Consider the following 102,590-nt stretch of genomic DNA (forward strand, 5'->3'; position numbering starts at 1 on the left):
TAAGCGAGAACAATAATAAAAAATTATTATCCATTATTCCAAATACGTAAATGAACTATTTTGCATATATTTTATTTTTTCTTTTATCTCAATATTCAAATTTTTCTGGTAGGAAAAATAGGCTTAACGCCTCTGAAACATGTTAAATCTAGGTTTGAGAGGGGTGTATTGGATTGGGATTTTAAAACATTTTTTTGCATTCATGAAATCCGAGAGTATTCGATTGGGATTGTTTGAAATCCATTAAAATCTTGAGGTATTCAATTGGGATTTCAAATTATGCTACAAAATCCGGTGGTATTCAATTGAGATTTTAAATTATGCTTTAAAATCCGATGGTATTCAATTGAGATTGTTTAAGATCCATTAAAATCTGATGGTATTCAAATACTGATGGATTTTTTTTCATTTCATAAAATGATGGATTTTGTGGCATTCTTCAGTGTATTTTAAGTTTTTTGAAATCCCACCAAAATCAATGGGATTTTGAAGTATTGTACCTAAATCCTATCAACTCTGCGACATTTTATGAAGAATTTGCAAAAAATCAAAATCCCATACAATCCATTAAAATCTACAGACTAAAAACAATCCATTAAAATCTCAATCGAATACACCCCGTAGGAAATTCAGTAGCTGTTTAAAATAGCATTTTTAATCGTGTGATAAATTAGCACTTTAGCGCGAAGTGGTACGGTTGGAAAAAGATGGAACAAGCTTAAGATCTCTCACATGCACATTTAAAATTAATTACATGTATGTTTCAAATCAAAAGAAATGTAAGCAGATTTCACAAACTACAGTACTACACACATCATTTGTATCCTTTTCTCGATCACAATAATTTACACCCATATATACAGAAATCAGACTTGGTAAATTTACGAAGATATATATGGAACCGGTATTGCTTTCACTGGAACTGCTTTTCTGAGGGTGATTCCCATTCGTTCACTCATGTCCATGTCTCCTGCTTTGATCCCATCCTCTAAAATCCAATCAAATGCAAGCAAGACAGAGCCCAAAGCCAAGGGGAGAAGCCGAGAGGCTAGTGGAATTGCTGGACACATTCTCCGCCCTGACCCAAACGGTAAAAACTCGAAATTTTGTCCTTTATAATCTACCTGCTGCATTTTGGGATCAAGGAACCTCTCGGGTTTGAATTCCAGAGGATCAATCCACGTATTCGGGTCACGTCCGATCGCCCATACGTTTACAAGCACTTGTGCTTCTTTTGCGATGTGATAGCCTAGCATGTTGCAAGAGTCCATGGCCTTGTGGGGAACAAGAAATGGGAGTGGAGGGTGGAGCCTCAGAGTCTCTTTGATTACTGCTTGTAGGTATGGAAGTTTTTCGAAATCTCTCTCAGTAGGATTCGTGTTAGGAGGATGGACAGTAAGAGCTCTCAGCTCTTTTTGGACCTTTTCTAGTATTGTTGGATTGTGAAGAAGCTCGGCCATTGCCCACTCCAACGTGCTTGTCGTCGTGTCGGTTCCAGCTGTGAACATTTCCTGGACGAAAAATTAATCGTTTTATGATTTTGTACCCAATTTCGTGCCTGAAGCACTTTCATGTATATATTAGTTGGTAAGAAACTTACAAACACAATAACATTGATTGTGGTTGGGGAGAATTTAAGAGGCCCTTCAACACCATCACCATTATAGTCCAAGAGAACATCCAAGAAGTCGTTTTTCTTTTCTACAAAAACCTCTTTATTTTCATTGAGCCGATCTTTCAAAAATCCTCCAGCAATTTCAAACGCTTGATTCACATGATACTGCGTTTTCCTCCTAATCCCCTGAGGATCAAGCCGTCTCAACACAGGGAAAAAATCAGCCACATTAGGCTTTCCCGCAAACTCCATCACTTTACCCGCGTGGTAGTAGAATTGCTCCCCTGTCTCCGATTTCGGGCCCAAAAGATCCTTCGAAAACAGAAAGTTCCCCACCAAGTTGAAAGTCATCAAGAAGAAAAACCTCCGAACATCCACAGCCTTCGTGCCCGCGCCTCCCGCCTCTTCAATAAACCGCACCATGTGGTCAATACATCTTCTGCGAACATGATGCATAGCGTCAAGGCTAGTGGACGAGAAGAACTCCTTGCTGCAGAGCCGTCTGAGCATGCGCCAGTGGGGGCCATATTGAGCCGTGATGAGGGAGCCTTCATTTCCGAAATCTCCTTTCATGGACTCGTATATTTTTCTCCCAGCCAGAACCACGTCGTGGTGCTTGAACATCTCACGAGCCGCCTCGTTTGATGAAATAACAACTGTGTTCATGGACCCGAGGCTTAGGGTCATCACGGGACCGTGTTTGCGAGCCAATTTGGCAAATGACTCGTGCGGTGCGAAACCGTAGCCCAATTGAAGGAGGTTTCCGACTAGGGGCCAGCGCCTCGGTCCCGGAGGTGACGCTTTCGCGGAAACGTGGTGGAGTTTGAGGACAGCAGCCCATAATGACCATAGTACCATTACCACTAATGCTAGAACTAGCAGCTCAACGTCCATATCCTGTATTTCTACATAAATATATTGTGATTTATATAATATACAGAGAGAACAAAAGCGATATTAGTAGCTAAACTTTAATCAGTGATGAAGCTCTATGATTCGTAAGATCTTCTAAAATATATATACTCTTTAGATTTTATTGGCCTTAAACATCAACTCATGACCTTGGTTGTTCGAATATCATATATCATAAAATATAGGAAGAAACCGACGCACACCACTTAGACTTGTAATATTCTAGAGTCCAAGCCAATCTAGAAAGAAGCACGGGAACATAAGAATTTTTTTTATCAAATTGACCTGGAATTTTTAGGAATATATTGGTAATTTCCTCTAAAAATAATCCAGTTTTAATGGATCCTCCTATGTTCGGGACAGATTTAGTACGCTAATTTCCAGAAATATCAAACAAATTTTTAAAAATTATTGATATATATATATTCAAAAATTTTGGAAGCATTTTTATAATTTTATAAAATTTATGTTGTTAGTAAAATGTCAAAAAAGGAGGACATATGACCGTGCTGCTTACTATATATTCGTCCTTAACTATACTTGTAACTTGTGGTATGCTATATCCATGCACCACCATTTACTATAATAAAATGTGCTACATCTTGTACACTTGCAATAATTGACTTTGGTTTTAACATATCACAAGCAATACTCCTTGCTAAATTTCATACTTGCACCGTTCCGGGGAGAGGGAGTAATAGCAGTAGTACTGTAACTGTATCACTGCATGCATAATTGTATATAGTCGACACAAAGAAAATGTAACTTGTTACGGTAACTCAGGTCAACAGTCAACTCATTTACCTGCAATCATATATCTAGTGCAAGCTCCCCGCTATCTGTTGTCTCTTGAAGCTTTTATTCTTCATTTTGAACATGCATAACCAAATAGAGAGATTTAATTAGTACATCACCTACCAATGAAAAACAAGCTTGTTCAAGGGACTCTGTATATTACCTTCAGGTGGTTGATGATTACAGTATTTTTCTTCAGACCGTATCCAGCTAATTAGTTGAGATTCTGTGTGATTAAGCTGTTTGTCTTACCAGGAGTGCCTTATGTCCAACCCATTCACTAATTATTTATAGGTGTGCTTAAACCTGATTGAGTAATTAATTAATGCATGTGATCCCAGTAATGACACGCTCTGCATTATATAATATTATAACTTAATTAAACACAATTTGGTATCTTTTTCTTTGTTTGTCGTAACTCTGATTAATAATGTGCCTTTTTGTTTTTCTTTATTAAATTTTATATGGCAAAAGTTTATGAATTAGTACCTTCAAGTTTTATCTTGTTTGTCATATTGCGTTTATTATTGGCAAGTTGATAGACACATTTTGCAAGGAAACGCAGTATTAGTTTCCATTGATTAAATTCTTGTCCTATATTATATAATCAAAAAGTTCTTCTCATACCAGGTCGACTGCTATCCACTCCCCACAATTTCACTGGACTGAAACAATTCTGTAATGGATCAGAGGTTTTAGATATTTTTACTGCTGTTATCCATTCAATTTTTCTGTATAGCATCCCAGGATGGATAGTTGATTATAAATAAATTTTTATCAAAAATATTATATTATGCACCCGAATATATAATCTAGTTTTAAGATTCTAATATTTCATGCATCATGATGTCACAAATGTAATCACTAAAACAGTTGTATATTTTATAAGGCCCTTGATTTGATATTTTAATATTTATTTGTTTCAGTTTAGTCAGATTTTATAGATTGGGTTGCTTTTTTATTTTTTTTTTAAACAAGAACGCAGTTTTTTCACCGAGAGATATCGAACATAAGAGTCTCCAACAAAGACCTGGGAGGAGATGTAAAAATATTGTAGCAACGTAAAAAATAAAAATACTTAGTCATTTCATGAGTTATCTTATTTGCCGGCTTTCGAACAAAAGTAATAGAGATGCCTGAGAATGTTTTAAGATGTTGTCCACAATTCTCAATGACGTTACCAACTTCCAGTCGAATTGCTTCAGTTCTGTTGACGGGATGGACTGTGCGGAGAGGGTCTGTTTCTATCACCGTGCGTTGTTGAGGTCAAGAAAGAATCCATGACAGAGCTTCGACGACACCAATGGCTTCAGCCTCAAACACTGATACCTGGCCTGGCAAACACAACTTTTTCCCAGCAACAAAATTATAATATGATTAAGTTTTTATGTGAAATAATCAAATCATTCAAACATGTGATTAAATTGATAAATATGAAGGTCAGGGGCCACGGTTATTAACAAGGAAAGTGCTTGGTGCACATAATTGTATACAAAAACATGTACATAATGATATGTGGTGAGTTTTAATTGGAATAGGCCCCCGCATTTACATCAACAACCCAATTAAAACCCACCAAATCACTTGTCACATCATTATGTACAAAAATTATGTACACAATTATGTGCACTTAGCACTACTCTATTAACAATTAGTGGCGGCATCAGATTTATAGTCATATATAGTCCGCTTGAATGACTCATTTTAATTGATTGTTTAAATTAAATATTTTGACCGGTTGTATTAAAAAATAATTTTAACAAAAATTTTGATGAATAACTTTCAAACTAATTTCTATATTCTAAACATACATATAATAATCAGGTAAATCTAAAAATTTGCTAAGTTATAATTTAGTCGTCCCCTAGCTTTTAATTTTGACTAATTAAATTGATTATATTATAATTAAAATTTATATATAATTAAGATAAAAATTTAACCATTGAGAAATACTCTAGATTATTTTAAAACATAATATTCTATTTTCTAAAATAATAGTTAAATAAATTTTAATATTTTGTAAAAATTTGATTACTATAGTTTGGGACGGAGGGAATATAATTTATCAACTTTCATCAATTCAAAATTCTAATTTGATCTAAATCTTGTAATTTCTTTCTGTAAATTTCTAACTTCCCAGAAAAATTCATATATAAATTCGTGAGAGAAAATGCCCGAAATATTATAATTTTAGTAGATAGTTGCCCAATATATCACTTGATTTTCAGAGTATTCTATTTACCCATTAAAACACGCAAATAGAACATGCGTGTGTGAAGTTTGATCCCTATCTATTCTCACAGTTTAACCGCTCAAAATATTCGTGCAATCATGATTTACACACCTTTCATCAACATCACCTATATAAGTTTTCTCTATCTTTTCTTCGATTATTAACCCCAAATTTCACTCAAAAGCCCTTTTCAGTTTCTTCAATTATATTTGTTATCGAAGTAAAGATATTATAAATTAAATGCTTGAGTTTGAATAATATGGATAAAGAAGAGAATCTATGTATGTATATACAAATAGTGGATATAAAGCAAGAGAGACATATGGATTAGTTGCTGGCTACTGGGTTTGTACATCAGTCTTCATCATTTATATTTCGAAATTCGCATTTTCATTATGCAGTGTCTAGAAACTCGCATCTCAGGTATGCGTATTGCATATTTTCACTGGATATAGATGCTAAATACGCATTCTACTATGCGCATGTTTGAAGAAAATTTTGGACAAATATCATTAAGTACGTTGAATATATATATCCTTTTCCACGCATATTTCAAATGTGTATTTGTATGATTAGTTTGGACATAATTTCTGTCCGTGGTTATTTTGGGCACACTTCCACAAAAATATGTTATACTGGACTTTTACCCAATTGATGGATCAAGTAAATTAAGGTCAAACCAAAAGGTGCAAAGTATAAATATTAAAAACGTTTCAAATGATGCCAATAGTAAAAGAAAAAAGAAAAAAACTTTTTTATTTTTGTAGTCAGTGTTTCTAAAAACAGAAATCAGACTTAAACTATAAAATTAAGAAATAAAAAAATAAATTAAAATTAATCAGATAACTTTTTTTATTTTGCCAGAAAGTGAATTCGATTAATCATCGAATTAAACCGTCTTTTTTAGTACAGATTAATACTCCATCCGTTTCAAAATAAGTGTTGTTTTGGCTTTGTGCACGTAAGTTAAGATGCAGAAAAAACATGATTCTAAATATTATCTTTTAATTTTTTATCTTAATAAAAATATAAATGTTAAATCATTATTCAGATTTTTTTTTTTAAATAATATATAGAAGTAATTTTATTTGCACCTCAGATTACTAAAAAGAAAATAAGTAACAGTGCACGCTTGTTTGGTAAACGTCTTCCCAAACAGAACAGAACCCCTGGGTTTAAGACAGAACAGGAGTTGAAGTGAGTCTGAAAATGGGGAGACACAGAGCTGGTTACTTAGTATACACACTATACAGAAGTCTTAGCCACTGTTTGTCTCCACTCATACACCTTCATCTCCGCTTTCGTAGATTCCGAGGCATCGAGCACCCACTCCGATGGCGTGAGCGTCTTGGTCTTCCTTCTCTTCCTCGTCCTCCTGGTCCCCTCTTTTGGTTCCACGCTGTCTCTTTAGGTATCATTTTCTAACATCTTTTTTATATTTTTCATTGATGATTGGTCTGTTATTTTTACGTTGTTGTGAATTGTGATGCTGATGTTATTATGTAATTGATGTATACCTAGGTGAAGGTCTGGCGGCATTGCCTGTGATCAAGCGTTGCGTGCAGCGGAGACCTGATGTTACGGTTTTGTTGACCACAACCACTCTATCTGCATTGTGAGCAACAATTATATTATCGTTTTTCGGTTTGAATTATTTGTGCAATCTGTTGGTGGTTTTCTATTTGGCCTTTAGTATGTGAGTGTCATTGTGATTTTATCTGTTTATTTTTATCTTTTTATTAGATTTGAATCTGTCCTATGACTTGGAAGTCTTGCATATGATATAATTTGATAATTGTCCTTTCATTTGATATTGTTAAAGAAAATAAACTCACCATCAGAAGTGCTTTCTATTCATATATTATAAGGCAATCATCTGTTTTTTTGATTTGAGTTGTGGACCTGGTGGTCCTATTGTTTACTTAAGAGGATCCGTGAGGCCCTTTCTTGGATAATTTTAGAATTTGGTCCCAGAAATGAAGTAATCAAGAGAAGATGGAGATTAGAACTTTTCATTATAATTATTTGGTGACGGTGCCGCGGTGGGTCTACTTGCATTTCCTTGTGACTATGAATAATGTAGATGTTTAACATCTGTCATCTGCCAGAGAAATGCTCTAAGGCAATTGAATTAAGTCTGAATTTTGTTCACAATAGTTGCTCATCCTCATCCTTTTAATAACTTTTTAATGCATCTTTGCCTGCGAGCCTTGTATATTATTCTAGTGCACATGGTATATTTCATAGTAGTGTTATGGTGGAGGCCTCCCCATAGTGTTTTATAGTTGCAGCAGTGCTCGCATTTAATTAACAAAGACTATTCTTCTTCTTCTTCTTTTTTTTTTTTGTGATATTCTGATTGTATACAATTCCGTGGGTTGTGTGTGATCTTTCAATAATTGTCTAGTTCATTTAAGTGGCATCTATTTTCTAAGAATTACATGTGATTATGTATATTCTGATAATTAAGTGCATAAATGTACAACTACCGTGCTTCAAGGAAATTTCAATTAATAATTGTTGATTAGTGGTCCTGTGCTTCTCATCAAGAAGATTTCATGAAGGTCCATTTTGGCTGAGTATATGGTCCCTGCTACAAGTAGGTCAAAGAAATTGACCTGTATATGGTATCATATATTATTAATGAATTTAATTAGAGGAGGGAACATGAATAGGATGTAAAAATAGTTTTAAGAGCATTCTTGCATTGATTTCATTAGTTTACTATATAGCTGAGTATGTATCTACTTAGGATGGAATACAATCAGGTGATGGTGACTTTTGGATATGTCATCAATGTTATAAAACATTATAATACCTTGGTGCTACTTTAATTGTGGTCCTGCTTTGGGGGACAGGCGATGAAACCATTATCTAAGTGCCAAATCTTGGATACACCAGGGAGGGAAGACTATAGCAAGGTTGCTTGTGAGTTGTAAGTTACAGAATTGTGATTGGTGATTGTTACTATGAATTTGAAAACAACGTCTCCTGTTGGTGTCCAATCCCCTGGAACATACAGGGAATAATGGAATGTACTGCAAAATATAAGTGAATTTCAAAAAATTGGTGGGTCCTCTATGGACAACAGGCAAATTAGATTAATTGTAAATATTGATTGAATTGATATGTGAGCAAAGGTATCAGGCTGCAATTGGCCCACTAAATGTATTCGTCCAAAAATTGTTAACAAAGTTATCAGTCCGAAAGTTATAATATTTCTACAAGACTGGTTCTATGATTTTGCTGGTATAGAAAATGCATATTTCTGGGACAGTATGGTAACTCCATACTGTATGCCACTTTCCAGCGATAAAATGTATGCCGGAGTTAATCAAACGAGTTGGGACTAAAATTGTTGGAAGATGGAGTAAATAATACAAGGATGAACTCATTGGTATTTAGAGGCATATGTTTGTCTTCTGTATATAATTCTATAATCCGTTTTCTATAACATTTCAGATTCTAATACTGCATGTGCATTACTATCTTAAGACTTCCGTTTAAACTTAGACATGGCACAAATTGTAGCTAAATATACTGGCTAGGGAGAAGGAACCATGTGTGTAGTGCACTAAGTTATTAATCTGTATCCTTCACGTCTTACTTCTTTATTCTATTAAAATGACCCTTATTACGACAATACTTTGACTATTCACCATGGACACCACCTCCATCTGCTTTTAGGTCGTACTGACAGGAAAATCTAAAATGATCATTTATAATCACACTGATAAGCAGACCCCGGCCATGAAAGAAATCGGGTTGAATCTACCTTGTCGGTGTTATATAAGGCTAAAGGCGGACCGAGGCATAGGACCCTCCTAAGTCAGGTGTAAGTCTTTCTAGAGCCAAGACATGAGGCGCCTGCCTTCTCAAGCTATATGCACAGTTGCAGAAATTTTGATACATGCATATATCTGAGAAATTATATCATCAGTAAGTACCAAATCAGGTATACTAACAAGTTATTTGCAACCTAAATACAACTTAACAAAATGCAAAACTAGACATAAATCAATGTAAAGAAAAAGTGATATTTAATCATCTTTAACAAAAAGCACAAAGAGTTTACATATTTAACAAAAATATATATTTATTTTATTTGTGTTAAAAATTCTTTAGTTGCTCTTTAGTTATACTATTCTATTCTATTAATCATTTGTTTTGTGAATATATAAAATATATATATGACGTGCTGTACCATTGATCTTGTAAAACTAATATTGTTTGAAACATTCAGCTTGGAGACGGGTAAGGCGAGGTTTGACTGCACTTGGAAAATATCGGTAGCAAGAACTCTGAACCAGGATAACTCATAACGAGGACCCTGAACCTATCTTTGGGGGCACGTATATGGCCCCCTAAGTGCAGAAAATTAATAAGCATTGGAGTACATAATGTATACTTTATTTGAGTAGTTTATTTGAGTAGTGGTCCTGTTGTTGAGAGGACTTGGAAGGCCCTTTCTTGGGATAATATAAAAATTTTGTTCCAAAAACTAAGTTATCAGGAAAGAGCGGAGTACTATAAATCATACTTACTATGGTATACTTTCTTATCCATATATTTTTAATCAATAACCAGGTTATTTTTACTTCAGGATGGGATTACGAACAATGAAAAAGTTTGACATGTGTAACATGTTATGGGTAATTGGGTTTGTCCTATTAATGGCAATTAAAGTAAGTCTGAACTATGTCAACAGTAGTTGCTTATCATCCTTGTCATTAGTTATCTTATGCTAGTACAAGAGTCATGTTTATTGGTCTTATGTATCATAGATAAAGTACTAGTAGGTCTTGCAGTGGAGGCCTCGGTTTAGTGTTTTAAAGACACAGTAACTCTCATTAGCAAATGAACTCTGTTATCATTGTCTATTTCTTACGAGTGCCATCTAATTTCTTAGGAATTACATATGATTATGTATATTTTTATAATTTACAATCAAGTGTACCTACAAAATAATTGAGTGGTAAGTGTTCAGTTGTAGTTCTGTTCTAGTAAGAATACCAGAGGGACCATTCATTGCTACAAATTTTAGTCGCTACTATGAGCACTTTCAAGAAATTGACATATATGTACGTTGTAACTAACAATGATATTAAAAGGGGAAGGGAACATAATTTATGAATAGGACGTGATAATTGTGTTATCATCGTGCTTTCCTAGATATCATTATGTCGCTTTATATATGAGAGTGTGATATTGACCTTTAGTGTCATGAAGGCTCTACAACTTTATAACACTGTATCTTGATGCTACTTTGATGGTGGTCCTGCTTTGGGGGGACAGGCAATATATATTCACTGCGTGATGGAAACATATAATTGCTAAAATCTAGGACTCATTTGGGGGGGGGGGGGGGGGGTTATGTTATGAGGTAGCTTTGTGATGGAAGGTTGTTGCTGTGAATCTGAAAGCAACTTCTTTCTATATTATACTCCTTCAAACATACAATGGATGCTGGAATGATATAAATTATAAGAGAACTCCATAAAATGGCAGGGGCCTTTAATCTTTTTCTTTTTTTTTTTTTTTGAAAAGTGATCGACTTGCCCAGAGTTTAGGTAGGAAGTCATTTCATCATAATGCAGTGTAAAACATGCCAGATATATCTTAAAATTATTAATGTTCCTACATTCCATTTCTATGGTTTGCTGGTTTTAGGAATGTTATATTTCTCTGATAGCAAGACAACTTGTAATAGTTATACTCAACTCTTCCAGTGTTAGATGCATCCCCAAGAGAATAAAAGAGTGTAGGACTGAAATTGTCAGAAGATGGACAAAAATAGTACAGGGATTAATCATTTGGCTCTTTTAGGCCTTTGTGTTCTGAATATAATTTTATATAGTCCTTTCTCTTTGTTTTACAAGACATTACATAAACTGTAGATAGATATAGTAGCTTGAAAATATAATCAATTGTCTAATGCACTAAGTTAGCAACTTTACTGCATGCAAAACATACATAGGCATGCTACTTGTTAAATATGTCAGAAGTTGTTATGGGATTTTTACTGTATATCAAAAAATGAAATTATATTGTTTCCTAATCTTAAAACTTATATTTGCAGTGAGGTACTAAAGCATCTTCTTCCATCTGAGGTCATATATCAGGTATTATTTTATATGAAGTTCATTTTAGACCATGCTATCAATCATAGTTTGAATTTTGTACATGGTACATACAGTCTCATTGTTCTTAAATCTGTACAAGTTACTAAGTTGGAGCAAAGTTGTCCATCATGTCATATACTAGTACCTGAAAATTAAATAACATCTGGAAAATATCTTATTTCCTATTAATTATTGGGGGTAATTGAGCTAATTCATCACTATAATAGTCATGAAATTTCAGTTGAATCACCAGCCCAAAAAAGTTTTCCGACAGATTACTAATTTACAATGTAGTCATCATACATAAAAAATATTTCACTGTTGTTAAAATTGCTTCGACTTTAATGGAAGTCTATTAGCCGTTGACACCTCAGTTGCCAACTAGTTATCCATGTGAACCTCTGTGACTAGCACGTGCTATATCATCATCCATGTAGGCAAGCTGTCAAAACAATACAAAATTTAATTCAAAAATACTAATTACTCAAATCCAATTATTCTCCTCCAAAAAAAATTCACTTATTCCCCAACAAGAACCTTAATTCAATAAATTCACTTTCTTTCAAACTATATATCAAGATCCAAGAATTTTCAAATTCAATTCTAACCCAAAACAAATGACTAAGAACCCTAATTATTAGAATTAAATTCTTACTAAAAAAATCACCAAGAACCTAAAGCAAATTGCTAAATATCCATCTGTCAGACAACAGTTCTTACCTCATCACGTCTTCAAGGAGTGCTGTTTCTTGGGTTTAGCTTCAACTCTTAAATAAGCAACCTCGCCATTGCGGAATTCAGCCCAGACCAATTTGAAATTTAAAACAACATGTTCTTCATATAACTCAACCCAAACTTGTAGAACCCAGTCACCAGAATTAGCAGAAACATCACTACAACGTTACTACAAAATCTCCAACACGACCTGCTTGGTTCGAAGGCAAATAAACTTGGAACTTACTTTGCCCTAAATGTAACTGAAGGGTTTGGAAGAGACAGTTTTAGGACTCGAGAAAGAAGGGAAGATGAGTAGCGTTGGAGAGATTTTGAAGAGGGGAGGGTGAGAAGATAATGTGCTTTTAATTAAGAATCCTGATTGAAGGGAAATTGGGTTTAACATATGGATGGGTTAAATGAAGATAACAGATGTGAGATTGGATCAGCCATGTCACCTTTCACATATACTTACCGTTAGTTTATTTAACGGGACTAACGACTGAAATCGAATTGAATTGTTTTACTTATTCAAGTATTTGACTGAAACCTTTTTTGGGTGAGTGATTCAACTGAGTATAGTGATGCATTAGCTTATTTACCCTTAATTATTGTGGTGATGGTAATTCAATACGTTGTTGACTCCTGATATGAAGCAGGCCTTGTAAAATTGATATAAAGTTGATCAGTCAAATAGATTTGAAGTTGAGTACAAATTACAAACTCTGTTATTGAGGAAGAATAAGAAAATGCTCTTTCTGGTTAAGAATGCTACTAGTCAGAGTCTTTGAGTAGGAGGTAGGGATATGTTTAGGGGAATTGATGATAGATGGGAAATCTTACAGTTTTTTAGTCGTGATAACTGGTAAGCTATGAAATGCAGGGTGTTTTTTTTTACTTTTGTATTATCAAACGTTGGGATAATAGGATTTGTGCACTGAAAATTTGAAGTACGATAGGAATTTGGATTGATCAAATAAGTTCATGTCCAGACTGGAAAGGTGATGTTTTTAGTTCGGAGTAGCTAGTTAGATTGTGGATCAGGTAAAGGGTTTGAACAGTTTCTTGGAAATTTTGATCTTAGCCACTTAGCAATGTCTAAATTTTGTTCACATATACGTATATTTTTCAATTGGCTAGTTTTTCTCATGCTATTAATTATGATTTAGTCGGTGCTTGTACTCCCTCAGTCGTGTCTATATCCAGCAAAGGATAGATGAGTTTCTGACAATCATAAAAGTATTTGTGTTGTTTTGCTATAGTGTTGACAAATTTTCTGTATGAACCAGTTTACACCTGTTGATACACCAGTCGCTATAGATTCCTTCTTGGCCTACTGGAAGCCAAATGCACTTTTGCTTGTGGAGAGTGAACTTTGGCCAAATCTTGTTATGAGTGCTGCAAGAAATGGTGTATGTTTATATCTCTCGTTGATAGATGTGGTATTTGTATGGGAATCATATGCATGCATATGTAGTTGGACATCTTTATATGTAATTTGAATGAATTATGATCAATAAAAGCAAGTTTTTTCCTTCATAAGTATATTTAACTGTAGATTAAATTCGCCTATTATCAGCCTACATGTTCTTTTGTTTTGTTTATTTACACTTTATTTTTGTGCCCTTATATGCAGATTACCCTTGCAATATTAAATGCACGAATGTCTCCAAAATCTTTTAGGAACTGGTCTTTACCCGCAGTTCTTCAAATGATGAATCTAATGCTGTCAAAATTTTCATTGATTATCCCATTGGTATGTATCTGTTTTTATATCTCCAGATGAATGTTACAACCGAAGCTTATATTGCATTTGTTAAAAGAGCAACGTGCAGGCAGTCCATTTTCAGATACTGCAAGCACCACCGCTTTCTATCTGTTTTGCTGGTGATTTGAAATTTGGTATGCCATAGTTCACTCTATTTTCTTAAAAGTTTTTACAATTGTATTCCCATTGCATAGAAATGCTGGTGAATTATTTTGTCTGAATTTCTGTTACTGTACAGTATGACGTTACTTCAGTAGCCAAAGATGATCTTTTATTTTGTGCTGTAATCCACTTCTTATGTTGATCATCTGCTAGTGCCTAAGCAGTTTTTTCTCTTTTTCTCCCCTCATATTAGATAAATTAAGTTGAACATACTGTTTGTTCTTCAGCTGTAGAAGATTCTTTGAGTTATAATCCTGACATTGCAATTCTGGAAGATTTGAAGCTACAAATTGATGATAGACCTGTTTGGATGGCTTCTTCCATACACAAGGGAGAAGAAAAAGGTACAACTAGTTTTTTTACTGCTTTGAGAAACTCATATTTTGTTGGCTGTACAAAATGCAGAAAGATCTATTAGCTGAAATGATCAGAACATTCCGATGAGTGTGGTTTTATTTTTTACCTACTTCCTGTTAAATTTTTGAGTTTCTGCAACTTCTTTGCCATGGTATGTACTGTATTCTCATATTTTCCTCTAATTATATCTATCTATCTCCAGTGATTGTAGATGTTCACAAGAGGTTGAAGAACATACACTCTGATATAATCACCATTATTGTGCCTCGGCGTCCACAGCTTGGTCGAGATATTACACGTGTATGATTCTGGTGCATCTGCAAAATCCCGCATCTGAAGTCCTGTATATGTCTTTGTGGTGCACCTTTTACTATACATTACTTCCCAATAATCCCTTTCCTATCTAAATTATTATTTTTGTTTCTGATGCACTACTTTCTTGAGATAATTTATGTAAAGCATGTCTTGTCAAGCTTAAGTCATTCATCCTAGACGGCTTGCGTTTCACAAGGGAGCATTTGGTAGTTTATCAGATGTGCTTATATCTGCTTAATATGGTGGAAAGTATATTTGCAGTTACAATTGTAAATTAGTGGGCATGAGTCTTGAGTTTACCTGTAGTTTCAAGTTTAAATTAGTGGGTATGAGCCTTGAGTTTACCTGTAGTCAAAAGTTTTAATTAGTGGGTATTATTCTTGAGTTTACCTTATTATTCTTGAGTTTACCTGTTTCTTTAGGCACATAATACCTAAAATCTACTGTAAATGGAAAAAACTTAAAAGACACCATGAAGTAATTTGACTTCAAAAAACCCTGTGTTAGGAGAAAAGGATGTGTTTAGTTCTGTTTGTTGATGAGGGTTAAATAGCCAAAATCTTGAGCAGATCTAGGGATTTTGTTAGAATTTTACAAGGGAATTCTGTAAACTTTGTTGGCATCAAATTTTTTACCATGTTTTCTGCATTATAGCAGACATGCTTCTAAGTTTGTCCATGCAGAATGTTCTATACTTCTATATCTCACTGGGTGTTCGATTTCTTCAATTATATTTTACGTATGTTGAACTCAGCTACTAATTGGTGAATTGCCTGTAATTTATGTAGGATTATTTATTTGTTCCAAAAAATTAATCTCTCTGCATCATGCCACTGCAGTAATCTTAATTATCTCAACGAAGGATAAGTTGTTGAACCTAATTAGATACAAATTACTCCCCGGATACACACTTGTTTAGAAGTTTATTGCCTCATTACAAGTACCTAATAATGGTAATATCACTTCTCCACTTGATGAATGAAATATTCCTTTTTGACTACTGGATAATAAATTTGTATCAGTACTGCTGGTTATATGTTTATTAAAACAATTCTGCAAAAGTCTGTTACAATGCACCATATCATGTGATTGCAGATAGGCATTATAATAGTATCTGAACTTCTCATATAACCCTGCTTCAATGATACAGGAATGGAAAAAAGATGGGGTGAGTGTTGCACTAAGGTCTAACCATGACAAACTTTTGCCAGAAACTGATATCTATATGGTAGATACGCTAGGTTTGTATTTACTCCTATCGTTAGCTGTATGTGCTCATCTTCATATAATTATATTTTCAATTTGTCTAGAATTTAGACTGTAATCCAGTTTGTTGCTGGGGTGACTCGTATATTATTTTAATCTAAACATCAATCCTTGCACTGAGGGTACTGTTTTCACTGGCGTTCTTAGATTTCAGGCCATTTATTTAAATTTTGACCCCGTATAAAGTTGAAACATTATATTCAGTTGCTTTTAGTATAGGTACTGTTATGGGGCAGCATGTTTAGCGTGATGCTTTGTGTTTCTTGAGCATGGTTTGAGGGGGTTTACTTTATTTTCAATATGCTCCAAGTATTATGCATAGTATACAACCCTGTAATAACCCCTTACCTCCGTACAAAATAAGTGGCTGGTATGTAATATTAGATATGCAAGAAAAGTTTTACATAATATTTTTTTTACTGATCGTATTCCATATATTAAAATTAATCTTTTCTTCAAAATACCGCCAAACAGTTTTATGTGTTGCGCAGTTCTGCATAGATGCTGGTTTTGTATTGGGTGGAATCTTTTACAAGTTTTTTGACAATCTTTTTGCATCTCAATATAGATGTGAATGTTCCCCAGATCCTAGTTTTCCTAAATATGTGCATGGAAAAGTTTGTTTTTGACAACGTACCATAAGTGGTTTGCTTTGGTGACAACCTAATTTAAACCAGATCGCCTATTTCAATATTGGCTAAAGATATAAAGCTCACTAGCTCAGTATAAGTAGGGTAAGGTTGCCCTTTTTGAGATATGCAGTAAATAGGGTGGAGCTAGATGTCGCCAATGACTGGTGGACTGTAACTTGATCTTGGTCTTAGTAATTGCATGTTTTCGTGCCAAGAGGCCCAAGACTAATACATACATGTCATGAAAGATGAAAACCTCTATCATTTTAAATAAAATATGATGTAAACACAAATTTTGTGGATTTAAAGTTATATTGCGATAGTATTTGTGAGGTATTTTATCAGTATAGAGAGATCTTTTCCTTTGTTTGTAGGTGAACTGAGAAGCTTTTACAGAATAACTCCGATAGCTCTCATTGGGGGTTCTCTTTTGCCTGGTTTAAGTGGCCACAATATATCAGAAGCTGCTGCTGCTGGCTGTGCTGTTTTAACTGGTTAAAGTTTGCTGAAAATTTCCTTTATCGTCTTTCTGCATGATACAAGAAATTACTTATATTTTATTACTATCGTTAATTTTCAGGTCATCATGTTGGCCACTTCTTGAACATGGTATCAGAAATGCAACGAATAAATCCGTTGTCAGTTCATCAGGTGTATAACTTCTTATTGATCTTTAATCTCTTATTTTAAATCTAATAACTTGCAAAAATCACCACATAATCATTTTTGTATTTATTATGCTAGAATGGAAACTATGCCCAACATGCTGAATTTGAAAACAGCTGTTTCTTGCTACTGATACTTAATTTAAATCTCTTATTTTAAATCTAATAACTTGCAAAAATCACCACATAATCATTTTTGTACACAAGTTCCTAATATTAATTATCATGTAAGATAATAGTCTTGCTGAGCACAAATATTTCTCCTAATTGAGAGCATCAGTTTGATGCAACTTTATGGACAGCATATACTCCCCTGCTGTCAACAGTAGTATTGCTGTCCCAGGCTGACTGCTGAGTCTTAAGCTGGTATGTAGGAGCTAGTAATACTTCTCGAATCACCACTATAATGTGCAAGCATCACCTGCGTAAATTACCTATCAACTTCAGATAAGTCATAAGTTTCAACTTTCCCTCAATGCCTTCTCATCTAGTTTAGATTGTTTCTCTATTAAGATAACTCTTGCCTTTGTCTGAATTGATTTTTATGATTCAAACTTAAAGCAGTTATCTGTTTTCTAGCATGTGAGATTTGTCTACCAGCTAGATAATGCCACTTTCCACTATACTGTTCTATTTCTGCTGTAGCTGGCCATACTATTTACTAAAAAGTGTAAGCCTTGTCATGTATATGCACCAGAATATCTTCAATTGACAGAACTGTCATGTATATATTTTTTTTCCGAAAAAAGGGTTATTTGATTTTATGTTACTAGTTCTTTGTCTTTTGCATTTGGCATGAAGTTCAAATATGCTTCAGGTTGCTGGAAATATTGAGCTCTGTGAAGTTCTTACTGAGCTCTTCAGTAATTGCATTGCTTTAGAAGCTCGCCGCGCAGCTGGAAAACAGGCCTATCATGCCCTATCAAATGGGGTAGGTGAGAGTGTGTGGAATCTTTTGAACTGTCATGTCTTTGGAAAAGCTTTGGAAGAGACTTAGATCAGCGAGCTGCAGTATTATCAAGGTACTGTATGTCTGTATCCAATTTGGAATTTGTGTAAATTTGTGTTTTGCCTGTAAGAATCCAAACTCCTTTCTAATTTTGCTTCCAAGTAGTCCACTACTAGCTTGGTAGCTTAATCACTAAAATAATTTTCTCCAGACATTGCCTCGGGAAAATTTAATTAGTGATTGATATGTCAATGTTTTTATAATGGTGCTTACCTTTTGTAACAGCAAAGGGTCCATAAAAGGCAGAAGGGCTATAGAGTATAGATTATATTACTATGTATTACTTTATTACTTATAATTATCTGTTAATAAAGAATGATGGTTAATGATTGTCAACTCCTACAAATTAAGTAATAAAAAAGTGTATAAATCATTTAACTTTCTAATTGTCACAGGAACTTGCAAGGAGTATAAAACACTTCTGACGTGTACAGAACTTATCGTGGAACCTGAGGCAGCCTCTGGTACAGGTGGGTGTGCTTGAGCTCAATACACTTTCTTGGTAGTTAATGGTAGGAGGCACAAGCTTGCTCTCAGATGGATCGTAAAATTGAATGGAAGTGGCTGCAGCTCATGCCCAACCAACTAGAATGTACGAAGCAAATAAACTTTACATGCCTGATGCCTTGTGCAAGCATCTCACACCTTAATGGCATCATATTATCAAACTGGTTCCAAGAGGTGAAATGGAAGCAGCAGAGAGGACACCCTTGGCCCATGTACCTGTTAGTTGCCCTCATTTCTGTAGACAAAAACTGTAATATAGAAGAAGACTCTTATCTACGTGCAAGTTGGTATAGAGAGTAAGGATGAGCTGTGAATTGTGTTAGGCAGTTTGAAACTTAAAATTGCATTTTCACTTTACATATCCAGAGTCAACTTGGCCCGAGAGGTACTGATGCATTATTTGTACTAAGTTTTAAACGCCAATCGCGCTTTCAAATTATGTGGGTTCTTCTGCTACAGCAAGCATGTGAGCTATGGAGTTCTCATTTTAATGGAAGAAACATATGGCCGACAAAGTACTTTTGTTCAACAGTTAAAGTCTGAGGTTACAAATCCACTTGGGGTGAAAACATTGAAAAATGAAGTTAATAAAATTGAGTTTCATGGGATTCAATGAGACAGCAAATACTGTAAAGACTAGAGACTATAGTACCTGTTACATGCTTTTTCTGTAAGTGCAAGTTGGTGTTGCGACCAAAATATAAAAAGAAAAAGTGAAAAAGAAAAGACAGGGTTATGCTTTTTACCCAATGTATAATCAAAATCTGGGAAAGCGGAGAACAGCTATCATTTAACCAACCACCATTTTCTTATCGTCAATCATGTAATCAAACCAGTGGAGTGGGGGTGCTCTTGAGATGAAGCCAGTTGTAATTAGTACGTTCAAAATAAATTTATATTAAGATCGAATACGTTTTCTCTTGCGAAAGATGTCATTTTTAAAGTACTAGCGAAATCAGAACAGTGTAAAATGACAACGGCTCTGTTTGGAAGTTAGAGGTTTGAGGTAAAATTAGAGGTTTGACCACTAGAATCTTCTAAAATTGATGTTTGGTAGTCAGCGAATTGAAATAGTAGTTTGGATAAAAAAGCTAATTTTGAAAAATCTACTTTTGAGGAGGTTTTTCGGTTAGCGGTTTAAGTATGTGTCACAAAAAGCTCATCAAATAATTATTTACCAAACAGTTTTACAACTTAGTCAAAACTTCTATTTCACTCAGTCAAAACATCTAATTAAATCCGCTAACCGCTAATTCCTAAACAGAGCTTATATTTTTCTTTTGTGAATATGTCAATTTTAGAGTATACAGTTATTGAAATCAGACCAGGGGAAAATCAAAACATTTATAATTTGTAATGATTTCAGAAGGAAAGTTATATTTGCAGGCAGGGTAGCCCCGGCCTCGACGGTAACTAGTCATACAAACTTTCTTCCGCACAAGCTTCGATCCAGAAAACATGATAGTTGGAGGGTCCCAAGTTTTTTATAATTAAACACAAAGTAGTTAAGAGGGGGATTAGAAAAAATAACGGAGTTAACCTTTTCGATTAAATAATAATTGACAAGGTAATAAGTCGACTAAATTAACAATTATTTTCCGATCCCATGTGATTTCGATAAAATAATATGATAATATCTCATATGATTATAAATATTATAAAATAAAAATAACTGAGAAGTTAATATCCGTAATCTCACGTACACGGATAATTAATATCATTAATGTCACATATATGAAAGAAGCGGGAAGTTAATATCGTTAAAGATAACGAATTTTTAAGAGAAGCGGGAAGTTAATACCGTTAACGACAACGAATTTTTAAAAATAAGTCGAACGTTAATATCGTTAATCAACCACAGATCATTTAAAACTAGCGGGAAGTTAGTATCGCTGATGTCACATGTATGAAAAAAGCGGAAAGTTAATATCGTTAACGATAACGAATTTTTAAAAATAAACATATGACTAATACCGTTAATCAACTACGGATCTTTTAAACCAGCGGGAAGTAAAAACCATTAATCAGGCATCCACAGAAAAACAACAACGGTTACTCTGCTAATAATCACTGTAATTAATTCCCGGTGGGGGCAAAGAAATTGAAGACAAAAATCCTAGCTTGGAATTTACTTGCCTCACACATTTCTCGACCTCACTGCCTCACTTTCACCCCTCGCTATTGTCTTTATTCACAAACAGTAGCAACAAATAACAAAAGCTCACTTAATCTCTTCCCGCCTCACCTTTCCAAATTTCTAAAACACAATGGACCTTCTTCACACCCTCTCTCTCCTCTCTCTCCTCATCTCTCTCCCACTCTCGTCTCTCTCCGATGACACCGCCGCTCTCTCTCTCTTCCGCTCCACCACCGACACACACGGCGCACTTCTCGCCAACTGGACCCTCACTTCATCCACTTCCACCGCTTGCTCGGCCTCCTGGCGTGGCGTCAACTGCACGAACAACCGTGTCATTGCTCTTAAACTCCCCTCTCTCAATCTCCGCGGCTCTCTCGACTCTCTCGCCTCTCTCGATCAGCTTCGCTTTCTCGATCTCGCTGATAATCGCCTCAATGGCTCTATTTCCGCGTTAACTAATTGTACTAATTTAAAACTTGTGTATCTCTCTAATAATGATCTCTCCGGGGAGATTCCGGCGGAAATTTCGTCTCTTCGGAGAATTGCGCGGTTAGATTTATCTGATAATAATTTAAACGGAGTTCTGCCTGATGAATTTCCAGCTCGGTTGCTCACTCTCCGCCTCGACAATAACGAACTCTCCGGTACAATTCCTTCGTCTCTCGACTCAATTCCGAAGCTTAAGCAGCTTAATTTATCGAATAATTTGTTGTACGGTCAAATACCTGAAAATCTTCTCGGAAAATTCGGGAATGAGAGTTTTTCCGGTAATGAAGGCTTATGTGGCGCCTCTCCGTTTCCTGATTGTTCTAGTGTTCATGTACCTCCACCTGCTGCTTCTAATCGGACTGTCGCATCATCTCCGACATTGTCTAGTAAAAGATCGAAGCGGAAAGGCCTTAGTCCTGGCGCTGTAGTGGCAATTGTGATTGCAAGTGCGGTTGTGATAGTAGTGGTTATCTATATTATAGTTGCTTGTTACTGTGGAAGATACTCGAGAGACTCGAATTTAGGGAGCGAGAGTGGGAGGAAGAGGAGTAGTTATGGGAGTGAGAAGAAAGTTTTTGCGAGTGATGGAGGTGGGGATAGTGATGGAACAAATTCTACTGATAAGAGTAAGCTTGTGTTTTTCGAAAGGAAGAAGCAATTTGAGCTTGAGGATTTGTTAAAAGCCTCTGCGGAGATGCTTGGGAAAGGGAGTCTGGGGACTGTTTACAAGGCTGTGCTTGATGATGGTATTGCTGTGGCTGTGAAGAGATTGAAAGATGCTAATCCTTGTGGGAGGAAAGAGTTTGAGCGGTATATGGATGTTATTGGGAGGCTAAAGCACGCGAATGTTGTTAGACTAAGAGCTTTTTATTATGCTAAAGAAGAGAAGCTTCTTGTTTATGATTATCTCCCAAATGGAAGCTTACACTATCTACTTCATGGTATCTGTAGTAATGTTTTAGACAATTCTTTATTCTTTGCTGTTTGTTTTGGTTTTGTTTATGGTTCTTAAATTTTATGAATTGTGTTTTATTGTTGATGATGATGGTAGGGAATCGAGGGCCTGGAAGAATTCCATTAGATTGGACTACAAGAGTCAGCTTGGTCTTGGGAGCTGCTCGTGGGCTTGCTCGTGTTCATGAGGAGTACGAGACTGCGAGAATTCCTCATGGAAATGTGAAATCATCGAATGTTTTGCTGGATAAGAATGGTGTTGCTTGCATATCTGATTTTGGGCTAGCATTGCTTTTGAATCCTGTACATGCTACAACAAGGCTGGGTGGATATAGGGCACCTGAGCAAGTTGAAGTCAAGAGACTTTCACAAAAAGCAGATGTTTACAGTTTTGGTGTTTTGTTACTGGAGGTGCTCACAGGAAGAGCTCCATCCAAATTTCCGTCTCCAAGTTCAGGTAATCCTGTAGCTGAGGAGGAGGAGCAAGCTGTGGATCTTCCTAAATGGGTGCAGTCAGTGGTGAGGGATGAGTGGACTGCTGAAGTGTTTGATCAGGAATTGTTGAGGTACAAGAACATTGAAGAAGAGCTTGTTGCAATGCTTCATGTGGCGATGGCTTGTGTTGTTACACAACCGGAAAAGAGGCCTTCCATGTCAGAAGTGGCGAAACTGATTGAAGAAATCAGGGTGGAGCAGTCTCCCTTAGGAGAAGATTATGACGAGTCACGCAACTCGCTCTCACCTTCAGCTGCTACTACTGAAGGCTGATCAAATAGTTCTGTTGTATGAGACTCTGAGGTGGAACACAGTACTGTTGTCACCTTCCTAGATTTCATGTGCATTCTTGTCTCTATTTATGTGATATCTGGTTCCTGTTTTATTTATATCAATGCTGGTAGTCGAGATCTGCCTGATGATCTTGTGTTCTTGTTAACCAAACCAAGAAGTTTCAATCAGTCTGTATTTGCATAATTAAATTTCAGATATTAGACTTGAAATAATACTTCGCTGGTTTAGAAAGAATTTTACTTGCAGAATCGTTTGTTCAAGCTGGGCTGTCCATTTGAAATTTCTCTGGTATATTAAAGGAAGCCTAACATTCCCTCATCATCACCATTCATTGTATTAAGTATTAACTACTGTATAAAGTAAGAGTAACTTTGGGCAAGACTTGCAACTAGCAACCAAAGAGCAGGAATTTATAATGATGATTGATGGACATGCTATGATTAGGCCTGGTAAAACTAAAAAGCATGTAAAAACACCATCAGTTGCTTTTACCTTTCTTTTGCTGTTCCACAATCTTATCTTCACGACAACAAAATATTTGTTTTTTTCCTCTGCTTTTATCTACTCATTAGAAAGTCTGCCATGGAAGTTCTTTTACAAAGAATGTCATGAATAAAGAGAGCATCTCACACTCTGGCAGGCCTTTTTCTCCTGACTTAGAGTCTTAGACCATCCACAATGGGTTTGTCATTTGGTGCATCAGGCCACTCACAGTAAAAATGAATATATATTTTATCTCTTTTTTACGTTCCATGGGTAAAGTAAAATATATGCATGACTAATTTCCTGGCCACGGCCAACTCTTGTGACTTTGTACGTCACAGCAACAAGTGCAGGTCATGGGTGTTTTTTACAACTACATTGTTAATAATAAAAATGTGGCTTGTTTGAGCTGGTCTTATAATATTGGAGAATCAATATTGGAGTGATTCGAGCATTTCTTTTTCCCGGTATAATAAGAGTGTGGCCAGCTTGAGTTGATCATATAGCATTGGAGTGAAAATGGCCATTTTTTCTAAAAGTCGATTAAAGCATACATGTCTACAGACCGGCAAAAAGAGGAAGTGAGCACTGTGGATTCTCTTAATTGCAGTTCAAACTCAAAGTACCCTCTCTGTGTTAATCAATCAGTTCTTATTGACAGCAAAACAAGCTTTTCCATAAAAGATTCTCTAAAAAAAAGTTACTTATGTACAGACATGGTGTTTATTTTCTATAATAAAAGACAACTTCAAAATCGTCAAGTTCAGCATCGCCCTCTATATTACACTACAAATGGATATAAAAAAGAGTGATCAATAACATGTATTGTTAACCATTTCGAACTAGTAAGAACTTGGTCTGAATTTCATACATAGAGTTGCATCTTTACACAAGTAGTACAATTTTGTAAAATGTTAACTCTTTTAGACACGATTTACAAACACAACACACCTCAGCATGCAGGTGGCTTGACTAACCAGTTGCTGAAGGTATACTATCCCTTTTTCTCATGTTATCTGTACAGGTAGCATATCTTTATGTTCTCTATGGGGATAAATATATTATCCCTCTCTCATGTTATCTGTACAGCCAGAATAATTTTATCCCCTCTTTTTTCCCGGTACAAGTCCTAAATCTACGGTATATTATTGGATATGTCCATTATTATCTGATAGATAATGGGAGCCCAGAAAACTTGGGGAAGCCTCTGTTTGCCTCTGGAAGGCAGACTGTAAGGGCATATCTCAGCTCTCCAAAAATACAGATGTCAACTGATCTGCCCAGTCTGATCAACCAAAGTTCCGACTTGTTCTCCGGATAATGCTCTTGATATGTTACCAGGCTCAAGTAGATTAAATATCACCACTGCAAACAAATTAAAGGTTCTCAACAATGAGTACCGACAAAAACTTGATTGCTTGGATCAAATACAAGCTTATGGCACCATGACTTAATTTCATGTACATATGATTATGACAAGTTTGTAATAAGTTCAAGCCAGAAGCTGCATGAGATGGCCAAAAGACATAAATCGCAAGATATGCTAACCTGGAATACAGTTCTCCTCGCAAAATGTCACAGCCATCATGTCCATTGCAGTTGAACCTCTGGAAGCCATTTCCCTGAAGGTAACATGCTCAAACAGACCACTGTTATTTCTGGACTCAAATTCATAGACACCATCTGTGTTGTTTGTCATAGTACCTTTCAGGACAGCATCAGCATGAACTGATACAGGAAATGGATGACAATAGTTTATTTAGTAGGGACCATTATTTTTTCTTAACCAAATAATCACATCAAACGTGACGGGATTTTTAAATTAAAACATACTTTCCGAAGCTCTAAGAGCTGCTGCCGTGTCTGTGGAAAAGAGTGGATTTCCTGTACCAGCACCAATACCACCAAATATTACCACTCTACCTTTTTCTAAATGCCTGATGGCTCTCTGTCTACTGTATGGTTCTGCAACCTCTGGCATTGCAAATGCAGTTTGCACTCGAGTCTGAACACCCATCTTCTCCAGGGCAGATTGGAGTAGTATGGAATTCATCACAGTTGCCATCATACTGGAAAAACATTACAAAGTCTATAAAGACTAAACAGACATATAAAAATCATTTAAATTGTCTATCATTTGGTATTTGACCAATTGAAGCACACACAAAAACACTTGCACACACATACAGAGACAAATCCATTCACATGTCATATATTATTTGCAAGAGTTTATACAAGAGAACAAGTTGGCTTCATATTTGTAGCGAAGAAAATAGTTGGATTTCCAGCAGCCATTTGGTAGCCGAAGTAGATGATTGCTATGTTACCAGGACTAAAGTAGATGTCAGCATAATATAAGTTATGTCCAACTTTCAGACTTGGAATTGTTTTATAGTTCTGCAATTTTGGCCTAAGGTGAAGTGTGGAGTGTATATACCCATGTAAGAGTGCAAAGTGCCAGACACAAGTACAGAGACACCAATACAAAGCCAGGGTGAAAGGGTATTTGTATATGGTGTGTAATCCTGCCAGGTCTAACTAAACTATAAACTTGAGCGTGTAACATCAAGTTCGACTTTTTGTCTACAAAACTTAGTTATGCAATTCCCAAAAATCAAACAGATGTAACCTTCAACCTTTTTGTTATCTTGGTAACTTGTTCCAAAACAACATTGGCTTTACTATGTTCACCCAATCACAAATGAATCAATAATTAAATGGTTTGGAGTGACAAAGTAAAATAACAAACAATTTCATTCAAACAAGATCACATGTTTCAATGTAATATTCTAGTAGAGCAATAACACTACCCCTTCCACAATCCTTTTATAAGCAATCTTAAATATGAGCATAAACAAAGGCTACTTTATCTTCATTCTTCAGCAACAATAATATGAAATGATGAAGATACATTAAAAGATCGCAAAATTCTTTTGGCAAAATCATGAAGAAAGGCATGTGCATCAATCAAAATAATTATCACAAACACAATTTCCTTAATCTACATCACATACTGGTATCCTATCAGTACTGGATTATTTAGTATGAAAAGAGGCAGTGAAAAAATATAGGTAATGATTGCATTACCCAATTTGATATGCAGTACATCTGTCTAAACCAGTTTCTGTCACCCAGGTATCTCCACAAAAGAAGTTACGACCACCAACAACTATCGCCACCTAAGTAATGAGATGATAATGTTGATTGCCCGTCAAAAATAGGAAATAGCCAGCAGGAAATTTTTGAAATTAAAAGATTGCCTGAAAGGAGATACCTCAACACCAATCTGACAAGCCATCGAAACTTCTCTAGCAATCAGCATTGCCACCTATTAAGTTGAGCAGTAACAACTTAAAATTTGAGCTGTAGAGTGTCTTTTTGCATTTAAAAGTTGATGACAAATATTATCTCCCTACGTAACGAAGTAAAAGGTCTATGATAAGACATCTAAACATCAATTATATGCGTAAACTATAAAGAAGAAACCTTTGGGTCTATGCTGTGAGAACCAGAACCGGCCAAGGAAGCACCACTGATTTTAAAGACTACTCTCCGCCACTTTGGGTTGGTCACCTGTTTTGTCTTCATATTAGCAATTTGAGCACTGGGGCTGGAAGTAGCTGTGCCATACCTGCCAGACAAATGTCGTGGAGTTGTCAGTTTGTCCATGTTTACCTCTAATTACAGTCTAAGCAAAAATGTAAGCAGCACAATTGCACAAATTTACATATATATATAGTCTTTATAATTATTCAACAGCTTCCAATAACCAAATGCAATCACCCCCCACCCCCTACTGGTAAATCCAACACCAATCCTATAGGAAATAAAATGTCCGTGTGATTGACATAATACAAAGGAATAATGCATCTGATATAACAATATCGTAGTGCAATATAAACATCAAGTAATCGTAACAATAAATACATACCTCTTGGATGGTTTAAGTGATGATGCGGATCCACCAATAGACTTATCTTCTTCCGAAACAGTTTTCATTGGTAATGCATTGCCAACAATCACTTCCATCTTCTTAAACCAAGGCCAATGACTCGCAGAAATTCCGCCATTACTCATTCGATGTCTCTCCAACTTATACCTCTTCTTCAAATTATCCACCTTGTTTTTACACTGTTCAACACTCTTACATTGCTTCTCACACCTCTCACTAACATTCCCAGCCACTTCCTCCCAATCTCTCCCTCTCAAATTCCCCCTATTAAGCTGCATAAACTTCTCTGTATACGCATCGAGAAGACACGCAATCGCCGTATCGCTCCACTCCTCTCGATCCTTCCTATACTCTCCACTTCCACCAGCCGACGCAATCGAATTCACAAGCTTCGATCTTTTGTAACTATACGGCGTTCCTCCATCGCTAAGCTCCTCGCGATCGCTTCGCTTCTCATGATTAACCCTAGATCTAGTCATGTCAGCCTCATTCTCAAAAGGAACCTGGTCATTATCGCCGGAAAAAGGGATCGCGCCGTGAAACGCCTTCGGATCAGGCTGCGAACAGAACGCGCCGTCGCTGTACCCCTCAGCATCGCCATCATCGTCGCCGGACAAATCCTTGGAACTCTCAACATGAGGCTGAAGAATCGGTTGAATCAGCGACTGAACAGGCGGCGGCGCGTGGATGGGAGTGGCCTTGGAGAAACGGTGAGGAAATGATTGGTGGTGATGAGTGGCGGCGAGGCGGTGGAGATTAGGATTAGGGTTAGATTGGGCGTTAGAGTTAGTTGCGTTACCGTCAAGGAGAGAGAAATCGTCGTCACACGACGCCATGGACGGACGTTATGGAGTGAGGGGAGTGTCTGAAGAGGGGGGTGTAGACGACGTTAGTTTGGGGAAAACAGATCGGTTACAGCACCGTTAACTGTGGAACAGATGCCGTTAATGTTATAACCTGGTTTGTGGACCTTTTGCGTTCTACGACCGAGGAGCCTGTCATTCACTCCTCCTTAAAAAAAAAAAAAAACATACTACTAAATTTGGGTCTTATTTTCAATTAATTGTTCAATTTTAAAAGAATGAGCTTATAATTGTAATATTTCTTCTTTTTTGAAACCATAATTATAATATTTCTTGTTTTAATGTTTATGTTATATTTCAGTAATTCAATTTAGTAAGTAGTTTTGTCGAAATCGAATTTCTTGTCTTGGACCAAAATTGGTGTGGGAGTTTTCGGCGTTGTAATGATGAATTCTATAACGATAAATAAAAATTTATTGAAGTAATCACATCAGACCAGTAATTTCAAGGAGTAAATGATTTAAATTTAAACCAGGAATACAAGAAAAAAATTCTGAAATACGAAACTAAATTGGTATACAATGTTACGACGAGGTGAGATGGGAATATCTGAACTTATTGGATAAATAAGAAACACATTGGAGACATACAACATATGTGGCAGTTCTGGTTACAAGAATGGAAAATGAACAAATTACACGGTTTTTTCATAAATATGCTTCGACTTGAAGAAAAATTAATTGTCCTCAACATACTAAAGATGCAAATAGGAGAACTTAAACGAAGTTCAAGAAGTTGTGACAAATTATATTTCGAAGTTGTTCAAAGTCTCGAATCAAAATGGCATGTTATTGAGTTGAGAAACAGTGGCTCAACTTACAGAAGATGAGAATAAAATTTTGGTAAATTATGCTAGAGGCTCAACTTGCAGAAGATGAGAATGAAACTTTGGTAGATTACGCTAGCGGAAGTAAATGAAGCAGTGTTTACAATGCACCATGATAAATTACCTGGACCGGACGGTTTAAACCCAGCTTTTTTCCAAAAAATTTATAGTACAGTTTCCAGAGATATGTGAAATTTTGTAAGCGATACATGAGTACGTGTTAGCTTCCTATTGGAATTAATCAAACATTATTCTGCTTGATATGAAAAGTTAAACAATTATGGTCAATGATTGAAGACCGTCCTATCTCGTTGTGCAATGTATTGGTAATTTTTTTGTCAAAAGTGTTAACAAATAGATTAAAACCATGTCTGGAATTGTTGATATCAGATAAACAGAGTGCTATCATTGAGGACAGATTGTTGATTGATAATGCGTTGATTGCTTATGAAGTCAATCATTATATGAAACAGATTTCTTTTGGAAGAAACAGGGTAGCTGATTAGAAATTGATATTTCGAAAGGTATGACAGATTTGAGTGTTGGTTTCATTCGAAATACGATGAAGAAATTTAGTTTTACGGAGGTGTAGAGTAGTAGAGTTATGGGTCTAATAGAATTAGTCACATGTAATTTTCTCCAAAATGGTACCGTGCTCGGGGATGTTGTACTACAAAGAACGGATCTCTTTTAGAATAAACAGGGTAGCTGGTATAATTTTTTCAAACGAGGAATTAATTTAGTAAAGAAAAGTCATATGACGTTTATTAAATAATTGAGTCGGACAAATATAAAAGAAATATAAAACGGAATAATGTGATTTTTATGGAAATACAATCTAGCGATTTGTTTAAATTAATATATGTACACGTATCAATTTCATCACTACCAATTTGAACTATCGACCGTAATTATAATCACATACAAATTTTTAATCAAACACTTAAAAGTCGAACATATGTAATATCCTGGATATTGAGAGCCCAACAAAAATTATCCATAAATCACTTATATTATTATTATTATATTTTAAATAATCATATATCATTAATAAGTCAAACTTATCCAAACATACTTTTTAAATTCTGAGCTTATCAAATAACTCACGTTAAGTCGTATGTCATAAACTCAGTCAAACGGGCCCTAAAACACATCAAAATACACAGAACACACACCAAATTCTTACAAAAAGGGATAAACAAAACTAATCATGAATTTTTTTATCAAACAAAAACAGTCCGAAAAGATACAAGTTCTTATTTAGGGAGGGTCATTATTGAATAATAAGAATAAATCAGAGAAAATAATTGATTTGGGATTTTTGTTGGTGAAAATTGATATAAGCTCCAACAAATGGTATGAAATAAAAGAAGAGAGGACGTGAAGTTGTTTTATGTATTTATGCGCCTGTTTGTTTACGAGAAATACGAGCTTCTAATCTTTTTATCCTTTGGTGCAAAAACCTATAATTATTTATAAAAAGTTGAGAATATTAGGGGGACGTTTGAGTGAGCTTAAAATAAGTATTTATTTATTAAAGTAAAAAAGTGAGGTAATAGCTAGAAGCAAATTAAGACTCATAAGTGATTAAAGTGTTTAAGAAAGAAGTAGAAGTTCTGAGAGAAAAACTAGCATTTGTAACTTCTAAAAAATGCTTCTCTTTTTTACACAAACGGGGTCAAGAAAAATAGAAGCCAACTTCTTTAAAAAAAAAGTATTTTTCTCAAGTTGCCAAACAAGCACTTAGTTTTTCTTTCACGGTCTACTTCTTTTTCGAATAGTTTAATCCTTATAAGTTTTAACTTGCTTCTCTTTTTTTATTTTATTTCTTTAATTTATCGCTATTTAAGTTAATTAAAAATCTTTAAAGTAAAATTTTAATGTAGTCCTGGAAAAAGAAAAGAAAAAGGAAAAAAGGAGTCAAATTAGAACCCGCGGCTGCTTGAAGAGACGAAACTAATGTCCGGTCATAAACAAGTACCACGTTTCCAAACCCCTTGATTACTACAATAATATACTATAAACATATACTCCACCTGCTCTTCACGCTGCCATTCCTCGTCTCTGTGTTTTTTCCCCAAACTTGATTTTGTTTTGCTATTCTACTTGAACACTATACACAATTACACATACACTTGAATCCCCATCTATCTATTTGATTTATTATAATCATGCATTCCAATCACTTGCTTCTCGAAGAGCCCATCAGGATGGCTTCAATCCTCGAGCCCTCTAAATCTGTATGTATACTCAATTGTTCTTTTTGTTTCGATCTGTAAATTTATTAGGTATGTATGAGTATATGGATTTTTTAACAAGTGGGTTTGGGTTTTTGATGCAGAGCTTCTTTCCTGCAATGACAAAGATTGTGGGGACTTTGGGCCCAAAGTCACGATCTGTTGACACTATTTCGGGTTGTCTCAAAACTGGGATGTCAGGTATCATACACATGTTTTATGTTGCTGTCTGAATTATATGAAGAGATGGATATATATCTGTATTTTGTTCTGAATTTATTGGTATGCTCATGTGTGTGTTTGTAGTGGCAAGATTTGATTTTTCATGGGGTGAGCCTGAGTACCATCAGGAGACGTTGGAAAATCTCAAGATCGCTGTCAAGAGTACCAAGAAACTATGTGCTGTATGTATTTTAACTTTGTGGTGCTGATTTTGACTTGAGCTTTTCAATCATGAAAGAAATATTTCAACCTGCTGCCATTAGCATTTTTAGGCTTTTAGAAGTGTTGGATATTTGTTTCGGCTTGAGAAACTGCATTTACTTCAAAATTACAGCATCTAGTCTTTAATTTTGGAATATGATATGAATCTAAAGTATTGCATTGGCATGTTACATTGCAGTCTAAAACTTTCTTCTACAGCTCAATATTTGTTAGTGGCTAAGAAAACTCAAACTATTTCTTATGCTTAAGTCTTGTACTCATTTAATTGCACCCCTTCCCTGTTAAATAAGTAGACAAACATACAAATTATGCGCACTCTTTTTGTGGTCAGACAAGATTAATAAAGTGGTGTGTTTCATGTGTTTCAGGTTATGCTAGACACCGTGGGGCCTGAACTGCAGGTGGTTAATAAAGTTGAAAAGTCTATAGCACTTCTGGCAGATAGTACTGTTATCATGACTCCTTATCAAGGTCAGGAAGCCTCTTCTGATGTGTTGCCAATCAACTTTGATGGACTAGCTAAGGTTAGAATTCTCCTGTTGCTTAAGCCTAAGTGTCAAGTTTATAAATTTTACAAATTGTTAAAACTGTGTAAATGAAAGTATCTTTTTGCTTGGTTTCTACTTCACAATAGAGTATTTTGTTCAGAGTTACAAGTAAACTATAGAATCATAAAGAGACGACTTACAATATGTGCTTGGAAAATCACAAGTAGCTATAGTGGAATCACTTCTTTGATTCATTTTAAGCCAGGTAGATTGCTCAGAGATCGAAGCCTCTTGTACACCTGACAACATAACTTTATGTGGCTGTAGATCATGTAGCAGTAGGGGCAGCAATCTGGCATATTCGCATGTGTTTGTATTGCTCACATTGCAGTAATAAAATCTGTTTGACTACTTCCCATAGCCTTGTAGTAGGGGGTATTTACTACGAGCTGTTCATAGTAACAATTTATTTTCAAGCAATATGGGTAATTTCAGTAGAACCTATTACAAAGATTTGACTGCTCTCTCTTAATATGGAAGGTTGGAGGACACTTTATTATGATAGCTAAAATTATACCAAGACCTTGGAATATGTACAAGTTTGTATGGTCATAATGTTTATTAACACATAATTATCTTTCCATTTTACAGTTATTTTATGCACCAGTTCATAATTTAGTAGTTTATTGTATTCACTAAAGTGTTGGTATGACCTTGCAGGCTGTCAAGATTGGAGACACTATTTTCGTTGGGCACTACCTGTTTACAGGAAGTGAAACAACATCTGTTTGGTTAGAGGTAGGAAAAAAGCGCATATTTTATATTTGTTTATGAATTGATTGGGGATAAAAAGTGCTTTTGAATCATGTACTCTGTCAATTTTCATGTTTCTATTATCGAAGTTCAAATTCTGTTCTAGTGTGCCACCACTGTTTTGTATGATGTATGCATGATTTTAGGAGTTCTGTTTTCTGTGTTGGGCAGGTTGAAAGCATTAAAGGTGATGATGTGGTTTGCAAGATAAAGAATTCGGCAACATTGGCTGGGTCAATGTTTACACTCCATGTCTGTCAAGTCCGTATTGAAATGCCTACCCTGTCTGAAAAAGATAAAGAGGTTAGTCATACTTCCAAGCGATGCATTGTGTTTACCTCTTCTAAAAAGACTGTATATTATTGACACTAATTGGTAATATGCAGCCAAAACAACCCCTCCTCCCCAATTTCTGGGTAAAGAATATACATATTATGCAGCTCTTGTGATGATTACCGCCTACCATTTTAGAACTGTTATCACTAATTAAATATTTCCAATTGTAGAGGTCTCAATTTGTAGTTTCTACATCTAAAAGTTTTAGCACTTGTATTAGAGACATTGCTCACCAAGTCTCCATATTCTCATTAGAATGAGAAACTAGTTGTTAAGCTGTGTTCACAATCCTATAAAAGTGATTTATAGATTGTAGCAAATTATAACTTGCATACTTGTATTGTTATAACAATGTTATCTGAATTTTGGCTGAAGTTACAGTATTATGCATTTGCAATAGTGGAACATCTCTAGAAAAAAGTTACTTCATTGAAATCGTAAAGTAGTTATAACCATTGTATTTTTATTTATTAGGCTCTCTAAATATTTGTTATGTAGCAAAAAGTATTAATATATTTCTGAACTAAATTTTATTGCAGTGCATGCTTCTTGTTGTATTAATTTAAAATGATGCTTTATGGCAAGTTCTAATCTTAATTTTAGGTCATAAGCACATGGGGTGTTAAAAACAAAATCGACTTCCTCTCGCTATCATATACACGACACGCTGAAGATGTTCGCGAAGTAAGATCAATATCCAACATTAGTTAATTTATATTTCTTTTATCTTACTGTTTGCATCCATATTTAAGCTTGCTCAGATACGTGCAATAACTATTTTTTTTTTTGCACATTTGCAGGCCCGTGAATTTCTATCTAAGCTAGGTGATCTGAGTCAGACTCAAATTTTTGCCAAAATTGAAAATATAGAAGTGAGCTTTTAGTATGGATGTTAATCATTACTAATTTTTAATTTTTAGTTTTTGTGTTCATTACATTGTTTTTGCCATAATGTATATGTTTTCCCTTCTTGTTACAGGGTTTAACTCATTTTGACGAGATCCTGCAAGAGGCAGATGGTATTATCCTTTCCCGTGGAAATCTTGGTATAGATCTACCACCAGAGAAGGTTAGTCTTACTAAGCAGATTAGTTTAATAATCCCCCCCCCCCCCCCCCCCCCCCCCCAAAAAAAAAGGAAGAAAAAAAAGGAAAAAAACCCTAAGTTATACAGTAAAACATGCACAACTTACCTGCACAAGGTAAGTTTCTTTGAAGATGGCAATGTCAATTTTGTGCGATGCAGTCAAAACTGCATAGTTATGCTGAAAATTATTTTTTTATACGGAGTACTATCTTGTGCTTATTGTTTCTTTCGTGATATAAATCCAGAGCAACGAACAGTACATGTGGTGTTAATAATACACTGACTGCCGATTATTCAAACTAATAATGTTTTGATGTTTGTATGTGTAAGTATTTGTCAATATACATCATGGCATCAGCACAAATTATTGATTCTAAAGACTCTTTTTATTGTATGCATCGGCAAAGCTTTAGAAGTTTGATTGTAAGATTGTTTTGTTGGACATGTACTGTTTAGTGAAAACATCTCAAGTAATCTTTCTTAGCTTGATTAGGTTTAACCATTGTCATATAACTCAGATGTCCTAAATTAGTTTAATTTTTATGCTGGTTTTTATACTGGTCACATCAGGCCTCACTTTCCAATTTCAAACCTCAAGAAGCAGATATGGTTTTGCAACTTCCATCATAGTGAACTGAAGCATTAGAACTATGGCTAGTGTTTGTCTCTGTTTCAGATCACAGTTAGGCATTCATCGCGACATTTACTGTGTCGCCCTCAATTTCCTGACCTCAAATTGAGCTGAACCATTGAATCGATCTTGATATAAAAGTCTGTACCTGTCCTTCACTTTTAAACATGTCAAAGCAACCATATTGAAGCTTGATTATGCAGTTAAACATTTGGTTGGATAGACTGGTTTGCTGTAATTTTCATTTGTAATCACTATTTCAGAGTCATAAGTCCTCCACAGTCTGCACATACATAAATGTAAATAACCTACACAAAACCGACACAGCATGGAGGACTTAAAGCACATGATGTATTATTTTGAACCCATATGAACATGAGATACTCATCTGTTGGTCATTTTTTTTATACTCATTCTAAGGGGTGTATTTTTCCCCCCGATGTTTTGCAGGTATTTCTGTTTCAGAAAGCAGCTGTTTACAAGTGTAACATGGCAGGGAAGCCTGCTGTGGTAACCCGTGTTGTTGATAGCATGACTGACAATCTAAGGCCAACTCGTGCTGAAGCCACTGATGTTGCTAATGCTGTGTTGGATGGTAATTGATTCTTTCTGCACCTCTGAGGCTTAACTCTTTAGTAGCTGGTTAAATGCTTCGTCTAGCATTTTAGAATTATTCTTATTAAATGTATTGTGTACTGTGGTACTTCTCGACTTTATTATGCTTATATGCTAGGTCCATATGTTCAGTGTCAACTTCTATATTTTGATTACAAATACTTGGAATTTTCCATATATCTTTCCTTTATGATTTTGCAGGAAGTGATGCAATTCTTCTTGGGGCTGAAACTCTGCGAGGGTTGTACCCAGTCGAGACTATCTCTATTGTTGGTAAAATTTGTGCCGAGGTAATTTTAGGTTTACACACCAGGCCAACCTATTCCTACCCTTAAATCAATCATGCTTACTTGTCAATTAAATTATACACTTATCAACCCTTGTGATGCATAAATTCTTTTACCCGTGTTTGATTCTTGCTATTAATAAATTATCTGATAGAACTAAAACTCAGCACATGATGTGTGCTTTATCATTGATAAGAGTCATAAGACGTAATCCCAGAATTTTGAACTTATTTGGTTGGATCATATAGAATGCGTTAGTGGCAAATTTTGAAGATCTTGATCTCACCATGATCTCTGATGTACTCTAGAATATAGGATAAGTTGATATATTAATGTGTGCTTCAAACACACGCGAGCGCGCGCACACACACATCTTGGTAATTAGCAGTGTATTAGAAAAGGAAAAAGTAATTAAAACATTGGCCAATCTCACAGTACTATCTACTAACAATCTTATAGGAAAAGATTAAGAATATCTTACTTCTTGGTGTCTGCTGTACTCAAATTATCTTTGTTATGTTTATGTCTTGGTTTATTGAACTCCTACTTTTTCAGTGAACAAGCAATTATATCTACGCTGTTTATCGTTGTGCTAAATATTACAGGCCGAGAAAGTCTTTAATCAAGACATGTATTTCAAGAAGACTGTCAAATATGTTGGAGAACCAATGACACATTTGGAATCAATTGCTTCCTCAGCGGTAATATTTTGTAGAAAAGTTATTTTGTTTGTATTTGAATTTTATTCAGCAATGATGCAGGTGCTATTGTCGAAGCAATTGCATTAGTGGAAATAACTATTAAAGTTTGTTTTCTTTCTATCTAGGTACGTGCGGCTATCAAGGTGAAGGCATCTGTTATCATTTGTTTCACTTCATCAGGCAGGGCTGCGAGGTAATTTATTGTCTCAAATGCAAACTTATAATTTTTCTGATGTAATCTGAATATAGTCACCAGTTTAGATTTAAACCCAATCTAAAGATGAAAGCATTTGCATCAGATTGATTGCAAAGTATAGGCCAACCATGCCAGTTTTGTCAGTCGTCATCCCACGGCTCAAGACAAATCAACTACGGTGGAGTTTTAGTGGTGCATTTGAGGTAGGTTCCTTGCTCATGTCTACCATTGTAGGTTACTGTTGTAAGAATATAAGCTTGGGCCAAGTACTTGAATCATGTTATTGTCATTATATATTGTGCTTTTGGGAACTCACTCATTTCTGTTTGTTATATTATTCATCTGATGGGATGGTACCTTATGGAAGACAATCTTTCCATTCTCTAATGCAATTATCTAAAGAGTCGCGAAAGTAAATCACTCTGGAATAAAAAACGTGATTCTTATGAAATAAATTAAATATAGCTACAAGTACTCCAGCAGTGTATGAAACTCATCAATTATCTTGGATACACTTTTACGAATTTATTTTATTTAAATGTTTTGAAAATGATTCATCACCTTGTTAAAGTGGAAACTGAAAACTAAAATTTCATTTTCATTCCCACTTTAAAGGTGAAATGTTGAAATCTGTTTGAGGTTAACCTTTAAGATTTGTCTTGTCCTGCTAATACTGCAACCATTATAGTTGGTAATTATATATTCATTCATCAATTAGAAACAAGGGGTTTGAAATTGGATTTTAAATTTAACATGTAAGCCAGAGAATTGTAACACCCCCCCATCCCCCCCCCCCCCCCCCCCCCCCCCCCCAAAAAAAAACAATCTATCAAGGTAGATTAATAACTGACACGTTTGCTGCCATTTCGTTGGTAAATGTTAGGCAAGGCAATCACTTATCGTCAGAGGACTGTTCCCAATGCTTGCTGATCCTCGCCATCCTGTAAGTTCTTGTTTTTTTTTCTCTGTTTTGATCGTTGTGTAGGAAACTACACAATTAAATGCTTTTTAAATCCTCTTCTGCAAGAACGGGTGTATATTTAAATTTTATGTCTTGGCAACATAATTAAACTTGTGGTCTCTACTTTTGCAGGCCGAATCAACTAGTTCAACAAATGAGTCTGTACTGAAGGTTGCACTTGATCATGGAAAGTCATCAGGAGTCATTAAGTCACATGACAGGGTTGTAGTTTGCCAAAAAGTCGGTGATGCATCTGTGGTCAAGATTATTGAGCTTGAAGACTAAAATTCTAGTATTAAGCTGGCTTAAAGTATATATCATAACTCCACCAATTTTGAAAATGTCAGTGAACTTTGTGCCTGATGAGCAAGCTGTTCAGAGCTTTGGGATCGGCATCCATGCCAATCTCTGCCACATTTATTAAGTATGAAATTTAGTGGGGAACTTGGAATTATGTAACTTAATTTGATTGCTTTGTTGTCACCGAAAAACAAACACAGTGACGGTATTTCTCCCTGGAAGTGGGCTTTTTAAATTATTTTTATGTTTAAAGTATTGTGAGCTACTATTTAGCTGTATTTTTATATATTTCATGATAAGGTAGATGTGAAAACTAGAGGCTGAATGGTTGTAGTCATTTTTTACCTTTTTGAAATCTAATGGTTTGTTTAAAAGCCGATAGAAATAGAACAAATGATGTGGTTATCTTTTTAAACATGTAGCGGTTGAAGTGTATTTTATGGACGATTCAAAATTTTTATATAAGATTGATTAGAAAAATGTAAATACTTGTATATCTCCACAAACATTATTTCTCGACCCTTGGTAATAAAGGATATCTTGGGGTTATGTCTTGTCAAGTAATTTTTTTTTAGAATGTACTTTAGGTCGAGAGCACAACACATTTATATTGACTTAGAGAAGAAGTAAAAAACAGTAGTCAAGCCCCCTTTTTCTTTCGCCTGTGTTGATTTGTTCTTCCCAGTAGTGGAGGATTACTAAGGAATCTACTAACAAATTTACTTAGTGTTATATTTAACTCGAGCACAACCTACAACACAGCACCCATGGCCTAATGGATAAGGCGTCTGACTTCTAATCAGGCGATTGTGGGTTCGAGTCCCACTGGGTGTGTTCTATTTTTGGTAGGCATACATTTTATATTAAAATTCATATTATTCTGTTTTTTTCCAACTTCTAAAATAATTTGAGCAACGTGATCACTTGTTGGCTGTTGCTCACATTACCTACTGATGGCTTGCGAGAGTTGATAAGAGAATTCATGCAAGCATACTTAGCAGTGGTGAACTGGTGATGACTTGCAATTAGTTCATAAGACTTTGCAGAACAACAAAAATAACATGAACACAATATATATGCTGCCTATCTACTATCTAGTGACTGAAGAGAATCATCCCTCCTGTTACATGCTATGCTTTGCTGCTGAAAATTCAAGTGCTCTACCTCTGTTTGCTTTATAACAAGAACCATCTTTTCATTTTCAAGCCTCATCTTTTCATTTCCCAGCTTTTCTGCCTCCATATTCCGGTCCTTCCTGCTGCTGAATTTCATCCATTTCATCTTTTTCTTCTCAAGTTCATATGCTTCACGCTGATACCTTATTCGCTGCTCCTCCAAATGCATCAACCGGATCCTCATCCATTGTCTTTTCTCCCCTGAACTCTTCGTCTCATTTTGTACTATGTAATTGACTTCATCATTGAATTCTTGAACAGAAGGTGAACTATACATTTCATTTCTTCTTCTCTTATGTGAGGTCCTAGGATCAGATTCCTTGTCATGACCTCCTGCACCATCTTCTACTTCATCATCTTCATCGTCCTCCTCATCATCATCATCATCGTCGTCCTCCTCATCACTTCCTATTTTTATTATTTTAGAATCTTCTGTCTCCACTCTACCCAAATGAGGCACATTTGGGGAGTTCTCAGACGAATGTAAACACTTCTTCTTTCGGTGGATTTGGGAAGACTCTCCTACCACCTCAGCCGAATGCTGAGCACTGCCACCGCAACCACTATGATAAGCACACATTTCCCTGAAAAACAAATGCTTAGAATTCAGCAATTTCTTGACCTCCTCTTTGATTTCAGGCGACAAATGATCCATCCTCTGGAGCAAACTCTGATCCTCCACAACCTTGCAAGAAGTCCCCTTCCCAAGTATATCATTAACCCTCTTGAACCTCTTATTCAAGTCATTAAATTTATCCTCACACTGTTGGGGAGACACAAAAAACCCTCTCTCCATCATAGCCTTGGACACTGACTTCCACTTGCCTTTCTTCTGTAAAGCTCCACTTCCATTCACCCCCTGCTTCTTCCCTGCCACATCATTCCCTTCAGAAACAGCTTGTTCATCTACCATATAGAAAACCACCATGATCAACAACTTCACCATAGTATCAGTCCACTTCATCCTCTGCCAAGGCGAAACATGGCTCTTCCCAGCACTTTCAAGTCCGGGCTCATCATCATCATCATCATCATCACTTATTGTCAAATGTAACGTTTGCCTTAAAGATGATTGCTGATTTTTGGCCTGCTGATCAACTTGAGGCTGACCAAAAGAAACTATATTCTCATGTAATTGGTGATGCTGTGGTGCCAGTTGGTGGCCTAACATCACAGAATTTATACCAGAAAACATTCCCTCTCCAGTACCATTAGCTTCCATATATTAACTAACAATTGAAAACCAACCCAACTGAAACAAATCAAGAAACTGAAACAACAATTCTGAAAAAAAACTCAAGTAACAAAAGTTGAAAATACCAATGAAAGCTTGGAGTACATATGTAGGTCCTGTGATGATATGACAAGAACAAGTGAAAAATATATATGAGGAAGAATGAAGTGAAAGTGTTTTAAGTAGACTGGGCTTTTAGGTCTAAGGTGAATATATATAGAGCAAGTGAACATTACTGTAAAATCCTGTAATTTTATTTATTTATTTAAATATTTCTATTTAATTAGTATTGTTATTATGAGTTAGATTTTAGATTTAAATTGTTTGTATTTATATAATTAGATATTAGCATTAATTGGAAGCTTCTAGAATTTATTTTTGTGTTAGTTGTTTGAATAATAAAATAGAAAGAATTCTTTATGGAAAGAAGCGTAGAAATATTATCGAAAATCGAAATCTTCTTGAGAAGACCTTATATTTGGAAATTGGTTTATGAGGCGGAGAAAATTTTGACCCAAGTTTGGAACTTCCTTTTTACAATTAGATTTTATGTGCTATATAAGAACCCCTTTAGAATCCGAATAAGTTGTACAGCAATTTACGTCGACGGGTATGCTCTCTTTTCCTCTTTGATTATAACACGTATATGTTGACTTGAGATATTGATTTCTTGCTTCTTATCATGTGTATTTGATGTAAATATATCATGTTTGCTTAATTGTTTATGCTGAAATTCGTATATAGTAATTTCTGTGAATCAGTTGGGTTGTAAAATTCATAGTAAATTGAAAATTGATCGGATTTTGTTGATTCTGGACATTCTGAAAAGCTCTCTTCGATACCTACAACTTTTGTCTCAGGACTTATTTCGAAATTAGCAGTGTATCAATGCTTAAAATGATATTCTTTGTAACCCTTCAGTTCTTAGTCGCGAAACTTTTTTTCCATGTTCAAAAATTCGCTATAAATTGATCGTATGTCGAAAATTTACTCGTGATACCAATCTGAAAAGCTTGAGATATAATCTTTCGTTATCAGTCATACCCAATTGTTGTTTAAATTGATTTAATTGTCTAAACTGACTTATAAAGATTCAGGGCTGTTTATACTTTTCTGCTGAGTTGTTCCGTGTTTAAAAATTCATATCTCCCTCGTTATTTGCCATAAAATTGTGATCTTTACCAATTCTGAAACCTCTGAGAATGATATTTAAGTGTTTAGTTATAGTCTAATTGATATCAGTTTGTTTGCTTCGTGAAAATCTGCTTTGAATGTAAACTGCTCCTGAGTAAAATTCTGCTCTGTTACATGAACTTCTAAAATTCATAACTAATTCGTTATCTGTCCGTTTGTTATGAATCTGGTCATTCTGAAATCCTTGTTGAATTTACTTTAATTCTCCAGTTGACTATTTTCTCATATTCAGAATCTATCTTTGGTTAATATTGAGATTTGTAACAGCATGCATGTTATTTATCTTATTCGATAAACGAAATTATGTTAATTGTTATTAGTTGTTAAAGTTTGTATTTTGTTAAGACTTGTTATGTGCCTTGCTCTTGATTGTTTAAGAAGTGTTATGTGTTAATTATGTTTTGTTTATTAATTAAATGTATAGGCTTCGTTCGTGTTATTAATTTCGGATTTTAAGTGTCGACTTTGAGGTAAGTATCTTTTTGACTTACTTTTATTTTCGAAAAGATATTTTGATTTTGTGAATTTCGGATGTTTGTTATAAGATATAAGAATTTTGTTTCGAGTTTATAAGATATAAGACATGAGAATCTTTGAAGACCCAGTCTCTACGTTTCGAACCCGTTCGCAATTTACGCTATAGTTCCGGAACTAGCCTTAGATACCCTTAGTAGGCGCACAAATGTGCAATTTTAGATACCTGCTAAGGGCGCGTGATTATTGAACTTTAGATCCCGGTCACTGGGTAAGTGTGGCAAAAGAATAAGAATAAGATCCCGGTCACTGGGAAAGTGTGGCCGTAGAGCAAGACTGTGGTACTGATAAGATTTTTGTTTCTGTTTCTGCTTCTGTTTTAAATTCTGATTGGTTTTAAAATATAAACTGTGGGTTGGATTTTCTTTTACAAGTGTTTTCAAAATTATAATTGTTTTGAGGAACAATGTTTTATAAAAACACCCACTGATTTCGAGATTAATTGTTGGTCAAATTGTTACTTGCTGGGCTGTGTAGCTCATCCGTTTTTCTATATTTCAGGTTCTTTTATGTGGAAGGATTTTGAGAATAAGAATGAGGCTTGTGGATTTTTGTGCTTCGTGATTGTTTGGATTAGTGAATAAAGACTTAGTGTTTATTAAGAGTAATTTGACGAATTTATTAGTATTGGTTTTGGATTTATGGAGCTGCGTCTCTAAGTTTATGACTTTTGATTATTGGGTTTGACCGCTGCTTTGACTTATATATTATTTGAGTATTTTGATTTAAGTAATTGTATTATTTATGTTGTGAAATTAGTTTTTAATATTCCGAAAAGTCGGGATGTTACAGTTGGTATCCGAGCAGGCTGTCCTTCGGAGTGTGTTAGGTATGGGACTAGCTCATTCCCTAGGGTGCGATCTGTGGACTGAAGTTTTAGTTTGACTTGTCGGTGGTTACTGAGTCTTAGTTATGTGTCATGATTTTAAGATAGGATTATAGAGAGTGGATTTGGGAGAATTTGGGGACCAAATTCTTTATAAGGGGGGTAGAATGTAAAATCCTGTAATTTTATTTATTTATTTAAATATTTCTATTTAATTAGTATTGTTATTATGAGTTAGATTTTAGATTTAAATTGTTTGTATTTATATAATTAGATATTAGCATTAATTGGAAGCTTCTAGAATTTATTTTTGTGTTAGTTGTTTGAATAATAAAATAGAAAGAATTCTTTATGGAAAGAAGCGTAGAAATATTATCGAAAATCGAAATCTTCTTGAGAAGACCTTATATTTGGAAATTGGTTTATGAGGCGGAGAAAATTTTGACCCAAGTTTGGAACTTCCTTTTTACAATTAGATTTTATGTGCTATATAAGAACCCCTTTAGAATCCGAATAAGTTGTACAGCAATTTACGTCGACGGGTATGCTCTCTTTTCCTCTTTGATTATAACACGTATATGTTGACTTGAGATATTGATTTCTTGCTTCTTATCATGTGTATTTGATAATCCCAAGTCTTTATCGAAAATCGGGTCAAGTCCCGAATTCCGAATCCGAAAATAAGCCGAAATAAACTGGCCCAATTGCAGCAACTTGGGTAATCCACAAGCCCACCACAGGCCCCCAAAAGATCATGATTTGTTGGTGCAATTAGTAGTAATACTTATGCTTATAAACTGAACTAAAGTCTCCACACGACTCGATGTGGGACTGGGGTGTTACAAACTCCCCCACTTAAATTCCTGACGTCCTCGTCAGGCCGAAACGGATAGCCCATAGGCCCAGATCGAATCTCTCTAGCCATTGTGGGATAATACCGGCTGGCTTCGTGTCCCCGCCTCCGGATCCCTGTCCATTGCGGGATAATACCACCAGCCTTCGTGTCCCCACCTCCGGCAACTTGACGAATCAAGCTTTCGAGAGCCTGCTCTGAATACCATATGTGACAACCCGGGTCAAATCCCAAGTCTTTATCGAAAATCGGGTCAAGTCCCGAATTCCGAATCCGAAAATAAGCCGAAATAAACTGGCCCAATTGCAGCAACTTGGGTAATCCACAAACCCACCACAGGCCCCCAAAAGATCATGATTTGTTGGTGCAATTAGTAGTAATACTTATGCTTATAAACTGAACTAAAGTCTCCACACGACTCGATGTGGGACTGGGGTGTTACAATTACTATATGTGGATACAGAGAGCGGATGCCAGGTTATAATGTCCATGGTTTTGCTTTCCTCAACTTAAAAGAATGGGAGAGACCACAGTTTCAAGAATACTGTCTGTCACCTTTTGTGTTGTTTTGTTTTATTGTTTGCATTGCTCACCATTTTATGCAATACCAGCTTATAATTTGTTCATGCAATTTTAGTGCCAGTTTGGCAAGTCGGACTTCCGCCTTTTTTCTATAAGAAGCCGGCTTCTATTTTTTTGACCCGTGTAAAAATCCAGAAGCAAAAATGCATTGCATGTAGCTGGTGGATAAACCAAGTCCTGACGTATTGCTAATTGTTGGGACCAGTACTGTTGAGATTCACGTACAGGATATTTGTCTAGATCATTTATCGGAGTCCCAATGTCGCAACAAATTTATATAAATTTAGAGATTCTAAACATCTGAAGGCTCTGGGAACAGATACGTAGCTAGTTGTATCTGTTGTAAATACTGCCAGTCATAGCTGTATGAATCAAAATGAAAGAAGACAACCTAATCGTATGGAAGTCACCCCTACCGTTTTTATTTATTAGAGCAGGAGCCATTGCTAAAAGTCTAGGTGGCTTTTTAAAATTAAAAAATTTAGTCAATTCCCAAAAAAAAACACCACTCCAAATTCCACATCATCTCCCGCAATTTATTTTCCTCTTTCCCGCTGATTACATATAAATTATTACCATATTAAACTGATATATTCTATTTATAACAATTTAAATATTAATAACATCCTATTTTTAAATTATAACCAATCAATATAGTCAATATTATTGAAGCAAAATGTTTTACAGGTTCAACAAATTTTACATAATATCCTACAGGTCCAATTTAGCCAACGATTATAGCCAACGCCGTTTGGATGCTCTTAGCATTCGTATAATTATTAGATTCTTTATAAATCAACGTGCATCTTATCTCTATGAGACTAAAAAACTAATATTTTAGAATTATTTTAACAAAACTGTCCACAAAATATCCTGGTATTATGTGTTATATATTAAAATTTTGTGTTTAATAAATTTTTTTATTTTTTTATTAGGCCTATAAGGAATTCTCTAAAAATTATTAACTTATACAATAAGCGGTATCATTAATTTATCTTATTGAGCCAAGTTGGGACCTTGAAAGATTATAATTTAATTAAGATTATTAATTTATCAGATAATAATAATTATTTATCGAAATTTTACTGTATAACTATCAGATTTTTCATAGATACCCAAAGCCTAGAGTGAAATTATAATATAAAAGGATCGTAAGCTATATATTAATATTATCAATTTCTCGCAAACTACACCCGTATAAAATTTCTCTAAATCTGCTCCATACGAATTTAGAAGCATTTATCTCAAAATTTATATAATTACAACAGCCATAAGGAAAGCACGGTATATACTATATACTACTATATACCACCAAATGCATTTTTCTCTCTTTTATAATAGTATATAACACCAAATGCATTTTCTTCCTTTTTCTTGTATTGAAAAGACTTGTTAATCGCGGAGATTCCGATTTAAGGCTGCGGCAAGAGAGGGGACATGGTTTTGTCAGCTCCCACAGTATTTCAAAATAATATCCTTAGTATTTAACAATTTATTTTAATTGTTCATAATTTAATTTGTTGTCCTTACTATTTTTAAAATTATGCTACTAAATAAGTATTAGCATATTTACTATCTTTGGTTCAGGTTATAACTTGATAATCATGTTATTTCTTCATAACTTTTAACTACTTCTTACCAAAAAATAAATTAATTTGTACATATATACAAATTTTCAATGACATAATTTTACAATGAATTTACATAAAGACATATATAAAAAATCGCTGTTGTTGGTTTCTATTTAAGCCGCACATAGTTTCGATCTTTTTGACTATTGTTCTCCAGCAGACCGGGTGAACGATGGAGGCCGGAACATAGTATCCTAAGAGCATTCCCATCCCATTCCCCAAACCCAACCCCAAACCTATAATTTAAAGAAATCTACTAACTTTTGCAAAAATGTACTCTACATCCGGAACCCCAAAATAGAGTTTGGTTTTGGGGATTAGATATAAATCCCCATATTTGGAGTTACACTATTCATCCCCCATACACTATTCATCTTCCATTTCATTAACATTTCATTATTATTTTATTAATTTCATGTGCTATTTTATACTTTTATGGGGAATAAGGATTGAATATGGGGAATGGGATGGAAGAAATTTTTAAAAGTTTGTAATTTTTTTTGAGGAATTACTATTTTTAGTAAGTTTTTGGGGTTGGGGATTGGAGGCCGGCTGTGAATGCTCTAACAACTTACTATCAATCAGTTAGTAACAGTGACAAATTTCAATTTATTTTTCTGGTTTGATTTTTTATGATCAAATTACTAAAATTTAACTGAAATTTACATATATAACATAATTAGAAAAAATTATGAAAAATATATTACTAAAGTTTACATCTATTCTAATCTAAAATGTATTTTTTTTATTTTCAAGATGATATAAGAATAATTACTAATTACCGGTCAAACTAAAGTTTGGTAATTTAAATATAAAAAATCAAACAAGACAGATAAATCGGACGGAAAGAGTATTTTTTTTTTTTTTTTATCTTTATAATATCTTTTTATCTTTATAATACTGCATGAAATATAATAGAACCGAAAATCCATTTGCAATTTAAATTACGTACCCCAGAAATGAAAAGGGATCGATACAGGCGGTAAATCCAATTTTATCTTACATTTCGCTCGGAGATCACAAGGTATACACACTTATAAATACATATGTTCGACAACACTGAAACCTATCATGTTCATGTCAATTTTATATTCCTTACACTGTCACATATTAAAACATTTTAGATAATTAAGAAGCAACTCATAAAAAATTTGCATGCTAGGCCAAAGCATAAATATGGGCCCAAAACGCATACAATTAGCAAAGTTTAAAATTTACTATATTTTCGAGTCCTTGCTAGGACAATGACAATGCTATGTAGAAATGTAGCTTCACATAGTATAAAGTGCAGTACGAACCAGGAACCTTCTTGATTCAAACCTCTGATAGGATGAAGATGATAAAATAAATGCAGAAACACATCCTGATGTAGGACTTATAGAACAAGGATGAAACTAAATCTCAACTCTTGCCACCGCCGCCGCCGAGTTTAGCTCCCTACTTGTTGCGCCCTTGGGCACATTGCTTCTGCCTGAACTCTTCTGAGTTTTGGCCATCACTTCTGCCTTCTTCACCTTCTTTTCATCTTTAGTTTTCTTAATCCTTTCCTTGATTTCACTGCAAAAATACAATCAATAAAATACAGTCTACAAGTCTACAGGTGAGAAAGCAAAATACAGGATAATCTAAAATGCCAATTATCTGTCCTATCATTACAGACCGAATTGCAATCAGAAACTAGAATGAATGCAAAAATACTGTCATAAAATATAAATATAACAAAACACACCGCATGCAGCTTCTCTTGCAGCATCCCGGACTTCTGGCTTTTTAGTCCTTCTCTTCTGGATTACCTCCAAGGTTGCTCCCACAATTGACCAAGAGTAAAGTTTTTTGGTAGCAAGACGCCTCAGTTTTACTGCCTCTTGAGCGGCATCCTGAACATTAATACGAGAAGCTAATATAAGTACACATTGCACATATAAATGTTTTATCTTAAAATTACCATAGAAGGAAATGATGAAGTCGTATTATTGAAGACATGCACTTTAAATGTATAGAATAAAGCAGATCAGGAAAACTATAGCCAGCAGTAAAACTCATCAAAGCAATTTAATCCAATACATGTATTAGCTTAAACTTATGAAGGATGAACATTTAATTAATCAGAAAAAAAAAGAAGGGAAATTGAGGTTCAAAAATAATTTTTTGTCAAATCACCTTCTTATGCTGCTTCCTGTACATAGCCGTCCAAGTAAGTTTGGATGGCTTCAACCTGTTGTGGAAGTACCTCTTGCATTTTGAGTTCACAAACAGGAACACCTGTTACAAAATAACAAGCAGTATATTCAACTTATTAATAGCAGTAATACATAATGGAGAATTTGATATAAGTTGTAATAGAAACCTGAGAATCTGCACGAACAAATCTGATCCCCTCCTAGGGTATATCTTGGCTCCACTAAACCGGCAGAGCTCTGTCCTGATATAATGAAATCATAAAACCTCAAAAATAAGGTTAAGTAGGCCTAACACTTAACTTTATTAAAGCTGAAGACGGAAACAGAAACACATCACAGGAGGCCAAAAATAGATAATAAATTCCCCATCAATCGTAAGACTCAAATCGACTCTTATATCTAACTTCAAATCTTTAACAATTAACACCAAGTTAAAGTCAATATGCAAAAAAGGTTAACACAACTCTTCACTTAAGTTATTAATAAGCAGGGAAAGATTTCAAACAGTATTGAAAAAGAAGATATGATGCATCCAACATTAAGTCAAGCTGCACAGAGGAGTCTGATGAACGACATTCAAAATCAGAATACGGCTCTGAAAGAAAAAGATTGCACTCAGGAGTTCTGTCCTATCCTCAGTGTCTACTGCCTTGTCAGTTCCTCCAACTCAAGAAGTTTGATAAAAGCCTCCAGATAGAGAATGCCTACAGAGGAAATATCTCTTTTAAAAGCAATGGGCCACATGATAAGCACCATAATGCTGGTAAGTACATGCTTTTTAAATTTAAAAAAAAAAAAAACAGAACAATGATTTGGTATATTAAAATCAATATATACAAGAATACATGTATGAAAATTACCTGTATTTTACATGAAATTACCTGCATCATAACGAATAAAATTACTCTTGACATACATTCTGTATTTAGTGAATTATAGCATAATTGTATATTTTGCAGACGAAGTCCTTGGATGCATGTCAAAAGAGTTGCATAAGGGAATAAACAGCACAACCATTAATTATGATGTTTCACACAACAATATAACTACAAAAGATTGTCCACGGGATACTAAACCTAGTAAGAGTTGAGAGTTCTTGAAAATGCCAGCAAAAAATGAAAAATGAGCTAATCCAGGTAGACTTTAATATCAATTCCATTATCAATCAAGGATTGCACAACTGCTCTGATTTTCCCTTCAAACTTGTCCCTATCTCTTGGAGTGTAAGAAGCTGTGTAGACATCTGCTTCCCTAGCCCTCTCCGATAAAATCTTACCTACGGACAAACATGCTGGAATATCTGATCGCGATTTGAGTGCAGCTTTAATGTCTTTGGAGTTCGTACCGGCAACAGCAACTTGCTTGCTTGTTACTCTATGAGTTATGGAGGCTGAAACAAAACGCTTTGAGATGAACACATCTAATGTAAAAGGCTCCATATAAGCTACAGTGCGCTGTTTGAATGATACATGTTTGTTTGGATTCTTGGACTTCTTCTCCTTCTGGTATGTGTACGGTCGACTATTGTTATCATCAAGGAAATCCTCTACTCCAAAAAAGCTCCTGGGTGCTAAATGAGGCTGTAAGTTATACAGAATAGATGGTTAGGAGCATTCGAAGTTGATGATTCCCTGAACTATAGCAAACAATATCTATTTTCTTTTTACCAAAAGCGGATAATTTGTTGCTGGTGGATAAATTATATCTTATTTGACACATGACTGGATATTGAAGCTGATAACAAAGTCCAGTCAGGTAATACAGTATCCGGAAATGCAATATTGAATTCACCTAAAGTTGAATTCAGATACTCGATACTAAAGTTATGGTTTGTTTCCGGACTTCATTTTTATCTGCAAAAGGATTACAGCCACCCTCACTATCATCTTCATCAACATTCATGTTTTTCTACACTTGTTCTACATTGTAACATACAAACATTAAGTTACAAGTGTGGTCAGTACTAGAGACAATGCAGATATACAATCAATCGATGGTCAAGGATCACGGTAGATACAGGGACGGAACCAGGAATTTGAGTTGGGGTGGGCTTAAAGTGAATGACGAACAAAAATCTACATTCATTCATATTAGGAATCGAAAAAAATGAGAACTCCGCCCAGCTGATCAACATTCTCTGTTCTATTTTCTGAATCTACTTGATTATATTGATGCTGGACTTAGTTGATAGTGAGCTTGGGCTTACTTAACACATAAATTACATAATATACATAGCTCCTAACTTTTTTAAAAAAATTACCCTGGGCTTAAGCCCAGGGAAGCCCTTCTATGCTTCCGTCTCTGGGTAGATATACCAGTAGCTCTCAAAAGCCTTTCTTAACTAAACTCGTCTGTTCATCAAAGACGATGAAGTTTTGCTTCTGAAAGTGGAATAAATAACTATTAGTCGTTCTAAAATTGTCGGTAAATAAAGTAGACATTACAGCGTGTACCTGTCCACAATGTAGACCATTTCTTAACATATACAAGGCAGGCAAAATTGTATCACCTCCACGAGCAAATAGCTTGTTGTGCACTTGCTTAAGCATATTTCCTTAAACCCAAAAACCTGAATTTTCAAACCATAAAATTTTATGATTAGGTTAAACAAAATTTCGATTAGTGACATTCCCACAACAATGTGCAGAGCACTTGTACAGATTAACGTAAATTCCTAATACAACACCACTAGGGAATTTAGTTCACAGGATAATTTGATCAAACAGATAGCAGGCAACGCATAAAAAAGTGCTTGTCCACTTAAAGCTGTAAAAATGAAACCCTCCTGATTTGGGCATCATTAGTTCGCTATGGCCATCATAAAAGTAAACAATTAAAACGGTGAAATATATCAAGAATATCAAGAGGGAGCTGGGAAGAGAGTTACCCTGCTGTTTGTATGCGAACTTCGGAGAGGAAAAAGGAAATTAAAGTTGTGAATTATAGTTGGGAAATTTATGTTGGCAGAAATTATGGAGTGCACCCCAAAAATTCTGATCCAGAATATGTTCTTATAAGAAAAATATTATGAAGAACGAAGAAATTTTTTACTTTATTTTGTTTAAAAGTACCTTTTAACGAGAAAAAGGAACAGAAAAAAAATGTCGAAAGAATTAAATTGCACTGCAAAAAATAAAATTTTAAAGAGATATAAATCTGTCAATGTTTTGTAAACTAATACAATGTATCATTTTTTTTTTTATAATAAAAAATTGTTAGGCTGAAATATTTATTGAGAGTTCTATAAAAACTTTTTATGTATAGGTTAAGTTATTAAATTAGTGGAGATTAAAGAAAATATTTATAATTCTCATTCTTCAATCATTTATCAAATTAAAATTCTAACCCACTTGAATAAATACTCATTTTACTTATTCGTCATGTTTTCTTGCAATATTCGTCCTCGTCAAAGTCATTAAACCATGTCATATTGCAACGAAGTCCGAAGTTCACCTTCCTTTTATTGTAAAGCTGTGTTGGTTGGTAGGTCAATGACTAATTGACAAACTCCCTTCACTATTGTTATGTATAGAAAAACCAATGCTGCAGATAATTTCTATGGTCTTGAGCTATAGCCTATACAGCTTTGGCATCTTCAGTCGACGTAAACTGGTATTATTGACTGGTACAGAATGGTAAAAAACCCATGAACTCGTGGCCTTGTATCATTTCTATACTTTTTTCAATTCCAATGACACCTGCAGAAGATTAACAAACTTGATCAGTAAATACCCTGGATTAATTGTCTATCTTTAATGCTTCTACATGTTCTTAAATATCTAGGGGACTATATTATGAAAATGGTTAAGTAGTTACCCATAGTTAAAGCACTGGAAAATATGACAGCAGAGAGGATAAACACAATGATTGATGCCCTCCTCAAAATTGCGATGAGTTTCCTTACAAAAAATTGTCCCCAGAAGCCAGCCAAGACAGATACGAACATGAGGTACATAGCTGCAGTATGCAATATGAGTATCACTTCAACTATAGTAAGAAGGATCACTCAATCATATAATTAAACTGCAGGCTACATTGATAAGCAAAATTATAGAAGAAACAGATAGTATGGGCTTTGATGTTTTAAGTTAAGGAATACCGTAAGGAATAGGAAATCTATCGAGTAGGTAGAACTCCACCACAGACAAGGATGAAGAGAACATCATCACAAATGTTGCTGTTGCACTAGCCACCTGACAGAAACAAATGAAACATTCACAACTTCAATTCTGTTTTCCAAAAATGCAGACTTAAGTGGTACTCGTGGCTTATTATAGCACAGTAACCATACACATTCTACGTGAATTATGCAAGCATGTAAAAGAAGTGTTGTGGGAAATCTGAAATTATTACAAGTGAGAGCTCACTAGTGTTTATGAAAATGATTGCTGTAATAATGGATGGGCAACTTAATAGTTTTAGGAAGTGGCCTATAAATACTCAAGATACTAACAGCAACTCAATGTCGCTTGTAATTGAAATTTGTTTAGAGAAGCATACCTCGGGGATGACACCAATCTCCAGTAAAAGAGGACCAAGAATGAATCCCCCACCAGAACCGAGTAGACCTCCTACAGTGCCTCCCAATATGCCACATAATGCACAGAATGCTAGGTTTGGCGCAGTCCATTCTATTGAAGCCTCACATACTGATTCTAAATTCCCTGCATTTTTCCTCTCTAGGCATTCTTTGTGAAGTTTACAACATTCATATCCAAATACTCCAAAAGCAAAAGGTAACTGCAATAGCAAAATGACATCCAGTCAGTGCAAGAATCGGACACAAACCATAAAGTAACTTGCACATACCTGTAACAAATTGAGCACCCAGTACCATGTGCTACAAACTACTAAACCATTCTGCAAGCCAAATTGAACAATTTAGTTCAATACAAGAAAATGCATACCTAGATATAGTGATGAAATCTGTTGTGAAGTTGAGATTGTCCCGTACCTTGATGATCTGAAGAAATAGGAAAGAAACCCACAGAACAAGTAGAGCCAGAATTCTTTTCCACTTTAGGTTGGACACAATGATTTGCTGAAATATGTAGGAGAAGGAATAAGTATCATTATTCATCAGTGTGGGAGAAACACAAAAAATTGCAGCAAAGCTAGCTCACGCTCACCAGTGCTGTTTTCTCCTCTTTTTCAACCAATGGCTCATATACTGTATCAACCAAAACTAAAATAAAGAAAAATATATTAAAGCAATATATTAATATTCAGTCTCAGATTTTGTTCTGGAATTTGTTCTTACGTTCAACACGAGAAATAATCATCCCTTGTTGCTTTGTCATTTCTTTCTGCAATTCCATCAAAAGGCAAACAAGAAAGGAAACAGTAAAGAGGCCATGAAAAGGTTGATTAATTTAACAATACCTAACTGGTAACTAGAACTATCATATTTTGAATAATATATTCAAAACATAACCACTACAAATTTACAAAGCCGAACTGCTAAGTTTTCCCCATATAAATATCAATCAGCAATCTGTCATGCCTTCTAAGGCTTATAAACCAGCACAAGGAACTAACCTTCAGAAGTGACTCTTCCTTCCACAGCTTAATTGCCTTAAAGAATGACCTTGAAGATGTCCCTTTTGTAACAATAAGAATAGATTGATATATTAACATCACAATGTCAGATTCATTGAGAACCTCTAAAAACTAAAAAAAAACATATAAGTGGTGATTTGAAGTACTAAGAACTAGATACAAATTAATCATCATCCCTGCAATCAAATAATTAACATAAATAAGCATCAGATTGTAATTTTTATCGAGAAAACAGGTACATACCCAAGAAGAGAACAATGATTAGTATAGTGATGAGCCAGTAAGGGAAGACCACGCTAAGAGAGACGCCGAGGGTAATGCCTAGCATGAGCATAGGCTGGAAGAGAAGGGCCAAATCATAGTCTATGATGGCTACTTCCCTACAGGGATGCTGCACCCTTAAGTTGTACCAAACTGAAGCACCTGATGCTCCCATTATCATGCCTGCACATTACACCACAAATCTCATGCAAATTTTAGGGGGTCTATTCATATGGGATTTGCAACAAATCTTATATCAAATTTACACATCAATATTATTAATGCGAAGTCACTTCATTATTAAAAAGGAGATATACACTTGGAAAGAGCAGCAGCAGACTTAGTATCAAATCCAACAATCAAATTAAGCATGGGAACGAAAATGCCTCCCCCTCCAACTCCTCCAACTGTCCCGAAACCCGAGCCTAAAAATCCGATCACCGTGGCCACCACAACCCTCCAATTCAGCTCCAAGTCCTGCACACATAAATAAACCATCAAGAACTCATTCTATTAGGCCAACATCAATCTCCAAGTACAAATATATGTGACTTACAGGCCAAACTTTGATCTGAGAGCCATGAAGAGCAAGGAGGTGACTCTCTGGTGCTGGAATAAACAAGACAGAGACAACAGCAACAGAGAAAGCTAGCAGCAGATACAGAACGAGTCCTGTTGTTGTCCCCATGGCTGTTGCTCTGTCCGAAACTTGATATTGCTTACCACCCTTCAACACGAGTTATAATAGCAATAGCAATATAATATATGGGAACCTACCTACCAAACTCTACTTTCCTACGTTACACCCCACAATTAAGTCGTTTATATGGAAACTCCGAAAATATATGGGACTTACTAATTTTCCTTTAAGTATTAATATATGGCTGCCTTTTAGAAATATTCCCATGTCCTTGACTCCTTGTATATAATATTCCGTAAGTTCCTATATTTCTTTATTCATAGCATAGATATACTTACAAGCTACCTTTTTTAAAGAGTAATATTATATATTCTAAAAAAATTTTCTTAACTTTTTATAATTAATAAAAATGATTAATTTTAATTGGATGATTTATATGTATGTGGGTCCATTTATTAGGGTGGAACCAATCGAAAATTAGTAACTAAGTTTCGGTAAAACTTTTGGGTACTTAGAGCATCTCTAACTAGAGACGGAACTACTCAAGGGTTAACATGGGCTTAAGCCCAACGTAGCTTTTGGAAAAAAAAGTCCAGTAAATATATATATTATGCAATTTATGTGACACTTGAATTCAAATACACTATCAGTTAGATCCCGTCCATCAATATTAATCAACCAGATACCGTGAATAGAATAGAAAATACAGAGTAACTAGGTGGAGTTTTAACTTTTTCATCCCTAGTATAGTGCAGTGAGTGTATCTCTATTAGACCTCAGCACATGAGGTCTTTCGACCTCATAAATATACTTGCGGGTATATTTTTGTTCGTTATTGACTGGTCAAGCTCACCCCAATCCAAATTTTTGGTTCCGTCCCTTCTCTAATCATGATAATCCCTTAACTAAAAGGAGAGCAATAAAACATCCAAAAAGATGGATGTAAAAATCAAAAATCTTACCCAAAAAATGAAGATGATTGAAAATTATTGAAGAAGAAAAAAAGAAGAGAAAGAAGAATATGGGTCTCCTGCGACGACTATGATTATTTAGATTGAGTGTCTGATAAGGAGTCGAGGAGGCGGTAGTTGAAGAGAGGAATGAGAAAGAGAGGGGGTCGACTCTCATTAGGATTTACGCAGAGTGTGTACACTGTTATACAAAAACAAGATATTGTTTTTTTGAAACTTTTTATTTATTTTTAAAATTTTAATTATATTCGAAATTGATTTTCGTTGCTTCTCATTACAAGAATGGTTGCAAGTACTGGCTTCGAAGGAATCAATCTGCTTCCTTACCAATTTAAAGTACGATGTAAGGTGAAACTTGCAAGTATTTTAAACCCTTAAGCCTTCATTAATGATTCAATTTAAAGTCTTCAGCCATTTAGAAGCTTTTGGCGCTCGTTGCTGCCCTGTGAGTGCAGAAGTCATACACATTACCTAAGCTGCCGCCTGTGAGTGCAGAAGTCATACAGATTACCTGAAAATATATGATTAAGGTAAAGAGCATAGATTTCCTACGCTGATGCAAGAGAGAAGTCCCCCAAGAAATGCATTACTGATGTTGCTCTTGCCACAAGAAATACAATTTTTCTCATTTCTGCGAGTTACTGTATTGGTGCGCCGAACTTTTCTAATCCGTCATTCTATTCACTAATCAAACAACATCTACCCAACTCAGATGCTACTACTTCTGGAGCATCTTTCAGCACTAAAAAAATATAAAAAAAGTTTTTCAACAATATTTCATTTTCCGTTATCCGTAAAGGGTTCTGGTCCCAGCAACGGGTTGCCGGAGAGTGTTTATATAACATACACATCCAGGGGTCGGAACTATATTTCAAGGTCCAGATCCAAGCAATTTTTTTTGCCATCCGCTATAATTTTCCGCGGATCGGACTTAGGAAAGAAGTCCGATCCGCGGAAAATTATAGCGGATGGCAAAAAAAAAAAAGTTTGAATCTACACCCTTGAAATTCAGATCTAACAATTCTGAAACTGTGTGTTGGTCAAGACTCATGGCATATGAGGGCTAGGGAACAAAACCCATCTATAAATAATTAAATATAGTCAACCTCCTGATTCCGACAATGTTTGTCAGCATTCATAGACTATTTATTTACACGAAGGGAAGTAGAAGCAAATATCTGTGATGACAATGCCCATGAAAAGGCAGCCATACATAAAGGACTGACAACTCATACTGTTTAAATGATCATTTCATCCTTAACCAAGATTCTTTTTCTGGGAATTGCTTTCAAAGGCTCCAGCTTTCGCAATGTTATACCCATTCTTTCTGCCATGTCTAAACTCCCGGGAGTGACTGACCTGTCAAGCTCCCAGTCGAAAGTCCAGAGCAAGGTGGCCAAAGTGAGGTGAAGAACTCGGTGAGCCAGTGCCATTCCAACACAAATCCTTCTCCCAGATCCAAAGGGAAGCAACTCATAGTGTTGCCCGTTGTAATTAATATTCGAGCCTATAAATCTTTCGGGCTTGAAAGACAAGGGGTCTTCCCATGCATCAGGGTCCCTTCCGATTGCCCACACATTTACAAAAACTTGGGTGTTTTTGGGTACGTGATACCCCATAAATTTGGTGTCTTCCTTTGAATTTCGTCGCATCAATAGAGGGATTGTCGGATGTAGTCTCAAGGTTTCCTTTACCACTGCTTGCAGATAGGGTAGTTTATCCATGTCACTCTCCATGACCCTTTTGTTAGGCATGATCACACTTTCAAGTTCTGTTTTGACCTTCCTCATCGATTCAGGATTGCGTAATAGCTCTGCCATTGCCCATTCTATGCTACTGCTTGTCGTTTCTGACCCCGCGAAAAACATTTCCTGCAACAATTACCAGCTTTTAATAATTGATGCATCAATGCTTTCAAAAAAATAATTGATGCATCAATGAACAAACTAGGCCTGTTTAAGAATTTTGATGATTACCAGTATGATGATAAGTATATTCCTCTCAGAAATTTTGTCAGGTCCTTCTTTTCCGTCACCTTGATACTCCAAAAGGACATCCAAGAAGTCCTTCTTCACCTTCTCTGTCGATAGAGATTCATGACCCCTGTCTTTCAAAAAGCTGCTTATGATATTCATGGCTACGCCCATGTCTTTAGCCATATTTTTTCGAACTTTAAATGGATCAAACGGCTTCAAGAATGGCAGGAAGTCTGCCAAGTTGGGTGTCCCTGCCCACTTCATCACTTGGTTCATTGCATTGAAGAATTCTCGTCCTTGATTGGAAGATAAATCCAGAAGATCCTTCGAAAGCATGAGGTTCCCCACCAGGTTAAACGACATGAGAAATAAGAGTTGGGCTAGTTCGACTTGGCCTGATCTTCCCTCAACTTGCGAGGATGCAATGTTCTGTTCTATCCAGCAAACCAGCTTCTCAACACACTTCTCCCGGATCTCGGTTGAATCATTGATTCGTTTAGTGACTAGGAACTCCGTGGAGCAGAGCTTTCGTATGGTGCGCCAATATGGACCGTAGGTACCCATGGCTAGTGATCCTTGGTTGTATTTGCAGGCTGTTAGTGCATCCGGGACCTGACGATCAGAGAAGGCAGCATCATGGTTCTTGAACAGCTCGGCCGCAGCTTTGGCTGATTGTATGACCATGGTATCGACTAAACCAAGCTTCAACCAGAGAACCGGTCCATACTTTGGTCGAAGTTTGTAAAAGTCCTGGTGTGGCATGGTTCCTAGATCGAAAATATTTCCAACCAGAGGCCATGCTGGCGGACCTGGTGGTTTTCGATTAGGCAAGCCGATTCTCCCATATAACCATCTGAGCACAAGAATTGTAGGAAATGAAGCTAAAAGAGCCGCAGTCAGCCACGTAAACAAATGATTGCCCTCCATTTCTAATCTGTCTCACTCCCTCTCTGCATTCTTCCTTTGAATGGCAGTACTATATATGGAATAGTTGGAATGGACAGAAATACATAGTGATTGGTGCTATCGATATAAGATAGAACTGCTATGAAATATTCTATATCTCTGTATTATATTAAGAAGGCTTCCTATCTGTTTGCAAATCTTGGTTTTTCCGAAACAATATACATCAATCTGTCATCGCCTTGTGACAAAAAAGAAAAAGAAAGAATAAAATCTGTCATCATCTTGTGACAAAGAAAAATAAAAAAATAACATCTGTCATCGTCTTCCATTACTTCTTGCAAGCAGGAATAACACGATTTCTATATATGCAAGTACTGTCATGACTGTCTTGATCACATCACCGAGGAAGCCATTTTGATAGGAATGCCGATGTCCTCTGAGGAATGTGCCTATAGTTCTAGTGTTTTAGATGCTGTCAAGTTCTAGAAATAAGAAAACAAATTTGTGTTTATACATAGTTTTTTACATAGTTTTCCATCGTATTTGCTCATTGTCAAATTAGATGAATATGTTATGCAACAAGTTTAAGACAAGTTACCTGATTGCTGAGTTGAAATGGTACTTTCTGAAAGCCGACTCCAGGATACATGTTGTTCCTAAATGAAACTTTTTCACATAGCTCAACTAAGAATTGCTAGATGTATACTCATCAACATAAACATGGAACTAGATCTCTACGATATATAGTTATGCCAAATTTTGGGGAACTCGAATGTTGAGTCTTCTGAGCCAAATGGAATGAAGAATCATGTGGAAAACATCAAACTTCTTGGGTGGAGAATGAATTTCAAAATGTCTTCTAACTTGCTTACCCTTGCTCTGCAACCTTATATATTGTTTCTCGGATATTCCCATCAGTATCTTCTTTAAATCTGGAATATCCTTAACCGCAATTTCAACAGAAAATGTCTTCCAATTAAGTACATCACCGAAAGGTTTGATATAACCATCTTTTATCAGTACTGGAACACACCCCATATAAAGTGCCTCCACCATTCTTGGACTAGCCACCTCATAACCGCTAGCGCAAATGCAGAACTTGCTTTTTCTCATCATTTTGTAGTATGATTTACCTTTGGGTAGGTATTGGTGAACTTGAACATCCTTGTCTTTATTCTCCCAGTGCTGTAATAGTATTGGCCTTATTGGACCATGAACTCCTCCTGCAAAAAACACTAGGATGTTGCGCTCTGATGGCGATGGTCCTCCTAGCATCCCCTTTGTAGTGCCATCTGGCAGGTGAATTTCCGGGATTGAAACATCTTTTGAAGGGATGAATTTTTCTGAGGTGTTGGCATTACAAAATGCTCTAATGGAGTTCTTGTATAGCTCTGGAACTGCAAAGGAAAGCTCTGGACCCTGCAGCGCAACATTAGACCACATCAACATTCAATCCCTTGTGTCTAGTCACTAATATAGCAAATAGTATTATTAAGATAAAATCATTTTTACCCAATCATGACAAGCTAGCATGAAATGGTCAGCCCCAAGACTTCGATTCCAGTAAGGATGTTTTGTGGAAATAACACTGATATAATCACGGACAAAGTTTTTCATAGCACCCCATTCATGGGAGTCTACGACATAAACATATTGAGTTATCATTACTACGCTTAGGGAAAGAAAGTACACATGAGCCTCATCAGGATTCCTGGTTCTGAAATTACTGACTTCCAAATTCTGTATAAAGTATCCCTCTATCGCATAAATTTGTTTGCAAGGGCCGTGGTGAAATATTGGGGGCTCCCCTTCTTCATATATGTAAATCTTGAACTTCTTTTCCATCTCCATGTAGCTTCTGCAATTCAAATGTATTCAGTAACTTCTTCGTTTAGTGATTATTAGATAAGAACGATTCTACATATCAAAACATCCAAGTTATCATGCAATTAGAAGAACTCCTAAACATAATTGTTAAAGTACATCTGAAACTCTGGTTCAACCTCAAAAGCGAGTTCTGAATATAACATAGACCAATACATTCAGTTGAATTCCATCAAACAAGAAATGTATGAACATTAAAAATATTTGATAGAATGGCTATTACTATTACCTGTGGAAAGCAGGAGCATTCAAATATATTGAACCTTTCGGAACATAGGCCGTGTCGTTTCTATGTTCACTGCCATTACAGGCTTCCTTTATAGCAGCTCGGGCCTGTACCATGCTTGCCTCAATTTTCACAGTGGAGGGAACAGTTCTATTATTCACTGTCTGTTAATATATCAATACTGGATTAGCTACATAAATAAAAAGGTATACTTGATCATCTGAAGCAACTTTCAATTTTTATTTTTCAAAGTGCCGGTCACAACTTTTATGACATACAATATGTCAGAACTCCGGAGAAAAAAACACAACACAAAAAAAACTGAGAGCATATGCACTCATGGATAACCTCTTCTCTTTCGAACTAATTGTGTTCAATTAACGTCAATCAAAAATTCCGACTCATCATGCACGTACAAGAAAAGACATTCGAAATAGTTAGACCACAAAATTGATAAGAAGAGATGATAAACTTACTGGTGGCCGAATGTTGGTGATGGATCCTTCCATGGGTGAAAAGTCAAAACGAGTTGATTGAGAGACTAGAGAGTCGTTTGAGAAAGACTTTAGAAATAAATTATTACTTTTATTATTATTATCACCACCAACTTTCCATGTTGTGAGTAAAAAAAAAGTAGAGCTTCTTGAAGCGAGCAGCACGATGATCCCAAACGCCATTAAAAACGGGACAATAAAGCACACAAGCTTCGAACCAGATATCGATGATGAGCAACATTTTGAAACGCTTTTCCTCAACTCATCCATTTTCCAATTCCTCGAGTCCGCGTCTTTATAAATTCCGGGCTTTTGATCTTCCTTTATAATAACAATAAATAATAGCGAGGTTTGAGTTTTATTGGTAAAGGTGAGTAGAAAAGAGTTGCGGAGTATCAAGTGGAGTGTAAGAAGAGGTAAGAATTGGATTACATACGGCGGAGTTAAGACATCTACATATTTAAGCTCCTAGATTAGTGCCATTTTCGTAGCTACATTAAGGCGTCTCGCTCTTTAGTTATCTGCACGTAACTGCTATTTATGGTGTTGAGAATAACTTCCGTGTCTTGTGGCATTTTATTAAGGTTTCCGCTCTTATTTCAACTTCCGATTGACACGCTGGTTCCATTTTTAGCTATTTAATTTAAGATGCCAAATTTAAATTTAGAATTTCTCCATTTTGTAAGAATACTATATGGTCCTGGTGAAATCTCTATGATCATTAAGCCCTCCTCATAACATCTCAAAGTTCTGGACCTTCCCATATATAAAATGTTAAGCACAGGTGATACAGTACGACTTCACAATTAACTATGTAAAATTTCGAGACCAGGGCCGGTTTTGAGGGAGTGCAAGAAGTGCAACAGCACAGGGCCCATGAAAATTTAGGGCCCCCAATTTATTACTCCCTCCGTCCTTTTTTACATGTCCTTTTTGAAAAAAAAATTTGTACCAAATTACTTGTCCACTTCTCTTTTCAAAGCAACTTTTTGTATGTTTTTTCAAAATGAAACGACTTCCAATGTTTGACTAGCATATACATATATACACAACTCTATCTAATTCATTACATTTATTAGGGATATGTATGAAAACAAGATATCCACCTAACATTTTCTTAAGATGCGTTATTTTTTCAAAAGGGACAAGTAAAAAGGACGGAGGGAGTACTACTTTCTATCTTTTGGTATACTCAGGATAAATATAATACATTATTAATATCTCTTTAATTTTTACCGTTATTTTATTTAAATACTAATCAATTCTCAACACCCAATACCCAGCCATGCACGTCTTTTCTTATTCCTTCTCTCTCCTTACAAACTAGTAGACTGCACAAACATTAAATCCCACACGGCCACACACATACTTAAGTCTAACTACTTAAAAAAAACAATTTTTCAGTTGTAGTAGTCTAATTTATTTATGATGTCATGTTATTTTAAATATATTAAAATTTTGTTTTGTCATTTGGAAGGGTCTCATTCTTAAAGTCAGCACAGGGCCTCAAAAAAGTCTCAGACAACCCTGTTCGAGACCATAGAGCAAACACAAATTTCCAGTTTTAGTGAAACAAATAGACCTGTAAAATGCAATTAAATCAATAATTATCATAGTAGTTTTGGCCAATTCCTTTTGCATGTGAAAACGTCAGCAAACTTAATAAGCTTCACCATCAATAATAATGATGATGAACCCCATAAATACCTTAAACTGAAACTAACCACGTCATGATTTTCGAAACCTTTTGGGATACCCAGTAAAAAAGAGCAAAACTGGGGCTGTAAACCACACATCATAAGACATTAAACCACAACTTTATTGCTCTGGACAAACTTGCAAAATTGACTCTCATAACTTGCATAATGTACATAAAGTTGTTCTACATAGCTTCTTTGATTAGGTAACTATGATCCAAAATTGTACGCTTGAGTCGGTCATCTAACTATTATAAATCTGCAGAAGCATGAACCCTTACATTAAGCCTTCTAAGCCATACCGAGTGCAGAATCATATGGAAGACATCATACCGCTTAGGAGGCCAACTGACCTCAAAATGCCGCCTTACTTGTTTACCTCTCCTCTGCAATCTTATATACTGTCTTGTTGATATTCCCATCAGAATCTTCTTCAGGTTCGGAATTTCATTCACGGGTACTTCAACTGAAAATGAATTCCAATTGAGGACATCACTAAAAGGTGCCACATAGTGATCCTTGACGATTACCGGCACACACCCTGTGTAAAGTGCTTCGACCATCCTAGGGCTAGCCACCTCATAACCACTCGGACAAATGCAGTACTTGCTTTTCTTTAGCATTCCATAGTATGAGACCCCCTTCGGAAGGTATTTATGAACTTGAATGTCTGTGTCTTTGCCTTCCCAGTGCTCTAGAAGTATTGGCCTGATAGGTCCATGAACCCCACCCGCAAAGAATGCCAGTATTGTCCGCTGTGATGCAGATGGACCACCGATTAAGCCATCAATTGTACCTGATGGGAGAAGGATTTCAGGTATAGAAACATCTTTGGAGGGCCTAAAACCTTCTGAAGTATTTGCATTACATAGACCACGTATGGAGTTTCCAAATAGCTCAGGAACAGCACCTGAGATTGAAGGCCCCTGTCATGTATATTCCAGATGTCATGCAACACAATTACCAAGCATATACTAATACAGTATTGTATCATCAAATGTTGAACTCAGATAATGCTTAAACATTTTCAAAATACATGCTAAGAAAAACAAGGCGAAGTATTTTATACTCTGAGAGAGCATTTTCACTAGAACGAAATGAAAAAAGGAAAACACCGATAATTTAGCAAGTTAAGAGTTTTAAGTACTGTTTTTGAACTAATCCGTTAATAATGATCTTACCCAATCATGACAAGCAACCATGAAATGATCAGCTCCAGTACTCCGATTCCAGTAAGGATATTTTCCAGCTAAAACACCTACATAATCTTTAACTGTTTGCTTCATTGGCTGCGAGTCATGGGAGTCGCGAACATATATATAGTGAACCATTGCAGTAATACTCATTGGAAGAAAATAAGCATGGGCTTTGTCAGGATCTCTCGTACGAAATTGGCTATTCTCCATTTGATAGATGAAATTTCCTTCCGTTGAATATATGCTCTTGCAGGGGCCATTATGGAACACTGGAGGTTCTCCTTCTTCATACACATATACCTTGAAAAGCTTTTCCATTTCCAGATAACTCCTATGATTAGAAAAAGAAATCAGTCGCACATAATTCCCAATGCAGGTGCTAATTGTAAAAGAACATTTTAATCCTAAAAATTCACATTTTTTTAATCAATATATAATGATTTGTATCTACGGGTGATACCAATATTTTCATCTCCATTATTTTTACTTCAGAGCATAATAAACATTTCACAAGTAGAAATACTTGTGTGAATGGGCTATGAGAATAAAAGTTCGAAACAATAGTTCCTCACTATATTAAAAGCTGAGAACATTAACCACTGCCAATTGATATATCATATTCTTAGCACTATTTTTATTTATATATCTGCAACCTTTCTTCATTTTCTGCTTGTATCGCATAACAAAGATATAATGAGATATATCATATTTAAAGTTTTCTTTTACTTCTTTAGCAAAGATTTTCATATTCTTAGCAGTTAGCACTATGTTTTTTGAATATCTCTACTACCCCTAATCATTTTCTCCTTGTATGGCATGAACAACTATATAATGAGATATATCAACTTAAACTGTATATATAAGAAATTAGAGAGATTGATGATCTTTGAAGTTGTACACCTGTGAAAAGCAGCTGCATTCCAGTACATTGGCCCTGTTGGGACATAATCAGGGTCATTTGTCTGATTGTCAGATTTGGCTTTCCCAATTGCAGCTCTGGCTCGCACAAGACTTGCTTCTAGTCGGTCCAAACTGCTGTAAGTGTGTTGTATTCTATTCGGTGTAACAGCAGGAGAATCGTTCAACCTTGACTGTGGAAAGTTACTGGACATGGTATCGTCTAATATTTCATTCTCCTCCGCAGCCTGTTTATAAATTACATTTCAAATAGTTCAACATTTAGAGCTTATGTGCTTGAAAGAAGAATCTCAGAGAAAAAAAATGCAACACAAAACAGAAAGACAAACTTACAAGGACCATGTTGATTAAAATTGAAAGTTGAAGATCTAATAATAACATTTTTTTGTGGTTCATCGCATTTTTCGCGAAAAAATAAGTAGATACAGAATTAAATAAAATTAGAAAAAATAACTGATAATATAAATTAAATAAATCATACGAACTAAAATTCTCCATCCTCAAATATTAGTTAAGAAACACAACCAGGCATTATACACTATATAAAAGTATGAAGTTTTGAATATCTGATACTTGCCTACTTGGTGCAGACCCCAAAGAAATAGATGAAAGAACAGAAGTTGATATTAGCAACAAAAGTACACACAGTATATATTCTCATGAGACACACTTTTGATATCCTTTTTTTCCTTGCCCATTAACCACAGATTACATAGCTGCAACATGGATAATCAGTAATCACTACTCCCCCCGTCCCACTACTTTTTTTCCATTGCTCATACACACAGTATAGTTTATATTTTTTTTTAAAATTTTTTTGTTTCTGAATAAAAATCTAAAATTTTAATTATTATTTAGAAAAAAAAATTAAAATAATTTATGAAATTATATTTTATAACGGTCTGTGTAAAACCATCTATCTCAAACATATATTACAATTGTCAGGGATGAGGGAGTATATTTTATTTACTATATCTATACCAAAACAGCAATTATAATTGTGCTTCTCTCTATACCAAAACTAGGATCTGCATTTTATATCCCATTCAATTCAATTTAATATACATTAATTAATTCCTTTAGGGACAACAAACGTAATATGTGGGTGAATTAAACACAAAAGGAGTATTCATAAATTCGGATTTCACAGATGCAGTCAAGATTTTATTAAGGAAATCAAAGACTATATATATTAATGATAAAGGGATAATAATATTGACTCTTTCACAGCTGGAAAATCCCAGATATGTGAAAAAAAATCAAACCTTAACATTAGCTATGGAGAATGACTACTGACACAAGATCACACTGGAAGAACCCCGTACAATCACCAGCAAAAATAACATTTTAACTTTATTTTTAAAAAAAAGACAAAAAACAAGTTTAAGGTTGAAAAGTACAAAGACAGTAGTTTCAAAGGGGATGTATGAATTAAGATGTGACACTCTAAACTCGTATGTCTGAATGAACAGATATACACGTGAGAGAGAGGGAGAGGGAGAGAGAGAGAGAGAGAGAGAGAGAGAGAGAGAGAGAGAGAGAGAGACTGACTGAAGGAGATTGAGAAGGAACGGCAGCTGCCTCAACAGAAAGTGGAGGAGAAGCAGAACGCTGAAGATTATAATCATCAGAGAGAGCTTCTTGTTTATCATCACTGCCGCCGGCTACTCTTTGCCCAATAAAATCTCCACTTTTATCTTGATTCCCAAACGACGAAGATGCAAGTAAAGATGAAGGTGCCCAATAATTATTCGAACCATTTAAACCAATCAAAACAAAAAACCCAAACACCAAAATCAAAGGCACCATATAAAACAACAGCTTTAGTGGTGGCGATAGCCTTGATTTGCACCCCCACATCATTTTCCTTATCTCTCTCCCAGCTTTCTCTGCTATATAACCCGGAGAGATTGGGAGAGATCGGGAGAGATTTTAGATTTGTTGTGTTTTAGGGGGTTTTTAGTTGTGTGGGTTTTGGGGTGATGAGTTGGTATAAAGAAGATGTGTAATTGGTAACAGATGTAAGCTATACAATGCCCAAGCCGCCTCTGGTTTTTTAAGTAGTGTTGTTTTTGAGTTTGTCATGCAAATTTGTGTCTCAGTTTCCGATTTTGCCCCTGTCACATTTACTCTCACTCTCCCCTTACCCCTGATGTCATTTTTGGCTTTTTCCCATCTCACCGCCTCGATTGCATATCATTATATACTCGCGACCCATCCTGTGGCGGTTTCGTTTCATTTTCACGCCTTTTGAAAGCCATGATGGCGAGTGACGAAGGCGCGTGGATTTTGCGCGTGGGTGTGGTGTTGGTGAAAATGGGTAAGAGAGCTGACGCAGCATAGGAACAAGATGTGAGCTGTAACCTTGGACATATCTTTCTACTTTTTACTTTCTTTTTATTTTCCTAAAAATAATATGTCTATTTATTTCTTTTTCAAGGTTTATTTTGTTCAATTCTGTTTGTTTCTAAAACTAGGCGCATAAGTAACTGAAAAATAAAGTGGGATCGTGTGATATCTTCCGAGACCTTTTTGATGCTCGTTTGGTTTAAAAAATACTCTTCCGTTTCAATTTATATGTCCACTTTTAAAAAAATAATGTATTTTAAATTAGTTTTCTATTTCAATTCTCAATGCAAAATCACATTTTCAAGTCAATTCTACTTGAAATATCTCTAATTTATAGTATTTCATAAATCAACCTCATTTCTCATGTTAAGGTCATTTAATGCAGTTAATTTTTAAACATTCATTTTTTTAAAATTGTATGATTTTTTGAAAGTAAACTGTATGATTTTTTGAAAGTGAACAACTAATTTGAAACGGAAGGGATAATCGATTAAACTTAAAAATTGAATATACCGGTATTCTTTCACACTTCTCTCTTGTAAAGATATATGTTAAACATTATTTTTCATGTTTAAGTAGTTGTAAAGATGATTAACATGTAAAAAGGTAATTAGGATAATGTAGAAACTTGGTGAAGAGAAGGAGAGCTCGTAATATAACGTGAGAGAATTGATAGGTTAGATTAAGACGGAGTTGAATGATGATGCATAGTATTTGGTGGTCAGATTAGTGTTTGACCATCCCCATCCACTGAACTATGTTACGAATTGAAATAAGGTGAGAAGAATCTTCTACGTTCAACTATTTCATTTTCATACTTAATCGGGAATTTGGTCCGATTATATTAACTGCACAAAGCAACTTGTGTCGATTACCAAGTGTATCCAAAACAACTGTAATTTGATCATTTCGTAAAATTTTCAAAATATTTGAATAATTCGACATTAGTAAAAGATCTATAATCGTTTAATTTTAACTAAAAGAGTTGATTTAAATTTAACAACGATAAATATGTAAGAGGCATTAAAAGATGACATAAATAAAAATGGGTGTTGCATGGCAGCTTAACGGTAATATGGTGAGAGAAACTAAGTGCATGTATGCAAGCGGTGCAATTCTCCCGTTTATAAATTGAAAAGTGAAGGTATTTATTACTGCAGCAGTACCCCAGCCCCTCGTTTTCCATTAAGCATTTACTTCGCTCTATAATCTCTATTTGTGTGTCTATCACCGCACTTAGTAGGGACTAGGGAGTACTTCTCGTTTGTCTCGTTTTTAAAATAACTTTGATATATTATCACAAAAATTATCCTTGTATAACACCTTTAAATATTTAACCATATAAAAATAACTCAATTCAATTTAATATGATTATAATATTTAACTACAAGAAATTATTCAAATAAAATTTTATTTAAATTTGCTTAAATTTAATAGGTAAAACTAAAAGAAACTAAAATCGCCCAAGGAAGAATTTTATTGGTGTAACAATAATTCTAACTATGAAAAATGCTTAGATAAAAGGTGGTTGACATATCAAAAAATAAAATATAGTCAATGTTTTAAAAATATCAAACTCCAACCATCCCCACCTCTTATATATAATTTTAGTCAACTGAATGATTATATTTATCAAACCTACACAAATTTGTAAGAATTTTCTAAGATGGTTACACGTTATTTATTACTCATATTAAACAGATATATTATATTTATAACTATCAAAATATTCATAACATATTATTTTTAAATTATAACTAATCAACAAAACCAATGCCATCGAACCACATTATCATGCAAATTTTAGATAATATCTTACGATTCTAAGTAATTTAGCGACGATTGTAGTCAACCACCCTAATATTCATGCTATTTATGAGTCCTGAGTCGTGACCGGTCTTTTAAAAACTTCCATCTACAGTAATTTTTAATTAATTATAATTATTTTTATTTCAAATATAAAAATCATATTTTTAGAATTATATTAAGTCAATGAGTGAATGACCATCATTTACGCAACGTAAAATTGAGAAATAATTATCTAAAATACAAAATATTAGTGAAAAGATCGGCCTGTGATCTCGTAAATTTTTGCAGATTATTTAGGTGACAGCTTGGCATACGTACGTTTGCCACTTCTCTCGGAAGAGGGCGCTGGCGACACGACCGCCATGAGTCACCCACAAAAAAACAAGCGTAGTTGCATGTCTCGTGTTCTCGGGAATTATGCCACCTTTGTTTGCTTTTACTCACCCTATTTTTGTTTTACATTTCGTCTTCACACTGTTTTCGTTGAGTAGATTGCTAATCGCCTGCAAATAACAAAAAGATTGCATATTTTTGGGACAGAGCGGTAAAGATAAACTCATGCATGGAAGATAAGAAGTTGTGAAATACGGAAGAAATAGTCTCAGAACATATCATATCGATTGATATTACGTATTGTTGGAATATTATCATTTTGAGCATCAATTTGAGTGAGGCTCGGCTACGTGTTCGTGGCGGGTTATACTTGTATTATGTTCTCTTTCGAGAGAGTTTTCCAATACATGTTTATTCGCTCAAAACGACTAAGAAATAGATAAGTTGTGATGATCCAAAGTTCCTTTCTTGGTACTGGAAAATTGGAGAGGAAACCTTGAGTCCCACATTGATTTGATAAAGAAGCTTTGAAGGCTTTATATAGCAAGACACTTTGGTAGTGTCTAAATGTGTTACTAATGTATTGCTCCACGTAGTTCGGGCGTGTGCGCGACCTGAGGACACGAATGTCGCAAGATTTGGGCCGAATAAAAATCGGACTAGTTTTGCTAATTTAATTATTTCCTACTGGACTTGGGCTCAAATAATATGACAGAAATTAATCTGATTTAATTTTAGATTAATTGATATGGTTTAAATAAATTTGATTTCTTTTCGGATTTGTTTTGTAACCGACCTAATTAATTAATGCGTTAATTAATTATGATGATGTGTAGCGCACAAGTTTTGCATTGACTATATATTCATTATAGATTAAGGTTTTTACACACACGAAAATACACAGCCTCTTGCATCCCAAAACCCTAATCGTCGGTAATAGCTTTCGGTCTTGTACTAGTTTGTCGAGAGTGCTGCCTGCATCGTCAATCCGTTTTATCCTGGGAGACAATCGTTCATCACATACGGTGAGGGCGAAATACGCTTTAAGGAGACAGTTACGTACTGGACTCAGATTTTGTTCATATATCCTTCGTTTAAATTCTGTCTCCTACGCACTTTCTGTTTTCGATACTTTGCACACACAAACACAGTTTGATTTTTGCACAGATTATAACAATTACAAAAATAAGGAATAAAATATCATGCCGGAATTAAAAAAATATGGAATTCATCAAAAATACCACATTTCCTAAGTTGTTGTATAATTGGACCAGGGACGAAGCCAGCAAACGTCTTTAAAGGGGGCCAAAAAATTTTCTTCGATACAATAAAATTTTTCATCAGCACTGTAAAATATTCATTATAAAATAAATACAAAAATACTAGTAAAAAAATTATAGTAGAGTTTTGCGTTCTTTTAAATAAGGAAATCAAATTTATAATAGTGTCAACAAAAATATTTAGCTATCTCTCTTTAAATATATTTAAGTATAAAATGGTCAGGAAACTCATCATAATAACTCTAAGTTATAGTAATCTTTAATTAGTAAGTAACACACATTAAATGAAATTGTATTTTGACAATATCTCAAAAACTAAATATTATGTTTATTATACTTACTCCTTTTCAAAAAAAATGTTTATTATACTTACAAAAAAAAATATTATACATATTTAGAAGATGACAAGTTATAATTTAAATAAGTAAAAATATTACCTGGATGATGAAATTTAAATTGAAGATGAGTAGATCAATATTAATATTAAATAATAAATTTATAATGCACGAGGACTAACTATTCTATGAAAATGAAGAAGTGAAGTGAGGTATAAGTTTTTTGGATAAGACCTCCACCAAAAATTCTTATTTTTAAAGAAGAACCATATTGACATTTATATTTATCACATATCACATTTTACGATCTTTTTTTTAAATAGTATAATTGTATATATATCCATATTTTTGTTTATTTTTATTTTTAAATTTGGTCTAATACAATAAATTAGAAAAATCTAAGAATTAAAACTTTATTTTACAATGTTAAATATTTCTCAGAAGCGAACAAATATATTTTGAGGGGGGCCAAATTTTTATATTTATATAAATATATAGATAAAATATAATTTTTTTTCAAAATTATATAATAAAAATTACAATACTATGGAACCCTAGGGGGGCCATGGCCCCTTCTGGCCCCTACGTAGCTTCGTCCCTGAATTGGACGAATTGTGGTTGAGAATAAAAGATCAAGGTACTCTCAGAACAGTCCGTTTCGATGGTAATTTTTTGGTAAGCGACTACTAATTGTGCAACAGGTCAGGCCGTCAGGGGTTGTGTATGACATATGTACTACAAAAGTGGAAATGCAGCAGAAGTTTCTAAATTTAGGAATGAACACCAACACTAATATCAGAACCATTGCTTTCACCATTTCGTTTTCTGTATCCTTCGGGATTCATACACCCGATAAAAAATCTACTATGTTTTCTGTAAATGTAGAATGACGGGACTGTGATTTAAAATTAAATGCACTAATTTAGAATAAAGCTGGAGACCTAAAGAATATCGTAAGCTGTCCTTGGATAATAAATACTCCCTCCGTCTCAATTTATAGGTCCAGTTTGGAAAGAAAATTTGTCCTAAAATATTTGTCCTTCTCTTCTTTCAATACAAATTTATCTACATATTAATTGTGATTTTTTTGAAACTCAACATTATTCTCATTTCTCAATGCACTAAATCCCTGTATTTATTGTGATTTTTTTGAAACTCAACAATATTCTCACTTATCAATGCACTAATTAATGATACATGAGATAAGATTCCATCTAACTAACTTTTTTCTTAATATGTGTGTTTATTCCAAAATGGACCTATAAACCGAGACGGAGGGAGTACTAGAGAAGAGGGCCACTTTTGCAAAACAGATCCAAGAAAACAGCAAAAGCTACATAAAAGAGAAGTTGTCCGAAATTTAGCAATCAACTCCATACCAATCTAGTTCCAAATGTATAGCTTAGATTGAATTATGGTCATGCATAGTTTTCGGGATCAGTGGACAACATATACTACTCCCTCCGTCTCGGTTTATAGGTCCATTTTGGAATAAACACACATATTAAGAAAAAAGTTAGTTAGATGGAATCTTATCTCATGTATCATTAATTAGTGCATTGATAAGTGAGAATATTGTTGAGTTTCAAAAAAATCACAATAAATACAGGGATTTAGTGCATTGAGAAATGAGAATAATGTTGAGTTTCAAAAAAATCACAATTAATATGTAGATAAATTTGTATTGAAAGAAGAGAAGGACAAATATTTTAGGACAAATTTTCTTTCCAAACTGGACCTATAAATTGAGACGGAGGGAGTATATGGTATTATTTTCTTCAAATTTTGAATTTTGATTGTATTCCTAAAGGTGTTCATCTCTCAGTTACAGAAATATATACTTTCTACCGCCACGAGATGTCTGGATGGTCAGAGAGTGACGCTTAATACTTGCTCTCTTAGGTCACAATGGACATTCCGGAAGTAAGTGGGCTACCATTCTCGGGGGTATGAGTGTGCTAGTAGCCTAATCGGATCAGTCGAGGTGCGCGTAAACTTGCCGGACACCGATTTAAAAAAAAAAAAGAAATATAAATACATACTTTCTTGGTCTTGGTCTGAGCCGTCAATGACCGGAGATGTTGGAAAGCATATGATTTTTATATTGTTGGATAAATATTCAACGAACATGATTATAACATTAAACTCGTCCAACGTCCGAAAATGTTTGTTCAATAATTAAAAAAATGCTAAATATTACTATAATCTTAATCGTTAGATATTTATATGACGGTCTCAAAATCATATGCCCCTGAACCGTTCCGGTCATGAAGGAACGTGTATTACAAAGTGACGGGGATGATAAAATTTGGATAATTCTACATATAGCCACTGTTTATATTATCTTCGATGAGTGAGTTATGTTCGAACATTTCCTTTCCCCGAAAGTTATTGGTAGAATTAGATTTTCAACATAAAAGCTATCAATAATATATTATATTAAATTATCTGATTGTATTTGATGAATCATGTGTTATTATCTAGTTATAATTTACTAACTTTATATTATAGGGAAGAATGATTATTAATGTAAGATAGTTCGATGAGTTTTAGATTAAAGGGAGGGAAATATCTGAAGACCTTCGAGCACCTAAGCTTGTCCTGGGCTTGCAAAGAAACCAGAAATTGTTGTCAAATGGCCCATAAGTAGATTGTTCAGAGTCCATTACCATCGACAATGTTTTTATTCTTCAAAGTTCAAATTCAAACATCAATAAATTAGCAGCAGCATGGACACAAACTGCTTGTACTTCCAAATGTTGGGTCTTGCTTGGATCTTTAGTTTCAGACCGCAAGAGTTATATTCTTTTACTTATTTTTATATTATAATTATAACTATCGTTTATTTTTATTCTTAGTTCCATATCACCCAAATATTTAAATTTGGATTGGATATAAAATATAAAAAAAATGAGCAAAGTAAGTAAAACGTGGATTTGATATTTACAAAATGTATGTAATAGAGAAAACTTATATAAAAAAGTTATTATGTTAAAATCTGATTGCATGCACACCACCAGCTCTCATCTTTCTCCCTTTTTAGTAATATTCCCTTTTTCCTATATACTCATTTTCGTCTACATATTTTGTGTAGCCATGATCACGAGTGTGCATTATTTGTGTATCCACTTATGTGATGGTTGAATTATTAGCACAAAGTTGTTAAATTTGAGAGGGACCTGAGATTTCACTTGATAACTATCAACATATATGAAACTGAGCTATGATAAAGTGTTAATCTCGAATTAAATTTCTGTTTTTGCTTGATAGAATTTCTTGTTTTTCGCAGTCAAGGAAGGATGCAAAGGAAACATGAAAAACACATTGGATGGCTTAAATAAATGGTTGAGAATATTGAGTAGTGTCAAGAGATATCTTGTTTATTGGACCATGCTAAAATGATGCATCCCCATGGAAGAAACCTATTGATTAGGATGACACTAAAATCAATCTAAAAGGAATCAGATTCAAAACATCAGAGGGCTTGAAAAAGGCCTAGAGTAGTCAAAAAGCAACATGAATTACACCACCACTATCTCTACAAACAAAGGCAAGCTTAAAGCTAATACAAAAAGTAAAGGATCTCTACTATGTTATAGAACACATTGTCATTTTTACACATAGATCACCATTAAACACAAACCACAAAATTAAATAAAATCTCAGCTCAGAATCAGATTCATAAATTGCTATTGGTCTTGAAGATGGAAGATAATGCAAGAACAAAGATAGAGCTTATGAAGCCAGTGTTGCTCAAGGCTGGAATTCCTTTTGCTATTTCTATAGCTGGTTTGGTTCTTGCTAGGTTCACCTTAGGCCGAAAAGATGCAGGTTTGAAGGACTCGGCTAATGAATCACAGTTTAATGATTCTCCTGAATTGTGTAATGATCAGGAGAGCTGTCACGATGATCTTGAGATTATTGAGGGTGATCAACATTTAACAAACATCCATGACATGTCTTCATTAGACACGTTGCATACTCAGACTATACGCGAACTAGAGGAGGAGATTGTTTGCTTAAAAGGCAAAGTAAAAGATCTTGAAGGCAGGGAATTGGAACTTAAATTTCGGTTTCTTCATTATCTTGAAATGAAAGATCAAGAGATGGAGCTTATGGAGCTAGAGAATTGTTTATCCTTAGAAATAGTGAAGTCAGAGTATTTGGATAGGGAGCTGTTATCAATGGAGGCAGAAATTAAGAGGTTTGAGGGCATGGTGATAGACTTTCTGAAACTGTCGCGGCAGATTCAGATTTCTATATTGGAAAATAAGGTGCTTTATAGAATAATTAGAAGGCTTTTAAGAAAAGCAGAAGAAATGTCCCATGTTCTGCAAAGAAAGAACAGGGAGACTGAAGCTGGACATGCAGAGATATCGCGGAATCATGAAGAACTAAGTAGAAGAGAAGATAGGATCAGTGTCTTGGAAAATAAACTTTTAGAGATGAAACATGTTACAGAGAAGCAGGAGGTGGAGAATCATGAACTTCTCAGCAAGCTGAACTTAGCGGAGAATTCAGCTTCCTTAAAGGTATGTACTTTCTCTAAGATGAACATGTTTGTTACTATACATTATCTGTTCCTTCCATCATGAATAAACTAGGCATTTTTGCTATTGATATAGAATGAAGAGAGGGCTGCACTGGAAGGTTATAATCAATTAGTAAATGAGTTTGAGCAGCTGCAGAGGGACCGAGCAGCTGAAGTTAAAGAACTTGTTTATCTGAGGTGGAGTAATGCGTGCTTGAGACACGAGCTAATTAGGAGGAACCAACAAGGAGAAAATGTGGAAGCCAAAAATAGCCATCAAGTGGAGTTGTGCTATGAAGAGGACGGATTAGAGGGCGAATCAGAAAGTTCTGTTATTTTAGATGATCAGGGAGAATCAAGCTTAGAAAGCACAACTCCTAGCCGTGATCATGCTCATGCTCATTCCAAAAGGCTCAAGTTAATAGAGAAGTTCAAAAGATGGGTGGAAGGAAGTGAGAAAACAAAGAGAAAATCGGAGCAAAAGAATCATGGTGAAGTGGTCAAGTGCCTTGGAAAGCATATGGTGTCTGATGGTGCAGATGAGATACAAGTCAGTGCTAGAAATTCTTGCTCTAGTGCATGTCATAATAGCCCGAATGTTATGAACTCAACTTAAAGATCATCCTGCCTGGTTCCTACTAGGTAGTAAATTGGATCCAGAAGTAACAAAAAGGATCTGTTACCTCTCCTCAAATAAACCGGTTATGACAAATGACAATCAACAGAAAATAATACAGCATGTATCTATGTAACAATAACAATTGTTGTAAATTCATTAATATTTGTATTTGGTCCCTGGTAATCTAGTATATCGGTGTCATTTAAGATTTAACACAAATTATGTTCTTGCTTTTTATGCTAAACACATATGTTCTAAAAACTTAAATACAATGTTCTTCTAATTTAGCTCCAGCGAGTAAACTCCAGCTAACAAGCAACAATTTTTTTCAAATTTTTAGCTAGCCTTTTCTAAAAAGTAACTTCTTCTCTTTTTTTTTTTTTCAAATTGTTAAAAAAATTTCAATTTTTAATATAGCATTAAAATAATTTCAATTTTTTTTCAAATTGTTACCTAGCCTTTTCTAATAAATAATTATTTCCCCCAAATATATTTTCTTTATTTTTGAAGATGCTCCGCATCTGATATATACACTCTTTCTATTCTACCCAATTTTTTGTATATAAATATTATGAAACAGGAAATAATATGTTGTAAAATAAGAAAATTTATTTAATAAATTGAGAAATGGCGGTGAAAATAAAACATCCGCTCCTTTGAGAAAATTCTGAAACGTAGAGCATTGGCGATTGAATTACGGCAGAGGGGAGCAACGACGACTGGTGAAAGGCCTTACCTGTGGTTGTATGTATAATGTATGCAGAATGCATGTATGTAATTTCATAAATTCTTGCTCAGATCACCATGCCTTACAGTTTGAAGCACTTAGTATATATACTCTTTATATATTAATACATGTATATATACTTGTGCTCAGACTTCTTGCCTAAGCATCTTTAGTAGTACAATTGAGATTAAGAAGCTGTTCATTCGATGCTTATACTGTTATACATCTATCTAGGGTTCTTTATCGGATATTTAAACATTTTTATGATATTAAAAGTTTGTCTTAATATATTTAATAAATAATGTATATAATTTAAGGGAAAAAGAAAAGATGTCTGTGTTAAGTTTACTGGGGCTATGATTTCAATTTTAAATTTTCTGTACAATGCCGAAACTGAGGGGCTATAGCTTCCTTATAAATAGGGGCCTATGTTGTTTCAAGTATGCTATAGTCGAGAATTTGTGAATGCATCCTTTTACTCTGCAAGCACTAAATACTGTTCTCTGTTTAAGGTCGAGTATCATTTAGTATCCTAATTTGGAGGTTGGGAATGGAGCAGATTCAGTTCAAGGAACTCAGATTGCATTGCGGTTCTCCCATTTCGGGTAATGCTACGTACCCAAAATATTTTCCCAAATTTCTTTATGATGTGGCAAGTGGAAAATTGTGATTGGATGATTGATGTATATACAAGGGGGGTCTCAGTATTATTGGAGTGAATAAAGCCAATCAGACTTCGACACATCATTTGGGAAAAATATTGGGATAATTTTTTGGGGTACCTAGCATTTTCCATTTCTAGATTCTGTTTTTTACTGTATGGTTTTAATTGTGAAGAGGACATACTTATATTGTATTAATTCTCTTTCATAAATATCCCCTAAAAAATGCCTTCCTTTTCTAAATAAAGATCAGAAACTTAATTTTGGTGCACGATGTACATTTGTGATCAGTTATATGATTCTAGAACCAACTGTTCCAGTGGTTTATTACAACAATTTCCGGTGGTTGATTCAATTCTTAACAGTACTTCAGAAAAAATAAACCTTCTCCTGATGCACAATTACAAGTTGCAATTATAACTGGAATGTTCAGGAAGTACTTTCTGGACACAGTTACTATTAAACAAAATATATAGAGCACATGAGGACAATGTTTATGCAGTTTTTGTATACATTATTTGCAAATTTTAAAGTGCAGAGCAGTTGTTCTCATGTAATAACTATTATTTGCGAGCTTTACCTATATATTTATACATATATGTGTCTTCCTGTTGAATTCATAGACATAATTGATTTATGTAATATCATTTAATTTTACTTCATTAATTTAGCAGTGCTCAACTGTTGCAGCCCTATATATATAATATGATGTCCACCAGCAGAGCAGGGAAATGTTCTTCAATGATTAGACCCAGGCAGCAAAATAGGCAGCCAGATGAGACCAGTTGCCAATGTCATAAATCCAATTAAATCATAACAGATCGTCCATTAGCATGGGGTAAGAATTATTCTGTTTCATATCTGCTGATTCGTGAAGCAAAGCCAGAAAGCTATTAGTGTCTCGAGAGAAAGCAAGTGATTCAGGTTATAAAGATATTATATTTGTTATTTCAGTTTATCATCTGTTGAAATGTTGAGTGTTTAATGACTTATGAAGCTATTATCTGATATTGCTTTGATTGTTGAATTCTCTTGTCTAACATCGAGGCCATGTGACCATGTAAGTTTAAACTGTTCTCGCTCTGAATTACAGTTAAATATTGAATCCAGATGTCATTTTGTGTATGTGTGTGTGTATTGCTAAAAATCAGCTACACAAGTAATATTGTGTTTCAAGTCAACTTTTGGCTTCTAAAATATTAGCATATATGTATCGTAGCAATTGCTGATTATACCTCCTGAGCTAGCTTATGGAAGCGAAGGGGTGCAAGCTCCTAAGTCCTACTGCAACAAGCTGTACACTTATCTAAAGCGTACTTAAAATATTATTCAGTAAAGGATAACCTTATTTTTACTCTGATAACGTATTTTGACCCCTGATTTTGTTTTTACCTTAACAGGCTTGCGTGAAATACAAGATGCAGGCTAAAACACAATATATTGGGGATCAAGTCTTTCAAAAGCTTAAACTTGAAGACTGTTGGTGTTTTAGGATGGCGTTAATCATGTGGTCTTCTTATATAAAACAAACAGTTAATTCACTTCCCTTACATGTCATGCTGTTCACTTTCTACTTGCATATTAATCCTTAATACCTACTTTTTACCCCTTCTGTTCTCGATAAGTTTTCTATGATTGCATTTGAATGTTAAGTTACTGCCCAGTGCCCTTTAACCAAATCTTGTTTGGGTATGTACTGGGCGCTTAAAAGAAGTTTCTTTTTCTTGTTCTCTTTCCATGATCTGATGAGCGAATAAATTTGATCATTAATAACTCATACTACTACAATTGCAGGGCTCTTGTTAAATTTGTTAAAGGATAACAGAATTGTATTCTCCATTTATTTGTACGCTTAGATCTTTTTCAAGAGTTGCTCAATCCTTTTTCTAAAAGTTGAATCTAGCAGAATGAGTAGCCTGTAGCCTTTTAACCCTTGGAAGTATTAAACCTTTATTCTTGATTTGACGCTGCATGGCTATGCCATACATGTTTGGTTTTCCTGAAAGAACATCTTACCTGCTTAGTTTCGTTTCATAATATTGCACGATAACATATACAAATATTTTTGAGAAGGATGCAGATAGTATCATTAGTCCTCTTTTAATTGTGATTTTAACAAATGACCATCTTATGCTTGCTTTCTTTCTTGCTAGCAATTCCAAGAATTTTGCATGCCAGGTGCTTATTGGATGCTAATTTTTCCTGAAGTTCTGGAGCAAAAGAATAAGTCCAAGTGAATTTTTTTTTTATTAAATCATGCATAGATGTTTTTGATTTGTTAGAAAAATCTTAATGCAATAGCATCAACTAATGATGCTCATGAATGGCTTTCCCACCAATCATTATATATTATATTTCTCTAAATGCTCCATTTATATGCTGATAGGATAAGAGAGCTTCCAAATCACTTCTAGTGGAGTTTCTGCTATAATATTTAATTATATTTCCCTTCATTTTTTTCCAAATAAAGCCTATATTTTTGATGCCTACTCCTTGGCTACTTCTATACTAACTACTTTTGCCAAGCCCCATACCTGTTATTTCCTTAAGTAGGGATCAGAGAAGTGTATCTCTACAAAGCACCATATAACAGGAATCCAACTGACTAATAAACGCCAAACTTTTATATATATTCTTGTAATTACTTTGTACAACTTTGTTCCCCAAAAATATTTGTCCGGCTTTGACTTGTTGTATACTAATATATTAGTTTGATATTTTGATAGACAATATGACACAGAAGGGAATGAGTTTTTATTTTTTTAAGTTTCCCCACTCGTGCTCCCTGCCTATAATTACCCCCCTCTTCCTTCCCCTTTGTATCAAAATATATTTTCAGCCCCTTCTCTTTATACTTCCCAAAGAATGGCTACTAGACAAAATGAGAAACCAAATAACATTGTTTACTCCCTTCTGTTTCTTGTTTACTTATTTTCCTATTCTTCTGCCATCAGTACCTGCCCAAATTGTGGAACCATTGAAGTCCCATATCCTTTAAGCACGAGCAACAACTGTGGTGATCCAGAGTACTCTCTTCGGTGTGAACCACATACTAAGAAACTATATTTTGATGCTCTTAATGGTAGTTCTTATCTAGTCCTCAAAATAAATGCTTCTATTCAAAGAATTGTGTTGCAACCATCCTCTTGGCTTCCTGGTACTTGTGTCACTCAAGACATGCTTGTTAGTGAGGGCCTCTGGCTTAATCAAACTCTTCCATTCAATATAACTTCATCAAACACTATCTTCCTCTTAAACTGTTCGCCTCGCCTCCTAGCCTCTCCCCTCAACTGTACCCCGTCTAGTATTTGTCATCACTACCTTGAAAGCTCTGGACATATTGATGCAACGCGTGCACTCAAATGTTCAAATGGACCTATTAACCCATGTTGTACCTTTATTGCAGGAGGCATGCCATCAGCATACAAGATACGTCTGCATAATTCAGGTTGTAGAGCATTCAGAAGCATCCTTGGCCTGGATTCAGATAAACCTGCAAGCCAGTGGGAAGAGGGACTAGAAATTCAATGGACTTCTCCATCCGAACCAGTTTGTAAATCTCAGATTGATTGTTCTGCTACTTCCAAGTGTTCTCCTGCAGGTAATACTGGTGTCTTGCGATGCCAGTGTAAGAGAGACTATAACTGGAATCATGTGCTTGGTACTTGCATTAAAAAGAAAAATTATTCCAAGGTTGGTCGAAATTTGAAGATATCAATCGCGGTAGTCCTCTTTTTTGTGATAGCTGTTGTAATGGCTTTAGTTACAATGAAAAAATCTGGCAAGTTCTCGAATCGTGCAAAGCTAGTCAAGGCTAGAGAAGAGATGTTGAAGTCAAGTAGTGGCTGCAGATCTGCAAGAATGTTTAGCTTGAAAGACATTAAGAAAGCAACCAATGGGTTCTCAAAAGATAAAATTTTAGGTGTTGGCGGTTTTGGAGAAGTTTATAAAGGTGAGTTACGAGATGGGAGCATTGTGGCAATTAAATCAGCTAAAGTAGGAAACATAAAGAGTACCCAACAAGTACTCAATGAAGTTGCCATACTTTCTCAAGTAAGTCACCAGAATCTGGTCAGGCTACTGGGTTGCTGTGTTGAAGCTGAGCAGCCATTGATGATTTACGAATACATATCTAATGGGACTCTCCATGATCATTTACATGGGAAATTCTCATCAAACTTTTTGGACTGGAAATGTAGGCTAAGAATTGCTTTACAAACAGCTGAAGCATTGGCGTACCTGCATTCTGCCGCTTACACTCCCATCTACCATAGAGATGTGAAGTCAACAAACATACTCCTGGATGGTGAGTTTAATGCGAAAGTTGCTGATTTTGGTCTCTCAAGATTGGCTAGTCCGGGTTTGAGTCATGTGTCCACTTGTGCACAGGGCACATTAGGTTATTTGGATCCTGAATATTACCGCAACTACCAGCTCACTGATAAAAGTGATGTCTATAGTTATGGGGTAGTTTTGCTCGAGATCCTTACTTCTCAGAAGGCCATAGACTTCTCAAGAGCTGAAGATGATGTGAATCTTGCTATATACGCAAGTCAGAGAGAGAATAAAGGAGCTATTATGGAAGTTCTTGATCAACGTTTGCTGGCTGAAGATCATTCTGTCAATTTCATGACTAGCCTAAGGCTCTTCTCCGATCTTGCCTTTTCTTGTCTAAGGGAGAAGAAAGGGGAGAGGCCGAGCATGAAAAATGTCGTTCAACAACTCGAATGCATTACTGAAATGGTAACGCGACAAGAATCCCAGAGTTAGTTTGCCTAGTTGAGACTTTGTAATGTAATCATCATCGAGTACAATATTATGTATCAAGTGTTGCTTTAATTGAGTGTTTCTACATTGTTTATGTTGTATGTATATTCTATAATGGGTCAAGAGACTCAAGACAATAAGAATATTGTTGAATGATGCTACACCTACAAAGGGCCTTGATTGTGTATATCCCCACAAAAGCTAAAGTGATTCTAAGAATTTATAGTGGTGGGATTGTAAGACTTGGGGGAAAAAGAAGTATTGTACTCTCCCTCCGTCCCATTTTAGTTGTCACATTCTATTTTCGTTGGTCAAACTGATCAAGTTTTGACCAAGATTATAAGTCACTCTTTTATTATTTTAAAAAACTGAAAATTACATCTTAAAGTAGATTAAAAGTTTTTTCCGGTGACATATTTTTTCTATTTTTTCAATTGGTAAAATATTAATAAATTTCAGTCAAACTTTGGTTAATTTGACCGGCACAAAACCAAATGTGACAACTAAACTAAAATGGAACGGAGGGAGTAGCATGTAGTATGGGATAGCTGGTATCTGATACCAAAGTTACTTTGGTAAATACAAAGCTATAGTGATAAAAAGATTTCTAAAGATGGGGAGAAAAAGAATCTGAATGGATTCAAGAATGGCAAAAGGCAGACAAGCTTTTATGAATTGGGCAAGGCATTTGCATTGCTTTCCACAAAGTTTCTTTTTTTTGCTTTACAAAATGCATCACAGGAACGATGCAAGTTGATAATTAATTTGAAAGAACGTTTAAATCATTTCACTTAAAACAAATAAAAGAGAGGAGAGATGTTCGGAGCCACTGAGCATGTAATATCGCGTGGAGCGAATCAAAAACCGTAACGTAGCATAAAACATATAATTAAACATTAACATGCAATTTTCTGCTTGGCACTGAGTGTGTTCACCAACAAATATACCGTCTCAACAACATGTTAGCATCTACTTTTCGTAGTCAGTGTGATTATCAACGTATGAGTACTGGTATGCGATTCCTAAATACTGTTGTAGGATATTTTTGGATCAACAACTTCTTTTTTTTTTATTAAATGTCTTAAATTATAAGTTAGGATATGATATTGGATATTTCTTAGAACAAGTTCGAGGGTAACAGGTCCAGGTCGTGTCAGCAATTAGAACGATTTTGAGTCAAGCTAAAATCACTTAAAATTGAATAAAACTGAAAAATTAAATCTTTAGAAATGAAATTTTAATTTCAAATCGTTTAGGGTCCATTTTAAATCAATAGGATGATTTTCGACTTTCGAATTTTGTCGGATATGGTCGTCCCAACTCCCAAGCCTCTGGCTGTGATCTAAATTTGGTCCCTTCACTCCTTCATGACTTCATGTGTTTGCTGTGGGATGATGATGTTACGGGCTTAAGCTAGACGCTGGTTTGTTTACTGGTGTTTACAAATTGGGAATTAAAAATATTGAGTTTAACGTTTATGGTAGATTTCTTCAATAAATCAAAAATTTCATTCCAATAAAAATATAATAGATAAATCAACAAAATATGTTACAAGGATAAATTAAAAATGAATTAATTGGAAGCTTTCAATAAATCATGTATTTTTAAACCTCCTTCTGACCTTTCAATAGAATTACTGAAATAGTCGCTTAATATTTTTAAAATTTTATATATTATTTTTATTTTCTTTATTATAAATAAAAACTTGAGTTAAATTTGATTGGTTCGCAATCCATTGACGGAAAAGTAATTTCATATTGCATATTACTAAATAATAACAAAATTTTAAACACTTCACGATGACAAAATAATTCAAGAAAAATTTCAATGCAATCAATAATATAATAAAAAAGAATTCATTCATCACAACAGTATGGGAAAACAATCATACTGAAATAAAATCATTGCAAACATACTAACGAATCTACCATATAACAGAGTTAGGAACAAGATCATTGTAAATACTTATTAAAACCACAAATTTAAAAAAAAAAATCATAGAAATATTAAAAGCTTCCATTTTAAGAACTGACGAAGCAATTTCATTTTCCTGCGTTACGGTCTGTTTGAGAGTGCTGTTAAAAATTGTTGTGCTGTCAGAAAAAGTGCTGGTAAAATAAGTGTTGTTGTAGAGATCAGAAAAAGTGCTGGTAAAATAAGTGTGATATTTACTTATTTCGAGTTATAATATAAAAATAATAATGTTTTTGGTGAGGTTTTATAATGAAATCTATAACAGCATTTTGGAAAAACTGAAAACCCAGCTTTTTCCAAAATCATGGGAGAACCTGCTTTTTCTAAGCTGCTATTCGGAAAAGCTGCTTTTCGATTTACCAAACAGTTTTTCACCTGTTAAAAGCAAAAAGAAGCTGCTGTATGCAACAGCAACCCCAGACAGTACGTTAGAATGTTTTGTCACTAGAACAACTATTGTAGAAAGTGATATAATTTATATCGCATCAGTTTCATTTCATTTCAGAATAACATTATGTTTGTTTTTGGAGAGAAAGACGTTAGAGTTAGGAAAATTCACCTTATTTATATAATATTTATTTGACTTCTAATTCGTGTTTATAAATTATACTTTCATTTATAAATATATTTTATATTAATATATGTTTAGTGATAGTAGCTTTATTTTTGATTTTTTAATTAATTATAAATTATATTTTAAAAAATAATAATAAAAGTTTTAATTCCGTGAAAGTGTTCAAAACTTTTTAGCGAGGTAGCATCAGAAACTTACATATGTTCGAGTATGTTAGTTATAAAGAGAAAGTATTTTGATATTAACATTACTAAATCAAAAAACATAATCAAAATTTAGTATTACGAAATTATACTGAAGCTTATTAGCTTATTATAATATAATTATAATATAATTATATACTTATATATAATAAGCGTAAGGGAGATAATTTGGTCGCATGGTCCTCTGGTCCAAAAGCTTATCATCCGTTGGATCTCATATTGAACAAATAAGCACCGTTAGATTGGAACAAAATTAAATTCTGTTCTATAAGGAAACTGATATCTACTTGCATGTTTATAATTCTTTTCTAAATCCAAAACAAATTCTGTCTTTAATGTCTTTTAGGTTTTTTTTATCCAAAATAAATGTTTCCTACCAATTTTAATTGTATAATCGTATAAATCGCACCGTCACAAAATTATTTTTATCTAATATATTTTAAAATTAATATGCCCGATTTATGTGGGGAACGAATACTAAAACGTTTTCTTAATCCAAAACAAATTCTACTATCTTATTGCATGTTTATGATTCATCTTCTTAGTTCAAAATAAATTGTGTTTATCAATTTTAATCTCGAACCATAAAAATTTTTAGAAAAATATTTGAATCACAGTATAATAATTCTAATATAAAATATATTTATAAATATAATCTAATAGGAGTTGGCGTCACATATTCTACTTAAAAAATTTTAAAATTTGATAGAAAGAATTTAATACTTTGGCATGATACATATAATTTTAATTTATTATTTATAAATTTAATTTTTCACACCATTTAAAATATATTTTAAAAATTTATAAATAATTAAAAAGCTCTCGTGCCTTGCACGGGCTATAAGCTAGTATAGTATAAATAAAGCTAATGCATTCATCTTTGTTGTATTTGAGTCCAAATAAAAATAAAAATAAAAACAGGGGTATATTTGTAACATCATGAAGCATAGCTTGATTTTCAAGCAGGAAACAGTTAAGACTAGGGGTAGATTAGTAATACTGATCAACCGTAGCTTGATTCTCAAGCTGATAGCAGTCGGTCACAGCTTAATATTGACGGTAACAAAACCCCTATATAAACCTAAAATTACACGCACATACACCCTCTTTCTGATCAATTTCACGGTAAAATTCAACACAATGGCAGAGACTTCCACTGATTCGGCCGCCTCCACGACTGACACACTCGCCGGAACTTCAACTCCGGCAACTGAATCCTCTGCTCAAGATGCCAAACTCCCGGAATCTAAACGCTGGGCTGATGTCTCCGACGATGAAAAAGACGATCTTGAATCAAAAATCGACTCCTTAGCAATTGAAGAGCCCAAAAAAGTCAACGAGTTTCTCGAAGATCCAGAACCTTCTAATATCCAAGCCGTACTCATCTTCAATTCTTGTTTTTTTTAGTTTTTTTTTTTATTTTTTTAGTTTCTAGGGTTTTGAATTTGAATGAATGTGTGTATAATTGCTAGGTTACTTCTGGTGATACGCCGTACACTTCAGCGAAGAGATTTGAAGATTTGAATTTATCTCCGGAGTTGTTACAGGGATTATATGTTGAGATGAAGTTTGAGAGGCCTAGTAAGATTCAGGCTATTACTTTGCCTATGATTTTGACTCCGCCGTATAAGCATTTGATTGCGCAAGCACATAATGGTTCCGGGAAGACTACTTGTTTCGTTCTTGGAATGCTGAGTCGTGTCGATCCCAAATTAGCTGCTCCTCAGGCTCTTTGTATTTGTCCTACCAGGGAACTCGCAATGCAGGTTTATTTCGATGCTCATGGATTAAATAATCTGTAGTGCGTATTAATTGTTTGGTGTGTGAATGGATTTTGATTAGTTGCATATATATTGCTGATATGTTTGATTGTATGTGGTTGTGTTGATTTGCTGTGCAGAATCAGGAAGTTCTTGAGCGGATGGGGAAGTATACAGGAATTTCTTCCACATTGGCAATTCCTATGGAAGATATGCCTATTGGGAAAATACCACCAGTAACCAAACAAGTAGTGATCGGCACCCCTGGTACCATTAACAAGTGGTTTACAGCGAAAAAATTAGGCATGGGTGCTATGACTATTCTTGTATTTGACGAGGCAGACCACATGCTTGCGGAGGTAATTTTATAATGTGGGTTTCTGGAATGTGTATTTCTGGTAGTACATTGGGTTTAGTAGACATGTTATTTTAATTTGCCACTTTGATAGTTTTCATCTGTATCAGTCTAATCTATTTTGTCAAATACAAATATAATACTCCCTCCGTCCCACCCATTTCTTATCGAATGGGTTGGGCACGGAGGTTAAGAAATATCTATAAAGTAATGGAAAAAAGGAAGAAAAGTGGGTAAAGTGGTGGGACCAATTGATTTTTAATGTATAAAAAGAAGATAGTGGAGTAAAAGTAGTGTGAAAAGGAAAGAAAAGTAGAGAAGTGGTGGACCTATTGACTATTTTTGGTAAGTTTTGAAATGTAAAGAATTGGGTGGGACACCCCAAAAAGGAAAGTGTAAAGAAATGGGTGGGACGGAGGGAGTATATTATTATCTTAACGAAGTTGGGAATCGGAATATATGACTGTGTTGCTTAGTTTCCATGTATATATTCTAGCATGTATTCAGGGCGACTTTCTGGAATCTTACTATCAGTTTTGGCGCTTGATGTGTCGTAGCATTAAATACCCATAATGAAGGGAAAAAAGGGACAACCTCCATATACCGGACAGTAACATTATATACTAATACAAGATGATCATAAGTTATGAAGTTTAATCTCTGCTTGTTTGTTCCAGTCCATGTATTCAAGAGTCAAAAAGTATGCAATATATGTATTTGCTTAATGACTGCCTTAATCATATGTTTATGTATAGAATCCACATAATATGTGATAAGACCAAAATTGTCTCCTTCTGTTGACCTCGATTCCACCGTCTTGACACCGGGAAGTGATGGAAAGAACCGGGAGGGAGTCCTGCAAAACAAGGCTCGACCGGGGGGTGGTGGCCGTCAAGCCCCTCCGGTGTAAGAATGAGAATCTGTCCATACCAAATGATAAAAGAATATGTGAATGAAAGTGTGTGTGTAGAGAAAGAATGATACATTCCTTCTATAAGGAGCCTCCTCTCGACCCGTCCCCTTCCTGCTACATTATTAGTATGATAAAATGTATATACTGTAACAGTTAAAAATACTACAAAGCCGGGTGAAAGACCCAGCGGAGCCGGGTAAAAGACCCCGCGGATGCGGGGTACTATCAATATGTAATGTACGTAACAATATTCTTTGGGGATGTTACTATGTTAGGCTTATAATAACGATTCTGACAAAGTTTAAGGTGCTTTAATCCCACTAGTTGTCCCTTGTATGAATGCTGATGTGTTTAATATCAAAATGTTTGCCTCCAAAATGTTTGTCCTAATTGTTTGCTGGGTTAAATAGTTTGCATTCACAGATTATTGATAAATTTTTATTTGCTGAGATTTTACATCTTTGTATGAGTTCTTTAACAATTAACTTCGACCTGGGTTGTATTGTTGACTGCGAATTTTCATAAACTTGTCATTAAGTTTGGTTACTTAATAAGTTAATTGTGATGCAGGGTGGTTTTAAACAAGATTCTGAGAGGATAATGAAAGGCATAGTAAAAATCAGCCCTAAATGTCAGGTTTGCAATTTATCTTTTAAAGTTATGTGATCGCCTCCATAAGATTAAACTCAAGTTATCTATGAGAACCTTTTCTGCTCCCAAGTGTAATTTAACAACGCTGTTACCATTGATGTCGACATATCTTTTTCCTTAAAATGACGTCTCATAGTGTAATTGTCTCATTTACATTTTTGTGGAAAAAAACTTACTTTGGGGTGGATGAATATGTGATTCAACAAAAATAAAAAGCATGTGATATGAGTCTGTGTCGTTCTTCCTCACTTTATATAGCTACTGTTTGATTCCATGTCACTCACATACAGTTTGAGCATATATTATGCTCCAGATTTGTTAATACCCCTCACATCTCGGAGAACTCTTTGATTGCGTTGTATTTGTATGTTCATGCAGTTGCTTGAGCATAGTCATTTTGTATGTGTGGCAGCTGGTTTAAATATGTCGCTTCAGTCTCTGCCTCCATATCAAAATAGTAGTCCACTTTTAAAATTATGCATATTTAGAAAATTTAAAATTAATTGGAAAATTACATTCGTCCATTCGTATCTGTATTTATTGCTTGATAGTAGTATGTGGAATATAGTTAATCTTGGGAATTATAACTAAAGCGTAATTTTGGAAACTTGTTTAAAAACTGCATTGAAAAGTATAACTAGACAGCTAATTTGAAGCACAAACGCACGCACATTTAATGGACTGCTATTTTGAAATGGAAGGGGTGTGTATGCTTTCTTTTCCACGAAGGTTGAGCATATCTCGTCTTTCATATATAATACATTTTTTATTTCCACCTAGGTCTTGTTTGTTTTGTCAACTTTACAGTTGCTTAGGGATATGAACTTCCGTTTAATTAAGTTACAACTGTAGGTGCCAGGGTAATTGAAGTGTTTGTGTTTGGTTCATAACCTTTAACTGGAAGTTACATGGTTAATTTTGACAAGTAGTTAATGTTTATATATGTCAGGAGTTACTTGATTCTTGATATGTTGTAGTGCTATTTTTGGAGTTTTCCGTTTATATAAACAAAGAAAACAAGAACAGAGCAAGAGATATGGAAATACTTCCATTTCATATCATAATTGCATAAACTGAAATGTACACATAAGTTGCCAACTATAAGCAACAAAAATAAAGTGAAAGTAAATGACAGTGAATGACTTATCTACCCTTACTAATTCCAAACTCTACTACTTGGTCATTGTTCCTGACAACAATATATAAGATACCTCTGAAATGCTGACAATGGGGACATTGAGAACTGAGTACCATTTCTGTAGTAACTAAAAAGACCTTGGAACTTGGACCTTGTTGAATTTGAAATTCAATGCTCTTATCTAGCACATATCTAAGATGTAGTTCTCTTATATATATATAGCTGTTCAACTCTCTCGGAAGGGGCTTATATGTCATATGTTGCTGTGCTGTATTATTTATCATGTTATGTCGGAAGCTTAATTTTATATTCCATTTACTACAAACAGGTTCTCCTGTTTTCTGCAACCTTTAATGATGCAGTGAAAGACTTTGCAACAAGGATTGTAACACAAATCTCTGTGAATGAGTACAATCAGTTGTTTGTAAAAAAAGAAGAGCTCTCCTTGGATTCTTTGAAGCAGTATAAAGTGTATTGTCCTGATGAACGTTCCAAAATTATGGTTATAAAAGACAAAATTCTTGAGATGGGCCAGAAGGTGGGCCAGACGATTATATTTGTCAAAACAAGAAATAGCGCTAGCATGTTGCATAAATCACTAGTAGAATATGGTTATGAAGTGACGACTATTCAAGGTGCTCTTAAGCAGGAAGATAGGGATAAAATAGTTAAGGAATTTAAGGAGGGGTTGACTCAAGTTCTGATCTCAACTGATCTTCTAGCTCGTGGCTTTGACCAAGCACAGGTCCTCCCTCCCTCACTGTATATATAAATGTATGTGTGTATGTATTTTCATGCTTCGAACTTATTGTGCGGCATGGACTCATTCCAATAGGTCAATTTGGTGGTAAATTATGATCTTCCATTGAAATATGACACACGTGGAGAGCCAGATTATGAAGTCTACTTGCATCGGATTGGGAGAGCAGGGCGGTTTGGTCGCAAAGGTAAGTTACCTATGTTATCTAAATGTTTACTGTATTTTTGTAACCAATGGTCGGTGGATATTTTGAGAGTCATTATCTATGACCATTGAGACGTGCCCTCTTTTTTGTAAAGCCATTCACATCTGAATGGCAGTTATGATTATTGGGTCATGATTCTAGAGACAGATTTATTTTGAATAGATTTTTCCAACCGCTTCTTGTCAAAGGTCTTCCTTGTCTAAAATTGGTCATTAGAATCTAAAGTGATGCATTGTAAAGGTTCCATAATTTATTGTTACTATTATTAGTAATACTAAAATGCAATTCTTGCTTTATTTGGCAGGAGCTGTATTCAACTTGTTATGCGGTGATAGAGATGATATGTTGATGACCAAGATTGAAAACCACTTTAACCATCAAGTCACAGAGGTATTCATAGAGCTACATTTGAACGAGTTTTGGTTTTTATCAGAATGGTGTTTATTCCCATCGTTACTTTTTGGGTTCCACAAATTGACCAGAACAAACTTCCAGGTTTTAAGTATTGAAGCCTTTGTCAAATTTTCTTCCAACTTGAAAATAAGCCAGTTGTAATCTAAATTACACAAGTTGCTTTAGAGAAAATAATGTTCATGACATCAGTAAAGAAAATAAGGTTCTTGACTTCTTTTTACTCGGTGCAGGTTGCCTCATGGGAAAGTGATAAAGATTTTGAGGATGCTTTGAAGAAGGCTGGTTTAATGTAAAGATATTGCTATGATTTCCATGCATACTGAGTGTAGATCTGCATTCTACGGTTCACTGAGAAGATGTTATCTATAGTGATAATAGGCTATTTGGTCAGAACTTTTCGGTTGCTTGTGTACATTTAAACTTATGACGTTGTTGAGAGTTTTGGTTTTGATTTTTGGTTGAGTTAATTTAAAAAGTTCTTGCATCAAGCACATTGGAGGATGAACGGATGTATGCCGTTGGGAGCTCAACCAGTTTTCACTGGGCACCGGGCGCAATCAGTTAAATGATCCGTCTGACTAGGCCAGCTGGTTGCTGGAAGGGTCGAGCTTATGCTTACCCAGAGGAAAACAGTAGTGTACAACACTATATGCACAGGCCATAAATCATTTTGCCAAGTATTCCAATCTGATTGATATTTGTAGAATGGTGTATTCTGATTTATTTTTGGTATTTCGTTGAGCTCCAGCAGAGCCGTGCCTGAGATTTTATGTGCCCTGTATAAAATTTTAGACGGGTGCCCTATAATTAAAATAAAATAAAATAATAAAGTAAATAAAATACAAAAATTAACTAAATATCTTCTTTTATAATATAATTTAAATATATCGAAAATCAAGAGATAAATTACAAGTACATAATTAATAAGATGTAATCATTATAAACAAAAAAACAATGACATAAATCTAATTTATGTGTAAACCTATTTAAATTTTATATAAATATATAATTTAATCAATGTAATTTTATAAGTTAATATTTTTCATTTAATATGTAAACATTGCATGTAGTTATAAAATAAAATAAATTAATCACCTAAGAATCGAATTACTAAAAAAGTGATAAAATGTAGAAGTTGTCTACAAAACCCTAGTGTTCACGGTTGTATTATATTTTAATAAAATAAGTAAGACTAGTAGTCTATATTAAATTATTATGATTAATTTTAATCTTTAAGATCAATATAACATGTTTTAAGTTTACTTATAATTGTAATTGATAATTAGTTAGCGTGTATTATTTTTTAAACTTTATTCTATCTGCATTTTTCTTTTTTGAAATAAAATTATAATTACTTTTTTTCAAAGACTATATATTATGTGTATAAGGCACTAAAAAATGTGCCCCTCAAAATTTTGGGCCCTGTTCCGTTGAACACTTGGAACACCCTCGAGCACGGCTCTGAGCTCCAGAAATGTTGTGGTGCCCTAGCCCTCGTCTTTTCTTCAGTATGAAATCTGTGGTCAGAGTGGTGATAGACTCGCATAATTCACATTGTACTTGTAGCCTCGTGTTAAAAAGTAATATAGTCTCGTTCTAGTTTCTGATATTAATTCTTTAACTTTCCTTTATATCTAAAAGCAAAGAATATATTTAAGCTGGTAAAAACCAGATATTGTTACAATGGAGGTAGCAACTAGCAAGTAGTACATATTTCCCTTTGGTTTCACATTTTTTTCCTTTCGTAGTTTCGACTTTGGTGGAAAGATGATGAGTTATCGTAAATTATGTCTTGGTAAAGAATATCAATAGTACTAACGTACTGATTTAAGTTTGTCACATCATCGATAATTACAGACGTAGGACAACACTTAACGGGATCAAGGGATCATGTAACCATCCATATGAGTATCTTAAATAAAGCACATCTTAGTAATTAAGCACGCATGTTCCATGTTTTCTCAAACCATGCTTCTTCTTTTCCTTTACTTTTTCCTTTTTAGGACTCAAACCAGTTTTTTACATCTTTGTTAATGACACAACGTTAGGCGCCAGGACCGGGTACTTTCCCTCGGTAAAGATCAAATCAATCAGAGAAAGGGAAAGATATACATGTTTCTTAAATGATATTATTGAGCATCGACCATAATAAAATTTATATATCTAGACTCTAGAGGTGTTGCAGAAACATTATATATTTAAAATGAAAATGGAAAGTTAGATAATTTATGATACTAAGAAAAAACACTAATGCGTGGCAAAGGAATTAATATAATTTTACATGTAGATAATGTAGCTCTAAATTTAAGTGCCAAAATAATTATGTAAATAATGTAAAAGCTCTAAATTTAACCTTTTACAATTTGAAAGTGGAGTTGAGTAAACTTTAAAGAAGTCATATTTACAAGAAAAAAGAAAGATAAAAAGTAGTTGTATGATGTATTAAGACTTAAATATAAAATGCCTGTATAACAAAATTTTAATATAAGTCTATCTTTCAAAATATTACATTATTTTATTTGATTTGCTTAAAACTAAAACACGAAAATATCTTTCTCTAGTTTACAAATATATCACATACAAGTTTCTTATAAAATCAACATTAGTTTCCAGCCTTCAAAGACAATTCTCTAAGATTATTCAGTCAAACTTAGAGATTAACAGAATACGTTGTTTTGTTTTTTTACAGAAACGTGCTTGTTTTTCATTAAATCGAATCCAAAATTTGGAGTGACCTTCGTTCACGTCGACGCGTTACATAGAATAAGTGACTCTGTTAACATAATAGTAACTGTGGGGCCATTTGGGTTAGCCTAAAAAAGTGACTTATTGCTTAAATTGTAGAATTGGATTAGAAGTGAGAAGCAAATAAGTTAATAAAGTGTTTGGAATAGAATAGAAGCTCTGAGAGAAAAGTTAGCATTCTCAACTTCTTAAAAGTGTTTCTACTTATTTACACAAACAGATAATAAAAAGCAAAAGCAGAAGCAGCTCCTCCTTCTGCTAACCAAAACACTATATTGCAAACTTATGAATTAGAGCCGATCTTTGGGTAAGACGATCAAAACGAATACTTTGGACACCATTATCTCAGGAGCAACAAAATATTTATACATATGTAGTATATAAAGATAAATTTATGTATATTTACATGTTTTTGAATTGATTGTCTTGTTGATCTTAAAATTTTATTTAATTATATCATTATATTGATTCGAATGTATGTAAAAATTTCCATTGCAATCTTGAAAAATAAGGGTGCCATTTTTAGAATCATTTAGGGCACCCAAATGTTTAGAGCTGGCTTTGATATGAACAAACTGGACTAAGAGCATCTCCAACGGCGTTGTGCATAATCGTAGGTTAAATTGGATCTGTAAGACATTATATAAACTTTGTTGAATCTGTGAGACATTATACTTTGATGATATTGGCCATATTGATTAACTATAATTTAAAAATAGTATGTTATTAATATTTAAACTGTTATAAATAGAATATATCAGTTTAATATGATAATAAATGATGTAATCTTCTTAAAAAAAGAGTTTGATATGGTTGGAGTGTCATTTTTTTTCAAGTGATTAATTATAATTTTTGTTTTGGATAAGCCAACTAAGCCTCGTTTGTTTTGTCAATTTTATGATTACACAGGAACTTAAACCTCCTTGTAATTAAGTTATAACTATAAGGTAAGGTAATTTAAATACGTGTGTTTGTTTCATTGCTATGTAACTAGAAGTTACATAGATAATTTTGGCAAATATTTAATGTTTTTATATTGGATAGGTATGTAACCTGTGGTGACTATGATAAAACTTGGTAATTAAGTTTCAATATTTTGTATTAACTGTAAAAACCTTGGAACTAGAAGTTCCTTTGCTCAATTTTAAATTCAGCAGACCAAACACTATAACTCAAATTAGATCCAAGGAATTTCAAATTACATTGTTGGGTTACATCGAAACAAATGAGGCCTAAGAGTTTCTCATGATTGGAGATGCTCTAGCACACCGTAAAAGTACCTTATCATCACAATCTTCTATAATAGTGTGGAAATACACACAACCGAACCTCTTTAATCGCATCCACAACCAGCTTTGTATCCATCTCAAAAATGTAATTTCTAAAAGCTAATTTCTTTACAATTTTGCATATTTTATATATCTATTAAGTAATGCCAATTTTAAAAAAAAACAAATACTTCCTCTGTCCCTCTCATTTTTTATCGCTTTTAAAAATTGATTGATACTCATTTTAAGACGCATATGTTAAGTGACCGATTCTCAAACTCAAGGTGTTAGAATAATCAAGAGTGGATCATGTGCGCCCATCTTTCGGGCGTAATATTGCCTTCTTGTCTTAAAAAATTATGTGAATATTGGGGGTCACAGAAGTCGAACTCGAGTCTACCGCGAACCTAAGCTCTGATATCATGTTAAGTGACCGATTCTCCTAAAACTCAAGAAGGTGTTAGGAGGAGGGCTTACCAGGATCATATTTAACAACATATAAAATATAGTTTAATAACTTATTTGTAAATATTATTTAAGGTAATTGCATATCGCACCCCCTAACTATCGTTCAAAAACGATATTGTACCCATACTTTGAGAAACTCAACTTGCACCCCCTATCTTTACATTTCAAGAACGATACGCACCCCTCTCCGTTAAATTCCGTTAAAATACTCCCTCCGTCTCAATTTACATGTCCTTTTTGCTTTTCGAGGGGTCAAAATTCACCTTTTTGACACTGTCCAAAAAATCCCCGATTTAATTGATTAATCCCCGATTAATCCCCTGCAAGGTCGTCCACCGATTCGATCTTTGAAATCCGATTAATCCTTATATATATCTTAATCGAAGTATATATGATAAATTATTAAAATTAAAATATTGTATTACTTAAATATGAATAATTATAGAGTTTATGAATATAACAAATATAATAGTTACTAAATAGCTAATATAATAATAACTAAATATTTTAATATTAAAATAAATCCGATTTTCACTCCAATTAATCCTTCTGATTAATCTCCGATTTCCGATTAATCCCTGAATCGGTATCTCAGCCGATTAGGTCCGATTCCCGATTTCTGTAACAATGCTTTTTGATGATATTTAAAAAAAATATCATCAAAAAGGTAAATCTAGTCTATTTTAATATTTAACTTTCTATTTTCTAAAATAATAAATAAATATTTTCTAATATTTGGTCAAAAATTAGTCAATTTGACTTCTTGAAAAGCAAAAGGGACATGTAAATTGAGACGTAGGGGGTATTTTAACGGAATTTAACGGAGGGAGGTGTGTATCATTTTTGAAATGTAAAGGTAGGGGGTGCGAGTTGAGTTTCTCAAAGTATGAGTACAATATCATATTTGAACGATAATTAGAGGGTGCGATATGCAATTAATTCATATTATTTTTGTATAAAAGTTTAAACATAAACTTCTATTTAAGAGAAACCAAAATAATTCATTTAATTATATTTTATGAGAGTACTAAAAATCCAAAATACGTGGGGAGTTCCCGTACATCCTCCAATATAAATAAATACTCCCTCCGTCCCACCAGATTCTTTACAGTTTCCTTTTTGGGATGTCCCATCCAATTCTTTACATTTCAAAACTTACCAAAAATAGTAAATGGGTCCCACCACTTCCCAACTTTTCCTTCCCTTTCACACTACTTTTACTCCCTTTTCACACTACTTTTACTCCACTATCTCTCTTTTATACATTAAAAATTGATGGGTCCCGCCACTTCATCCACTTTTCTTTCTCTTTTCCACTACTTTATACATATTTCTTAACCTCCGTGCCCAAACCAAACGTAAAGAATTGGCTGGGACGGAGGGAGTAATTGAGGGAGACCGGAAAAGTAAAATAAGGGACATGTACCTTCCATTGTTTTCACTCTGTGAACAACTTGTTTCCATCCTTTGTTTTTTGAGTGACAAGTTTGTAGGGGTGAGCAGCAGAGAATTAAGATCCCTGAGACCACCTGAACAACCAGGACACAAACATTTTACTGGTTGGTCACTTTCCTCTGTGGAAATTTTATTTTCTTAACTGGGCCCAGCTGATATCTCCACGAGTATTATAATTCGGCCAAAACGTACTACGGTACTAGCAACCTTTTTTTACAGAGTTATAATTGTGATTGTGCATAGAGAGGCAGATAGCATGCTAAAAATTACTCCCCACGTAGCAACCTTTTCGCTGTGCATTGAAACATAAAGAGTTAAATTCGTACTTAACCAGTAGTAAGCCAACTAGTTGCTGCTGTTACAACTCGCACACATACAATAACAAGCTTAAATCATTTAGACCAGTATAAATAACAAAACTCCAAATTTTTTTATATAATATGTTTATATATATAAGAGATAAATATTAATTTTAGTTTTACTATAATATTTTTTAGGACCCCCCAAATTGTACTTTTCTTTGAAATGCTGTAACCCACCAATGTAGTATATACGAAACTTTCTGATGCCGGCAGCTTTACATGGGTTTCCACATATACCCACACAAACACACCTGTACATACACTACAATTATCTTCTGCCATTTTAATAGTAAATTATTGAGTTGTAAAAAATTAGGTCGTAACCAAGGTGTAGCTCACCATTATCTTGATAACATTATTAACGTAGGATAATACTTGAAAACCTAAGTGTATAATAATCGAATCATTAGACTATGATTCACGTGTTTGCACGCTATTACGTGAGTTTGTGGGTTTAACCAGTGCGCACCCAAAAAGTAGCGGCCGCGGGTTCCCATGTTAAGAAGAGAAAAAAAATCGTATTATTAAGCCGACTATATTTCATAAATTTCCGACATGACATGCTGCCTAAAATTCGTGACCACTGTAAACTTCATCAGACATGTCACCAACTGTTCTTGTACTTTCCGAAAATCTCAAGGGCGATACCGTCCTTTTGCATAAGTTCTGTCCCGGTTATATCGTCCTAGGAAATAAATCCCGTATATATTTTACCAAAAATGTTTCGAGGAAAATTTAAAGACAATGCACTAATCAGACGACGCCACGTGGGAAAAAGCTGACGTGGAGAAATCTCGTGACTTCGAGGGAAGGGTAGCCTAGTGGCCGACCTTTGTGTGATGGGTTAGCAAACAGACGCAAAGAAGATCCAATAGTGAATAGTACGAAGCGTTAACGAGCTGGCTTAGAAAAGAAAGTGAGTAACGTAAGCGCCAAACCCGTCACTCCAATCCAACGGCTGAAAGTAATTGACACAACCCACCAACTTTTAATCACAGCCGTAGAAAATAGGAAAATTTTTCAGGACTATGAGAAGACTTTTTGTCACATTGCCTAGGCGTTGTTATGTTGTTGAATTCTAAGTTGTGGGTTGTTTTTGTATACACACAACTCTCTCTCTTTCTCTCTCTCTCTTCTGCAAAAATTTCTGAAAATTCTCTGAGCAGAATTTTTATTATCTTTGTGCCCCCATCAGGGCAAGAATCCAAGATTTATCCATCACATTGCTGCAGTCCCCACTCAACTGTTAATGGTAAGGCTTATAAATATGGATATTTGTGTGTAGAGTGATGTATAATGTAGGTATTGAAATTTTATGGCGTTGAAGCGCAGGATATAATGCAGCAACTGGTTCCACCGTGGCTAGAACAATTGCTCAACGCATCTTTCTTCCGGGTTTGTCGCACTCATGAAGATGCCGCGAGGAGTGAATGTAACATGTTTTGTCTTGATTGCGGCGGTGATGCATTCTGCTTCTATTGCCGCTCTTCCCGGCACAAAGATCATCAGGTCATCCAGGTTCGTATCTTTTTTCCTAATTGATTACACACGCACACCGGGAGTCGAAGTCCTGAACTCTCGGAAGGGGTACTAGAACTCAACCACCGCACCAACACCTGTGGTTGTAGTGAATTATGGATGTAAATGGACAATGTGGATTATGGCAGATAAGAAGGTCGTCGTATCATGATGTGGTGAGGGTATCGGAGGTTCAACGAGAGATTGATATAAGCGGAGTACAGACCTATGTGATAAACAGTGCAAGAGTGATGTTCTTGAATGAAAGGCCTCAGCCCAAATCTGCAGGAGGGAAAGGAGTTTCTCATCTGTGTGAAATCTGTGGCAGGAGCCTCTTGGACCCTTTTCGATTCTGTTCACTTGGCTGTAAGGTTAGCATTTCCCTTTCCTTGCTCTCTTTTCGATCTTATGGTCCTAAACTCATCAAGACCCACTCTCGTAATCCATCGCAATCTCTCCTTAATTACGTGTTTATCGCCTTCATTAACATCACTTTCACATAATGCCATTTGGTTAAATCATCATCATTTCACCTCTTTACTGTGTTTTGACAAATGCAGAATGTGTGTTTAATTATTGGGTGTAAAGTTATGGTGATGATTATGATGATAGTATTCTTATGGCATTTTGTTTGATGAATGACTTAGCTTGTAGGTATAAAGAGAAACGGAAATGCTAGCTTTAGCTTAGAGTCAAAGAATGAGGTAGCAGTAAGAGGTGATCAAGGGATATCAAACAGGAGAGTAGTCATGAATTTAACATCACCGTCATCATCATCAAGAGACCATCAAATTCAACAAGGATCGGATGAATTGCGTCAAGGCTCGGAACAAGGCACATTTGCTCACATGTCCACCCCTCCTGGTAGGAGAAGAAAAGGCATTCCTCATAGAGCTCCTTTTGGCTCTTGAATCCTCAATTTTACATACTTACATCCCCATACATATTCACTTTTTTACCCTTTCGTCCAAATTTATTGTCTCAAAAATACCTAGTCACACCGAGTCTCGAAATTCTTTGTCACATTATAGTTTGATAGCATTTGTACATACTTAAAAATATGGATCGAACGAGTTTGCATTTCTAGGAGCAGAAGTAAGGTCTGCGTAAAAGAAATGTTTTACCATTATTTTAACACCATCTTTTGAGATATGTAATTGTCCCCAAAACCATATAGACATCATCAAGTGGGGTTGTTTGTTCTCTCATTTTCTTGGAGGTTTTGGGGGTGGGGAGGGGCGGGGAAGCCTAAGAAAGGCATAGAGTTAGTAAATCAAATTTGTTTGATACTTGAGAAAAATGTTGGAGGGGTGGGGGGTCCAAAGTCCAAAACAAAATTCGCAAGTTAATTGGAGAGAGAGCAATAATGGAGAGAGAATTATAGTTGGGTTTACAAGGTGTACATGCAATTAAGAAATATAAAGCAAGTCATTGTGGAGTCCGTTTTAGTGTATAAATTTATCATGGCTCCACCCATTCACATGGGCCGTTTATATAAACAAATAGATACAGCTTTTTATGTTTGTTTTTTTATAGTTTCATGTAATGGGGCGATTTTACTTTCTATGATTGTCACCCAATTTGTTCTCACAACTCCGTTAATTCATATTCTTTATTTTCTTGATTCTTCATCTTTTCTGCTTTCATGTATCTGCCATTTTTGCATGTGTTTATTACGATCTTCTAGATAATTTAACTTTCATGCTTTATTTTTTTAGAGAAATGATTTCATAATATTAACTGTGGGAGGTTAACTTTTGAATGTCAACTTGAACACTTTAAATAAAAAGAATGATATGGAAATCAGTTCATGCAGGGATTGATAAATAAGTGGCAAGAGTAATCTAAACTTTATGTCAAATCTCATAATTTAATCTGATTTCATATAATTAAAAAGAGGTTCGTATAGTGGTATGAATGAAGATATGAACTGTACATGTGCTTTTGGCCTAATGCTTACTATAAAGAACTGTTGGGAAAGGAGACATAGCACATTTTGCACGTCATTTGTAACCAACATATTATTCCGATGACATCTTCTTTGCTGTTACCATCTTGTTTGGTTTCGCAAAAAGAGGTCATCAGTTGCCAATAATTTTCTTCCCTATTATATTTACTTAGATTTCTTCTATTTTACTTAATCAGTCATTATTCGATTATGATGTTCCTGGGATCTAAACATTATATTTCAATTTAAAAGAAAAAAAATTAAAATAATTTATAAAACTACGTTTAATCAGAGTCTAGTATGGATGCCGAGTCCTCCAACGTAAAGAATTCGATGAGGCAAAAAAAAATAATTGATATGTTAATAATCAGTTTCATAAAACATATCAATTAGAAATTTTTAAATGGATCTTCCTTAAATCATTCGCAGTACGATCTCTATGATGTATATCTTCTTTATCCAGTCCAAATTCGTTCCTGAAAATCAGCTATGATAAATTCTGAAAAATATATGCTTCCACCAAAATGTGATATCTTCATCGCCCGACAAACTCTAATTTATTCTGCAAAATCTGATATGCAAACCTATACTAAATAAGACAATAAAATCTATATAGTCAATACATTCTCTGTTCTTAAAATCGGTGATTAATCTTTATTTTGTATCTCGCTGAACTGATTAAATCTCCGATTAATCCCGGATCAATCCGATCAATCTTTGATTAATTTAGTTAATCTCCGATTAATCATTGTTCAGTGACCTAATCAATTAAGTCGGATTTCTGCTTTTACAACATTGAATACATTTAACAATCTGCCCCTAACACAAGAGTATCTTCAATGAGGTTGGTTATAATCGTTGGTTAAA

The 102,590-nt window shown here is 34.8% G+C and overlaps 15 protein-coding genes and 1 non-coding gene across 22 annotated transcripts; 8 read left to right on the forward strand and 8 right to left on the reverse strand.

The window, feature by feature from the left end:
- Window positions 1-710: 710 nt before the first annotated feature.
- Window positions 711-3,595, reverse strand: LOC108218169 (iridoid oxidase). 2 transcript variants are annotated; one of them, XM_064091166.1, is made up of 4 exons: window positions 3,486-3,595; window positions 3,332-3,390; window positions 1,601-2,512; window positions 711-1,511 (listed from the first exon to the last, which is right to left on the reverse strand). In XM_064091166.1, exons 3-4 carry the CDS (start codon window positions 2,507-2,509, stop codon window positions 882-884), a joined length of 1,539 nt encoding a protein of 512 aa, XP_063947236.1. In that variant the 5' UTR covers window positions 2,510-2,512; window positions 3,332-3,390; window positions 3,486-3,595; the 3' UTR covers window positions 711-881. The 2 variants fall into 2 exon arrangements, with proteins under 2 accessions (XP_063947236.1, XP_017246578.2); XM_017391089.2 differs by having other exon boundaries at window positions 1,601-2,520.
- Window positions 3,596-6,686: 3,091 nt separating this feature from the next.
- On the forward strand, window positions 6,687-19,526 carry LOC108215596 (probable 3-deoxy-D-manno-octulosonic acid transferase, mitochondrial). 3 transcript variants are annotated; one of them, XM_017388102.2, is made up of 13 exons: window positions 6,688-6,966; window positions 7,077-7,170; window positions 11,635-11,677; window positions 13,681-13,803; window positions 14,028-14,147; window positions 14,215-14,293; window positions 14,549-14,665; window positions 14,881-14,978; window positions 16,144-16,234; window positions 17,266-17,385; window positions 17,472-17,542; window positions 18,374-18,578; window positions 18,961-19,526. In XM_017388102.2, the coding sequence occupies exons 1-12, from the start codon at window positions 6,765-6,767 to the stop codon at window positions 18,551-18,553; spliced, it is 1,338 nt and encodes a 445-aa protein (XP_017243591.1). In that variant the 5' UTR covers window positions 6,688-6,764; the 3' UTR covers window positions 18,554-18,578; window positions 18,961-19,526. The 3 variants fall into 3 exon arrangements, with proteins under 3 accessions (XP_017243593.1, XP_017243591.1, XP_017243592.1); XM_017388103.2 differs by having other exon boundaries at window positions 14,227-14,293; XM_017388104.2 differs by lacking the exons at window positions 18,374-18,578; window positions 18,961-19,526 and adding an exon at window positions 17,859-18,154 and having other exon boundaries at window positions 6,687-6,966.
- Window positions 19,527-21,187: 1,661 nt separating this feature from the next.
- On the forward strand, window positions 21,188-23,569 carry LOC108219550 (leucine-rich repeat receptor-like protein kinase PXC1). Its single transcript, XM_017393050.2, has 2 exons — window positions 21,188-22,642; window positions 22,753-23,569. Exons 1-2 carry the CDS (start codon window positions 21,340-21,342, stop codon window positions 23,421-23,423), a joined length of 1,974 nt encoding a protein of 657 aa, XP_017248539.1. The 5' UTR covers window positions 21,188-21,339; the 3' UTR covers window positions 23,424-23,569.
- Window positions 23,570-24,736: 1,167 nt separating this feature from the next.
- Window positions 24,737-28,891, reverse strand: LOC108219562 (uncharacterized). The gene is made up of 7 exons (XM_017393066.2): window positions 27,859-28,891; window positions 27,414-27,558; window positions 27,202-27,255; window positions 27,015-27,106; window positions 25,761-25,996; window positions 25,476-25,655; window positions 24,737-25,292 (listed from the first exon to the last, which is right to left on the reverse strand). Exons 1-7 carry the CDS (start codon window positions 28,713-28,715, stop codon window positions 25,195-25,197), a joined length of 1,662 nt encoding a protein of 553 aa, XP_017248555.1. The 5' UTR covers window positions 28,716-28,891; the 3' UTR covers window positions 24,737-25,194.
- A 2,609-nt stretch (window positions 28,892-31,500) lies between these two features.
- On the forward strand, window positions 31,501-38,915 carry LOC108219027 (pyruvate kinase 1, cytosolic). Its single transcript, XM_017392261.2, has 16 exons — window positions 31,501-31,808; window positions 31,910-32,006; window positions 32,112-32,209; window positions 32,618-32,773; window positions 33,458-33,535; window positions 33,722-33,853; window positions 34,490-34,570; window positions 34,687-34,758; window positions 34,866-34,955; window positions 36,054-36,198; window positions 36,420-36,508; window positions 37,111-37,206; window positions 37,332-37,399; window positions 37,506-37,605; window positions 38,286-38,345; window positions 38,496-38,915. The coding sequence occupies exons 1-16, from the start codon at window positions 31,740-31,742 to the stop codon at window positions 38,646-38,648; spliced, it is 1,584 nt and encodes a 527-aa protein (XP_017247750.1). The 5' UTR covers window positions 31,501-31,739; the 3' UTR covers window positions 38,649-38,915.
- Window positions 38,916-39,424: 509 nt separating this feature from the next.
- On the forward strand, window positions 39,425-39,497 carry TRNAR-UCU (transfer RNA arginine (anticodon UCU)). Its single transcript has one exon. It is a non-coding gene; the product is annotated as a tRNA-Arg (tRNA).
- A 137-nt stretch (window positions 39,498-39,634) lies between these two features.
- On the reverse strand, window positions 39,635-41,247 carry LOC108215622 (uncharacterized). The gene has a single exon (XM_064091695.1). The coding sequence runs from the start codon at window positions 41,058-41,060 to the stop codon at window positions 39,747-39,749; it is 1,314 nt and encodes a 437-aa protein (XP_063947765.1). The 5' UTR covers window positions 41,061-41,247; the 3' UTR covers window positions 39,635-39,746.
- A 6,588-nt stretch (window positions 41,248-47,835) lies between these two features.
- Window positions 47,836-49,790, reverse strand: LOC108217241 (large ribosomal subunit protein eL24). The gene is given in 7 exon segments (XM_017390079.2): window positions 47,836-48,249; window positions 48,422-48,569; window positions 48,853-48,954; window positions 49,040-49,074; window positions 49,077-49,114; window positions 49,205-49,283; window positions 49,754-49,790. Coding segments are annotated over 7 exon segments (486 nt in total). The 3' UTR covers window positions 47,836-48,202.
- A 75-nt stretch (window positions 49,791-49,865) lies between these two features.
- Window positions 49,866-51,915, reverse strand: LOC108215623 (uncharacterized). Its single transcript, XM_017388143.2, has 3 exons — window positions 51,760-51,915; window positions 51,326-51,441; window positions 49,866-50,452 (listed from the first exon to the last, which is right to left on the reverse strand). Exons 2-3 carry the CDS (start codon window positions 51,419-51,421, stop codon window positions 50,000-50,002), a joined length of 549 nt encoding a protein of 182 aa, XP_017243632.1. The 5' UTR covers window positions 51,422-51,441; window positions 51,760-51,915; the 3' UTR covers window positions 49,866-49,999.
- A 293-nt stretch (window positions 51,916-52,208) lies between these two features.
- Window positions 52,209-55,454, reverse strand: LOC108218094 (sulfite exporter TauE/SafE family protein 4). Of its 2 annotated transcripts, none has more exons than XM_017391019.2 (12): window positions 55,249-55,454; window positions 55,010-55,169; window positions 54,675-54,875; window positions 54,411-54,472; window positions 54,133-54,178; window positions 54,002-54,042; window positions 53,827-53,913; window positions 53,682-53,732; window positions 53,373-53,612; window positions 52,972-53,065; window positions 52,689-52,829; window positions 52,209-52,570 (listed from the first exon to the last, which is right to left on the reverse strand). In XM_017391019.2, exons 1-12 carry the CDS (start codon window positions 55,378-55,380, stop codon window positions 52,488-52,490), a joined length of 1,338 nt encoding a protein of 445 aa, XP_017246508.1. In that variant the 5' UTR covers window positions 55,381-55,454; the 3' UTR covers window positions 52,209-52,487. The 2 variants fall into 2 exon arrangements, with proteins under 2 accessions (XP_017246508.1, XP_017246507.1); XM_017391018.2 differs by having other exon boundaries at window positions 52,210-52,570; window positions 54,002-54,057; window positions 55,249-55,453.
- A 1,874-nt stretch (window positions 55,455-57,328) lies between these two features.
- On the reverse strand, window positions 57,329-62,125 carry LOC108218070 (iridoid oxidase). Of its 2 annotated transcripts, XR_010291202.1 has the most exons (5): window positions 61,772-62,125; window positions 61,299-61,459; window positions 60,698-61,043; window positions 59,784-60,604; window positions 59,255-59,667 (listed from the first exon to the last, which is right to left on the reverse strand). XR_010291202.1 is itself a non-coding variant. In XM_064091694.1 (3 exons), the coding sequence occupies exons 2-3, from the start codon at window positions 59,204-59,206 to the stop codon at window positions 57,542-57,544; spliced, it is 1,560 nt and encodes a 519-aa protein (XP_063947764.1). In that variant the 5' UTR covers window positions 59,207-59,667; window positions 59,784-59,910; the 3' UTR covers window positions 57,329-57,541. The 2 variants fall into 2 exon arrangements, 1 of the variants encoding a protein (XP_063947764.1); XM_064091694.1 differs by lacking the exons at window positions 60,698-61,043; window positions 61,299-61,459; window positions 61,772-62,125 and adding an exon at window positions 57,329-58,174 and having other exon boundaries at window positions 58,280-59,667; window positions 59,784-59,910.
- Window positions 62,126-63,586: 1,461 nt separating this feature from the next.
- Window positions 63,587-67,695, reverse strand: LOC108216679 (probable glycosyltransferase At5g03795). The gene is made up of 4 exons (XM_017389507.2): window positions 67,152-67,695; window positions 65,583-65,827; window positions 64,668-65,013; window positions 63,587-64,412 (listed from the first exon to the last, which is right to left on the reverse strand). Exons 1-4 carry the CDS (start codon window positions 67,461-67,463, stop codon window positions 63,738-63,740), a joined length of 1,578 nt encoding a protein of 525 aa, XP_017244996.1. The 5' UTR covers window positions 67,464-67,695; the 3' UTR covers window positions 63,587-63,737.
- A 7,533-nt stretch (window positions 67,696-75,228) lies between these two features.
- On the forward strand, window positions 75,229-77,143 carry LOC108216828 (protein CHUP1, chloroplastic). The gene is made up of 2 exons (XM_017389672.2): window positions 75,229-76,238; window positions 76,332-77,143. Exons 1-2 carry the CDS (start codon window positions 75,411-75,413, stop codon window positions 76,851-76,853), a joined length of 1,350 nt encoding a protein of 449 aa, XP_017245161.1. The 5' UTR covers window positions 75,229-75,410; the 3' UTR covers window positions 76,854-77,143.
- A 3,341-nt stretch (window positions 77,144-80,484) lies between these two features.
- Window positions 80,485-83,175, forward strand: LOC108219318 (wall-associated receptor kinase-like 20). Its single transcript, XM_017392685.2, has one exon. It carries the CDS (start codon window positions 81,111-81,113, stop codon window positions 83,013-83,015), a length of 1,905 nt encoding a protein of 634 aa, XP_017248174.1. The 5' UTR covers window positions 80,485-81,110; the 3' UTR covers window positions 83,016-83,175.
- Window positions 83,176-86,742: 3,567 nt separating this feature from the next.
- LOC108219176 (DEAD-box ATP-dependent RNA helicase 38) lies at window positions 86,743-92,724 on the forward strand. The gene is made up of 8 exons (XM_017392476.2): window positions 86,743-87,140; window positions 87,236-87,529; window positions 87,664-87,882; window positions 89,362-89,427; window positions 90,909-91,325; window positions 91,416-91,527; window positions 91,850-91,935; window positions 92,190-92,724. The coding sequence occupies exons 1-8, from the start codon at window positions 86,904-86,906 to the stop codon at window positions 92,250-92,252; spliced, it is 1,494 nt and encodes a 497-aa protein (XP_017247965.1). The 5' UTR covers window positions 86,743-86,903; the 3' UTR covers window positions 92,253-92,724.
- A 6,593-nt stretch (window positions 92,725-99,317) lies between these two features.
- Window positions 99,318-101,399, forward strand: LOC108217828 (protein RGF1 INDUCIBLE TRANSCRIPTION FACTOR 1). Of its 2 annotated transcripts, none has more exons than XM_017390719.2 (4): window positions 99,318-99,509; window positions 99,585-99,775; window positions 99,925-100,146; window positions 100,423-101,399. In XM_017390719.2, the coding sequence occupies exons 1-4, from the start codon at window positions 99,323-99,325 to the stop codon at window positions 100,684-100,686; spliced, it is 864 nt and encodes a 287-aa protein (XP_017246208.2). In that variant the 5' UTR covers window positions 99,318-99,322; the 3' UTR covers window positions 100,687-101,399. The 2 variants fall into 2 exon arrangements, with proteins under 2 accessions (XP_017246208.2, XP_017246207.1); XM_017390718.2 differs by having other exon boundaries at window positions 99,370-99,509; window positions 99,590-99,775.
- Window positions 101,400-102,590: the final 1,191 nt, after the last annotated feature.

The sequence above is a fragment of the Daucus carota genome, chromosome 4 (genome assembly GCF_001625215.2).
Source record: "Daucus carota subsp. sativus chromosome 4, DH1 v3.0, whole genome shotgun sequence".
Lineage (NCBI taxonomy): Eukaryota > Viridiplantae > Streptophyta > Magnoliopsida > Apiales > Apiaceae > Daucus > Daucus carota.

Excerpts from the sequence above, each read along its gene's own strand:
- LOC108216828 (XM_017389672.2), top strand. The coding sequence starts at position 75,411 with ATGGAAGATAATGCAAGAACAAAGATAGAGCTTATGAAGCCAGTGTTG. Across the intron at positions 76,239-76,331 it reads AGAATTCAGCTTCCTTAAAG|AATGAAGAGAGGGCTGCACT; the intron begins GTATGTACTTTC and ends CTATTGATATAG.
- LOC108216679 (XM_017389507.2), bottom strand. The coding sequence starts at position 67,463 with ATGATGTGGGGGTGCAAATCAAGGCTATCGCCACCACTAAAGCTGTTG. Across the intron at positions 65,828-67,151 it reads TTCCTTCTCAATCTCCTTCA|GCTGCGGAGGAGAATGAAAT; the intron begins GTCAGTCTCTCT and ends ATTTATAAACAG. Across the intron at positions 64,413-64,667 it reads TGGTTGCTTGTCATGATTGG|GGGCCTTCAATCTCAGGTGC; the intron begins GTAAGATCATTA and ends TATACATGACAG.
- LOC108219318 (XM_017392685.2), top strand. The coding sequence starts at position 81,111 with ATGGCTACTAGACAAAATGAGAAACCAAATAACATTGTTTACTCCCTT.
- LOC108219562 (XM_017393066.2), bottom strand. The coding sequence starts at position 28,715 with ATGGCGTCGTGTGACGACGATTTCTCTCTCCTTGACGGTAACGCAACT. Across the intron at positions 27,559-27,858 it reads TCACTTAAACCATCCAAGAG|GTATGGCACAGCTACTTCCA; the intron begins GTATGTATTTAT and ends TTTGTCTGGCAG. Across the intron at positions 27,107-27,201 it reads CTTGTCAGATTGGTGTTGAG|GTGGCGATAGTTGTTGGTGG; the intron begins GTATCTCCTTTC and ends CTCATTACTTAG.
- LOC108215596 (XM_017388102.2), top strand. The coding sequence starts at position 6,765 with ATGGGGAGACACAGAGCTGGTTACTTAGTATACACACTATACAGAAGT. Across the intron at positions 14,148-14,214 it reads TTTCATTGATTATCCCATTG|AGCAACGTGCAGGCAGTCCA; the intron begins GTATGTATCTGT and ends ATTTGTTAAAAG. Across the intron at positions 17,386-17,471 it reads TGGCTGTGCTGTTTTAACTG|GTCATCATGTTGGCCACTTC; the intron begins GTTAAAGTTTGC and ends GTTAATTTTCAG.
- LOC108218070 (XM_064091694.1), bottom strand. The coding sequence starts at position 59,206 with ATGGAGGGCAATCATTTGTTTACGTGGCTGACTGCGGCTCTTTTAGCT. Across the intron at positions 58,175-58,279 it reads ATATACTTATCATCATACTG|GAAATGTTTTTCGCGGGGTC; the intron begins GTAATCATCAAA and ends TAATTGTTGCAG.
- LOC108219176 (XM_017392476.2), top strand. The coding sequence starts at position 86,904 with ATGGCAGAGACTTCCACTGATTCGGCCGCCTCCACGACTGACACACTC. Across the intron at positions 91,528-91,849 it reads AGGGCGGTTTGGTCGCAAAG|GAGCTGTATTCAACTTGTTA; the intron begins GTAAGTTACCTA and ends TTTATTTGGCAG. Across the intron at positions 91,936-92,189 it reads TTAACCATCAAGTCACAGAG|GTTGCCTCATGGGAAAGTGA; the intron begins GTATTCATAGAG and ends TACTCGGTGCAG.
- LOC108218094 (XM_017391018.2), bottom strand. The coding sequence starts at position 55,380 with ATGGGGACAACAACAGGACTCGTTCTGTATCTGCTGCTAGCTTTCTCT. Across the intron at positions 53,733-53,826 it reads TATTTCTTCAGATCATCAAG|AATGGTTTAGTAGTTTGTAG; the intron begins GTACGGGACAAT and ends TTTGGCTTGCAG. Across the intron at positions 52,830-52,971 it reads TAGATTTCCTATTCCTTACG|CTATGTACCTCATGTTCGTA; the intron begins GTATTCCTTAAC and ends TGCATACTGCAG.
- LOC108219027 (XM_017392261.2), top strand. The coding sequence starts at position 31,740 with ATGCATTCCAATCACTTGCTTCTCGAAGAGCCCATCAGGATGGCTTCA. Across the intron at positions 33,536-33,721 it reads CAACATCTGTTTGGTTAGAG|GTTGAAAGCATTAAAGGTGA; the intron begins GTAGGAAAAAAG and ends TGTGTTGGGCAG. Across the intron at positions 34,571-34,686 it reads ACGCTGAAGATGTTCGCGAA|GCCCGTGAATTTCTATCTAA; the intron begins GTAAGATCAATA and ends GCACATTTGCAG.
- LOC108215623 (XM_017388143.2), bottom strand. The coding sequence starts at position 51,421 with ATGCTTAAGCAAGTGCACAACAAGCTATTTGCTCGTGGAGGTGATACA. Across the intron at positions 50,453-51,325 it reads ATGGTCTACATTGTGGACAG|CCTCATTTAGCACCCAGGAG; the intron begins GTACACGCTGTA and ends TATAACTTACAG.
- LOC108218169 (XM_017391089.2), bottom strand. Across the intron at positions 1,512-1,600 it reads CAATCAATGTTATTGTGTTT|GAAATGTTCACAGCTGGAAC; the intron begins GTAAGTTTCTTA and ends TTTTTCGTCCAG.
- LOC108217828 (XM_017390719.2), top strand. The coding sequence starts at position 99,323 with ATGTTGTTGAATTCTAAGTTGTGGGTTGTTTTTGTATACACACAACTC. Across the intron at positions 99,776-99,924 it reads AAGATCATCAGGTCATCCAG|ATAAGAAGGTCGTCGTATCA; the intron begins GTTCGTATCTTT and ends GGATTATGGCAG. Across the intron at positions 100,147-100,422 it reads TCTGTTCACTTGGCTGTAAG|CTTGTAGGTATAAAGAGAAA; the intron begins GTTAGCATTTCC and ends TGAATGACTTAG.
- LOC108219550 (XM_017393050.2), top strand. The coding sequence starts at position 21,340 with ATGGACCTTCTTCACACCCTCTCTCTCCTCTCTCTCCTCATCTCTCTC. Across the intron at positions 22,643-22,752 it reads CTTACACTATCTACTTCATG|GGAATCGAGGGCCTGGAAGA; the intron begins GTATCTGTAGTA and ends TGATGATGGTAG.
- LOC108215622 (XM_064091695.1), bottom strand. The coding sequence starts at position 41,060 with ATGGAAGCTAATGGTACTGGAGAGGGAATGTTTTCTGGTATAAATTCT.